Source organism: Salminus brasiliensis, chromosome 18 (genome assembly GCF_030463535.1).
Source record: "Salminus brasiliensis chromosome 18, fSalBra1.hap2, whole genome shotgun sequence".
Classification (NCBI taxonomy): domain Eukaryota; kingdom Metazoa; phylum Chordata; class Actinopteri; order Characiformes; family Bryconidae; genus Salminus; species Salminus brasiliensis.
Window position 1 is genome coordinate 13963852 of NC_132895.1, and position 121896 is coordinate 14085747.

General features: G+C 38.9%; 13 protein-coding genes and 1 pseudogene across 13 annotated transcripts in view; 8 read left to right on the plus strand and 6 right to left on the minus strand.

Annotated features, from left to right (window-relative positions):
• LOC140539742 (olfactory receptor 4B13-like) overlaps positions 1–786 on the minus strand; it is a 945-nt gene extending 159 nt beyond the window's left edge. Inside the window, exon 1 of the mRNA XM_072662501.1 lies at positions 1–786. This exon is cut by the window's left edge and continues 159 nt beyond it. Coding sequence (XP_072518602.1) covers positions 1–786 — 786 coding nt within the window.
• A 3188-nt stretch (positions 787–3974) lies between these two features.
• LOC140539890 (olfactory receptor 4B13-like) lies at positions 3975–4838 on the minus strand. The gene has a single exon (XM_072662717.1). It carries the CDS (start codon positions 4836–4838, stop codon positions 3975–3977), a length of 864 nt encoding a protein of 287 aa, XP_072518818.1.
• Positions 4839–10659: 5821 nt separating this feature from the next.
• On the minus strand, positions 10660–11607 carry LOC140539917 (olfactory receptor 4B13-like). The gene has a single exon (XM_072662758.1). The coding sequence runs from the start codon at positions 11605–11607 to the stop codon at positions 10660–10662; it is 948 nt and encodes a 315-aa protein (XP_072518859.1).
• A 12246-nt stretch (positions 11608–23853) lies between these two features.
• Positions 23854–24774, plus strand: LOC140539433 (olfactory receptor 6E1-like). Its single transcript, XM_072662143.1, has one exon. The coding sequence runs from the start codon at positions 23854–23856 to the stop codon at positions 24772–24774; it is 921 nt and encodes a 306-aa protein (XP_072518244.1).
• A 6850-nt stretch (positions 24775–31624) lies between these two features.
• Positions 31625–32590, plus strand: LOC140539743 (olfactory receptor 52D1-like). Its single transcript, XM_072662502.1, has one exon. The coding sequence runs from the start codon at positions 31646–31648 to the stop codon at positions 32588–32590; it is 945 nt and encodes a 314-aa protein (XP_072518603.1). The 5' UTR covers positions 31625–31645.
• Positions 32591–36667: 4077 nt separating this feature from the next.
• Positions 36668–37609, plus strand: LOC140539744 (olfactory receptor 4B13-like). Its single transcript, XM_072662503.1, has one exon. It carries the CDS (start codon positions 36668–36670, stop codon positions 37607–37609), a length of 942 nt encoding a protein of 313 aa, XP_072518604.1.
• Positions 37610–39852: 2243 nt separating this feature from the next.
• LOC140539745 (olfactory receptor 1D2-like) lies at positions 39853–44840 on the plus strand. Its single transcript, XM_072662504.1, has 2 exons — positions 39853–40662; positions 44685–44840. The coding sequence occupies exons 1-2, from the start codon at positions 39853–39855 to the stop codon at positions 44838–44840; spliced, it is 966 nt and encodes a 321-aa protein (XP_072518605.1).
• A 13891-nt stretch (positions 44841–58731) lies between these two features.
• pold3 (polymerase (DNA-directed), delta 3, accessory subunit) lies at positions 58732–66122 on the plus strand. Its single transcript, XM_072661614.1, has 12 exons — positions 58732–58846; positions 60279–60334; positions 60418–60520; positions 60721–60760; positions 60953–61085; positions 61694–61937; positions 62283–62355; positions 62640–62820; positions 63363–63472; positions 63661–63746; positions 64044–64119; positions 65536–66122. The coding sequence occupies exons 1-12, from the start codon at positions 58790–58792 to the stop codon at positions 65751–65753; spliced, it is 1377 nt and encodes a 458-aa protein (XP_072517715.1). The 5' UTR covers positions 58732–58789; the 3' UTR covers positions 65754–66122.
• Positions 66123–72977: 6855 nt separating this feature from the next.
• Positions 72978–83112, minus strand: chrdl2 (chordin-like 2). The gene is made up of 11 exons (XM_072662437.1): positions 82939–83112; positions 82437–82549; positions 82161–82254; positions 80027–80172; positions 79836–79929; positions 79558–79622; positions 78316–78484; positions 75755–75943; positions 75465–75641; positions 75012–75104; positions 72978–73686 (listed from the first exon to the last, which is right to left on the minus strand). Exons 1-11 carry the CDS (start codon positions 83021–83023, stop codon positions 73553–73555), a joined length of 1359 nt encoding a protein of 452 aa, XP_072518538.1. The 5' UTR covers positions 83024–83112; the 3' UTR covers positions 72978–73552.
• Positions 83113–84094: 982 nt separating this feature from the next.
• On the minus strand, positions 84095–93537 carry xrra1 (X-ray radiation resistance associated 1). The gene is made up of 17 exons (XM_072661875.1): positions 93278–93537; positions 93005–93192; positions 92565–92636; positions 92379–92451; positions 92129–92226; positions 90962–91110; positions 90744–90848; positions 89136–89266; positions 88985–89037; positions 88791–88874; positions 88598–88691; positions 87709–87827; positions 86831–87112; positions 86523–86691; positions 86323–86438; positions 84978–85083; positions 84095–84579 (listed from the first exon to the last, which is right to left on the minus strand). The coding sequence occupies exons 1-17, from the start codon at positions 93366–93368 to the stop codon at positions 84434–84436; spliced, it is 2076 nt and encodes a 691-aa protein (XP_072517976.1). The 5' UTR covers positions 93369–93537; the 3' UTR covers positions 84095–84433.
• Positions 93538–95174: 1637 nt separating this feature from the next.
• Positions 95175–101207, plus strand: neu3.1 (sialidase 3 (membrane sialidase), tandem duplicate 1). The gene is made up of 3 exons (XM_072662385.1): positions 95175–95301; positions 96786–97027; positions 99421–101207. Exons 1-3 carry the CDS (start codon positions 95205–95207, stop codon positions 100381–100383), a joined length of 1302 nt encoding a protein of 433 aa, XP_072518486.1. The 5' UTR covers positions 95175–95204; the 3' UTR covers positions 100384–101207.
• A 3488-nt stretch (positions 101208–104695) lies between these two features.
• Positions 104696–108252, plus strand: LOC140539302 (sialidase-3-like; annotated as a pseudogene).
• Positions 108253–112520: 4268 nt separating this feature from the next.
• wdr73 (WD repeat domain 73) lies at positions 112521–120336 on the minus strand. Its single transcript, XM_072661754.1, has 8 exons — positions 120054–120336; positions 119671–119738; positions 118688–118773; positions 118299–118387; positions 117257–117324; positions 116944–117105; positions 116479–116847; positions 112521–115947 (listed from the first exon to the last, which is right to left on the minus strand). Exons 1-8 carry the CDS (start codon positions 120104–120106, stop codon positions 115700–115702), a joined length of 1143 nt encoding a protein of 380 aa, XP_072517855.1. The 5' UTR covers positions 120107–120336; the 3' UTR covers positions 112521–115699.
• Positions 113180–115747, plus strand: LOC140539130 (sialidase-3-like). Its single transcript, XM_072661755.1, has 2 exons — positions 113180–113449; positions 113565–115747. Exons 1-2 carry the CDS (start codon positions 113228–113230, stop codon positions 114540–114542), a joined length of 1200 nt encoding a protein of 399 aa, XP_072517856.1. The 5' UTR covers positions 113180–113227; the 3' UTR covers positions 114543–115747.
• Positions 120337–121896: the final 1560 nt, after the last annotated feature.

The following is a 121896-nucleotide window of genomic DNA, read 5'->3' on the forward strand; positions in this document are numbered from 1 at the left end:
GATATTGAACCGACTTTGTATAATCTCAAAGAAACATCCAATGAAATAATTCAAAACAGCGAGAAGGTGAGGTGTGCATGTCTGAACTGCTTTTGTTTTACATTCTTTAGAAGAATAAAGACATACTCGCAAAATCTGTGCATAAGAAAACAAAATCAGGAGCATCTGTGGAAGCATAAATACAGTCATAGTTAAAACAAGGCCGATTACGCTATGAACTGTGATATCTGTGCAAGAGAGTTTAATGAGTTCAAAATTTATGCAGTGTGTCTTAGTTATAACTGGACTGCAGAAGGTCAAGCGAATAGTTAATGACTCATATAAGAGAAACGTAATCAGAGGATAAACCCACATAAAAATGACTAAAATCTGCAGCTTTCTGTGTGACATCAGGCTGTGATAATGAAGAGGGTGACAAATTGCGATGTATCGGTCATATCCCATAACAGCCAATATAGTTAGTTCAATAATATTGAAAGTGTGCAAGCAGAATATTTGTATCAGACAATTTGCCAGAGATATCTTATAAAACTGAGTAGCAAGGTTAAATAACAGATGAGGGATCAAACTTGAACTGCCATAGATGCCGTTAACAGACAGATGGCACACAAGAATATACATGGGATTATGCAAAGTCCTTTCACTGTAAATCACTGCAATCAGAAGTGAGTTTAGCAGAACAATTGCAACATAGAGTAGAAGGAAAACAGTGAAGTACAAAGGCTTCTGCTGGTCCATCACAAGGTAGCCATCAAAAATGAATGTTGTTAAAGTTGATGCATTCATAGTGCCAATGTAGCTTTTCTACAAAAAGAACAGAAGACTATCAGTACACAATAAATACATTTCCATTTTTAAACATTAATGCATCTGGATAGAGCAAATAAACATTTCATCTATTTTCTGTTGCATTTGTGATATTTTATAGCAAGTGCTCTAAATGTGCATTTATCTAAACACTTAAACAATAAAATATCTCCTCAGATACAATTTGTTACCGCTATAACCAAATATTCTTAGCACATATTACAGATATTGTTACTATTGATCATGAATGTCTAAATTTAACTTGTAAACTTTTATCAATTTCTAAACTTTAAAATCAATTTAATTTCTCTTCTTGTTTAAGTAAATATTATTTGCATTTAGTACATTATTACATTTGTTATTTTACAAAAAATACAGCATTAAACACAGTAGCCTAATCTAAGTAACACATTCTCAACCAAGTGTTTGATTAAAAATAAAACTTACTGAACAGTCGTTCTTTAAACAGTACAAGGAGATGGTCAACTAAATGTATCTGCTGTCAAGCCAGATTTATAGCTCAGAGAAGTGGGAGGTCTGTGAATTCCTTGTGACCAGTGAAACATCATTTTGTCTATGCTGAGGATTGTGAAAAAAAACATAGACAGTGCAATGTCTCTAAAGAGTGAAGCATTAAAGTACACATTCCAGACTTTAATTTAAGAGTATTGGGGTTGGGCATTGGGGTTTCAGCATGTTGAAATTAAACCACCTTTTTACACAGCCCCCCTCATTTTAGGGAATTACCTTGGGTACAATTACATGGGGCAGTGGTGGCTCAGTGGTTAGAGCGCCAGGTTATCAATAACAGGGTTATGGGTTTGACTCCCGGGCTTGGCAAGCTGCCACTGTGCAAGACTCTTTACCCTTTCTGCTCCCTGGGCGCTGGAGTTGGCTGCCCACCACTCTGGGTGTGTGTGTACTAACTGCCCCTAGTTCACTAGTGTGTGTGTCCACTACCACAGATGGGTTAAATGCAGAGGACACATTTCGTTGTGCAGTGTATACTGTACAGTGACAAATACGGGCACCTTTAGCTATGCTAGGTACATTAAAGCCGTCATGTTTAGTGCCTTGTTACATCTCTTTTACATGCAATGACTGTGGTCCAAGTCTGCGGTTTAGAGAGTTCACTTGGTGCTGAGATGCTTAGCCAAGCTTCTAAAGCAGCCATCCTCAGCTTGCTTGTTTCAGGGCCTTGTTCCCTTAAGTTTTCTCTTCAGTTTATGGAACACATGCTTCATTGAATTTAAATCAGGTGACTGACAAGAACTTTCAACTTTTTACTTTGAGAAACACTTGTGTTATCTTAGCATGTTTGGGGAAATTATTTCGCAGTAGGATGAAGCCATTCCAATGAGTTTGGAGGCATTTACTGGAACTTGAGTAGATATGATGTTCCTACACACCTCAGAATTCATTGTGCTACTGCGTTCAGTAGTTACATCATTAATAAAGATAAGTGCTCCAGTACCTGTGGCAACCATACATGCCCAAGCCGTGACAACCTACCTCCATGTTTCACAGACAAGGCAGTATGCTTTGGATCGTGGGCAGTCCACACTTTACTCTTGCCATAAGTCTAATTCAGGTTAGTCCTGGTCTCATCTGCAGGCTCTTTTAAGTATTGTGTGTTTTTTTTACAAACTGTAATGTGGTCAGTCTGTTTAGCACTTTGATGATTGCATTGTAGCCCCTGTACTTCAGTAAATGATGTCTTCTGCAGATAGTAATCTCTGACAAATACAGACCTACATTCTCAAGGCTGTTTTCAGATCTGTTGAACAGACAATTAAGGATTCATCTAGAGATTAATAACAATGAACAGTGGATGTGTTTCTTGGCTTTCCAGTCCCTTTACAATTAATGACCTCACCAGTGCATTTGCCCTTTTTAAAGATGATCCACACCGTTGATTTTGGTAATCTCAAGGTTTGACTGATGTCTTTAATGGTTTTATTTGTGTTTTTCAGCCTCTTAATAACTTCTTTGACTTTCATTGGCATAGCTAGATTCCAATCTATGTGTCTTATGCCTGCACCAGAGGCGCCATTAGACCCACTAATTATTATACAGCAGTATAAAGTCTATTTCATTCTGAACTGCTAAACAGAACTACATGACATTTCACAAGAATATACTACAGGCACAATATTTCCCATAATGCCCAGCATCTTTCTGAAAGCATACAAACATTTTTAATCAATCACTTTTAACCCTCTTTGTCTAATAGACAGCTTGCACAAAGCAGGGTTAGTTAATAGACAATATTACAACAAAACCACTCACTCTTAACAATAATGGCAGTCAGTTTCCCCAAGTCCTTTATTCACAGATTCATCAACAACACATACTATAGGTGTTAACATTTTTCTTTTTACTTCTTCATGCCGATATTTGTGTTTTTTGGTGGTCCAAAAGTAATTAGTCTAATTTCACTAATCTTATTTTTTTTTCTTCTTCCTTTAAACCCTGTAGCTGCACTGTGTAAAGAATTCTGGATGAATGGACCAATAATTGACTTGGATTAAAATCTTTTTACATTGACTTCTATTGAATGTTTCGTCTTCCTGTAAAGTTGCTCTTTTGGAGATACATGTTCTTTGGACAGTGATGGTATTTTTATATATCTATAATATGTTTAGCATTCTAAAATGTATTTATTTCAAGCAATAGAGAACAAGACTTATCTAAGCTGTGTCATAGCTAGTCTAATGGCCTTCTTTATAGCCTGCGGTTTATGTATCCCCCAAGTCTTTTGTGATGGCCTTCTGTGTGCTTGGATCATGTGAAAGGTAGTACAGCCATAGTCTACTCTTCAGCAAGCTAATGCATTGTGTAGATTAAATCAGTGTTTAAATATGATCACTGTTTAATTGCTTTTAACAATAAAGCATTTTTGGTAAATTCCAAAGCTGAAAGATGAACTCCATATTGTCAGAGAAGTTTTAAGTAGCTCTATTTTCAGTGTTTAAATAAGAGGGGAAGTGTTTACTTGCTATCAGAATGATTTATTCTCAGTAAAATTAACAGTTTGACATGTTTAGCAGTATTTACTCTTTAATATATTAGTTGAATTTATTTTGTTTACTGTAAAATGGTGTTTATGACATGAATATAATAAAAATAATAAATTCATTGTCTAATGTTTAAACACAGCAACTTTTTTATGAAAGAACAACTTGTGAAGAAAGGTCCTTATCACCTGACCACTTATACCATAAATCATAGGGTTGACCAGGGGTGGAAATACGACTTTGTATAACCTCAAAGAAAACTCCAATTAAATAATTTAAAACAGCGAGAAGGTGAGGTGTGCACGTCTGAACCGCTTTTGTTTTACATTCTTTAGAAGAATAAAGACAAACTCGCAAAATCTGTGCATAAGAAAACAAAATCAGGAGCATCTGTGGAAACGTAAATACAGTCATAGTTAAAACAAGGCCGATTACACTATGAACTGTGATATCTGTGCAAGAGAGTTTAATGAGTTCAAAATTCATGCAGTGTGTCTTAGTTATAACTGGACTGCAGAAGGTCAAGCGAATAGTTAATGACTCATATAAGAGAAATGTAATCAGAGGATAAATCCACATAAAAATAACTAAAATCTGAAGCTTTCTGTGTGACATCAGGCTATGATAATGAAGAGGGTGACAAATTGCGATGTATCGATCATATCCCATAACAGCCAATATAGTTACTTCAATAATATTGAAAGTGTGCAAGCAGAATATTTGTATCAGACAATTTGCCAGAGATATCTTATGAAACTGAGTAGCAAGGTTAAATAACAGATGAGGGATCAAACCTGAACTGCCATAGATGCCGTTAACAGACAGATGGCACACAAGAATATACATGGGATTATGCAAAGTCCTTTCACTGTAAATCACTGCAATCAGAAGTGAGTTTAGCAGAACAATTGCAACATAGAGTAAAAGGAAAACAGTGAAGTACAAAGGCTTCTGCTGGTCCATCACAAAATAGCCTTCAAAAATGAATGTTGTAAAAGTTGATGTGTTTTCCATAGTACTTCTGTTTTGTCTAAAAAAAGCATAAGGAAATAAGTAAATTAGAAAATACATTGAACTTTTTCAAACATGACTGGATCTACACAGCATTTATATCCAGAGGGACTTTCAAAAGGGTTTTGCTATTTACCCAAGAAAACCTTAGCTAGTTAGAATAGACTAATAGTTCAAAGATACCTCTAAGCTTAGACATTACTAAACACAAGACAATAAGGTGACCATAGTACTCTATTCTTAGCTTAGCTTTATCAAACCTATTGTTATTTACATAATAACAGTAACTTGGTTTTCCCACTTTTTAAAGTACACTCAACATTCATTTAACACATTACTGCATTTACACTGTATAACACTGTGTGCAAATCAGGTCAATCAGGTGTTATATGTAATGTCAATTTAAACATCATGATAACAAAAAGTGAGACTTTACACCACACAGTTGTACTGCTGTCAGGCAGTAGAAGGAGAAGGTCAACTGAACTGGTTTGCTGCTGGGCTGACTTTTATAGCTCAGGGAAGTGGGACAGTCCTTGTGACCTGTCAAATAAGGTGCTTTGCTATGCCTACTATACTTTCAATAGAAACCAAAGTAAAAACAAATTGGAGCATTTCTATTGGTCCATTCATAATGACATTTGGTCACAATGTAAAGAACACCTGCCTGATTTAAGTTCTGTGTAAATAGAGATACAAGGTTTTTGTTCCACCGACATGTTATATTACTAAACAGTGCTCAAAGTGGGATGATACTCACCGGTCAGTAGGCAGTACCAGCAGTATTAACTCTTTGGCATACCAGGACATTTTCCTGCATACTGGTACTTCCCAGAAGCTGCCACTGCCAAAATAAACCACTCAAATGTCCAGGATTTCATGGGATTAAACTTTTCTGTTTAAGTCCCGCCATCTTGTTGGTACTATTTGTCTACATGTACAGGCATTTACGTCAGGTGGGACAACAAAGAGTCAAACACACAGGCAGAACCAATCAGAATCTCTAGTTTAGCTGGGGTCGAATAACAGAGAGTCAAACTCAAAGTCAGAACCTATCAAAATCTATATTTCAGCTGGGGGTGGGCAACAGGGAATCAAACTCAGAGACAGAACCAATCTGAGTCTCTATTTCATCTAAGTAGATATCCAATCAGAATCTGCCTTATTGTTATAATAAGGCCTTATTGTTATAACCAGAAGGTCTTGCCTTAAAAAAAAAAAACATGATGTACCTGGTAACCATCACATATGGACATGTTGGAATCCTTAGATTTGTGCCTCAAAGTGGTGATTCCCCAAAAATGGTAGCCATCCCACCAAAATTATTTCCAGGCAATATTATTATATATAATAATGATAAGTGCAAAAAATGCCCTTGAAGGATTTAGTTTAAAGAGTTTTTTCTTCATTTTATTGGTCCCGTCCGCTGTTGAACAGCTGCGGGAAGCCTGGATCTTTAGTAAGCTAGATCTGCGCAGCGCATACAACCTAGTGCGCATCAGGGAGGGGGATGAGTGGAAGACGGCGTTCATGACCACCAGGGGGCATTATCAGTACCGGGTTATGCCGTACGGGTTAGCCAACGCCCCCTTTGTCTTCCACTCATCCATTAATGACGTCCTGAAGGACAACCTCGCACGGGTCATGGTGGTCTTTCTGGACGACATACTGGTGTACTCCCCTGACCTGACCTCACATGTGCGTCACGTTTACCTGGTCCTAGCGAGACTCAGGTCCCACCTGCTTTATGTCAAGCTTGAGAAATGCGTTTTCTACGTCTCAGAGACTCCCTTTTTAGGGTACGTCATAAGCGAGCGGGGGGTTCAAATGGACCAGGCAAAGTGGTCCTAGAGTGACCGTCACCTGGCTCCATTAAAGAGGTCCAGCGTTTCCTAGGGTTCGGCAATTTCTACCGAAGGTACATTTGGGACTAGTAGTCTGGCAGTGCCCATCACGTCACTGCTCAAGGGAGGACTCGTTCCTCCCTAAAACGCGCTTTCACGTCAGCCCCGTTGTTGGGCCACCCCAATCTCCGTAGGCCGTTCGTGGTGGAGGTGGATGCCTTCAACACCGGGGTGGAGGCTGGTATCTCCCAATGACACGAAGAGAGCGACAGGCTCCACCCGGTCGCCTTCTACTCCAAGAAACTAACGGGGACTGAGCGGAACTACGGGGTAGGGAATAAAGAACTCCTAGCTGTTAAGATGGCACTATCTGAGTGGCGTCATTGGTTGGAGGGCACTGCCCACCCCTTTCTAGTCTTAACTGACAACAAAAACCTAGAGTATTTACGTCAGGCCAAGTGTTTGAACCCATGGCAAGCTAGGTGGTCCCTGTTTTTTGCCTGGTTCCAGTTTACCATCTCGTACAGACCGGGCTCACGCAACACCAAAGCGGACACTCTCTCTCGCATCCACCAGTCGGTGGGTGAGGAAGAGATCGACCCGGCGCCTATCCTGTCCAGTGTCACTGTCGCGGCAATACAGTGGGACCTAGACACAGAGATTGGTGTGTGAGAGAACCGGTGCGGTTCTCTCACGCACCGTCTTTCCCGCCATGTGCCCTCCAGACCGGGTTTATGTCCCCATGGAATTCCGGGAGAGGCTCATTGGCTGGGCACACGCTTCCTCCACTTCAGGTCATCCAGGTGAGAAACGCACTTTTCACTTACTTGCATCCAAGTATTGGTGGGAGGGGATGAGGGCAGACATCCATAGAGTCGTTCTGTTCATGGACTCTTTGTTTGACAACTAAGCTTCTTGTTTCAGTTCTCACCTGCACCTGAAAGGACCAATGTCTAGGTCCCATGTCTAGGTCCCACTGTATCGCCACGACGGTGACACTGGACTGGAGGATAGGCGCCGGGTCGATCTCTTCCTCAACTACCGACTGGTGGATGCGAGAGAGAGAGTCTGCTTTGGTATTACGTGAGCCCGGTCTGTACGAGATGGTAAACTCGAACCTGGCAAAAAACAGGGACCACCTAGCTTGTCGGGGGTTCAAACACTTGGGCTGACGTAAATACTTTTCTTGTCAGTTATGACTAGAAAGGGGTGGGCAGTGCCCTCCAACCAATGACGGCACTCAGATAGTGCCATCTTAACAGCTACCCGTTAGTTTCTTGGAGTAGAAGGAGACCGGGTGGAGCCTGTCACTCTCTCCGTGTCATTGGAAGAGAACAGCCCCCACTCCCATCCACAAACGGCCTACGGGGATCGGGGTGGTGCAACAACGGGGCTGACGTGAAAGCGTGTTTTAGCGCGTGGAACGAGTCTTCCGTGGCCGGCGTCCACGTGATGTTGAGCAGTAACGTGATGGGCGCTGCCAGACAGAAGTCCCAAATAACCCTTCGGTAGAAATTGGCGAACCCTAGGAAACGCTGGACCTCCTTAACGGAGCCAGGTGACGGCCACTCTAGGACCACTTGAACCTTTGCCTGGTCCATTTGAACCCCCAGCTCGCTTATGACGTACCCCAAAAAGGGAGTCTCTGAGACGTGGAAAACACATTTCTCAAGCTTGACATAAAGCAGGTGGGACCTGAGTCTCGCCAGGACCAGGGGAGTATAAGTTCATGTATTAGTTCATGTATTAGTTGTCCTCACGTGTGTTTGATTTGTATTCATGGTTTCATTGATTTGTATCACCTGAGGCGGCGGTATTTAGGGAGCGAACGCGAATCTACGCATTGCAGAGAATGTACTGTTCTGAGCCAACCTGGTGAGTTGGCGTCTGCATTTGGTTTACGTAGTCTAGCGTCTAGTTAGTTCTTCACGAGGATGTCCATGATAGTCCTTCACAGTTCCAGGGTCCTACTCGGCTATCACCGCTCAGGAGAGTACTATTGCTCTGGTTTGTTCTGGGTCGCCTCTTGGGTTCGGCGACTGATCTCACAGCTCCGTATTCACGTTGAGTAAGTTCTGTTGCACCTGACGAGCACTGTTTGTATTATCCCCTGTATCCCCATTTCGGCTGGCATGGCCAGTAGTTTTAGTTCTTGTTATACCTCCCTGTTCATTTTCCCTGTTCAAGCTTAGCTCCCTAGATTTCCACCAGGGTTGGGTTTATTGTTTTCGCCCACTTTACGTTGTCACATGTTTGTTTGTGGTTCTCAGTTTTCCCTGTACTGTGCCACCGCTACATTTACGTTCTCCCCTGTTTTATGTTTAATAAATATCTTGCATCGCACCGTCCCTGCCAGTGTTCACCCGTCATTGTCTGACCCAGCCAGTCATGACAATCATACCTTAAGTGATAAAACTACACACCAAGTCAAATTCTAATGACTGACATTTTAAGAACCTAATTAATTGTAACCATGGTAAATATGTTGACATTAATATAGCAGCAAAAAACTTTTGTTGCCAGCTGTTGCTAACAGCTGGGTTCAGCAGTGTCTCAGCACTTCACAGGGTTGGTGCTGCAATGCTAACAGACATAACAGATGGGCTCAGTGGAGTTGGAGTGAGTTAGCCATAATGCTAACAGCCAGACTCAGAGAAGTTGAACAGGATTGCCGCAGTAGCACAGCAGTCACTTCATCATTGATCATTGAACAACATTGCGTCACAGCTATGTATATGATGTCATCAGTATGTCTCCTATTCCTTCTTCATCTGCTTTGCCAGTTGTTTTATGTTGTAATTATCTACAATTTAGCTAAATGCTAAACTACAGTACATTTTAATACATACTTACTTAAGCATTACAGCTTAAGTCTTACAGCTTTCTTATCTAACCTTTCAGCCTGTCTAGCTGACCCTGCCTATTAACATTTCCATAGAGAAGAGAAGCTTGCTTGTGTATAAGATACTGATATTGCTCAAATATTTAAAAAAAATGATTGGGCAAAATATAACATTTGCAACGCTCCACAAGGCCTGTCATTTGTAATAGCCCTCTGTGTACTCAGGTGCACACAGCCATGCATTGAGCATTGAGACTCTTCAGCAAGCTAACCCAATCCTAAATCCTAAATTAATGTTTACTTTTTGGCATCATTCAGCACTTTTAAAAAATACTTTTTGTTACATTTGCTTAACTGTATTAACTAGAATGATTCAGTTTAACTAAATCAACTCAGCAAAATGAGTTAAGTTAGGAGAAAAGTGTGAGCTAGCCAGTCTGCCTTATTGTTATAACCAGAAGGCCTTGCCCTAAAGAGCCATGATGTACCTGGTAACCATCACATATGGACATGTTGGAATCCTCAGATTTGTGCCTCAGTTTGGTGATTCACAAAAAATGGTAGCTATTTTTCCAGGCAATATTATTTAATAATGATAAGTGCAACCATTTGTATTTTAAAAAATGTCCTTGAAGGATTTAGTTTAAAGAGTATTTTATTCATTTTATTGTCCTGAAACTACTTAAATTATTTAAATGATAGTCCCCTAAACAAGATGTAATAATGAAATGACATATATTTCCAATTTCCAACAATGAATGTTATGATCGTATTGCTCCTCAAATTGTGTTTGCTTATAAACAGCAAATTTGCATGTATCTAATCTTTGTTGAACACTGCCTTTGTTCCTTAAGGGGAGCATCTTCCCTATCATAGCTTAAGTGATAAAACTACACACCAAGTCAAATTCTAATGACTGACATTTTAAGAACCTAATTAATTGTAACAATGGTAAATATTTTGACTTGTTAGTAGAAAGAGATGGTGCTTACCTATAAAGACTGTACAATGACCTTTGACCTTTGCTTTTACCTAATAGTAACAGTCCAAACCATACTGTTTTAGTGCAAGAGCATTTTAATCTTAGCATGAACATAAAGAGACTTAAAAATGACTTTTATTCCATTCAAATAATTGTTCACTGTTTTAACACATCAACCTTTTTGCGAAAAAAGAACTGGCAAACAAAATTCCTTATCACCTGACCACTCATACCATAAATAATCGGATTGATCAGAGGTGGACATATCATAAAATACAGAGACATGAAGGTCCGGAAGTCAAAAGATAAATACTTAATATTGAAACGACTTTGTATAACCTCAAAGAAAACTCCAATTAAATAATTCAAAACAGCGAGAAGGTGAGGTGTGCACGTCTGAACAGCTTTTGTTTTACATTCTTTAGAAGAATAAAGACAAACTCGCAAAATCTGTGCATAAGAAAACAAAATCAGGAGCATCTGTGGAAACGTAAATACAGTCATAGTTAAAACAAGGCCGATTACACTATGAACTGTGATATCTGTGCAAGAGAGTTTAATGAGTTCAAAATTCATGCAGTGTGTCTTAGTTATAACTGGACTGCAGAAGGTCAAGCGAATAGTTAATGACTCATATAAGAGAAATGTAATCAGAGGATAAATCCACATAAAAATAACTAAAATCTGAAGCTTTCTGTGTGACATCAGGCTATGATAATGAAGAGGGTGACAAATTGCGATGTATCGATCATATCCCATAACAGCCAATATAGTTACTTCAATAATATTGAAAGTGTGCAAGCAGAATATTTGTATCAGACAATTTGCCAGAGATATCTTATGAAACTGAGTAGCAAGGTTAAATAACAGATGAGGGATCAAACCTGAACTGCCATAGATGCCGTTAACAGACAGATGGCACACAAGAATATACATGGGATTATGCAAAGTCCTTTCACTGTAAATCACTGCAATCAGAAGTGAGTTTAGCAGAACAATTGCAACATAGAGTAAAAGGAAAACAGTGAAGTACAAAGGCTTCTGCTGGTCCATCACAAAATAGCCTTCAAAAATGAATGTTGTAAAAGTTGATGTGTTTTCCATAGTACTTCTGTTTTGTCTAAAAAAAGCATAAGGAAATAAGTAAATTAGAAAATACATTGAACTTTTTCAAACATGACTGGATCTACACAGCATTTATATATCTGCATGCCTGAAGCACAAATCCAACCACTTGGACTCAGCTTTGAAAATATACTGAGCTTTACTACCATTAAGATGTATAACTGTATTATAAATGTGTTATTTACTTATTTACCTTTGCTTAATATATATTGTCAGAAGAGAAATTTACATTTACCTTACATTTACGGCATTTAGCAGACGCTCTTATCCAGAGCGACTTTCAAAAGGGCTTTGCTATTTACCCAAGAAAACCTTAGCTAGTTAGAATAGACTAATAGTTCAAAGATACCTCTAAGCTTAGACATTACTAAACACAAGACAATAAGGTGACCATAATACTCTATTCTTAGCTTAGCTTTTTCAAACCTATTGTTATTTACATAATGTCAGTAACTTGGTTTTCCCACTTTTCAAAGTACACTTAACATTCATTTAACACATTACTGCATTTACACTGTATAACACTGTGTGCAAATCAGGTCAATCAGGTGTTATATGTAATGTCAATTTAAACATCATGATAACAAAAAGTGAGACTTTACACCACACAGTTGTACTGCTGCCAGGCAGTAGAAGGAGAAGGTCAACTGAACTGGTTTGCTGCCAGGCTGACTTTTATAGCTCAGGGAAGTGGGACGGTCCTTGTGACCTGTCAAATAAGGTGCTTTGCTATGCCTACTATACTTTCAATAGAAACCAAAGTAAAAACAAATTGGAGCATTTCTATTGGTCCATTCATAATGACATTTGGTCACAATGTAAAGAACACCTGCCTGATTTAAGTTCTGTGTAAATGGACCGACATGTTATATTACTAAACAGTGCTCAAAGTGGGATGATACTCACCGGTCAGTAGGCAGTACCAGCAGTATTAACTCTTTGGCATACCAGGACCTTTTCCTGCATACTGGTACTTCCCAGAAGCTGCCACTGCCAAAATAAACCACTCAAATGTCCATGATTTCATGGGATTAAACTTTTCTGTTTAGTCCCGCCATCTTGTTGGTACTGTTTGTCTACATGTACAGGCATTTACGTCAGGTGGGATAACAGAGAGTCAAACTCAAAGTCAGAACCTATCAAAATCTATATTTCAGCTGGGGGTGGGCAACAGGGAAACAAACTCAGAGACAGAACCAATCTGAATCTCTATTTCATCTAAGTAGATATCCAATCAAAATCTGCCTTATTGTTAGGCCTTGCCTTAATAAAAGCGGTGAGCCCGGATCTTCTGTAAGCTAGATCTGCGCAGCACATACAACCTAGTGCGCATCAGGGAGGGGGATGAGTGGAAGACGGCGTTCATGACCGCCAGGGGGCATTATCAGTACCGGGTTATGCCGTACGGGTTAGCCAACGCCCCCTCTGTCTTCCAGTCATTCATTAATGACATCCTGAAGGACTACCTCGCACGGTTCGTGGTGGTCTATATGGACGACATAGTGGTGTACTCCCCTGACCTGCGTCACGTTCGCCTGGTCCTGGCGAAACTCAGGTCCCACCTGCTTTATGTCAAGCTTGAGAAATGCGTTTTCCACGTCTCAGAGACTCCCTTTTTAGGGTACGTCATAAGCAAGCGGGGGGTTCAAATGGACCAGGCAAAGGTTCAAGCGGCCCTAGAGTGGCCGTCACCTGGCTCCGTTAAGGAGGTCCAGCGTTTCCTAGGGTTCACCAATTTCTACTGAAGGTTCATTTGGGACTTTAGTAGTCTGGCAGCACCCATCACGTTACTGCTCAAAGGGAGCCCCACGGCGCATCACGTGGACGCCGGCCACAGAGGACTCTAAAACGCGCTTTCACGTCAGCCCCGTTGTTGCGCCACCCCGATCCCCGTTGTTAGTAGAAAGAGATGTTGCTTACCTGTAAAGACTGTATAATGACCTTTGACCTTTGCTTTGACATAATAGTAACAGTCAAAACCATACTGTTTTAGTGCAATAGCATTAGGCCGTAGGCCATTCGTGGTGGTGGTGGATGCCTCCAACACCGGGGTGGGGGCTGTTCTCTCCCAATGACACGGAGAGAGTAGCAGGCTCCAACCCGGTCGCCTTCTACTCCAAGAAACTAACGGGGGCTGAGCGGCCTATTTATGTCAGGCCAAGTGTTTGAACCCCCGGCAAGCTATGTGGTCCAGTTTACCATCCAGTTTACCATCTCGTACAGACCGGGCTCACGCAATACCAAAGCGGATGCTCTCTCTCGCATCCACCAGTCGGTGGGTGAGGAAGAGATCGACCCGGCGCCTATCCTCCTGTCCAGTGTCACCGTCGCGGCGATACAGTGGGACCTAGACACAGAGATTGTAGAGGTTCTCTCACGCACCGCCATTCCCGGCATGTGCCATCCGGACTGGGTTTATGTCCCCATGGAATTCCAGGAGAGGCTAATTGGCTGGGCACATGCTTCCCCCGCTTCAGGTCATTCAGGTGAGGCACTTTTCACTTACTTGCATCCAAGTATTGGTGGGAGGGGATGTGGGCAGACATCCTTCGAGTCATGGCATCATGTAGCGAGTGTGCTCTATGCTAGACCCCCATGTTTGTGGTTTTCAGTTTTCCTTGTACTTTGCCACATTTACGTTCTCCCCTGTTTTATGTTTAATAAATATCTTGCATTGCACCGTCCCTGCCAGTGTTCACCCATCATTGTCTGACCTAGCCAGTCATGACAATCATACCTTAAGTGATAAAACTACACACCAAGTCAAATTCTAATGACTGACATTTTAAGAACCTAATTAATTGTAACAATGGTAAATATTTTGACTTGTTAGTAGAAAGAGATGGTGCTTACCTGTAAAGACTGTACAATGACCTTTGACCTTTGCTTTGACAAACCAAACTATACTGTTTTAGTGCAATAGCATTTTAATCTGGACATAAAGAGACTTAAAAATGACTTTCATTCCATTCAAATAATTGTTCACTGTTTTAACACATCAACCTTTTTGCGAAAAAAGAACTGGCAAACAAAATTCCTTATCACCTGACCACTCATACCATAAATAATCGGATGACCAGGGGTGGACATATCATAAAATACAGAAACATGAAGGTCCGGAAGTCAAAAGATAAATAGCTAATATTGATCCGACTTTGTATAACCTCAAAGAAAACTCCAATAAAACAATTCAAAACAGTGAGAAGGTGAGGTGTGCATGTCTGAACCGCTTTTGTTTTACATTCTTTAGAAGAATAAAGACAGACTCGCAAAATCTGTGCATAAGAAAACAAAATCAGGAGCATCTGTGGAAATGTAAATACAGTCATAGTTAAAACAAGGCCGATTACGCTATGAACTGTGATATCTGTGCAAGTCAATAGTCAAACCAGAGTAAGTTCTGCTTCAGTGAGATAGAAGCAGAAGTTCATCTGTATTTATGCATTTTCAAAAATACACTTCTTTGCAAAGTCCAAACTGTGTGAATTCTTTGCTAATCTTGTTTTACATTTGTGAGACCATGATGTCATCATGTTGTGAATGATAACTACCCCACCTCATCTCCAATTCCCAAACCCATGCCAAAAATATTGGATGGAGCACCATCATTCCAGAGAACACTGCTGGGGGGCTTTATGCCCTTCTTGCCCACACCTTGCATTAGACATCTAGTATTGGGGAGTTTATTATTTTCTATACCTTACAACTGAGAAACTGTTAATCATCCGTTTCTAAGCGAATTCACAAGGCATATGGACAATTATTATTATTAGTAGTAGTAGTATGATACCAACAACTGCAAGTCCACCAGGGCTTCCTGTAATAAATGCCATGTTGTTTATGTAAAACATAAATGAAATACATTTGAAATACGTGTTGCGCACTTTTCACAGCATATCCCGACATATAACGTTGTGGATGATTGAAACTCTTTAAAATGCCAAAAGATTCAGATGAAGGAAGCAATGTGAATATTAACTTAGGTGTAGAAAACACTAAATCCAAGCCACATATCTAGCCTTCTTAGGACTTGCAGACATTCTGTGTCTGTCATCATGAAAGCCCACAAGGTCACAGGGCTTTCTTCTTGTCCACATGGAGGATCATGCAAATATTCTGTCAACTTCCAGGGAGTTGGGATACAGATGTTAGCAGACACTGCTTATGGAAATAACTCAAAATTCACACTGAAACAGAACTGTTCCAAAAGTGAACTGTTCCCTCTCACCAATACATTGTAAGTTCATGCTGCCCCACAGGCTTTGCCCCTTGATGTTTAGTAGTTAGCACACCTCATAGAATATAATCCCGAATAATTGAGACTCAAAAGTGGAGATTTGGAGATTTGGACTTGGGAAATGTCCTCACATTAACAGTGACCTTCTGATGGCTTTACCAAACTAACCAGATGAATGTAGGTCAAGAGGACAAATATCCTAGTTTGCATTTTAGGACTGGCCTTCTACTAACATAAAAATGTAACATAATGTAAAAATAATGTTTACAGTTACTACAATCATTTGTATTTTATTCATTTATTAGGAAAACTTTCCATTGTAAGTAAATGGAATGACATAGCTTGTATCAGTATACAGATATTGGGCCTTTATTGTGGCAAAATTATCTTTTCCATTGGTCTTTGTTATTGCAAATGGTTTCAGCACTGTTGCATTATCTGGATTTCCTGTGGGAGATTATTACGGCCAAAGTCTGATTTTGTCCTCAAGCCTCCAGTTACTGTCCACTGAGGGCTCAATTTGTTGACTTCATTCTCAAGGCTCTTCAGAGGATACTTTAAATTGCCTCCTTGGGAATGAAAATGTTGGGCAATGTAATGACCCCTAATAAACATGTTTATCTACTCAATTGTTTGTCAAACTGCAAGACCTGCTCAGTGAGAGCTCCCCCAGAGCTTTATAGAGTAAACACAGTCGCTGTATGACAAAACAACTGTAACTAATCATATCATCAGAGTTTCACTGAGTTTCACACAAATTGTGCAGATTTTTATAAAGATAAAAATGCTTTGCTTTTCCAGCTTACAGTGATGACAATTTTAGAGAAATCTTCAGATTAAATATTGGACTGTTCAATTTTGTAAGCTAAAAAAACATTTAATGTCACATACCCATTTCTGCCTCACAACAAGAGTTTTTTGGGGTATGACTTCACAATAATTATTAATAATAATTAATAATTATTAATAAATAAATAAATGTAATAAAAAATATATGTAGTAAAATCTAATTGTCAATTCTGTTACAGACAGGAAAAAATGTGAGAGAAATGTTTTTTCCTTTTTCAGCCATAATAACTCTATTGCAAGCCATACTATTGAATTGCATTTTTAACCCAATGAGTAAACAGTTCCAAAGCATTGCTTCTCTAACAGAAAATGCTGTATTGTCCAAATGAGGTTTTACATATTGTGAAACAACAATTACCTTTTGTTGAGGCCTGTGTAATAACTCTATTAGAGCACTGTTGTTGGAATAGCTTATAAAGCTTTCAAAGCTCAGCATATTATTTTTATACAAGATGTAGCAATGATGCCACCCCATTGGGCTTTTGTCCAAAATGTATATTGTTTGGTTACATAGAGATATGTTAAGTCTTATAATTGATTGTGAGTCTTGTGACCAGGATATGATACAATTTCATGAACGTGAGAATATCACGGCATGCATAAAGAGATGAGCGATACTAAAGGATCAGTTTGTTCTATGGAATCTACGTTTTTGCAGATGTTATTCTCTTAAAAGGATAAAAGGATAAAGGTGCACGTATTCGTCACTGTACAGTGTGGACTGTACAGCGAAATGTGTCCTCCGCATTTAACCCATCTGGTAGTGAACACACACTCACACACACACACGTGTTAGGGGCAGTGAGTACACACACACACCCAGAGCGGTGGGCAGCCAACTCCAGCGCCCGGGGAGCAGAGAGGGTAAAGGGCCTTGCTCAAGGGCCCAACAGTGGCAGCTTGCCGAGCCCGGGAATCGAACCCACAACCCTGTTATCGATATCCCGGCGCTCTAACCGCTGAGCCACCACTGCCTATTTTTATAATGTCAAATGTTAATCTAAAATAATTCCTAAATACTTAATGTTATCACCCTCTCTGATTAATTTTTTTTTTTACTTTACCGTTAATGTTTCATTTTCACTGCACTTACATATAGACAAATTAAACAAATTAAAACAGTTTTTTACCAGTTTTTTAGTTTTTTTTCTGATATTGCATGTAATGATTCAGTAAGCTGTTCAGCAGCCTTAGTAGTTGTTCTGGGAGATGTGTAAATAAGAGTTTTGTCAGTGTACATTTGGAAATCAATGCCAGGATATCTCTCAGGTAGGTTGTTAATATACATGCTAAAAAGCAGTGGGCCTAAAACTGATCCCTGAGGATTCCCATGTTATTGGCATGGAGTGCCAAAACAAGTTCACATTGTGAAAATTTCTAAATTCTGGTTTGTTATTTTAGAGCAGCAGAAGTTTGGTAAATGTTAATAATTAACTGATGTACAAACAAAGGGATGTACAAACTAAGGGACAGATGGACAGTTTCTAAGAGAAGACAATTCTTATATTCTTATAGTCTATTTCATTCAGACAGTGCATATGGACAATTGACAGGGCTTTACAGGGCTTTCATCTTGTCACAGGGAGGATCATGCAGACTTTCTGACAACTTCCAGAAAGTCTTCTTGTGATGCTAATGTTAGCAGACATTGCTTGTGGAAATAACTTGCTTGCTGTCCTGCAGCACTTCATTAAACCTCATAGAATGTGGAGTTCAAAAGTCTGGAGATTTGAACTTGGCAAATAACCTTACAGTTAACAGTGACCTTCTGATGGCTTTACCAAATGAACCAAGTGAATGTAGGTCAAGAGGACAAATATCCAACACTGTTGCATTATCTGAAATTCTTGTGGGAGATCATTATGGCCATAGTCTGATACCATCCTCCAGCCTCCTGTTACTGTCCACGGAGGGCTCAATCTGTTGACTTCATACTCAAGGGCCCTCAGTGGTTACTTTAAATTGCCTCCTTGGGAATGGAAATGCAAGACCCCCCCCCCCCACACACACACACACACACACACACATACACACACACACCACTTCCAGAGCTTTGCTAATTTTTCTATTTAAAAAAATAAAAACATTTAAAAAATAATTAAATACATCCAGCTCTCTTCAGGTCATTGACCAGGTCCTCCTGTGTAGTTCTGGGCTGATTCCTGACATTTCTCAGAATCATCCTTACCACACAAAGTGAGATCTTGCATGGAGCCCCAAGTCCAAGTAAGATTTATCTTGTGTTTCTTCCATTTTCTAATAGGTCTACAATTTTGTCCTTGGTGTCTTTAGACAGTGTGACTGAGTGTGTGAACAGGTGTCTTTTATACAGGTAACGAGTTTAAACAGGCGCGATTAATACAGGTAATAAGTGCAAAATAGGAGAACAACTAATATGTCTGAGAGCCAGTATTCTTGCTGGTTGGTAAGTGATCAAATACTTTTTCAATAAAATAAAATGCAAATTAATTATTTAAAAATCATACCATAAAAATTATACATGATAAAAATTACAGACCTCTCCATTCTTTGTAGGTGGAAAAACCTGCAAAATCGGCAGTGCATCAAATACTTATTTTCCCCACTTTAGTATAGAAAACTTTGAAAGTATTAAAAGTTCCTTTTACTGGAACTAAGGGGCCAAACTTAACTCCCGAAAACAACCTCACACCATAATCCCCCCTCCACCAAACTTTACACTTTGCATAATGCAATCATTTAAGTACCGTTCAATTTTGACAAGATGGAGAAGCATGATTTGTCGCTCCAGAGAACACGTCTCCACTGCCGTCCAGTGGAGTCCAGTGGCGGCGTAAGGCTTGGATGCAGCTGCTTGGCCATGGTAACCCATTACATGAAGCTCTCTACAAACCGTTCTTAAGCTAATCTGAAGGCCACATAAAGTTTGGAGATCTGTAGCAATTAACTCTGCAGAAAGTTAGAAACCTCTACGCATCCGTTGACCCCATTCTGTCATTTTACATGCCCTACCACTTCATGGCTGAGTTGCTATCATTCCCAATCTCTTCCACTTATAATATCACTGACAGTGGTATAAACTTAGCATTAAAATGTCACCAGACCAATTTCAATGCAGCACAAAAATGCTGGCAACAATTTTTATTTTGAAAATTAAATATAGTACATTCACTCTGTTCATATGACAAATCTTATGAAATACATTGAGTTTCCTACATTTCCAGCTGATGGCAGAATGTTTAAACTGGTCACATGCAATATTTGAACTAATCAGGATAACTGATTATTATGACTAATATGACCATTAACTATAATGTCTAGAAATTCTTGACCTTTGTTGTAATGACATGCTGATTTGGCAGCTTGGACATGTCAAGTTATTATGAGGAATGATCTACACATATGTAGATCTAAAATAACATTTGGAAGCTGTGTCATTTCCTGTATCTTAACATTTGCTTTAGATGTGTTTTTTTTTTAATTAAGAGAGTGACATTATTATATGCTTCAAGTATACCATCAGGGATTAAAAATGCATAAGTCACTGAAAGGTAGCCGGTGCATTGCAGAGTCTAAACAGCTACTGTTAAAATTCATTCAGACCCCAGGTAATGGTCAAATGCTCTTGTCCACTTTCTCCCTGCAGTGGCCATTTGCTATACACCCAATATGAGTCTTATTCAGATTAAGGTACCAAGGGAGATACTTGTTGTCTCTGTAACAGTACTCCTAATACCTTCTTCCTCTTGTTGTGCTTCCATAAATTTCTGTCAATAGTACTTAATAGTAAATAGTACTTAATGACCCAAGACAAAGTTGTTTCCTGCACTTTTTTCAAAGACATTGTGCAATGTATGTCTATCAACCCTACTGCAATCTCTTGCACAGTGTACTCCACTGTAACCTGGTTGGTGGAAGAAGGCTAGGTGCAAAGGTAGATGAGCCAAGGAAATAAGAAGGCCTCAGCTGAACAATAATGACTTCCTTTGTCTCCCATTGCAATTGTGGCTAGAGGGGGTCTGTTAGAGGTCTGTTAGCTCCATAGATCTCAAATTAGAATAGAAAAATACTGAATATTTACACATTAACGTATGCTATACACACATTATACACACTATACACACACTATATATACAGTATATATACAGTATATATACATATATATATATATATATACTCTCTATTTCTCTCATTATTGCACTGGTTTAAAACAGTTTAAATGTACAGGTTTACCTCCTTAGCCATCTGAGGTAGAAGAGGCACTGTAGGCCCTTCGCCACCCGTGTGGTGTGTTCTGTACATGTAAGTTCCTCATTAATGTGAACACCAAGAAACTTAAAGCTGCTGACCCTCATTACAGTGGTCCCATTGATGGTAAACTTGCATGTATTTGTCACTGTACTATGTACAGTGAAATGTGTCCTCTGCATTTTACCCATCTATGGTAGTGAACACACACACACACACACTCTAGTGAAGTAGGGACAGTGAGGGCCACACACACACACACCCAGAGCGGTGGGCAGCCAACTCCAGTGGCCGGGGAGCAGAGAGGGTAAAGGGCCTTGCTCAAAGGCCCAACAGTGGCAGTTTGCCCATTAAAAATGACTGCTGGTCCCACCAAAGTGTGTAGGTGTACAGGGAATACAGGAGCGGACTGAGCATACATCCCTGGGGGGCTCCGGTGTTGAGGGTCAGTGAGGGGTATGTGATGCTGCCCATTCTTACCACCTGCTGTCGTCCCATCAGGAAGTTCAGGATCCAGCTGCATAGAGAGCTGTTCAGACCCAGATCCCAGGGCTTGATGTTAAGCCTTGGTGGAATGATGGTGTTGAATGCTGAACTGTAATCCACAAACAGTATTCTCACATACATGTTCTTATTGTCCAGGTGGGAGAAAGCAGCATGCAGAGTCAGGGCAATAGCATAATCTGTGGATTTGTTCCACCTGTATGCAAATTGCAGTGGGTCCAGGGTGGCAAGTAGTGAGGAGCAGATGAGGTATGCTTATGATGCTTAAGATAGGGTTAAAGCAATTGGGGACCAATCATTTAAGGAGGTAATGCTGGCTGTCTTTGGAACAGGGACAATGGTGGCCAGTTTGAAGCATGCTGGCATCTCTGAGAATGAGAAGATGTTGAAGATGTCTGTAAAGACACCAGCTAGTTGACTGGCACATGTTTAAACGTTCTGCCGGCTATACCATCTGGTGCTATTTCCTGCTTGTTGATTGCCTTGTACAGTTTCCCAAGCACCAGGTCTGTGTCAGTCTGTGGGGCTTAGGATTATGGCAGCAACAATGACCCCTAAGATCTCTCTTGGCAACCACACTGGCCTGCACAACCTGATGAGATATTCCTGGTTTGGGGAGTAAAAATACTCAACAAAGTGTACATTTCTCTGACCACCCCAAGCATTGTTGATCAAAAAACATACACCACCACCTTTGCTTTTCCCGGAGAGGTTCTTTGTTCTGTCCGGCTCAATGGCATGGTCTGTAACTTTGGCTGATATTCAGGGCTCTATAAGGCAGTTAATACAGCAGGCCCTTGTCTCCCATTAAAAAGAGAATTGTGCCTAAAGTTCGCTCAGTTTGTTGACCAGGGACTGTGCGTTTGCCAATAGAAGAGGGCGGCCCAAATGAATGGTGCTCCTTATGTGTTTACAAAGGATCTGAGTTGTAAAACTCGAAGTCCAGTTTGCAGCAAGTGGACATTGATCCGATTTCCAAAAGTGTTTGTCAGTTGTAAATGAAGATTCTAGCAACATTCAGTGCAATAGAAGTAACATACAAACACACAAATAACAGAAAACTAGAACAGAGAGAGCTTGCACACGACACCCATGCTTGGCGTCATCTTAAATGAAATGGCAAGAATGTGTGTTTTCATCTTCAATATCAAAAGTTTTGCAGTCTCTCTTATCATTTCACAAGTAAATTCTGGCTGTATGCATGTTTGATCTATCTAGAGTGAGTCTGCCATCTGCAGAATAGAACTTACGATTATGTGAGAATTAAACCAGAATTAAACATATATAAAAAAAACAAAGTGTACTTTCTATGGTAAATAAACTGAAAGAACCTTTTATTCTTTTAATATTTTAAAACATAACATAAAAGTAATTACTCTGTTTAATTCTATTTTGTACTAGGAAGAATTACTGACAACTTATTGTCATTAAAAAGAATTTAGTGAGAATGTAACCAGGCAATAGTCATCATCTACTCTACTCCACATTTTCACTTATTATTAGCTTGTAGTTCTACTGAAGAACTTCAGAAGTAAAGAGTATGAGCTCAAAAATAGTTTGTCAGTTTGTGGTTGCTGACTTAAATGTCATTTCACATTTTCTCATGGCTAGGCTGGAGGAGGATATGACTGTTTTCATCTTCAATATCTACTGACAGTTAGCAAACAGAAATTAGTCATCCTTATTTTTCTGGCTGTATGTATTGGTCCACCTAAAGTGAGTATGCCATCTGCAGAATGGAATGGAAAATCTATACAAGAAGTGTATATCAATAACATTGTGCTGCATGAAATTAAAATTCCTTCTAAAAATCGTGCTGCAGCAAGATTTCTGCATCATTTGATGTAAAGCAGAAAATTCCAGTTAGAAGCTGACAACTAAAATAAAAAATTAGATTTGATTGCAGAAATGGTGTACTAAGATATAAAGGTTACTAACATGTGATTTAATTATTAAATTACCAGAAGAATAGCCAGCAAAGCAGATTTAAACTGGGCTCACAAAAATCATGGGGTGAGTAGCTTGGCTGTGTCTGCTTAGACACCACTTGGGGAAAAAAACACTCAAATACATACACGAAACATCCAGCTAGAATCCATTGAAAAAGGCCACTGGATACAAAACTTGAGTAGTCAAAGTTAATGTTACTCCCTGAGGGTTTTTAGTAAAACACCAATGAGATACCTTGAAGACAAATCTATCTATATAAAGGAGGACGCTTCTTTATAGCTTGCTATTCGAGAATGTGTCTTCTGTCAACTATAGATCTGTGTTGGAATGTTTGGAATGATTTACTGTTCATAATTTATAATTATGTTATATGTGGTATTTTTTTGGTGTGAAATGCCATTGCAGGAATGTCTTTCACTTTAGCAGCTTTAAAGATTTAAAAGAGTTTTAAGATCTGGATGAATAATTGGTCCTATTCTGTGGTATACACCCTTTTAGGTCCCAAAGACTCATCAACAACCAGATATGTATATTTCACATGCATATTGTTCCTCTATATGCTAATTATGTCTGTTAACATTTCTCTATGCACTGTAATCATCATGGTGAGAGTGCTTCATAAGCCAATGTACATCTTTATTTGTAATTTGTGCATAAATGGGATATTTGGAGCTGCAGGATTTTATCCTAAATTCTTATCTGATTTGCTGGAAGGCTCTTATGTGATCTCATCTTATATGTGTGCCCTGCAGACTTTTGTTATTTACAGTGCAGTTTTGTGTGAGTACACAACCTTAACTGTGATGGCTTATGACAGGTACGTAGCCATTTGCAGACCATTAGATTATCACTCCATTCTGACAAAATATGTATGTGCTAAACTTATTCTGTTCTCCTGGTCTTTGCCTGTTGTTTCTATGATTATTGCACTAATATTGTCAAATTGGAAGCCATCCTGTGGATCTTTTATTGACAAGCTATACTGTGACAACTGGTCAATTGTAAAGCTGTCTTGTGCATCCAGTTTATCTAGTAATGTGTATGGATTTATTGTTATTTTTATATATTTTGGCTTTGCAGTTTTTGTCATTGTATCCTATGTAAGACTAATTCGTGCCTGCAGAGTGTCACTAGAGAGCAGAAAGAAATTTTGGCAAACATGTGTGCCACATTTGTTATCCATGGTTAATTTTGCGGCTGCTTCATTTTTTGACACCATGTACAGTAGATATGGCTCAAATAATGTCCCTCAGAATGTGCGCAATTTCCTTGCATTGGAAATGGTGGTTGTACCTCCTCTTTTCATTCCTCTTATTTATGGCTTAAAACTTAAGGAGATTCGCCATCAAGTACAGCGCTTTTTTTGGGGTAAACATTAGAGTAAGTAATTTAAAACAATGTTGACTTAACAATAAGTGCATTTTGTTGTGTTAATGATTATACAGGAAAGACACTAAGAATTTAACCATGATTAATCATATAAAAAACTATGCTAAACTGTCATTTGTTCATTGCTGATGAACAGAGCAGTCTTAATTATATTTTTGTCTGAATGTACTGACACTGATCTAATTCATGTAATATACTAATTAACAGCATTGCAACATCATCATTACTAAAAAAATATTATCATATATCACTGAAACATGTTGTATATATATTGTTTGTGTGTTAAGTTCATTCCCACCACCTTTCAGTCACACAAACACACACACACACAAATAATGAAATAAAATAAATAAAAATTAGAGGTGTAATACAGTGCAAGTTTTGTGTGCATAACAGTGCATAACTTAAATTTAGGAGAAGGACTAGGCCCCAAACTCCTCTTACCCCTGCTTCTCAGTTCAACAAAACAACTTCGCACCCACTCCATCCATCTCCACCCTTCTTCCATCACTCACCACACCAATAAGGGGGCCCGGCTCCATGCACCAAACATAGGAAAGCCATCCCAGACTTCGAATTATACTTACAAAGTTCATCCCCCTAACAAAGTTGCTGAATCTGCATTCAGATTTTAACAAATCATAACAAACTATTTTGTTATGCCTGTGTTATTTCAGAACAACCTGTACACAGGACATGTTAAACTTAATTTTCATTCAGTAAATATGTGAATAAAAGCTTGCAGGTAATTCAGCCAAGTTTGGATATCAGGATCTTTGTGGACCTGATGACAATTAATAAGGCAGTCTGCAGAATGGACATCCCTATCCCCGCCACTAAAGAAATGGTACACAAGTTTATTGTTTCTGAAAATTTCAATCACACAAATCTCAAACTGCTGCTCCCTAAATTTCACCAGTATGTAAATTTTGCAAAGCGGGGGGCTAACGTATTGGACATGGTGTATACAAAGACCTTTGGCTTCTCTGATCACGTCTCTGTAATGCTCATCCCAGCATACAGACCTCTCATCAGATGTGCAAAAACAGACAGGAAGGTGCCGTCTCTGCTTTTCAGGACGGTTTTGAGCACACTGATTGTGAGATGTTCTGAGAAGCAGCAACAACTAATGATTCCATCAACCTAGAGGAGTATACAGAGTCAGTGACTGGCTACATCAGCAAGTGCATTGACGATGTTACTGTCTCCAAAGTCATCACAACAAAGTCATGACATGAGGAAAACTCTGCTCAGAGTAAACCCACGAAAAAAACCCTGGACCAGACAGCTTTCCTAGCAGAGTGCTCAGAGAATGTGCCGAACAGCTGACAGATGTTTTTACAGACATCTTTAACATCTCTCTAAGCTCTGCAGTCATCAGTATCATATCATAGAGAAGGCCAAAAAGTACAGGGAACCATGCACTCAAAATACAGTGATGTTCATGTTCATGAACAATTGCCTACTTCAATCCAGCTAAGATGCAAGTCATTATAGATTAGTCAGTGGGCTACAGGTCATCATGAGACAAAAGCTGAGCTTTTTGTTTGCTTAAAGCAGATGTATTCCTGATTGAAGAGGAGACAAAATATTTGTAATAAATAGTATCAGTCTGTTGCAGGGACCATCCCTGCTATGCCTAATACACACGTGGAAAAAATTGTTGGCACCCCTCTGTTAATGAAAGAAAAACCCACGGTGGTTACAGAAACAACTTGAATCTGACAAAAGTAATAATACATAAAACTTCTATGAAAATTAATAAATGAAAATCTGACATTGATTTTGAACCAAATGATGGTACCCCTGAAAACAATGTTACCAAAGGGACATCAAGGTGTGTCAACTAATTAGCATCACAGGTGCACAATCTTGTAATCAGTCAGTGGGCCTATATATAGAGCCACAGGTAGTCACTGTGCTGTTTGGTGACATGGTGTGTACCACACTCAACATGGACCAGAGGAGAAAGAGAAGGAAAGAGTTGTAGACAAGCATGTAAAAGGTAAAGGTTATAAGACCATCTCCAAGCAGCTTCCTGTGACTACAGTTGCACATATTATTCAGAAATTTAAGATCCATGGGACTGTAGCAAACCTCCCTGGATGTGGCCACAGGAGGAAAATTGATGACAAATCAAAGAGACGGATAATATGAATGGTAACATAAGAGCCCAGAAAAACTTCTAAAGAGATTAAAACTTCAAGCTCAAGGCACATCAGTGTCAGATCGCACCATCCATCATTGTTTGAGCCTAAGTGGACTTCATGGGAGACGACCAAGGAGGACACCATTGTTGAAAACAAACAAACAAAAAAAAACAGACTGGAATTTGAACAACTACATGTTGACAAGCCCCAAAGCTTCTGTGAGAATGTCCTATGGACAGATGAGACAAAAATGGAACTTTTTGCCAAGGCACAACAGCTCTATGTTCACAGACAGAAAAATTAAGCATATCAAGAAAAGAACACTGTCCCTACTGTGAAACATGGGGGAGGCTCTGTTATGTTCTGGGGCTGCTTTGCCACATCTGGCACAGGGTCTTGGATCTGTGCAGGGTACAATGAAATCTCAAGACTATCAAGGGATTCTAGAGAGAAATGTGCTGCCCAGTGTCAGAAAGCTTGTCGCAGGTCATGGGTCTTGCAACAGGATAATGACCCAAAACACACAGCGAAAAACACCCAAGAATGGCTAAGAGGAAAACATTGGACTATTCTGAAGTGGCCTTCTATGAGCCCTGACCTAAATCCTATTGAGCATCTTTGGAAGGAGCTGAAACATGCCGTCTGGAAAAGGCACCCTTAAAACCTGAGACAACTGGAGTAGTTTGCTCATGAGGGGTGGGCCAAAATATCTGCTGAGAGGTGCAGAAGTCTCATTGACAGTTACAGGAATTGTTTGATTGCAGTGATTGCCTCAAAAGGTTGTGCAACAAAATATTAAGTTATGGGTACCATCAGTTATGGGTACCATATTCTGTCCAGACCTGTTTCATGAGTTTATTTTTTTGTAATAATTCTGTTGAAGCATGGTTCAAAATCAATGTCAGATTTTCATTTGTTCATTTCTATTTATTATTACTTTTGTCAGATTCAAGTTATTTCTGTGACCATTGTGGGTTTTTCTTTTATTAATCTAGGGGTACCAACAATTTTGTCCATGTGTGTATATACATTCTAAAAACAGAGTGGTCTTGTAGGTTTTCACTGGGGTTTTCTAGTCATGTCACATGTCTTTATGTACTTATATCACATGCACAGCCTCTGAAAGAGGATCACGCACCATTGGCTGATTACCTGAGCAGCTGTGGCACTGCTAATGCTGTTGATACAGACATACTGGCAACTGCCAGAGCTACTGAGAACATGGAGACTGAGAGTCTGAAAGAGTAACATTGACTGTCACAAAAGCTGCAGAAACAAAACTCCAGAGACATTACAACCTGAATGGCTAGAATGGGTGTTTTCATCTTCAACATCATCTTCTGACAAACTAAATTTGTTTATTTTTGTTGTTGCCCTTCTGCTTTCACAGGAATGTTCTGGCTGTATGTTTTGGTCCACCCAGAGTGAGTCTATCATCTGCAAAATGGAATGGGGAACTGAAATTCCTTCTTAATGTAGTGTTGCAAACTTCAGCCTCATGGGACTAGCTATAATGTCTACCTCTGCTGGCCTCAGTGGGAAGCTCATGCACAGTTCATGCGCTGCAATGCGCAAGGGCTAAGCTCTGTCCCTCACCTGAGGCTCATCTATAGTACACAGGTGCTGTTCATGTTTTCATGTGTTTGTGTTACTTTGTTATTTACTCTGGTTTTGACCCTCTGCTTTGTGCTGTTACTTGGATTATTGCTTTTTCTGTGTAGTACCTGCCTGTTTCTGGACCTCTGCCTAACAATGAGTTTTGCTTTAGCCCTAATCAAGTCCCTCTGCACATGCAGCTTTCCTCAACCTTTATGTTCCAGATGACTTGCAGCAAGGGACATCATTCCCAATGATTCCCAATTCCCAATATGTCTTCTCACTACCTGTTACTTTTTCCATGGCAAACTGGAGCAGTGGGGAGTCTTTAGAGGTGAGAGCCTGTGCTTTCTGTCATTCCAGAAGGACAAAGTAGGTTTTATTGTCCTACTTCTGCGGGGGCCTGCCTTGGACTGGGCGGTCATAGCTAGGCTACTCACATTTTTTGGGGACCTTTAGCCAGTTCTGGGACCTCCTTGAGTCAGTTTTAGCCACAGAGAAGGTTTTCCAAGATATATACGTATATATTTTTTTGGGGGGTGGGGGTTCCCTGAGGAGTCCTGCAAACCAGCTGGCACCGTCAAGTGCCCCAGAGCAGGCTGGCAAGCCAGCTGGGTTGTCTACAGCATCTGTTCCCGTGCCAGGTCCCAGGTCTTCATTTCCTGTGCCGGGTCCCAGGTTGTCTGCCCTTCTACCTGTGTGATGGCTCATCTTCATCACACAGGTGCTGTTCATGATTGGAATAATTAGGACTCCTCTTTGGCATCTCTGTTTGAAGTGTTCTTTGTGAAGTCAATGTTTTACAACTAATCTTTGAGGTGTTTGTGTTACTTTGTTGTTTATTCTGGTTTTGACCCTCTGCTTTCTGTTACTTCAGTTATGGATTTGCCTGCCTGTTTCCAGACCTCTGCCTGTCCTGATGATGAGTTTTGTTTTAGCCCTAATAAAGTCTCTCTGCACATGCAGCGTACCTCAAACATTTTGGTACAACAGCCATAGATTTAGATTTGACCGCAGAAATGTTATACTAAGATAATGATTAAATGATTAAATTACCAGAAAAACAGCCAGCAAAGCAGATTTCTACTACAGATTTCTTACTAAATGCAAAAAAAAAACAGACTGGATATTTGGGAATTAAAATGACATAACTATGACTGCAGTTCTTGCAGAAAATGGATACAATAGACCTTGCCTCTTTTAGATCTGATAAATCATTAGGCCTAAAAGGCCCTATGGATTCCCCTCTGACATACACAAAACATTTAGCTATAATCCATAGACAAAGGCCATTGGATACAAGACTTAAGTAGTTAAAGCAGACCTTTGTTATTTACAGTGCAGTTTTATAATTTTTATATATTTTGGCTTTGCAGTTTTTGTCATTATATCTTACATAAGGCTAATTCGTGCCTGCAGAGTGTCACTAGAGAGTAGAAGGAAATTTTGGCAAACATGTACCACATATATCATCCCAAGTGCATTTTGTTATGTTAATGATTATACAGGAAAGACACTAAGAATTAAACCATGATTTACCATATAAAAAAGCTACAGTGTACTTTGTATAGTAAATCATCTGAGAGAACCTTTATGAAGAAGGAAATGCAATTAATGTTCAACACACAACACTAAAGTAATTTTTCTGTTTCTTTTTTTCTACTAGGCAGAATTACTGACTACTTGTTTTCAAGAATTTAGTGAGAATATAACCAGGCAAAATCACAGTCATCACCTACTTCACCTATTCTCTTATCTACTCCAACATATTCACATCTTATTAGCATGTAGTTCTAGTGCAGAGCTCCAAAAGTAAAGTATGAGCTCAAAATTGTTTTTAACACTGGTGAGTTCATGAACAATTGCCTACTTCAACTTTTACTCCAGCAGAGATGCACGTCAACACAGACATATACATGTTTTTGCTATAGACACGTGTATATTTAAATTGTTTAAAAGTTAAATACAATTATTATGCTGGTAAGAATGGCAACCTTACATAATTGTCTTACATCCTCTAAAACATTCCCTTCACTAAGATTTGATTGAGCTCTCATTGAGATCTCTGAATACTCCTCTCTGAAATACTCCACTGAATGAATTAATGTAAACTTGCAATCATCAGATTCATGCAGTCTGAAAGGAAGCCACATCACAAGACATGTTTTAAATTCTGTTCTTACCAGAGAGGTCGCTAAATCCCCGAATTACACACAATTTACAGAATATCGCTTTTAAACATTCTATACAAAACCATATACAGAAGGTCTTTAACTTATGCAAAGAACCTTTTAACCAGGCAAAGAGCCAAATGGTTTTAAGATGTCATGGTTAAATGTGAGAAAACATCTAGACTGTTATTCAATAATAAGAAAAATGGTAGATGGAGAAGAGTGTTTCTTTGAAAGCACAACACATAAAGTAATGAAGATTGCCTTTCCATGGTTTCACTCTTTTGGATAGAACACATGAAAGTGTCCTACACAAATAAAGTATAAACCGCTCATGGCCTTCATATTTACATATCAAAATGAAATTGATAAAGGATTCATTTATTTGCTCTTCTGTAGATGAAAATCACTAAAGTTTATAATATGTATAAAGCACCTACTTATGTATTTAGTCAACTCTTCAGATCATGGGTTTACACATGGGCATCTGACACATGGGCAAGCAGGATCATGTGTCACTGGCATGGGACCCCATAGTAAGCATATAAAATCTGTGGTGATAAACAGAAATTGGACATGTACTGATACTGTCCCCTGTACATAGGAAGTCTGTTCTCAGAACATAGGTTTTGTTATGGACTATTTTTTACAACCCGGGTATAAAAATACACCAAAATCACCAATATTTTGCTTCTAAACGTTGTACATTAACTATTATTTTGTGATTTTTTTTTTAATTGTTGATTTGACAATAACAGGATCACATATTTTTTCTTTCTGTTGAATTTCTAATTGATTTCTTTATTTAGGGAAACATTTCTGTCATGTTTATGTATTAAATAACTTGTTTAAATTTGCAAAAAAACATGTTTAGTCTACATAGAAACGAAGCCAGTCTTTTATTTACAATGTATTTGTACATGTTTTTCCCTCAAACTTCAACAATGACATCAGTGTATGATAATAGGACATTATACAATTTCATGTTTACTTTATCTGGAATGAAGAACTTAGAACCAAAATCTATTTTTATTTTTATATCGTTGTTGGTTTACCTCCTTATTATTCTTTTAAACATTGTGCTCATATGTACCATTGTGTTAAACAAGTCACTGCATGAACCAATGTATCTGTTTATTTGTAATTTGTGTTTTAATGAACTATACGGAGCTACAGGATTTTATCCTAAATTTCTTTATGACCTATTTTCATCTTCTCATGTGATCTCGTATATAGGATGTATAACACAGTCAATTATTATATACTCATCTTATATGTGTGAGTATACAACTTTAGTTATAATGGCTTATGACAGATATGTAGCAATTTGTAGGCCATTAGAATATCACAAAATTATAGGCACTCACACAGTGGCTAAAGCTCTGCTATACTCTTGGGCATTTCCGTTTATTGTAGGGTTGCCAAATATTATTACTACCAGCCATCTGCCCTTATGTGGATTAGAAATAGACAAACTTTACTGTGACAACTGGTCTGTTGTCAAGCTGTCCTGCTCACCAGGTACAGCCAACAATATATATGGGTTTATTGTGATTTGTGTGTTTATGGCACATGCTGTGATTGTTTTGCTATCATATCAACAATTGATTGTTGCTTGCAGAAATTCTGCTGACAACAAAAAGAAATTCATGCAGACATGTGGACCACATTTGCTGTCCCTGATGAACTTTACTATCGCAGTGCTTTTTGACTTAATGTTCAGTCGCTATGGATCAAAGGACTTTCCAGAGCACCTGCGTAATTTTTTCCAAGTAGAGATTCTTGTCATCCCTCCTATTTTTAACCCTCTCATGTACGGCCTCAAGCTGACAGAGGTGCGTAAGAGACTTTTTCAGAAGTGTAAAAAATGTAAGATTAGAAGACATTAATTATCTCAAAGCACTAATAAAAGGAGCTCAACAATTCTGAGCAGCTAACAAATGTCAAAACGTTACATACAAGCTTTTTAGTGTAATGTTGTATTCTTTATCTTCCTCTGAGTTTTTTTTTTTCCAGAGCGGTTTACCCTGCTCTGAGATCTACCTGTTCTGCACATGGGTCCACTGCCACTAAAGTGTGGTAGAGTGTATTCTTACCAAACTGACTTGGGTTCATATCTCCAAATTGGGTGGGCCCCTTACTGAAAAACCCTGCAATGGACAGAAAGTTTGGTTAGTGACTAGTCAGGAGGTAACCATTGATCAATGTGGGCAGGCTCTCCAACAAATCCTCTCCCAGCTTCAGGGCCTGACAGGCCACTTGACACAGGGGACTGCAGCATTTCACCATGATCTCAGTGAAAAATACAAGAATGAGTTGATCCATAGGAATCCTCATGCCTTTCTCAACACTCTGATTGAGCTGGTACAGCAAATTTAGACCTGGCTGACTCGCTCTGTACTGTCTTGGGGTTTGGCTGAGGCTGGCATGATTCTGACAGTCCCAAATTGTCTTGAGTTCCCTAAGAATACAGGAAGATATTTTGGAGGTATTCAGGAAACACAAGGCACAACATCTGCCTCCCGACCAACAGTATGACATGGCTATAAACCTTCTCCCAGGCACCTGTCCCCGTATGAGCTACTTATTATCCCTCTCAGGCCCTGAACCTCAATGGAGAAGTATGTAGAAGAGGTCCTAGATCTAGGTTTCATCTACTTTCCTGGCTGGGGAGGGTTTTTTCTTTGTTGGGCAAAAAGATGGTGGACTAAATATGTCTTAAACAAAATAACTGTGAATGGCCAGTATCCATTGGCCCTTATATCCTCAGCTTTTAGGGCTAAGGATGAATTGAAGAAAGTGTTCATCCCCCCCCTAGGGCACTATGAATATCTCATTATGTCGTTCAGGTTGATGAATGCACCTATTGTCCTCCAACGTTAGCTGGCAAAGTTGCTCTTCCACGCACAAACCACATCCTTTTTGGGTTTCGTTGTCTCCCACTTTATTTTTTCCTGCCAAGATACAGGCCATAGAAAACAGGCCTAGACCCACCTTGGGGCATCTGTTTCAACACTTTCTTAATTTCTATTAAAGATTCCTCAGGAACTTTAGCACAGTGGCAGCCCCATTGTGGAAGGTAGACAGTTCTGCTGGTCCACTGGGGTCCAGCAAGCATTTTGCATGCTGAAGCACTGTGTCACCATGGCTCCTTTTCTCCAATTCCCCAATGCTGATTTTTCATTCATTGCAAAGGTGGACGCAATTGAGGTAGGCGTGGGTGCAGCTTTGTCCCAGAACTCAGGAGCCTATCAAAAACGGTATCCCTGTGCCTACTTCTCTTGTTGTCTGACGCCTGTGGAACAGAGGTACAACATGGGCTACTGTGGGTTACGGGAGGTTAAGCTCGTGTTCAAGGAGTGGAGGCACTGACTGGAGGGGGCAAAACACCCATTCCTGGTCTGGACCGACCACAAGAGCTCAGCCCACATACAACAAGCAGTTTTATCTGGGTTAGGTCAGATAGGAGCTGTTCTTTGCTGAACTGACATCATCAACAAACTGACTAGGGTTTGTATCCCTGACTCAGTGAGGACCTGGCAAAATGCCAGTACAGTCTCAGAAAATCATATAATAGTTTGTAAAGAAATAGATCAAGTGTCTCTTCAATCAGATATTGGGACCCCAAACAGTAAGTCCTTAAAGTATATTACAAAAAAAGTCTAAAATATTCTAGGTATTTCAGAGTGAAGTACGTCCTGTGGACTATTTTAAACTGCATGTCTTGTACATAGCAATGATAAATGAACCTGATGAAGAATGTCCTTCTACTCAGCATCTGAGAAATCCATAGCTAGATCCTGCTGCCATGAGACCCCTAAAATATTTCAACATCTGAGGACTTATGGAGCTAATAGATATTGTGCCATGGCTATTTGGCTCAACTCAGCAATGTATCAATTGGTGACAACAGGGGTAAACTAGGGAAGAAGCTTCATGTGTAGCTCTTCATATAAAAATATATCTAAAAAATACTTTTAGGCAGCTTAAATCTTTGGGAAAGTTTAAAAAAAGGACAGGAATGTGTTACCTTAAAACAACATCTTTAAGCATCTACTTCTGATTTTGTACCACATGTAAAAAATCGTTTTAGTTTTTTCAAAATAAATTTTCATTTGATTCTCGTAACGTATTTCAAACTAATGTGTAACAGTATGTGCTCTACACACACTGGAATTGTTGGAATTGCTGCTATTATCCGTCTTCATGTTTTGTTTTGTTTTCATTTGGTCACACACAGTGACCCTTTCTTCCAAAGAGACCTGAAATAACTGATTTGTCTGACCACAGTACATGTCCACTGTGTAATGATCCATCCCAGAGATGCTGATGTCTGTTCTGGACATGGTAAACATAAGGCTTCTTTTTTGTCACAGTAAAGCTTTAAATTGCATTCAGCTTAGGCTTGCACCCTTGCCCTTTATGCACTGAACATCTTCCAGATTCCCTGCTTTTACTTATGCTCTGCAACTTGAAATATGTATTTACATTACATTTCATTACATTTAGGGCATTTAGCAGACGCTCTTATCCAGAGCGACTTACAAAAGGGCTTTGCTATTTACCCAAGAATAAACTCAACTAGTTTGAATAGGATAAAATTCAAAGATACCTCTAAGTTTAGACACTACTAAACACAAGTCAATAAGGAGACCATAATATTCTGCTATTAGCCCAAGTATTCTCGGAAGAGCTGGGTCTTCAATCTGTGTTTGAAGACAGCGAGCGACTCTGCCGTTCGGACACCCAGGGGAAGTTCGTTCTACCACTTCAGTGCCAGGACAGAAAAAAGCCTGGATGCTTGTCTTCCGCGGATTTTAAGGGATGGCGGGTCGAGCCGAGCCGTACTTGAAGCTTGAAGGGCTCTTGGTGCGGATTGGCTTTTGACCATTGCCATCAAGTACGGAGGGGCTGGTCCGTTCTTGGCTTTGTAGGCCAGCGTCAGGGTTTTGAATCTGATGTGGGCAGTTTTGAATCTGATGCGGAAATCTGACCCAAATCTTTTTCTATAATTGTTGGAGGAAAAGGGTTTTTAAACAACTCAGTAACATCTGTTGCCAAACTGGCAATCATTTGCATATATTTGCTGAATGTCTCTGAGGCCTCCTAATTAAAGTTTAATAAATGTTTTGTACTAATAAATGTAGGGGTGTCTTAACTTTTTCCTCATTATAAAAATGCATTTTTAATGAATTAATTCTAATTAATTAATTTTACAAATGATTTTAAATACTTCATTATGTGTGTGAAGATCACCGTAAATATAAATGTGTTTAAATATGTTAAAAACAAGATTTTCATGATTTTCATTTTTTTTTACATGACTATAAATGCATTCATGGTGCAGTAGTGACTACCAAACACAACAAACTTGATTTGAATATAAAGACAACCTCTGTTTTACCAATCAATGACAGGCCTAAATGTTGATGTTGATATTTCAGTTTGCCTGGACGTTGGTCGAATTGTGGCTCCACCATCTCCTCATACTCATATGAATGACGTGACCTGAGAAGTGAAGTCACTAGCGGGACTCACTGTACTGACACGATATAAACACTGAGGTGCAGTATGCAGGAGGTGCATTTACTGTTACAGCAGAGACACCGACAGGCATGCTAATGTAAAGTTAAATTATACTTCTGTACTTGCTTTTTGTTTTGGATTTGACAATGTGGCTTACATTTAGTAAAGCTGAATTTGATGCACCTGTATGTTTATATGGTTTCTTCTAAATTTAGCAGAAAAAATATATAAACTTTTTGAAGAGAATTACAGAATGATTGGATAAATGCATTATTTATAATCACTATAGGTCATTTAAATTCTGATTTGATTAATACTTTAAGAATGTGCTGTGCTGATGCTGCTGGTAATGCAATCTAAAATCCACAAGAAATGTAAAAATGTTTTATTTGTTTTAACATCATACTGAGGGCTGTTGTGAAACCTGATTTTTGCTTAAAATGGAAAATAATTCACATATTATATTTGTCCTGTCTGGGATGAAGGATTTAAGACCAAGATACCCATTTGCTGTTCTGTCTCTCTTTGTTTATCTCTTAATCGTTCTTGTAAATCTGATGTTGATTTTTACTATTCTGTTAGAGAAATCTCTGCATGAGCCTATGTATATCTTTATATGTAATCTCTGCCTAAATGAACTATATGGAACCACAGGATTTTATCCTAAATTTGTCTATGACTTATTATCACCTTTACATATGACATCATCTGTGGGGTGTTATACACAGATATTTGTGATTTACACATCCATTATGTGTGAGTATACAACTTTAGTTATAATGGCTTATGACAGATATGTAGCAATTTGTAGGCCATTAGAATATCACAAAATTATAGGCACTCACACAGTGGCTAAAGCTCTGCTATACTCTTGGGCATTTCCGTTTATTGTAGGGTTGCCAAATATTATTACTACCAGCCATCTGCAATTATGTGGATTAGAAATAGACAAACTTTACTGTGACAACTGGTCTGTTGTCAAGCTGTCCTGCACACCAGGCACAGCCAACAATGTATATGGGTTTATTGTCATTTGTGTCTTTCTGGCACATGCTGTGATTGTTTTGCTATCATATCAACAATTGATTGTTGCTTGCAGAAATTCTGCGGACAACAAAAAGAAATTCATGCAGACATGTGGACCACATTTGCTGTCTCTGATGAACTTTACTATCACAGTGCTCTTTGACTTAATGTTCAGTCGCTATGGATCAAAGGACTTTCCAGAGCATCTGCGTAATTTTTTCCAAGTAGAGATTTTTGTCATCCCTCCTATTTTTAACCCTCTCATGTATGGCTTCAAGCTGGCAGAGGTGCGTAAGAGACTTTTTCAAAAGTGTAATAAATTTAAAATGAGAAAAAAAAGAATTTTTGCACAGTAAAGTTGACGTTCAATTTGTTAGTTTTTATATAAAATTCTGCCTTTTTAAAAACATTAAATGTATTTATTGCTGTTCCTCCAAATCATTAACGTGTGTGTACATGTACATGCTGAGTCTGCACTGTGACTCCCAAAAATGTAATGAGAACATTTATCTCAATTCATTTGTGAAAGAATGCAATGAGGTACTGCATAGCCAAGAAGCTATATTTTTATATTGCCTCTTCATTGTGTTCATCTCCAAGCATTAATGAAAGGAGCTCAACAATTCTGAACAGCCAACAAATGACAAAATGTTACATACAAGCTTTTTACTGTAAAGTTGTATATTTTCAACTTAGACTTGATGAAATAAATAGTTGTTCAGTTTGAAAATACTTGTCTTCCAATTTTTCTTTAACAATGCTTAATATTAATTTTTCCCTGTTTGAATATATATATATATATATATATATATATATATATATATATATATATATATATATATATATAATGAGCTTTGTCTTTTGTTTTGTGAGAAATGTCTTTACAACCCCAAATCTGAAAAATCTTTGGATGGCATGTTAAAATTAAAATGGAAAACAGTGGTTTTAAATGTTATGTTGTGCCTTTGAAATGTTGTTTTTTGAAATATTAAATTTTATTTTCAATTTGGATTCTTGTAACTTTTTTTTTAAATGTTGGGACAATTAAGCATTTGGCACTTTGCAATATTGCCATTTCTTTTTCACACTAAAAAGAAGTGTTCTGTTTGTCTCTTAATCCTTTTTGTAAATCTGATGTTAATTTTTTACCATTCTGTTAGAGAAATCTCTGCACGAGCCAATGTATCTCTTTATTTGTAATCTCTGCATAAATGAACTATATGGAACCACTGAATTTTATCCTAAATTTGTCTATGACTTATTATCACCCTCACCTATGATATCATATGTGGGGTGTTTTACATGGATATTTGTGATTTACACACCCATTATGTGTGAGGATACATCTTTAGTTATGATGGCTTATGACAGATATGTAGCAATGCGTAGGCCTTTAGAATCTCACAACATTGTAAAAGCCCATACAGTAGTAAAGGTTATTGAGGTAGATCAAAAGATTTTCCAGAGCATCTGCAGAACACTTTCCAGGTGGAGATTCTAGTTATCCCACCTCTTCTAAACCCACTTATGAATGGCCTTAAGCTTTTAGAGACTTTTTCAAAAGTGGAAAAGACGTAAGATCAAGCTTTTACTTGTTGTCTTCACATTAAGCTGCACATTTTATTAACCAACTGAAGTCAGTTGTTCATATTCCAGAAGTGAGGATTTCTTTATTGGCACATGCCATTTGCCGTCTGACATGAATAATGTATACTAATTACACTCGACTGGATATATCATGCTACTTTCACCCAGGTTTAAACAGAAACATATGCCTTTGGCAAAGTTCAGTGCCATGTAGTTTTTTAATTGTGTGTATTTTTTGATGATTTAAGGATATACCACATTTCTTCATTTTTATATGAATGTCATATTTCTTGACATACACTATTATCATGAAGACATAAAGGTTAAAAATGAAAACTGTAACTATGTACACATATACACCACTATTCATGATGTATTCTATAGCTGCAAACTAATTATGTAAAAAAAACTGTTTAGGCTAATACATTGCATATGTAATAACAAAGAATGAACATGAAACAACATTTTTAATATGTTTATTATTCACTATTTTGCATTTATTTCTGTCCAGATTCTTTTGTCCTGAAAACAAACAAATTTTTAAAAATGTGTTAACCTACCAGAGCTTTGATCAACAACTTCTGTCTAAGCTAAGCTACTATGAGCAAATTCCCACTCATTAACTGAATGTGTTGCTGGATATATGTAAATGTGTTAGCTTTCAAGAAACAAACAAATAAAAAAACTGTTCCCCTGTTGGTATCACCCCAGTGCTGAGAGTGTATAAAGACTGCATAGACACTTTAGACACTGCATAGGAACGGTTGAGGGAAAACATTGACTGACAGAACAAGACGTGTCCAACACCCCTTTGTTTCCCTGCCTACACTTGTATGTACGTTGTTTAGTACTACTTTAGAATTTTCATCAAATTATTTCCATTGCTAATACCTGAAAGTGTATATAATACATGGTAACAATAATATGTAATGTAATAAAAAAAATACCTTCTTGTATAATTGTAAATGTTAAACAAAAAATGTTTTTTTTTGTTTTGTTTTTTTAAGGTGGAATGGACAACATCTCCTTTGCAGCCATGTTCACTTTTACTGCTCTTAATGAAACAACCTGGACTAGCAAATTCATTATATTTATGTTTGCCCTGCCAGCATATTTTCTAACTGTTCTTCTCAATATAACTCCGGTTTTGATCATTGTTCTAGAGAAATCCCTCCACCAACCCATGTATATTTTCTTGTGTAATTTATTTATTCATGGATTATATGGAGCCACAGGATTTTACCCAAAGTTCCTCTATGATCTACTTGTGGAAACCAATTTGGTTTCATTACAGGAATGTGTCATTCAAAATTTTGTCATTTTCACTTATACCATGTGTGAGTTCACTAATCTGTCTGTGATGGCATTTGATAGATACTTGGCAATATGTAGGCCCCTATACTACCACAGCATTATGACCACAGTAATGGTTTGGAAGTGCATTGTTTTCATTTGGATGTTTCCCTGCTGTGCAGCTTTAATTACCATTTTAATGACACTCAGGTTTCCTCGATGTGGAACGCAGATTAACAAACTGGTCTGTGACCATATGTCCTTAGAAAGACTTGCATGCAAAACTGACACTGCTCAGTTTGTGCTCAATGGATTGTTCACCTGTGTATTCATTGTTTTTGTGTTTTTTGTTTTTTTTTCTTATGTTAAAATAATAATGGTGTGCAAACAATCCAAACAAACCCAAAAGTTTAAGAGCACATGCCTACCTCATTTGGTTGGGTTTTGGAATTATATAGTCTGGACACTTTTTGATGCTTTTTACACTCGTTTTGGGACAGTGTATGTGTCTCAGACACTTCAAAACTTTGTATCAATCACATATTTAATTATACCCCCTTTTGTAAATCCTCTGATATACGGAACTATAATGGGTCCAATTAGGACCAAGATTACCTATATGTTTCAGGGAATGTGTCATACTGGCCAAAATGCAGTTGCAGCTATTACAAAACATTAATTGCATGATTAATAGTGCATATACAATGTGAATGAGTGTTTTGCTGTGAGGGTGTACAGAACTTCAGAACTTTCAGATCTCAATACAGTAGATGTTTAATATGGGTGTTATATATATTTTTTCTGTATGACAGCATCTGTTGGCTATGTTTCAAAAGTCAATATTACGCTTGTTCTTTCATATACTTTCATATGCTAAGTTATACACACACATACAGTTCTTTTTGGATTATCTTTACTATGAATTAAAAAGACATTCACTATTCCCTACTTTTCCTTTTCATTACATTGGTAAAAAAAAAAAAAATTAAATAATGAAATACATACCCCATCTATACCTTATCAAAAATATACATGGGGTCAAATATATATAGATCATATAAACTCTGATAATAAATGGAGATATTTAAACTACACTGAGAAGTAGCGTTAAATGTCCTGATTCAAATGGTGCCATCTATTCAACATAAATAAAATACAATATATGTACAAATGTTTTGGGACACCTGCTCATTTATTGTTTCCTCTGAAATCAAGGATATTAAAAACCTGCTTTTGTTAGAAGAACTGTCCAGGGAAGGCTTTCTATGAGATTTTGGAGCATTGCTGTGAGAATTTGATTGCATTCAGTGACAAGAGCGTAACTGAGGTCAGGATGTTGAATAGTCACCACCCCACCTCCTAAACTCATCTCAAAATGTTTTGAATGGAGCACCATCATTCCAGAGAACACAGTTCCACTGGATGCTTCATACCCCTCTATATTGTTTGATTGATATAAATAGTTTTTAAAGATCTTGGTGCACTTTATTCAACAGCTTGCTCAGGGCCTAAATACCTGCCTAGTAATAAAAAGGAAGATGATATAATCGAATATGCTTTCAGTTAACAGTATGTTAGCTATTTCAGAATTCTCAAATAAGACAAATACACAGACACACATAGCTCAGTCCCCACAAAGTTCCCCCTCCCAGAGTAGACAAATACAATACTAGCAGAACACAACGGCTATGTTCACAAAAAGGCTCATAAAAGACTCAATAATCAATTCCAATTTTTTGCTCAAATTAGATTTGTCTCTCTCGACGGTTTACATTCAAAACATGACCTGCATTTATCTAAAACAATCTATCCCTAAAAAGGTACGTATGTGCACACTGAAACAACTTTGCACATTGTCACTACAGTTGTTTTGCTTTACTGCCGGTGCTGGCTGATGACAACAACACTTAAGAATAAAATATAAAATATAAATATAAAATATAAACTGACCATTTACATTTAATCCACAGTGTGCTTATGCTACGTTTCTTATTGTTAATGATAATAACAGTGCTCCTCAACTCAGGGCTGTTAAGATAAAGTGTCAGTGTTTGAGCAAAGCCGTCCTGCTAGTCCTTGACAAAGCCTGATAGTACTGGAGGTTTGCTATCCAGTGCTTTACACAGTATTCTGTTTTCTTGGTTTTGTTTTTAAATGGTGTGTAGATTTGTATGTTTCTGACAGTCATTGTGTGCAAACTGTGTTGGATCCCGGCCCCTAGTCCCCAGTTCCCCACCCCTGCTATAGTGCATCTAATGAGATGTGTATATTTTAAAATATAATGTATAATAAATATAAAACATGAGTTGGAAGTAAATTATGAACAAAAAAATATATATTTTTACGATATTAAAATTGTTAGATTTTTTCTACTTTTTCTGTGATGCACTAGTATATTTGTTTTGTTGTTCAGTTTCAAAACAGCTTCATTCTGCCCAAATGAAGACCCTTTAATCAACAGTCTCACCTGTCTAGCTACCTCAAAGCCTGCTTTCACTGTGTTACCTCTGATAGTGTAGTGAAAAGATCTTTAAATTGTGTGAAATGTCTAATTATGATTGTTGTGAGTTTGCATCAGTCTTTTATTCTTCTATACCAATTCCATGTCCATGTCTAGGGAAACAACCCAAGATGTTGGTGTTAACTTTGAAATGAAAGGGGCAGAGATTACTCCCGGTGGGGTAGTCATGCTTCGTGTAGGCCAAACATCCAGACGGACTGTTCATTGTCGCCTGAGATTTCAACCACGCAAATCTCAGGTCAGTCCTCCCTAAATTCCATCAACATGTGGACTTTGCAACGAGAGGAGCGAACGCGCTGGACCTTGTTTACACAAACATCCCCAGTGCGTACCGGGTGGAGCCCCGCCCCCACCTCGCGTTCTCGGACCACATGTCTGTGTGGCTGACTCCAGCATACACACCTCTCATCAGACGCTCCAGACCAGTTCAGAAGCAGGTGAAAACCTGGCCGGCAGGAGCCATCTCTGCCCTTCAGGACTGTTTTGAGTGCACTGCATGGGACATGTTCAGGGAGGCTGCAACTGAAGGTGACTCTGTTAACTTGGAGGAGTATACAGAATCAGTCACTGGCTACATCAGCAAGTGTATTGATGATGTCACTGTCTCCAAGACCATCACCACACGCCCAAACCAGAAGCCGTGGATGACTCCTGAGGTGCATGCGCTACTGAGGACCCGCGACTCAGCCTTCAGAGTGGGTAACAAGGCGGCCCTGAGGAAAGCAAGAGCCAAATTGTCACGAGCCATCCGAGAGGCAAAGCGCACACACACCCAGAGAATCCACAGCCACTTCAAGGACACGGGTGACACGCGGCGCATGTGGCAGGGCATCCAGGAAATCACAAACTACAGGACAATGCCACCGTCCTGTGAGAGTGATGCCTTCCTCCCCGATGCCCTGAACGACTTTTATGCACGGTTTGAGGCACAGAACAACACGTTGGTGAGCAAGATCACACCCAAGCCAGACGAGCAGGTGTTGTGTCTGGATGTGAGGAAAACTCTGCGCAGAGTCAACCCACGGAAAGCTGCAGGACCAGACAACATCCCCGGCAGAGTGCTCAGAGAGTGTGCAGACCAGTTGACAGATGTTCTCACGGACATCTTCAATGTCTCCCTGCACAGCTCCACTGTCCCAACGTGCCTCAAGACCACCACCATCGTCCCCGTGCCGAAGAAGTCCACGGTGTCTTGCCTCAATGATTACTGTCCCGTAGCTCTCACGCCCATCATCATGAAGTGCTTCGAGAGGCTAGTCATGAGGAACATCAAGACCCAACTGCCCTCTTCATTGGACCCCCTGCAATTTGCATATCGTCCCAACCGCTCCACGGACGATGCCATCACCACCACCCTTCATCTCTCCCTTACCCACCTGGAGAAGAAGGACACCTACGTCAGAATGCTGTTCATAGACTTCAGTTCAGCATTCAACACCATCATCCCACAGAATCTCACCAGGAAGTTAAGCCTGCTGGGCCTCAACACCCCCCTCTGCAACTGGATCCTGGACTTCCTGACAGGGAGGCCCCAGTTAGTCCGGTTCGGGGACAGCAGCTCCAGCACCATCACAATGAACACTGGGGGGCAGTGTACTGAGTCCTCTGCTGTTCACCCTGCTGACTCATGACTGTGTTGCGAAACACAGTTCTAACAGCATCATAAAGTTCGCCGATGATACAACTGTGCTGGGTCTCATCAGCAAAGGCGACGAGTCAGCATACAGAGAGGAGGTGCAGCAGCTGACAGACTGGTGTACAGTCAACAACCTTCACTGGAATGTAGAGAAGACCAAGGAAATGGTTGTTGACTTCAGGAAAACAAGACAAGACCACTCTCCACTCAACATCAATGGCTCCTCTGTGGAGATCATTAAGAGCACCAAGTTCCTTGGTGTCCACCTAGGGGAGAACCTCACCTGGTCCCTGAACACCAACTCTACAGTCAAGAAAGCCCAGCAGCATCTCTACTTCCTCCGGAAGCTGAGAAAGGCCCGTCTTCCTCCACCCATCCTCACCCTCTTCTATAGAGGGACCATAGAGACCACTTTAATTCAGTTTTGGTATTGGTTATCCCTCCTATTGTCAATCCCATAATATATGGCATAAAATTAAGTCCAGTCAGGACACACTTTGTTCAAAAATTGCGAAAGCTCTTAGTTGAAAACCTTGCAGAAACCTCTTAGTTGGCCTAAACACAGTAGTTTTGTTTAACTGCCATCTCATTCAGGAAGGTTCAGAGTTCCTTGGTCTTTATAAAAAATGACAGGTAATTTTTTCAGTCTGTCAATGCAGATCTTTTTCTCTAAACAAATACTTTTAACATTTATATTTTAGCATTTGTGTTTGCATTTGTTGTTACATTTAATTCTGGTTATTTGGGCAACACTGTAGGATACTGTACTACGATATATGACAATAGGTAATTAAAAAGCTACAGTGGCTTGCAAAACTATTCATACCCATGAACTTTTTCACATTTTGTCAACTTACAACCACAAAGTAGGAGCGAGTAGGAGTAGGAGTAAAGGAGCTGAATTGATACATGGTTTTCAAAAGTTTAATCAAATAAAAATCTGAAAAGTGTGACATGAAAAAAAAGTATTTTTTATATTTCAATACTTTGTAGAGATACCTTTTGGGTCGTTTGGGGTATGTCTCTATCAGCTTTGCACATCTAGAGACATAATTTTTGCCCATTCTTCTTTGCAAAATAGCTCAAGCTCAGCCAGGTTGGATGGAGAACGTTATCATGACTTGCCATAGATGCTCAATGAGATTTAGGTCAGGACATTAATTGGGCCATTCTAACACTCTTTGATATAAATCATTCGACTGTAGCTCTAGCTGTATGTTTAGTGTCACTGTTTTGCTGGAAGGCGAATCTCATTCCCAGTCTCAAGTCTTTTGTAGCCTCCAACAGGTTTGCTTTCAGGATTGCCATGTATTTATCGCCATCCATCTTCACATCAACTCTGACCAGCTTCCCTGTCCCTGCTGAGGAAAAGCATCCACACAACATGATGCTGCCACCACCATGTTTCACAGTGGGAATGGTGTGTTCAGGGTAATGAGTAGTGTTACTTTTCCATCACACATAGCGCTTTGCATTTAGGCCAATAAGTTCTACTTTGGTCTCATCTGATTACATGTTTGCTGTGTCCCCTACATGGCTTGTGGCAAACTGTAAAACTGTTTCAACAATCGTTTTCTTGCCACTCTTCCATTAAGACCAGGTTTGTGGAGTGCACAACTTATAGTTGTCCTGTGGACAGATTCTCTCACCTGAGCTGTGGATTTCTGCAGCTTCTCCAGAGTGAACATGGGCCTCTTGGCTGCTTCTCTGACCAGTTCTCTCCTTGCTTGATCAGTCAGGACGGCCATGGCTTGGTAGGGTTGCAGTTGTAGAGTACTTTTTCCATTTATGGATGATGGATTGAAAAGGGCTCCTTGGGATGCTCAAAGCTTGGGATTTTGGGAAGTTTTTATAACTTAACCCTGCTTTAAACTACACAACTTTATCTCTTTCACAGAACAGGCGCATTTATACGGAGACTAAATTACAAACAGATGGACTCTGTTAACTTAATTAATGACTTCTTAAGCCAATTGACTGCACTGGATTTTATTTAGGGGTATCAAAGTAATACGTTTGCATGTCACACTTTTCAGATTTTCGTTTGATTAAAATTTTCCTTCCACTTCACAATTATGTGCTACTTTATGTTGGTCTATCACTTAAAATCTCAATAAAATACATTTAAGTTTGTGGTTGTAAGGTGACAAAAAGTGAAAAGGTTCAAGAGGTATGAATACTATGAATACTGCCATTGTATATTATTCATTTCTTGACCTGAAATATGTCAAAGTACATTAGATATGGCAAAGTACATCATGTGATACTGCACATATTTTGAGCTAGATTTTATTATTTTAAATATTATGTAACTGCATGTACATACAATATATTTATACAATCGTCTACAGTGTAGTGGTGGGTGATATTCCTGATTTGACCTAATGGTAGCTGGCGGTGGTTGGTGTGGTGCAACAGATAACACCACTACCTGCCACTGAGTTACAACACCATGTGGGAGACCAGGATTCAAATTCCGGTCTGGCTGACTATGCTGCGCTACACCAATAAGAGTCCTTGGGCCAGACTCCTAACACTATATTGGCCCACCTCTGTAATACGAGTAACCTTGTAAGTCGCTCTGGATAAGAGCGTCAGCTAAATGCCATAGATGTAAATGGCTTAATTCCTTGCTGGTCATTGGTTGGTGAATTAGAAGGCATGGTCATTATGAAGGTACTAGTAACTACAATGAGTTTGAAGTACATTTATTAAGCATCAGTACTTATCTAAAAAAATACTGACAGTTTAAAGCTAATCTTTAGCTGGTCTTCTAAAATCAGTCAAATGTGGAAACACCATTCGTACATAGCTAGGTGCCTTCCTGTCTTATAATAGGCCGCCTTTGTTATGTTTCTGACAGCCCTTGTGTTGGAGCACAGGCATCAGCCAAGTATATTGGACTCCAGTTTCCCAACCCTGCTATAGTGCATTTACTGAGATGTGTAAACTTTCAAATAAAGCACTGCAAACCTGGAAGCATTAGCAGTTTCAGATTTGTAGCTACGTTTTAGTCTTTATTGTGTCTTGGACAAATTCATACCACTCAAAAACTTTGTTAGTAAGTTCAGCACTGACGGGTGATTTCCAGGGCTTAAACTCACCTGATCCAACACATCTGTCTTTACCATTTTAGTATGTGTGTTAAGCAGACAAATCTCAGTTTGTTTTTTAAGATCAGAATTAATGACCCTTACTCATGAAACACTAAGATATGAGTGTGGGGTATTTTATTAAACTAATTTACAGTATTTATACAATTAATTATATATGTATAGCTTATTCTAATATATTTAACATAATAGAATTTTTAGATATTTAAATAACTTAAGTAGCTTATACTACACAAAATGCTAGCACTAACTGTGTCACTTTGGTATCACCAAAGTCTAAATCTAAAATTAGTAAATAGAATTTGAGAAGTGTGCTTATGAACATTTAAAAATGATTAATTAATATGCAAGACCTTTGAATTAGAAAATTCTACCTTGTGATCCAAATAGTTTTAGACTAAGTGACCCTACAGCAGAATTACACACACTGCTGAGGTAAACAGCAGGATCAAGAAATGCATAATCCCATCACGCCCTCTGGTGGACTCCACTGGAAAAGACCACATGCTAGTTAAAAAGTCCTGAGTTTTGTTTTTTATGAAGGAAAGTTCAGGGTAAACCAGACACCACACAGGGTTACTGATGTGAAGCCCCACTCTTTCACAGCAACAGGGCTAGAAGCAGCTTGCCTAGACTGTGACTGAATGCCTTTAATTGATTAGCTCACATTCCATTATTTACATAAGCAAGCTTTCACCAGCTCGTTCACATCCATACTTGTGCTAAGTGAGAAATGAGAGCCACACAACCTCAGAGAGACTTTGCCACAGTGCAGTGTCCCAAATAAATGTTTTGAGTGGATCAATGTCCTTTCCACCTCTGTGGCTAAACACCACACCTGCGCCCCCCAGTCCAGTGGCACTGCCTAGTTGTGGGGTCATAGATAGTCATAGTGTTTTGGCGGCTGTTTACCTTACGATGCTGCTATCAAACAAATAATTGTAATAATAATCGTTTTCACCCTGGTTTATAGATCCCTGACAAACTCAATCACTACAAGTGTGAAATCCACTTGGGGTGATGTGAATTTTGTGGCGTCAAAACAAAGCCCAGACCAGAAAGCAAAATCTGTAACCAAGAAATCAAGCTTTATAAACAAGAGTTTAACTGAGCATCTCTTTACAGTTTAACTCTCAGTTTCAAAAGAGTCTTGCTTTGAGTTCTGGGCCTAATTTGATGTGATGTATATTCCCACGATACATTCCCACTTACATTCCCACACTTATCAACCAAATCAGTCGTCTGTCATGGTTCTTTACTTTGATGTGAATTTGTAATTTGTAATTTGACATTACAGTCGTGTAGATCAGTTGTCATTTAACTTCCATTAAACCAGTGAAAACCCAAATTCTGAGCGCACGCTTTTTACATTATCACGCAATGAAAGCATCAACCCACAACGTCATCCAGAGAATGTCTTGGAAAGTTGTAGGATTGCTGCAGTTTTAGCTCTTCCAGATGAATGAGAAGGAGGATAAGACAACTTTTGTTGTCAAATTTTGACAAAATATGTTCATTTTATTTATAAATATATATTTTTATTTCATTCCATTCTAATATTTCACTCATTTTTGTTGTGTTTTATGTAATAGTTTTTATTTTACATATCGTTTGATTTGATAGTCATATATATTTGATTGCCGTTGATGTTGTATAATTGCTTCTTACATGTTTGTTTCCCTTCCCAGTTTTAAATCAAAATTATATTGTATTATTTTTGTTATCTCATAGCTAATGTATTTCATTCATAGTTGTTTTATCTTGTTTGTTTTATTCAGTCTCTTATTTTGTAATTATTGCTCAGCTGCATTGTAAAAGAGGGTTCCCCTCAATCTATTCCTGAGATTAAATAATTTGTGATCGATTGATTGACTAATATTAAATAACATTAGTTAACTGATCTAGGATCAAGCACATACTAATAAAAGTGATAATGCCAGATCAGAATTCATGATTTCACTTTTACGTAATTCCAACTCTCCCAACTCTTATTTGCTGAGGATACAAGAAATGGACAACAGACAACAGTGAATGCACAAATCACAAACACTCTGTGTTTGAAGGAATTTCTAAAGAAATAGCCAAATGCAGACACAGGAGTGTGCTGCTGCAGCATCAAAGGAAAATCTTAAAAAAGCTTAAAAACCATGTTTAAAGAAACCAAGGACGTAAAACCAAAGAATTGTTTGTGGCCGAAAAACAATGATCACGTCCTCGGTGGTGAGCCCATCTGTCAGCCACTGGAACTCCTTGATGCTGGTAAAGATGAAACCGGAGCTTCATGTAAACCATGGTTCTTTTACACATGTCAGTTTAGGAGCGTGAACTGTTCAGACGAATGTTGGAGATAGGTCACATTAATTATTATCTTTTTAATACTAATTAATAAATTATTTTTCATTAATTTAAGGGATAGTTGAGAAAATTGGATTTGGGCCACTTTACCAACTGTGTGAACGTAGCCGAGTGTTGTTCTCCCGCAGGTGTTTTATTGAGTTGCATTTAAATGTGTGTGTGTGTGTGTGTGTGTGTGTGTGTGTGTGTGTGTGTGTGTGTGCAGCTGTGGAGCTGAGAAGTGCAGGAAGGAGGAGTATAATGACCTCGCTTTGGCTTTGGAATCTCAGGGTTCAGTGATGGACTGCCTGAATCTCTTCTTTAGTGTAAGCACACACACACTCACACCTACTGATTTTTTTTTATGTGGTTACAGTGTTTGTATTTGTAGGACGAGGAGGGAATTGAGTGCAGGTGTGGGGTATATGGATACAGATATGCCAGCTGCAGGAGGGCATTCCACACACTGCCTAGGTACGCTGACACACCCCACTTCACATGAGCCGTGTGTGTTTGTGGTGCTGCATTAACTTGACCATCACTGACCAATCAGCAGCACTTCAGCATCAGCTGAAGCACAATTATTATATTATAATTAAACTCAGAAATAGAAGTTCAGCAGTACAACACTAGATGGTGATCCTACAACTCTCTCTCTCTCCCTCTCTTCCTGTTGGGTTCTGGTTCTGCAGCTGAACAGATTTCAGGTGTCTGCTCCTTCCAAGAAACAGCACAAAAAATGTCCACATAGACTATGAGTTACAACTGACCCTTCCAGTGTAGAGGTGAAGAACACACATGCTCTTACATAGATCCTCATAAACACTGTCATTTTCTCTCTCACACACACACACTTACTGTATTTGTGTTTTATAGTTTGCCTGAAGGGCACATCAAGGCCACATCTCACTCCAAACACACTCCCAGATGGTATGTCACGCAATCACATATTGTGGTTGCCTTGCAGAGTGGTTCACAACATACTGAGAGATCTCTATGAACTGATATTTATGATTATTAAAAATGTGCACATGTTTCAAAAGGGCATTAAAGCCAGTATTTATCACATTTAGAGCGAAGAACTGATCAGAGCTAATCTCTCATTTCTGAGTGCCACCCCTCTTCATCTATAAGGCCGAAAAGCAATGGAGGAAAAGACAGAGAGAAATGAACTAGTGAGAGAGATAGAGAGAAAGAGAGAGGGAGACATAAGAATAATAATAATAAAAAAAGATTCTGGGAATTATATAGTAGAGGGGGTTAGAGGCTGGTAGGGGAAATAAGGATAAATTAAAAGGCTATTAATGAAACAGGATGTACTTGTGTATAAGGAGTTTGGTCTCTGTGCTGTAGGGTAAATCAGTGTATAAATAGTCATTGATCAGTGTGCTAAATCACATTGGGCGCAGCGTTTACTCTGGTAAGTGTGTGTAAAACAAATGAAAAGGTTTGGTGCAGTATGTGACCATTAATTTGCATTGCATGCAGTGTGTAATAATTTTTAAAGCACAATTTACTGCCCAGTCTGTGTGCAGAAACTAGCGGAACAACAGCCTATTTGAATGAACTGTTTTTGTGATGTCACACAACTTAAATATCTAAAATATATTAAATACCTATTTAGCTATATGAATGGGTCAGTCTCAGACCATTCATTTTTTGTTTGAGTTACATGTAGTGTTTTAGGCTGGTTTGCTTTTTTAATGCAAGTGCAATACAGGGCACCCAATTAGAACTCTGTGGTCATTTACATCCATCTGTGCCAAAGGCAGAGTAACAAATACATTTGATATAATTGTGAGGAATAAAGAGTGTGTTTAATTGTCATAAAAAAATTATAAAATACAAAACTAATAAAGATCAAATTTCTTTAAACTTTTACACTAGAGTTTTTTTCCAGATCCAGGTTCCCTTGCTCCAGACGTATGGCACATTTGGCGTGAAAGCTGTTTTTGAACACAGGATCTCTGGTCCTCCCAAAATCTGTGGTCTGGGGTTTGCTTATAACGAACCCTGAAAAATATCCGCTCCTGGTGCTGCATCTAGTATTGCATGATTGGTTGTCATGTGCCTGTGTCATGTGCCTGCTTTGACTTATGCCTGGCTGATACCTTCTCTTACTAGAACGGCTTGTTCTCATGACTTACGCTCTCTCTCTCTCTCTCTCTCTCTCTCTCTCTTTCTCTCTCTCTTGCTCGCTCGCTCTCTCCCTCTCTCTCTCTCTCTCTCTCTCTCTCTCTCTCTCTCCCTCCCTCTCTCCCTCCCTCTCTCTCTGGTTCCCTCTGTGACTCTTAATTTGTCCTTGATTGGCTTAGAGGGAGTTTTTCTATGCCATTGTCACCATAGGGGCATGCTCACTAGGGGCTTGGATCCAGGGAGGTCACTATCATATAAATTATTAATCATTTTATATACCCACAAATCCTGTTTCCCATAAATCAGCCCCCAACAAGAAGGGGGGACTGTGTGGATCAACCAACCACAAGGTCTGCTTTGGGGGTGAGGTGCAATGGCCATGTGGCAAAGGGCAAACACAGAGGGCCCTTTGTGTCTCTAACCTTGGTGAAGGAAACTAGCTGCTTGTACGTGGAACTTAATGTCATAGAGGGTAAGAAATCTGATGTGGTTGTACAGAAGGTTGATAGATATAGATATAGTTGAGCTCTGGAATTACACTCCTCGATAAAGTATGGTTTCTTTCCTACTCAGGAGTTGCCCAGTGTGAGAGGTGCCTGGCCGATATGGGGAGGCTGTCCCAGGCTGGCAGCCGCACAATTGATGTTTGTCCCAGTAAATCAGAGGGTCACCTCAATGTGACTTCATGTTGCAATGAGGAACTCTTTGACTGCTGTGTTTGCATATATGTGTGCAACAGCAGTTCAGTATATCTGGCTTTCCTGAAGAATGTGAATGGAATTCTGGAAGGGGTCCCATGCACTGACTTCATTGTTCTGCTGGGCGATTTCAATGCTTATATGGGCAATGACTGGGAAACCTGTGGAAGAGTGACTGGACTTCTGTGCTGGTCATGGTTTATCCATAACAAACACCATGTTCCACTGTTGCTCGTAAGTTGCTCATAAGTCTTGGGTCCAAGGATTGACTTTGTCATCTACTTCAGCCAAGTAAACAGAGGTGCTGACCTGTCAACTAACCTCCTGGTGGTGAGTTGGATCCAGTGGTGGGGAAAACGGCCAGACAGACCTGGGAGGTCCAAACAGGTCTGTTGGGAATGGCTGGCAGAATAGACTCTATTCTGAATTGTTTCAACTTCCATCTCCAAAAGAGCTTCTGACATATTCTTGAAGAGGGACATGGAGTTCAAATAGATAGGGCCATGAGAGTTTGCCTCTCCAGTCTACATGTGTTTTGTTGACTTGGGAAATGTTTTTGACCATGTTTCCCAAGACATCTTGTGGGAGGTGCTCCGGGAAAATGTAAAAACTAAGGTCTGTGTGCACAAAAATATAATTAAATGACAAATTGATTTCAATTAATTTCACTTAATTGCAATAACATCATTGCTGTTTTGTTGCTTTCATGTTTGGGTATTCAGAGTGAAGTTTATAACAACAAGAAGTGTTCTGTGTTCATATATCTACACTAAACATGGAACTGTCAGTTTTATTTTGTATACATATTCATTACTGATTGTAGGTGTCTTTTGCTTAGAAATACTGTAAACGTATTCCTCATCAACATCTGGAAATGACAGCCATTGGCATCAGCCGCTCTGGAAACAAGTGAAAATCGCCCATTTATTGGATGATTTTCTCCACTGCACCATTCTGACTAAACTCAGCAGTTCAAGAAATACTCAAATCAGCATTTCTGGCACCAACAATAATGCACTTAAAAATAACTGAGATCACATTTTTCCCCATTCTGATGGTTTATGTGAAACTTACCTGAAGCTATTGGCCTATATCTGCGTGATTATATGGATTGCACTTCTTCCACATGACTGGCTAGTTAGATAATTCCATGAATAAGTTGGAATACAGATGTTTTAAATAAATAAATACAATTTATTTAAATAAATTAAATAAATGTTGGTTTCCTAAATGCTCTAGTGGCCATTTGAAGAGAGGAAGTTTGGAGGATGTGCATTATTGGTCTTTAGGTAATCACAACGTGGAATATAGCAAATCTAAACGATTAAATCTCAAACTAGCACAAACTAGCCCCTATTTCTTTACCCGCTTAATTTCCATCGTGACATCGAACACTAAAGCACATGCTCTTTCATGTATTTTAAACAGTAACCCACCTAAATAAGTAGTGAGTGAACAGAAAATTCAGAGAGAGAGAGAGAGAGAGAGAGATTAAGAGAGTTTGTCCCTTCAGCTTGTCCCAGAGTAAAGAGTTTGCTCGCTCTTGATTAAAACGCAGAGTTTTGGAACACCTAGTTCTGGCATTCAGAGCACTGGCTCATTCTGGTGGCCCACTTCATACCAAGATGATTACAAATTCGTCAGGTCTAATGTAGACCCCTGCCACTGAAATTACCACCAAATTACCAGACTCTGGCTTTAGACATTGTTCTGAGTTTGTATATATGTATGTGTGAATATGTGTATATATGTATACACATATAAAACAGTAGTCTCCATCCCTGCTCCTGAACAGCTACCTTCCTTTTTGGATCCAACCTAATTAAAATCCCTTTATTGGCTAATTAAGGTGTTAGTTTTGGGTTGGAATTTAAACTTGCATGAAGAATACCTCCAGGGTTGGGTTATTTAGTTTGAGATATAAAAGAACTGCATAAAACTCTGTTATTAAGCTTCAGCACTTTAAGTTAGCAGAATGTAAATTTGATTATTCTATTAAGTTACAACTAGATGTTCAATTACTGATGGACTGAGCATAAGTGACTCCAACAAAGAACACCTAAAGACTACACTGTCCCCCAAGCTCCCCCAGGAACACAGCAATAACAAGGTAGCCTTGAACAATGCGTTTCTGAGAAAAACACAATATAAGTGGACAGAGCCATTATCATCAGCCATGACCATAAAACACCATAAAACACCTGTCCCCCAAAATGCAACAGATACTAGACCTAAATGCCGATACTTTGGCTTCATGTAGCTCGAGGTTTAGGCATAATGGCTATCCTGGATAAGGTCAATTAGTGGAAACTATGGCCTGCACTGCAGGACAGCGGGCTATAACCAAATAAAACTCATGAACACAACAACATTTCAGTGTTTCTGGGTTATCCTCTACTCACAAATGGCTCTTGTAAACAAAAATATGTACACTTAAATGTTAACAAAGATGCCAAACTATAAAGTGGCAAACAAACTTCAACAGCTGCATTCTTGACCATTTATGTGTTCTGATAAATACCACATGCAGAAGCCCTTCTAGTTTAATAAACAGGCCTGTGCCCAAAGTGTGCCCAAAATGTTTTAGCCTGTATTTAGATTAAGCAAGCCCAACCTTCTCCCTTCCTAACCTTCCTCTAACTGCTCTAACCTCTTCACATGTTTGTGCTTAACTCCCACTTTATGTATGGGAAGCAAACTGACGACCAAGTGTATTGCTCATTTTAACCTGTTTTAGAGTCTGGCCTGTGTGGACTATGTTTGCAGACTGTTTATCATATAGTGGTCACTATAAAGCATATTAGTTGGAGCTTTGCAATGACCTAGAAAGTCAGGGGTTTGATTCAGGGGTTAGATTCCCCAAGGTCGCTCTTTGTCCAAATCAACTTTACCAATACTATTTACCATTACCATATGTATCACAGTGTAAAATAAGACCAGGTGTGCTTTATGGGTAACAATTCAGTACATGGGGACATTACAATGTCACTGTAAACCCTTTATTAAGCCTTTTTCAATGCAGTATTTGGTCATTAACTGCTTATTAATAAATTGTTATTAGTCTTAACTAGTCATTTTCCAGAGCCAATAGCTACTAAATAACTGGCAGGCCAATTACTACTCTATTAAGCAATAATCATGTCAAACTGAACTTTTTCTGATTGCTGACTAATGTGAGATCTGCGAGCCAGATGACTACTAACTAGCTTTCAGCGGAATTAAAACATCCCTACTGGAATCCTACTGGGCGTCAATGCTGAAACCAGAAGTCATAAATTATGAACAAACAGTTACAATAATGAACACAGATGTTTTGATTACGATCTTTTGATCTTTTGTTAAAAATAAGATATCAATATCACATTCCCCTGAGCGACCTTTACATTCTGAGGTTCTGAAAATGCATAGTGGGAAATTGTTACCATCAGGACTAGCATGTGCTGGAGATCAGGTGAAAACTTCTTTTTTACCCAACTCTGATAATCTGGTGCAGCACACATCGCGTTACATACCCTGCCATGAATACCTCTTGCAGTGAAGCACTTTCTAATTTTACCAAATGTGATTAAAAAACAGTACTGCTATTCATGCAGCCATGTAATCCAATATTGATTTTCATTGGATTCACTCCTCCCTCGGCAATATGTGGAAAATAAAACTGTCTGACCACAATAATGGGTCAAGGTTCTCAGAGTGTAGTGAAACTAAGAGCAACCATGAAGTTTCAGTGCGTTCTGGTTCTGGTCCTGCTGGCTGTCTTAACATTGTACTGTGAGTATTGTTCCTATTTGTTAATGTTTGTAGGACGACATTGCTTTAAAAAACAACAACACAAGATTACACTGTACATTATGCTTTATATTGTTCTATATAACATGTAAAACATGCTCTAGCCATTGGATGAATAGTAATATCTTTACTGTGGTTATTCAGTTAGGTTGCTTTTATATATATATATATATATATATATATATATATATATATATGGTCGTATACAGAACCAATGCAATAAGCCTTTTTGTTTAAGGTAAAGAGAATGAGGCTGCATCCTTCCCATGGAGCTGTGCCAGCCTCAATGGAGTTTGTCGACAAGGAGTCTGTCTGCCTTCAGAGCTCTATTTTGGACCATTAGGCTGTGGCAAGGGGTCTTTGTGAGTTGAAATATCATGTCCTATTTGTGATTCAATGCTTACATCACTACTATTTTATGTTTTTATATTCTAAAGCAATACCTGTATTTCTTAGTAACATTCAATAAATATAAAAACAACTCATATATATGTTTTGTTTTTCATTCCAGATGTTGCGTTTCACATTTCCTTTGACTGCCATCAGCTAAATCATAGCAGCATATCTGCTGAAGCAACACCCATCAAGTGAATTCGATAGCCTGCATGCTTTGAAGTTCTACTTAATCCAGCCTGGGATGTCAAGTTTGGAATTGTATCTACAACCTGCTCTAATCCCGACTCATATGGATATTGTAAATGCTTACTGTGATTTTCAGCATAATTAAACATCATACAATATTACAGCATTGCTGATATTTGTGTTGAACAGACTGTTTAATAAATATCCTCATTAAAGTCTGGAAACTGGTCCATTACTATGATAAGTTCATAAAGCCTATTCATAAAAGCTGCTAATCAAAAGTAAGAATGCAAGCCAGTGTTTTCACTGAAAGATAATATAAGATAAGTGATAAGATAATCATTTATTAGTCTCACAATGGGGAACTTCACACTGCCACAGCAGCAAAGGGACAAGGAGCAAGACACTCAGATGCAAAACATAGATAAATGACCACAATATGCACAATATAAATAATAAAGGTAAAAAAAAACTCTGAGAAAAAAAACAACAATATTATTTACATATAATTGCAAATTGACCCTTAATTGCACATAGAGGGGGGGGGGCTCTATTCCCTGAACATGTGTGTGTAGTTTAAGTGTGTGTGTATGTGGTCCGCAACCACTTCTTACTTTCTGGCCTAAATTAAGATACAGGCCAATTACTTACACATTGCATCCAAATACTTTTTTCATTTGGCATTGCTTTTGGCCTATCCTAAAACCCCTTCCATTTGTCATAGCTGGATCTTTTTTGACAGACCCGTTTTAACTGTCTAATTCCAGTCATATGTTTAAATTTCAACTACTGGACAACAGAATGAAGGTACATTTCACTTCACATGCAGAAAGTCGTATTTGCCTCAAATTACAGAAGATGCCTCGAATGATAGGTCGGCCAAATTAAGATGAATGCCTATTATTGTTATAATAATAATAATAATAATAATAATAATAATAATAATAATTATTATTATTATTATTACAATTTACAATATTAAAGTCACAGAAATAAAGCAGTACATGTAGCAGTATAAGATAATGCATGAATTTCCATGTAGTGACCGAAAGAAACTTTAATAGCAATGATGTCTTGGTGGTTATACATGTTGGGGTTTAGTTCCAAATAGAGCAACATGAAATATGTCTAAATCACCTTGAAAAGTACATATCTAATATAATCTTAATATTAATAAAGAGAAAGAGTACTTCAAATGATAAGTTTGCCGAGTGAGATGAGTGCCACCATCTGAACTCCATAAAACTGCAACCTTCAGTTTAATGGGTTTAAAGCTGTGGCCAAGGCTCTCCAACAGCAGTACGTTGTGAGTTTTATAAAGTTAGAATTTATGACTTTATGAAAACGCATGAAGCACAAAACAAAGTCAATGCAAAAAAACATAAAACCCACCCCTGAACAACAGAGACACGTAAAAAGATCTGAAGGGTCTTTCCCCACTATTTTTCCAACGTGTTCACACTTAGAGAAACTATCACTGCTTACTGCTAAACGTGGTGGGTCCATAAAGGCACAAACAGCCACCTCGTCGGCCAAAACCACTGGAGGCTTTTATCTTTAAGTAATTCACACATACCAATGAGGACTTCAGCTTTATGCAATGCTTGATATTGAGGCTTAAAAGCTGCTTTTTTCACAAAATTAATATTTTTATGAAAACGCTTGATTGTGTTCTAAGGTAGCGACGTGAAACCTACCACTATTGAACGCTCCCTGGAAAACGTTTGAGAACACGCTGTTCGGCGGGAGAGGTGAACGCGTCCCTGCGCGTCTGCACATGTGACAGGAAGTAAATAAAGTTTCCCGCGTTTCATACAGAGCAGAGGGTGTTTCAGCTTCTCGCGACCATGGACGAGCTCTACTTAGACAACATAGACGAATATGTTAACGATCAGAATAAAATAGTAAGTTCCTTAGAGCGCTGATTTTAGGCTGATGATCGCCTTTTAATGCAGCATCTTCCGTGTATTAGCCTCGGGCTCTGGGACTGTGGGTCAGGGACCGCCGCGCTGCACGTTGCAGGGTCAGAGTTTACGTTGTTGGGTTGTTGAAGTAGCTAAAGTTAAAGTGTGTGAGAAAAGTGCTGTATTTAATTACACTGAGCATTTTCTTGCTTGGCAAAATGACCCTCTGCTTTCCTGAAACGATGTCGCCTAGCTAGTTAGCTGGCTAGCGTTAGTCTTACTGATGCTCTGCAAGGTGATTAGCGCTAGCTCACTGCCATGTCCCTGCTGAAATTAGAAGTGAAGACCAGGTTTCAGGTGGTCAAGCTGGTTAAAAAATATAGTGCTAGTCATCCAGGCAAAAAACGATGCTGGTATGCAAGCTGGTTTACCAGCTGCTCTATCAGCATGACACGTTTGACCAAGCTGGTGGTACTGGTGGACCAGTGTGGTGAGGCTGGTTATGTTGATTGACCAGCTCGGACTGTTTGGTTGACCTGCTGGCTCAGGTAAAGTCTTAAGCTGGTCCACCAGGCTGTTTATTTAAAGGGATGTATTAGCTTTGTTAGAAATGGTATTTGGGTCGTTGTTGGACCTTTTTTAACTCCTGCTTCTGAATAGGAGACATTACTGGTGTCTGTCTTTGTCTTGTCACCATTAGGATGCTTTTACGTCATTTAATATTAGCTATTTATGTCAAACTGCACTTACATTTGAGGTCAAATTTGCTTAAACCAAGAGAGATAAACAAATATAACCGAGGAAGGCATGAAGTCACATTTATGCACACTTCTGCTCATGTCCCCATCCTTACCCAGAGGTGCTGTCAGCACTCCAAACCATGTATTGAGAATCGCAGGTGCTTTTATGCAGCCTAGTGTGGTCTGGTCTTGGTAAGGCAGGATGATGAGGATGATGATGGTGATGGTGGCTTGCGAGAGAAGGTGTGTAGGTAGGGAATTGAAAATTTCTAACAGGATGACTTTGTCTACACATTCAACATGACAACCCCCCCCCCCCAAATGGTCACAGCCTTGTTAAACACTTGTATCTCCAAATATAGCAACTTTCCAGGTGATTTCCAGTGGTCCATTAGTCATGGAAAATGGGCAATGTAAAGAACAACTGCCAGATTAACATTGTTATTAAGGTTTTTATGGGACCGACAGACAGAATGTAAATGGGACACACACATATATGTGATATCATGTTTTAGCTGTTTCTGTGGGATTGTAGTGTTTCAGCCTTCTTAGCTGCTCCTCTTAGGTGATGAGTGTCAAAGTAGTCTATTTTAAGTTTTAGTAATGCAGAAATATTGGTTGAACAGTAGTATCGACCATTACTCAATGTCCTCAAACTCAAACACCCTCTCTGAATGATTTTGTCATAACAGGTCACATATAAATGGCTCAGTCTTACTCTGGGGGTCCATGTCAACACTGCAAAACAGTAAGTCTTTGACAACTCTCTTCAAATTGAATTACAGTGAGTTGTCTTTGAGGTGCACAGACATTGCTGTTGATGTGTCGCAGGATGCTTTATCACTACTTAGACCAGAGACGCAAGGAGAGGTCTGGAACTACGCTGCATGCCACCTACCTCGTCTCCGGAAAGTTCTTAGAGAATGGCAACATGGTAAGCGTGGAGACAGGGGTTGAGTCCTCCTTGCATTTGAATGATGGCTTATAAGAATTACAGCACTGACAGTCACTTGCTTGCCTACTTTACTGATCTGCAAATTATACAACGTAGGCTCTAAACACCTGTATTTTATGACACTTTAAATATTTTATCCCATACATTACCTGAGACAGCCTTTCTGTCATTTCTCTTAGTGTCATAAGGTGTCCGTTGTGCGTGAAGACCAGCTTGAGGGTATGATTTTTTTTTTTTCATATTTCAGAATTTTGTATAATTACAAAAGAGATTACAAAGGGCAGTTATGAACATACAACGCATCAGTGGTGTGACCGATTGCTTTAATTAGTATTAAGCCTGAGGTATTATTTGAGTTTAAAATCATGAGTTTTCCACAGAGTACATCTTTATCCCTATATTCTTTTCCAGATACGAAATCCAAGCTGGACAAAACTGTTAGTGTGCATGTATACAGTGTCCAGAAAGCTGAGTTGAAGGACAGTGGTCCACTCTACAGTACAGATTATGATGCTGTGAAGGAGAACTTGAAAAACTGCAACAAGTATGTGATTTTTAAAACCGGGTTTTCATGCATATTATGAGAAAACGTTAACATTCTGGATAAAGACCACATTGTGTTAAGGTCTTATTCCAGTCCTCAATTTTTAAGTGTTGCTATAAACTTGTTCTTACTTAATATAATGTAATGAGTAGGTTCTCTCTTTTTCCCCCATAATAAAATGTATTCAAACAACCACCTCTCCCCAAAATAGAACTATTTGCACTGAATTGTGGTGAAGTTTGAGATTTTATGATTGATTTAATAATTTCCTGAACAATGAAATTAAAGTGAGGTCACAGATTTTACCCCCTGGCAGTCTGCTAATAATTTTAAGTGGTTTAAGAACACTAGTAATTCACTAGTAGTTCTTAAACCACTTAAATCAAGGGCCAGTAAAGCTGATTCAACACATTTTGCAGTAGTAATGGTAGTAATGGCACATGCAGCTCTGTGAAAAACAAAACCAGTCAATCAGTTAAAATTGACAATCCGTGTGAACCAGTATGAGCAAATATGTACATGGGATGGAAAAGAGTGCTCATGTTTTTCTTGACTGTTTTAATGGTCACACAGATGACCAACTAATTAAGGTATTTTACAATTTGCAGGTATAGCGCTATCCGCTGTGCAGCCGCTGTACCAATGTCCCAAGGAGAGTTGCAGAAAGTTCAGGAAAAAGTTCTAGACAAGGAAGTTACTAAACCTGGCCTGAATGACCACACAGCAGCTGCTCCAAAACCTAGCGTTAAACAGCCTAAGGGCATCATGGGTATGTTTTCTAACAAAACTGCCCCTAAAAGCGAGGAGTGCAACAAGGAAGTGAAAACGGAACAAAAAGATGATGCGTCTCCAGTAAGTTAGATTTATTGGGCATATTTTAAAAAGCAACTTAACAGTACATGGCTAATCTAAAGATTATTTCTCTCATATTGCTTATGGCATCAATAATCTTTTGCAGATTTAATTATAGCAACTCATTAGTTCGATTTTTCAGGTTAATATTAGATCGCCGTCCTTTAATACTTAGGTTTGCATGCAGCAAGAGAGTTATAACTTAGGTTTATAATTTGATTTGTTGTTATTGTCTAATGGCATTTCATAAGTCAGTATTTTGCATAGCTTCATGCAGTATTAAGTTTGTGCATGTGAACTTTTAAAACATGGCTGTTTTGCAAAAATTACCATTTGTTGTTTCAGTCTGAAGGTCCTAAAGCAAAGGTATCTTCCAAAGCTAATGCTATGAACAACTTTTTTGGGAAACCGGCAGACAGTAAGTATCTTTAACTTGCTAAATCTGCATCAAACAGATTTTAAACTTATAATTGGTGAAGAGCAGAATGTTTAGATGCCACTGGGATATTGTGTTAAAATGTCTGCATTGTATTAGTTTACTGCATTCTCTGTAATGCTAATCCAGGTGGGTTTAGTCCCAGTTTCCCAATGTTGTGTTATATATGGCAGATATGTATGTTGAATCAGATATTGACATATCTGTAACCACATCCTCATATTTAAATTTAAGCTGTACATCTTGTTGATCTGTTTAATTTGCAGAGAAAGTTACGACTGGCAAGCCAGACAAAAACATCAAGGAAGAGACTGAAGGAGCTCAGCCATCATCAGCTGCAGTGAGCAGCAAGCCATCTCAAGCCTCATCCAAATCCAAACAGGACATAAAAGAGGAACAGCCCAAGGATTCTCCAGCAATGAAGGATGACTCCAAAGACACACGGAAGTAAGATTCAGATCTTGCTCACTGGATATTTTGATGGTGTGTTTAACTCTGTCCATGATTCAATATTCAACTTTGTTATTGTTTAGTTATTTTTTTAAAACACTGAATTTATTATTTACTGCAGTACAGTCATTTGTGAAAATAAGGACAGTAACCGTAAAAAGAAACGTCTCTTCCTTTCCGGTACATCATGAGAGATCATGTAGGGATGGGCGATATGGTAAAAATATCTTATCACAATATGAAGACATATTTACAATATTAATTGCAATATTTTGCTGAAAAATGCACCAGAAATGTGCAGTTAGTCAGGGTTTTTTAAGCACGGATGTCCATGACCTGCATAGCTTATCTCGGTACCAAATTTCAATATCGCAATACGATAAAATAGTCATATTGTCCACCTCTGCTGTCATCACAAGCTGTAGATGTGATCACTAAACTGCTTTAGAAATTTCTCATATAAAGTGTTACTTGGTGTGCATGTGAGTGCAATTACTTATAGTTAATGGTATGGCTGCTGTTCTGTTATTCTACAACAGTAAAACAAAGCGGCTTGAGAATTCAGACAGTGAAGAAGAGAAAGTGGACAGTCAGAAGAAGAAGAGACGGAGAATAAAGAAGCCTCAGTCTGACAGCAGCGATGATGAGGGTAGGAAAAACAACCAAGCGGTTTCATGTCTGGCTTTTATGAACCAGTCCAGATAATAGTCATTATGTCTGCATGCATCTTGAAATTAAGACAAACAAACAACTGGTTCCCCTGCAGGGAGAGCAGACGATATATTACATTTGTTCTCTGTTCAAACAGGATAATTGACAACATTCATTCTGTCTTAGTAATCCCAGACTCGCCACCTGTGCCAGAAGTGCAGACTCCAAGCCCTAGAAATGAAGTAAAGAAAGAGCCTGTTTCACATCAAGATGTGAGAATTTTCAAATATCCTTTCTTACTTTGTCAGTCAAAATTATTACAACATGCTGAGGACTAGTAGCTTAAGAAGTAGCATCTACCCAGAGGCGCGGATTGTCAATAACCAGATTGTTTTGTTGTCCATGCCTGTTATTGTCGCATTGTGATGAAATGAATTGATCACATTTGTTTTTAGTTTTAAAAGCCTGTTCTCAAATTGCAGCCATTGTTTTATAGCCTTGACACAGTATGGTTTTGTTTTCCTCCCCCATTCTGAATTTTGCTTGAGTGTCGATGTTTTATCCTCTAGGCTTCAGAAGGTAGGAGGAGAAAAAGGAGGCGGGTTTTGAAGGCCCGCACATTTCTTGACGACGAAGGCTGTATGGGTAAGGATAATGTAATTGAGTAAGGTGTATCATGGGACAGGATTAATATGGATGGTGCTAAATGTTATTTGGGAATGTACACCAGCAGCTGGAGCCTGTGTAATGCAGAATGACTGAATGAAAAAGATCCTTCTGCACTGATGAACAGATTTATTAGTGTTGATATACAGCAACATTAGAAACATGCATCACTGTCTTGTCTAGTAATAGAAATGCAGTGTGTTTCTTTTGGCAAGAGCACTGAGAGTAAACATAATGTTCAGACAAGGCAGTTATTTCATGTTTTTGTATTATATATTCATTTGAAGGAACTCTCAGCAAGAGACCACAAGCAGAAATGTTTTTTCTGGCAAGCGCTGAGTCCAAGCTCTGGTGTAATTTTTATGTTTGGCATAAAGAAAGCTTGACTAATGTGCTACAGTGCCTGATGCCAGCTACTCAGTGTTCACTAAAAGAACTCCCCTTTTTTCTTACTTGGAAAGAAATTTTAATTGAAAATATAATTAAAAAATAAGTATTTTATTACTAAAGGACCTTGTCTTATTAATATACAGTAGTTATCATAAGTTAAAAAGAAATGGATCATTAGAAGTTGAGTTGTGTTTAATTCTAGACTGTTATGGCTTATTCTGCTGATTATGGCTAATCTACTGATCAGCCATAACATTAACATAGACAGGTAAGGTAAAACATTGGTTATCTTAATCTACAGTGTCATCTGTCATGGGGTGACTATATTAGGCAGCAAGTAAAAAGTCAAGTCTTGAAGATGATGTGTTGAAAGCAGGAAAAATGGACAAGCACAAGGATTTGAGCCCCTTCTGACAAGGGCCAAATTGTCGCAAAACATCAGGCAGGTCTTGTGGGGGTTTTCCTGGTATGCAGTGGTCAGTACCTACTAAATGTGGTTCAAGAAAGGACAACCAGTGAACCAGTGGCACCTGTAGATGCAGGGAGGCCCCATTTCACGGCTTACAGGACCTAAAGGATTGCTGCTAACATCTTGGTGCCAGATACCACTGGACACCCTCAGAGGTCTTGTGGAGTCCATGTCTTAAACGGTCAGATCTGATGTGGCGGCACAATGGGGACCAGTATTAAGCAGGTGGTTTTAAAGTTATGGCTGATCTGTGTATTGTAAGAACATGACAACAGTTCGATGATCCTCCCCTCCCCCCTTACCAGCTCCTTTAACGACCCAGTTAATTATCTGGTTTAGTTTAGGTATGTGTTTAAACAGGGAAATGACCAGGCAGTGCTTGATTCTGACCCTGTAGGGCTAGGATTTATGACCTTGGATTTAGAGAGAAGGGAAGATGAGCTTTTACTCCCCAGGATAAGCTTTTGTGACTTGAAAATTATCCTTACTGTCATACTGTGCAAAACAAATAAACCCAGTATTATTTTTACCTTTAGTTACTGAGAAAGGCTTCGAAAGCGAGTCCTACTCTGAGAGTGAAGATGACTTCAAGGCCACCAGTCAGCCCTCTGGCGATTCAGGCATACTCAAGCAGTCGTTTGGAAAAAGAGAAGAGGAGAAGAAAGCTAAAGAGAAAGGTCAGAAGAAGGCTCCTGCTGCTGCAAATAAATCAACCAAACAGGCATCCATCATGGGATTCTTCCAGAAGAAATGAACTCCCCAAACGCTGCAAAGCCTCGTCCTTCCATCACTAATGGAAAAAAAATCGACAGCTAATTTTCTGCTGGAACACTTTTTGTGTTTTTTAAAGCTCTCCAGAAGTGAAGCTGAAACATAACATGCACTTAGTAGACATGTGCTGGACTTCAGTACAGGACACCACCAGTAGATGTCCCTGTAATACCTGTCAAGAGTCTTGGTCAATGCTGAATGTTCTCTCTTCCATCAAAAAAAAAAAAAAAAAGACAAAATTGGGACCTCTACTGTATGTGAAAAAGGTAGGCACTGTCAATCAAGTGTAGAGTATGCTTTTTCAGACCTGTTATTTCCGTGTAAAGAGATAATAAACTTTGTTTTGTATTAACACCTCCTGGAGTTATTAGCACCAAGCCATTTTCTTATTAATTGCCATATGTAAATGTTTTTGGGGTTAAAAAAAAGGGGTGTGGGGGAAGGATGTGATCAATTTAGAAAGCATGTTTTTAAAAAAAACGGGTTCTTGTAATTAGTGTGTTTGCTAAGGCTGAATGTTTTCCCTGTGTAAGTTTACATTTCTACATGACATCAGTCTCTGGCACTGTGGTTGGCTTGATCTGGGAGGTTTTGATTTATTAAAACAAAACTGACTGCTTGGGATGGCACGTCTCTGGAAATGCGTACTGAACGCAGACCAAGCCTCTCTGATCTGGTGCCACAGACATGAATTTGAGCTTTTTGGTTGCCAAACCACAATTTTCCCCATAGCCTCCTTTTCCCCCTGAAGTCCCTAAACTTGACTTCTCTGTTTGGTCAGGATTTCGTCTTTGAGCAACACTGACGAAGATGTTCCGACTGATGACAACGATGAAATGATTATGTAGTCATAAAACTAACATTTTTCAAACATTGTTTGAAACCAGATGAGAAAAATTTGGCTGCTTCTGCGTATTTTGGCATCTTTCCTAATAGTGTGGGAAAGTTTATTGATGCCACCTCATCTTAAAGAGGAACCTGCTGTAAATAGAAGCATAGAATGGTTAGGAGTGGAGTGTAGCCCTGGGCTTTAGAATTCATGAAGCTTCATGAGTGCTACTGATCTAAGGACTGCTACTCTTAGTAAGATGATAATAAGCACCAGAGGAATCCGATCTTGGATCAGCACCCCTTCTCTTAGAAGTCTTATGAATACAGGCCAGGGTCATGTGTTCATCCATAGCTTCCATATCTCAACCCTCAGCGGGCCCCTCCCGGCTGCATCGGCCCAGTGGCAGCATGAGTGAGGTGCCTGCCCTGGATCACATATCGTTCGTTCTGTTGTTTAAAATACTAGGTGCCTCTGTGTCTGAGCAAATCTCTAGGCCGATTGCATGGCTATCTTCGGAAAAATAAGCCGAGCTACTTCAAAGTGCTCTTGGCTTGGCGTTGCAGCGCAAGAGTATGATTAACTGTTTCCAGGTTCGTCTTCAAAGGTGTACTCTCCTCAGACGATGAGCTGAGCTACTTCACAACCTCCTCCAACCAATCCTGTTTCTGAATTAACAAAGCACTCGGATCCAAACGAGAACCCAAGAAGGTCACAACTGAAACAAACACAAACAGGCCCTGTTTCTGACCAGAAGGTTCAGGTTTATGGTTTATATTTCTGAAATACTGTTTCACTGGATCGCCCCCCTTTAACACAAACCTCTTTGAAATGTGAGGAAATATAAGCTGCAGACATTTGAGATGCTTATGGCAATACACACAGAATTAAGCACGGCTTGTGGAAACTCATAGCAGTATGCTGTTTATATAGAGGGATTTCATCTGAAAGAAAAACAAACAAACTTCCTTATCTTGTTCTCTCTGTCTTCTTTCACTGTCATGGTTTTGCCCAGCGTACGATTCCAATTATATTCCTCTTGCACAGCTACACAGATGTGGAATGCATTTTTCAGCCCAGGTGGAATAAATCAATAGGCATTTTCAAAATATATCAAGTGAATCCACATTATTAAATTCAAACTGGCCTGGGGCAGTCTGTAAAGCCATTAAATATGAAATTGTCTTAGAACTTCAGATTTTGAGAAAATGCAAGTTTGTCTCTTTTTCCTGGATGAATATGTGCAGCTCTACCAGAATCAACACTCTCTTCTACTGAGCTTTCAGAAGCTTTGCCCACACTGAAAATCCTTTAAACCTTAAACTCAAATCTATGGATTATACTGATATTTCCAGGGTGTTCCAATATATCATATAACCCCCATTACCTTTGATGTTTTGTTTTTTGTGTTTCTTTTCCTTTCATTTTTATGAAGTACTTTAAGCTTGATGTCATGCAAGAGATGTCATATTACCATCATCATCACTGCTAGTATTATTATTATTATTATTATTATTTTTATTATTGTTGTTCGTAGTAGAAGTAAAGGCTGATAAATGAGCTCATCCTGGTCTTAACTACTCCTGTGTGATGCACAGTTATTACAGTATGTCCCTCCAACACCATCTTCTACTGCAGCCAAGTAAAATCCACATACATCTGTTTTTCTCCATCCTTTCTCCAGCATCAAACCTAGGAACACACACATTCAGTAGAGTGCTCAAGGCTGATTTATTCCATTTTAATGAGCCAATTCATGACTTTGAGGCGTGACTTTTTATTAGGTACTATGCAGCGCAATGTGGGCACATTCACACCATTCTTAAAGACCCAAATTCAAAACTTACAATCCAGTCTTTGCATGTTCTTTTTCTTAAAAAGGTTTTAAGGGGCAGTAATTAAAGCCATTAAGCAATTCACCCAAACACACAATCTCTTAAACTGTATCCTGGGGCTACATGAGGGCAAATAAAAGCTCTTCTGCTCCAAAATTCTTGTTTTTATTTGGAAGCTATGCTTTTCCAGATTAATGGCAACACAATGCATCAAACACCAATAACTCAACTTCCACGTGTGATTTATTCCCATGATCTCCCTCGTTTTCTGCAAGCAGAACCCAGGAAAAGTAAATCATTGGGTATTAATTGAAAGCAGACCTTTATACAGGGTCTTCTGACTGGGTGATATAATCGTGCTTGGCTGCTGGAAGATTTCTCTGGGTCCAAATGGGAAAATATGCAAGACATGGGTGGAAATGAGGCAGCATGCATGGCTTCTTTGGGAAATCTTTCTGGGAGTGTTGTCTCAAGGACTATTTTGGGGTGTGTTTGAATCTGCACATCTGGAATAATCTTTGCAATCAAGCTGAAGAGAAGTGTGGATTTTTCTGGCCTGTTTTGGATGAAGAAGTGAAGCGTTTACACTATTTAAGAACATTATTAGATGGTGTTGACTGTGCACAATGCCAGCCCTGATTGCACCTTAAACACTTCACCTCTCATTCATCAACGTGTCACATTAGTTGACTGGGTACGGGATAGCCATTCATCATAATCCTTTTGATATGACGTTTATGTGGAAATTGTGGGTTGATTACCCTGTTTTCCATGGCGAGGGCTAAGCAATCTGCTTTCACTCACTTCAGGATGCCGGAGCCACTAATGGTCGGCATTTTTGTTTACTTTCAAACTGGCAGCACGACTGACCCTCCATAAAGCTGTCCTGGTAGCTGTATAAGAGAGGCGAGGGAAGCCTAAACAAACTCTTCTGATATAGCTATAGCCCAATGTGCCTGTACCTTCCATCTGCCACTCTATTAACTTTGAGTGTTTTTCCTGTGTGAACCTCAAACAGTGGGGATCAGGAAAGGCACACGGATGACTGAAGTGTTTATGACAAGGCGGCTCAGTATTGTCCGTACTCCCTTGGCATGGTTCTGGTCATTGGCTGAAATGATCGGGGCCAACTTAATTAAGCAGAGGGAGAAGGCGTAAAAAAAACAGACCCCTTAAAAGATTTCGGAAGTATTTTGATGGCGCGTTAATTCAGGGGTTACTTGAACACCTTAATCAGCTATGAAAGCAAACACATCTATCAGAGTTAATTACCTTAACCCAGTTTGGCTCCCTTTGAATCAGAAAGGCCGTCTGATTGATTTGCAATGCTTCAGTTCCTCAACGGCCGTGAATTTGCGAGGCACCATGGAGCGCAGCAGCTCAGGGCCAAGGATTTTACATATTCATTCACAGTCTGCCCACCTGCCTTAACCCAGCACAGCGCGCTACAGCACAACCTCAGAACCTCCCAATCAGGCCCAGTCGCTGCTTTTCTTTGGAACCTTAAATGACTCCACAGAAGAAAAAGCTAACCTCCCAAATATGTTCATAAGTATAACAACATAACTTAGTTAATGAACATGGAACATATTTTTGTGCCCAGAACCGAGGTACAACCGACAAGTCGTCTCTTCCAAGAAAAGTGAAGGCTTTAACACAGCCTGTAAGAATGGGCAGCAAGGCTGAGTGGGCACGCTCATACAGAGAACTGACCCCTCCACTTGATTTATACCCAGTGACTGCCCCCAGCTGTTCAAATTGCCAGAGCCAAGACTAAGCATGCATAGCAGAATTGGCCAAATGCTATTTAGAGGGAATTCAAAACCTCCATCCAACAAAGAAGGCACCATGCAGATGCCAAAGATGGCAATGTTTAAAATCAACTTGTGTTCCAACAGCAAGTGTTGAACTCTCTGGGGAGCCAGAATATCCCAATCTTTGTCAGAGCAAATGTGATAGAGATATAACAGCCAACACTGCATTCATTAAGGTCCAGTCATCAAGGTGTAAACTTAAGGACAGCTGATTCTCAATGCTTTGCAAAGTAATGTGTGACGCGAACGCAAAGTGTTACGGACGCACATGCCGAAACACACACCCACACACGAAGAGTAAAAAAGGAGCACGGAGTAAAATCCTCTTTGTCTCCCTTAGAGCCATTCAAAGAGAACAAATTGCCAGAAACTGTCAGATCCAACAGCCAGCGGAAATAATTCACAGCTTCATTGTGTGACTATTAAGGTCTGCAACTGAGGGGCTTCTGTTTCAAAATATTTTGTCAGGCCTTCAGTGAGAGATGAGCAGCACTGTCTGGCACTATGTGTGAGGCCAACACAATGACTCATTGTGGCGGAGAAGGGAGGGAAAGTGGGCTTTCGGGGTTCAGACAGAAGGGAAGGGATATTAGTCACAACTCTCTGAACTTCTCCAATCTGTGCTCGGTGGCCAGGCTCAGTTCACTGTGATGAGCATGGCCGCCGAACAAAAGTGGATTATCCTCCACCTGGTGACCTGAACAAGACTGTCGACAAGCAGTTCACAGGCCCGTTCCCTCTGAACCTCGGCTTGGCTGTGGAGCGACATTTCCATTAAGCTGCAGGCCTCTGAGTAACTAATGGCAAAGCCATTGAAATCATGTCAGTTGCGCCATGCTGTGAAATACTGCGCACTGTGATGGGGCGCAACAGGTGGCTAATGCTTCGCTAAGGTTTTGCTCTGGCTTTCTTGAGAGGAAATATTATGAAGTATGGGAAAAAGTGGATGCTGGAGTTTTACAGCAATCTGATGATCATTAAATCATAAAATATATTACAGATGTCCTGAAGAGGCTCTTCTAGCCAGTTCCATTTGGTAGTGGAAAGTTCTGACCTACATTTATATCAAATTAACGGCGCTCTGTTGTTGGATCCGTCCTGTTCGGCCATCAAAACCCCTGAAAAAACAAACGATTACACTGTAGCACGGGCCCAAACTTCAGGCAGAGCAAGGACGAGCCACAAATCCTAGCAAATACATTAGCTAGTTCATTGTCCAGAAAACACAGGTTGTGCAAGAGAACTTCTCCTCAAAAGTATTCAGATTTTAGTCGAGCTTGATCGCTAAATTAAATGTTCCAGGAAGAAAAGTATCCAGGAAGAACTCTAGAGGATGCACCCATTGCTGACATAGACTGTAAAATAAGGTGCATCCAGTTGTTCTTAGAGCGAAGCCATGGAAGAACCACTTTTGGTGCAATAGAGATACAATATATGTCTAAATGTTTGTGGACAACCACTTTTGGGATGAGTTGGGGATGAGGTGGGGTGGTGATCATCCAACATCCTGACCTAACTGACCACACTCTTGTTGCGGTCTGTAATGTCCAAATACTTATGTCCATATAGTGTATGTAGGTGTGCAGTAGTTTTATTTGGCTAAACCTTTTTTCAAGTTTCTTTGGACTTTTATTACTAACATGGTTGCATAACATTTATGGAACTAAAAGTTGTTCTTCTGTGGCATCGCTCTCAGAAATCTTTGCAGCACCTTTATTTTTTAACAGTGTGGGTGATCAATTACACAAACTGCTTATTTACTCTCCAAGGAAAAGCAATGCCAATAAACTCTGGTGCAGCCATATATAAACCTAATATCATCAATGCTTAATGTCCAGTGTCAGTATGAGGATAAGGCACCCCACCATTGGGCTGTGGTGCTGTGGAACTCAATTCTCTGGAGTGATGAATCTCCAAATGTCAAAATGAACTAATTCAGAATAATCATTCAACATCAGCATCTGACCTCACTAATGCTCTCATGGCTGAATTCAATCAAATACTTACTTTACATCTAGCGCAAAGCTCAGAAGAGTAGAAGTAGTTTCTGCAGCACTAGATAAGCAGGTGTGTACAAAAGTTCAAACATAGAGGGTACACTCCTAAAAATAAAGGTGCTACTGAGGCTTCTTTGAGTGATGCTATAGAAGAACCACTTTTGTAAAATATGTTCATATGAAGCTTATTAATAGGTTTATAGGATGTAAAGGTTCTTTACCCATTTAAAGATTCTTCACACTCTCATCTCTTTTACAAACATGGCTTTTTAAGGTCAGGATGTTGGATGATCACCACCCCACCTCATCCCTAACTCCCCAACTGATCCCAAAAGTATTGGATGGAGCACCATCATTCCAGAGAACACAGTTCCACTGCTCAACAGCTCAAAGCTGAGGGTGTCTGGCATTAGATATGGTGCCAGTTTTATTGGCAATACTTCTCTACATGGACTAGACAAACTCTGTGTTAGCATTTGCACATCTGTGTCAGCAATGGGTGCAGCTTAAAGTAGCTGAGTGCATTCAATAGAAGGGAACTCCACAGAACTTTTGGATCATATAGTGTATCCCTATCACAAACATGATTCTTTATGATTCTCTATTCTTCATCTTCTATGGCATCATTAATTTGCACATTTATTTATGAGGGCAATGCACAGCTGTTCTAATGTGCAGACCAACTGATAATCAAACACCAAACATACATAGAAAAAGAAGACAGACAAATGGTTGATTTTTGTCAAAATTATGTTTGTTACTCTGCATTTACAATAAATAGTTAATTTCCCATGGTATATATTTAATGAGTGTGTGACTAATGACAGTGATAAAAACACAATGTGGCCTACATCAACTTTATAAAAGTATCCTGGCCAATAAGCTGTCTACTTTATTCTCTTATGTACTGTACAAATACAGTGGTTGCTTGCTACAGTCACATACATGAGCTGTTCTTTACTAAACAGGAATATTTTAGACCCTTTCTTGCTTCAGAACTGCTATAATACTGTCACACTTAGAGCCAAGACATTTGTACATGTTCACATCCCCTCTCATTTATGTATTTTCAAAAGACCCCACAGCTGACATCCCTCCAGTTTAAGGCCCCTACGAAATCTACATCCCACACAGGAATGGCAAAGTTGTACTGAGCTGACTCCTAGTAATAAACATGAGAACTATCTTCTGCCTGCATGTGTTTCTGTACTAAGGCACAATGTGTGTATTCTCTTTTTTCTGATAATAATACAAAAAGGTGTTGGAGACTGGCGTGATATGTTGTTCCAGGACCCAGTGGACACAGTCTAAGAAGCACAAAGAGTGTCCAGTTGCTCAGGGTTTAAGTACTTGACTACCTCCTTAATGCCATCTTCACAGGTCCTGCTCCTATTGACATCCCTCTCCTTGTCCTCCTCCTCCTTGAACTTTCTCCAGGTGTCTGTGGTGAGAAGATCCAGTGCTTTGTCATGTGTTATGAAGAAATGAAAGTCTTGCCAAACAATATATTAAATCAAATAGGCAGACGATGATGACGCTACGACTAGGACTGCCTGCCTGGCAAGATAATCACTGGGTAAGAAGGAAATCACAACATTTCTTTACATTATACGCAAGGTTGTTCAATTTCCTCTGCACTACTCAGATGACCCTGCCCTGATCTGCAGGTGCTCTTGGCCCATCTATATTTGGGCTCTGCTTGCTTGAGCCACAAATCTTCCACTTCATCCAGTCTTCTTCTACGTTTACATATTCTACATCTTGTATGTCTGGATCTCTGAAGGAAGTATTTAATGCAAGTTAATGTAACAACACCCTAAGCATTCAAATTATAAAAAATAAAAATATTAAGCTGATGCTCTTAAATGGTGTAAATAGTTAAATAAACAGAATGAAATAATGAAACAGTGATGATAGATATGAAATATATCCTTCTCCAATTCTTCATCCATCAATGTAACTGTTCAAATTTAACTTAAGTGCATTATAAGTGAGAGCAGTTGGTGTAGCATACTTGTTAACAACACCGCCCTAACTGTGGCAGACTAGGGTGCGATTCCCTGGAGTGATAGGGCTAACCCTCACTGTGCTACACCAATAAGAATCCTTGAGCATGACTCTACATTCGCATACCTGTGTAAAGCCAGGCATACACTGTACAATTTTCTTTAGTGGTAACTTACACTGCACGTCTGAATCGTTTGTCATGTATGAACAAAGCCTGCAATTCATATGCTGACGCTATGTGAAAGTAGTCGTTCTGACTGACATGATGCGTATAAGGGTGCTCACAATGCATGTGAAACACAGGTCATTGGCAGAGTTCTGTCTACATACAAGCACTCAGTTCTGGAGGGTATGGCACCCTATAAATCAAAAATGTTGAGAAAGCGCACAGCTCTGCTAACTGGTGCCATGCTTTGTGCTGAAATTCCATGAAAAAGTACATGAACCCACAGGTGGGGCATCGCTTCCCCTCCCACACTGCATGTCAAATGTTGGCTTATAGCAAATATTTGGGCAGATCCTGAAATGTAGTAGCTACAACAAAATCAGGCTTAAAACAGGCTAAAATCACACAGTGTATGTCTGACTTAACATGATTCACTCTGGATTAGGCCGTCAAATGGTAGAAATGCAAATTGCATGATTTTATACACATGAAATTAAAATAACTGAACACGCTTAAGCTTCCAAACGCTAAAAAGACAAAAGAGTGGAGGAAAAGCAAACGCTGACTGATAAACACTGACTGTGTAAACTCACCCTCATCCAACGTGGTGAGTAGAACGTAATTCTCTGGATGCTCTATTAGGTCCTTTTTTTGAACATCACCCGTCTCCATTAAATGCAGCACCCCTAGACACAATAAAAAAGTGTTTACCTCCACCTGATTCCTACATATTTTTAGTCATTTCAGTAGTGGTCTCAGATTTAAATGAATGTGGGGTTAACATTTTGTTGCTATCACACAAAATTAATCTCCAAAATGGCAATTTTACAGGAGAAGAAAAACTTTCCGTTAACTTTCAGTGGATGTCAATGTAAAACTATTTGCTGTCAACATAAAATTAAAAATAATTTTTTTATTAATTTTTTGGAGCATTTTTATCTTGTCCCAACAGCAGCGATACCATATCTAAAGACCATGGCCATTGAATTAACCCAGGACACCCATGAAGTCATGCAGCAACTTTAGCAGCATTTGGAACACATTACCTTCCACTGTTTTCCATACTTGCACCTCAACCTCTGTGGCTCCTTGTCTCTCAATAGCAATGGTTCGCACCGTGTCCTCCATTTGAGCAGCAGATGATGGTTCGACCTTATACACCAGGAGACTGTTATTGTCCTGTCCCAGATAACACTCTGTCCTGTTGATGTCACTCTTAATCTCTGTCAGAACAAATAACAAAAAAGAGGGACATGCTTTGTCAACACAGGAAACACGCAGGGAGCTATCTGTTCTACTTGTGTGTAAAAACTGGTCCCAAGGTGTGTCATGTTACCTGGGCAAATCTTACAGCATTTCCCCTCTATCTTCATGGGATGTTTGCATGGGTACTGGCTGGGGCATGTGACACGTCTGCACTCCTGAAGGCCGTCTCTGCAGGTGCATAAGATGCACTCCAAAACCTTGCCCAGCACAGGATGCCACACGTCACCATGGGAGTAGGTCTTCCCACTGTACACGCAAGCTTAGACAAACAAGTGAGTTAAAGGTCATATAATATTATTTGAAAGACAGCAGTAGTAGCATTTCATCTGAAAATGATATGGCTGATATTCCACCTTTAAATGAGGATTTTACATATTTTTATATATTAATATTTTTTCAATATTTCAACATTCAACTAAATGATTAAGTGACAGTAGTGGTGATAGGAAGCAGTTATCTGATGAGCTTAAAGCTACATCACAGTAAGTTATTACATTAAACAGTTTAGAATATGCTGCCAGATGTCATTCATAACAGAGAGATTGCTGCAGGGTGTTGAAAGACAAAATTGCTCCGGAAGAAAAGTTACTATTTCAGATGAACCACTATTTTACTGCTGTTATTGCAAATACAAACTCAAGACTCATGTAGATTTAGTGGCAATTTTGGTTAGTATAAAGCAGCTATGCTTATGTTGGAGATATCACAACCCATAGTTCTTATCACCATCACTGCAAAAAAAAATCCAAGTCAGTAAATATCTCTGCAATGAGCCATTCATATCTTGTGAATCTTGATGTGAATATCTTGTGCTTGTGAATTATGTAGAAATGTTGAATTCCACATTAATGATATATGAGGAGGCACAAAAATATAACATATTTTTTGTTTCTTAGATTAAATCATTTGTAATCGAGATAATACACAAGTAGCTCCCAATTAAACAAATACTTAAAACAAGTACAGTGATTTTTTGAATATTTCATATAATATTACAGTCAATTCTTTCAGTATTAAAAAGAACAAGGACACACAGTGTCACTGACAAGAAGCACCAAAAGCTATTCACCACTAATAGCCCCTCCCTATGAAGATGAACGTGTGTGAGTGAGTGAGATAGAAGCCAGGGGCCGGATTCACAAAAGTCTCTTAAGCAAGAAATTCTTATAAATACTTATAACATGCTTCAAAAATGTTAAGATAAAATGTTATTCTTCAAAAATCTTCTCAATAATTTTCAGATTTTTCTTGTTTCACTTTTCATCTCACAAGAACATTTCTAAGAGTGGTATTCTCAAAAAAAAAGTTATATTTTCTTAACTTTATGATAGCCTCACACTTTTCTTAGACTGTTAGAGGTCAGAAGGTCAGCCTCTAAAACGACCAGTTTAAATACTTGAACTACTAGAATTATTGGCAAATGCAACAGGATTAAAAGTGGAGGTTGTTCTTACAGTAATGCTGGAAGCCCATGTAAAGAGAAATCACTTCTGGCTCTTTTTTCTAACTGAAAATGTTTGCACAGGTTTAACTGAATATTAGACAATTAAGAATGTTATTTTGCATTTTTGCATTTATAATAAGCAGTGGAATGCAGCATAAAAGACTATGTTATAAATGAGTGTCTTAAGGAAATCTCAAAAAAATTAAAGGTCTAGCAAAAGTTCTACAAGGAGACTCTAATGCAGCATCACTGTCCTTCAGCCAATAACAAGCCACCACCTGTGTTAAAAGACATCTAATTACACACTTCTCCCTCCTTCCTCCCCACCGCCACCAGTTTGGTCCCAATGAATGGATTGGATGCCTGGGGGTAGGCTCCGCCACTGCCTCTAAGTTCGGCAGGTATCTGTGAGAGTCCTGACAGTGCAAGACCTGGGCTAATGACGGCTAAAGACAATCAACAGCTCTAACTTATTCTTCATTGTTATTGATTTAATATTATTTCTGGTAGAAATAATTAGGAAGAATAAAGAGAATATCTGAGTACTTCTTAAGCGTTTTTGGAGAATTACGTATTGGCTTTCTATCTCTTAATTGATGTGGGTTTATTAGTTTTTATTTATTTTCTATTTGATCATGCAAAAAATGAATAGGAATATATCTCACAAGGCACTTCTTTATCTTTACTTAACTAAAGCAAATAAATAGTACTCACATACCAATTTGAATTGCTTTCTGTATGAGCATGTGTGTTGAAACAAATACAGTGCATCCAACAATAAATGACAGTTATGTGCTTCTTTTAATTTCATATGCTGATCCATTTTACTGTAGGCATGCCCATGATGTAACTCCACTGGCAGATTGAAATGAGTCTCTGAATCTATCACTGAAGACGCATTAGAGCTGGGACAGGGTTAACCAGGGTCAGACATGTTCTCTTGGAAGCCCAACTTATGATTTCCCACCAATAGGGTGAACATTTTTCAAAGCTACACCACATGGAAGCTCCTGCTAAGTCCCTTTTAATGAAACATGCAGTTGGTCAATGATGTAGCACTGTACTGAAGTACTGACAATACCCATCATATTACACACCACTCTAAATATTCCTAAAACAACACCACTCCATTCTAAATGTATGATTAGCATCACAGCCATTAAGCTGGTCCTTCCTGTGGAGCTCACCTCTCTGATGTTTGCGCTGCAGGAGGATCTTCACAGTGGTTTCAGAAGCTCCTTTCAGGTGCAGTGTGTGCAGATTGAGACCTCTAAGGGAGCCTCTCAGAGTGGATGGAGTGGCCCGCACAGCTCGGCCCCTCGCCTGCTCTCCAGTGCACTGATCCAGAGAATGCCTCTTGGATTTGTGGAGACGTGGAAGAAGTGAATGTTGAGTTTTTGGAAGAATTTATGTTGCTTTTATATTGATATTATATTGCTATTTATATTGTTTTCTCCAACACTTTACAGGAGGAAGTCAATGCAAAAAGATTTTCTTGCAAGTTATTTTGGAGCATTTCTACTGACCATTCAAATTTTGATACAATGTAAAAAAAATAACTGCAATATTTTAATTCTGTAAAAAAGTTAAAAATGCAGATACATGGTTTTTGTGTGACCGTGACAAATTATCTTGCAATGTGATGTTCTCATGCTAGTCACTACTGTACTGAGAATGGTCTGCCATCCAAAAAATATCACTGTACACTCCAAAACACTGTATGAATGAAAGTATTGGGACACCTGTTCATTGGGACACCTGCTCATAGGTTCATCTACTCCAGAGAGTCCTATTCTATTGGCAATACTTCTCTACATGGTAAAACTTTAAGTAGTTTAATGCATTCATAGAAGGGTTTATTTTACAATATATATATATATATATATATATATATATATATATATATATATATATAAGTATAATGTGTTCTTTGCATGTGGATGGGTACTTCTTTTAACTTTAACAATACATGCAATTAGACCAGGGATGCCCAGACGTTTGCACACAACTATATGTCCAAAGGGGCCTAGACCCCTGCTCCTTGAATGTTTCTTCTAAAATCTCTAATCTTCTGGAAAGACTGTGCACGAATGCTGGGGGCTTTATACCCCTCTAACTCATGTTTGGCATTGGGCATGGTGACCTTAAGCTCATGTGAGGCTGCATTTCTCTGCAGATTATACTAGCTTCGTGGGAGCAGCTGAACAGCTGTGTCAGCAGTGGGTTTATCCTAAAGTTGCTAATATACTTAATACTGTATGCAGGCAACTCAGCATGGTATTATACAGTATTACCCACTGATACAGAACAACTGGAAAGATACTGTCTGTAATTGTCTGATCCTAAGTCATTCCATGCAGTTCTATGCAGAGGGTATTATTCCATTTCTAAGTCATTATCCAGCATTACAAAACGACAAAAATACATACCACTCCTCTGTTCAGCTGCTGTGCTCCATCCCCATATGATGCTGAATTGATATCGGTTGGACCCTCTGGTCATTTCATAGAAACAAGAGTCATATTAATTCCTTAAATTGATGTAAAAAACACAACCACAAATGTGCTGGATTTAAATACAAATGATGATAAATGAATATAGACATACAGTACAGCAACACATAACAATAATAAAGAAGTATAAGTGCTACAGCATCATTGCTACTAGTAATAATAATAAAAATAATAATCATCATCATCATCATCACCTTTGCAAACTAAGCAGCAAGTATCTGTAACAGAGACTGGTGAAGAGCATGTGATGGGCTGACAGGTTTTCAGTGCACAGAAAATATTGCCATTCTTGAAGACAAAAAAAAAACACAGGTGAAATAAGAGGGGATCCACAACCTTAAACCTGAAGTGTAACAAATAAGTGTAAAACTATGAGCTGACTCACAGAGCATGTGCACATTACACACTGGTTGAACTGTCGGGAAGGAAAGAGGTCATGGTTAGTGAAGGTCTCCCCTGTTTGATATACAGTTCCATTGTATCGACAGGTTTTGATGGGAGCCCTCAAACCAGCTGGAGTTCTGTGCTCATCTGTGGATATGAATAGCACTGGTCAGGCTGACCGCATACAGATAGCCAGGCAGGCAGATAGTCAAAAATGTGAGACAGTTAGTAACCTTGTATGAATCACACCTCTGTGTAAAAAAGAGACAGCAGTATGCCATAAGCAAGCAGCACATACGTTCTACTTAGACTACACTTATTATTACATTACATTGCATGATTACATTAGTACATGTCTTAATGTTATGACACTGCTATTATTACATTATTTTATGGGTTTATTTTAAGTCTTTTAAATCCCAAGCTTATTACATCCAAGGCTTGTAATTATATGTAAAAACAATACAAACTGACTGACTGGGTTATTCTCATGTTAAAGGACTGAGGAATGTTGGTTATTATTATGTGGGTTTGGAAGTCAATTTTACACCCTTAAATTATCCGGCTTAATTAAATCCAATTAAATCCGAGGGTTATTATTCAGCAATTACATGGGAAACAACGCAAACTGGCTCAGTGGATTAAAAATGAAGCAATCAAAATTTGATTGAAGTGCAGACTTTCAGCTCTAATCCAAGAGGTTTATCAAAAATATTGACTGTTTGGGAATTACAGTTTCACAGGCTCAAAAGTAATTGGACATCTGACTAATATGTCATTTAATGGCCAAGTGTGGCCTGTTTCCTCACTATAGCATGAGATATAAAGATGGTTAAAGGTCTGGAGTTGATTTTCACTGAATTTGTTGAATTTGCATTTGGATGCTTCTCATAGGAATTTTCAATATGCATATCATGAAGGTGATGATGCAAATAGGAGGCCATCATTAGGCTGACAAAACAAATCAACCCTATCAAAGAGATAGAAGAAACTCTAAGAGAGGTCAAATCATTCTTTGTGGTCACGGTACATTCTAACAAAGCCATAAGTCACTGGTGAGCTAAGCAACACCAAAAGGACTGAAATGACCACAGAAGATGAAAGCTAGATGGAAAGTAGATGATCACAGAATTATTTCCTTGGTGATAAAAAAAAACCCTCCAGAACACTCTCGAGGATCATCAAAAGATGCAAACCACTGGTAACAATCACAGATAGAAAGAATGATGCCAATAGAACTGGGTACCTGGTGTCTATCAATAATATGACTGCTGACAGAAGTGACAGGGTGAGTTCTGATATAGAGCTATGCAGCAAAAATGATTGGCTGTCGCTTCACTGTGCAGATGAATCATAACCAAAAACAACCCACAAAAACAACCCGAGGGATTCTTAAGACAAAGACATGAAATGTTCATCACCTGACCTCAACCTAATTAAGCAGATTTTCACTAACTAAAGGCAAAACTGAAGACGGAAGTAGTTCAAGACTGATTGATTGTCTTTGATTGTATTAAAAACAATCCTTATATTTAGAATTATGTTGTTATGATGTTCCAAAACTTCTGAGCTTAAAAATGGAGGACCAATGGGAACAGAAACGGCTGCAATAATTGCAGTTAATGCAATACTTTTGTTAAACCTCTTGAATTAAAGCATTAAGCTTGACTGAAGCTTAATTGCATTATTTCAAAGCTTTGGTGGTGGTTTATAGGGGCAAATAAAAAAAATAAAATGGATCACTGTCCAAATATTTCTGGATCTGACTGTCTGTATTCTCTTTATAACTCATTACTATACTATACTACATTTTAAGCAAAGGGATCGATTCAGTGTTCTATTCAGTTCTGACAAACATTGTAGAGCATCATTATCTGACAACACAGAGCGCTAGAATAGAAAGCACCCCTTCCACTGGTAAATGGGTTTAACTGGTCACAACTGGCATATAAACAACAGAAGGACGGTGACAGCTGAGCACAAGCTGTCACATAAACTAGTCATGTCATAGGAATGACATTTCAACTACTCCAATAAAATCCTAATGGTTTTGTGCACATAAAGGTGCAATGTGACTAAGGCTGCTTTGCATATGTTTGATATGGTTCGATGTGACTGCAAAGGTGCGGGTTTACCTGCACAGCGTGGGCAGCACTGCTGGGAGTCGGTCACAGGGTTCTCGCATCTCAGAACAGGACACTTGATGGTGTTACATTTCACATGACCAGACTTGGAGGGGTTACAGGGTTGACACGGTTGAGAGCAGATGTTATGGTGACAGAGGTGGCACAAGAGGGCAGACAGACAGAAGGTTCAGACAACTCTCAACATCTCTTTTCTCAAATCCGACAGTCCTCTATAACAACAGACATTAATGCATGTATGTAAGCGAATTCAAGCAAGGTACATACTTCAGTGCAAGCACAACGCATGCAGAACATGAATCCAAATGGCTCCAGATAGGGATGCCAACTGTCCCCTGGGTTGTATGTCTTCTCTTTGAACGTGCAAAATACAGCAGGCACTGCACACAAGACAGCACACAAATAACACATTTACCCCAACTTAGGTCACCTCTCAGCACTTACATCACCCTGAACATCTGCTCGGTGTTGGCTTTTACAGCGGTTTAGAGAGAGGAACTTCTTTTATGTTCAATTATCTGAGATGAAGAGGATCTGATGGATCTGAGCAGACTGAGCAGCTGATACAAATGACTACAAACTGGCCTTCATGCAACACCAGTCCAAATCAGCTCAGCTATGTCATGTCTTCTCTGTTCCCTGAACGTTATCTGGAAACATCTGACATGGTTTACAAGACAGAATCTGCCAGATCACACTAAGATCAAATCCACGACCATTAGTAATATCTCCAGACTCGCTCTAAAGCAATCCATCCCGTGTCACTTACTTTTCTTGCTCTGTACCGCTTCAGTTTCAGCTGCCACGAACCAGCGCATAGAGACTAAAATGAAAAAGTGCTTCAGGTATGACATTCTTCTCTTCTTAATCCAGAACTTTCACTGCCTTCAGCAACTTTTTCCCTCGCTTCTTAACTGCGACAGCAACCGCAGCAGCAGCTGAATGCCCCTATAAAGCGTATGGGGCTCATCCAAAGCGCCCCCTACAGGTCTATCCCGGGAACAACCACTCAGTCCTAAATCTTGGTGGTTTTCCCAGTGTAGAAGTTATCTGACAGTGTTGCAGAGTTAGAGGACTAAAAAGGGGTTCTTGGACTCTAGTGGAACCGTGTTTGGGTGCTATGTAACTATATAACTTCTATTAAGAGGTTTCTTCTTGTATATGAAGAATAAGAATAATTTGACACAATAAACAACTTAAATTTAAGCATCAGAGTTGTCTGATGTGTAAAGGTCCTAATTAAAACCCTTGAGGAACCTATTTTAGCACAAAACAAATTAAAAACATATATACTACAACAGCTTCTCCATCACAGAAGAAACATTTAACCATCCTCTCCAGCTCATGCAGCTCAAGCTTATGGACTAAAGTCTTGGGACACCTGCTCATGCATTGTTTTTCAGGTTTATCAGGAGTTCATTATTATGTGTCCATAATGATTGATGGTTTAGTTGGATTATCTCTAGATTGATTAAGTCAGACCTTTTTAAACCATCAAACTTAGGTGGAGATATAATTTATGTTAGGCAAGCAGCTAAACTGGTCTACCATCTTAACTAGCTTGCAATGACCAAGCGTTTTTTAGATGTTTGTTTGTTTGTTTGTTTTTGTAGAGATCCCTAAGTAAGGCCAGAGCATGTGGACTAAGCAGACATCAACAAACCAACATAGTTGCCGGGTTTGCGTGCCATTCCAGGGTGTGATTGACGCAAGACTGACGTAAGAACGTTCTCCTCCATTCACTCTGATTCAACTGGATTAGCTGCTCTTTTTAAACATTGTAAAACAACTGCCAACGTTAGATTGTCGGTGTTTGGTGGTTTCGTGTGTTCTTGCCTTAAAGGAAGATGCCTTAGAATTCCTGCCAACATAAAAGATACAAGCTGGCAAAGTAACAACAAGCAAATCTTATTTTATTCCCAACAACAACAGAGTAAGACATGATGTTTATTTCCAAGCAGTGCAGGTGTCATACCCATTTGACTTCATTCAAACATACTCTGGTGATTAACACAGAGATTAAAGAGCTCTGTTGATATTTCACAGGCTGTTTAGAAGATAAACCACATAGTAACGTGATACAGGCGGAATAAAATACAACCAGATGAGCCTTAAAGCCACAATGTGGAATTTCAGAACAGAAAAGAACGAGATTAGCAACATAACAACAGAAATGGGCCTTTCTAAAAACATATATGTTTTAGACATATATTTTTTAAACAGTCCTCACAGACCTTAATGGAAAATTCCTTTTGCTTTCCATTTTAATGACTGATATCTGTCTCAATTTGTGCTGCTTGTTTCATTGCGTTCAAGTGGACCATCTTGTACTTTCTCTTCATATCTTTCAGTAAGTTCAGCGCCTCTTCATATTCTTTCCTGTATATGTCTTTACGCTTCATGACTTCGTCTGAATAGAGAAAGGGAAAGCATAAGTGTGTTATCGAAGAAGTAGCCACCACAGGCCTCAGACTACTGCAGTGGCTCATGCATCCAGCTCAGCCCATCACACACTAACTACTGTTCTGGTAAGTGATGAGATAACAGGAGCAGCTGCAGCGCCAGAAGAGTTCCAGGAAACAACCTATTCCTCTGAAGAGAGCTCTTCTGACTGACTCAGCAGTGATGCAAAAACATAGCACAAATAAAAGTAGCTATCAAAGCGCAAAAGGGCATCTGTTCACTGTCTGAGTCTATGATGATCTGAAGTGGTCTTTGAATGGTAACACAGTCATTCATTAATGGCAGGAGTTTGCATTGTGCAGTATAGTCTGAATAAAAAATGGAGAGAGATGTACTGAAGCTTACCTAAGGGGACTACACTTATTGTTTTCCTCTCCTTCATTTCAGTGAGGATTTCTTTGACCTTCTCTTCTTTCGGTTTCCGTGGTTTTACAGAAGGTAAATTCCTTATCTGGAAAAAGCATTTGTCAGAGCAAAACTACAATTAGCAGTGCAATTCTGGAATGAAGTATTCATATTCCAGGATGATTTGAACAGGAATCCAACAACACACCCAACAGACTACACATTTTACAGTGGAATGACCCTTCACACTAGAAACAGAATTAAAAGATAAATGGGGAGTTATCTGTTGCAGGTTAATGCTGAATGAGTTGCAGTGAAATGCTGAGCATCCTTGAGGTGCAGAAGAGGGCATAATCAGTTTGTTCTCTACAATGCTTTGCACTGTACTTCGCTCTTCTCCTGGCACTGGATATGGCCTAAGTAAATGTTTTATTCATACACAATTGTGTGTTATGCTTTTGTCAGATGTACCACATGTTCTAGAATGTAGTACAGTGGTTCCCAAAGGAATTTGTTTGAGTATTTTGGGTTTTCCTAAAAAGACTCTGGCATATATGGAGTTGGGTTGATTAATTGTTGGGGCTAATCAGGTGTGCTAGGTGGGGAAGGGCCAAGCAATGAGACTGGAAACACCTGATATACATTGTATGTCAAAACACCCCTTCAAATGAATGCATTCAGATACTTTAAGTTGCACCCATTGCTGACACAGATATGCAAATGCACACACACACACAACTTGCCTAATGCCAGGTGTGGGTTAGAGGAAAATAAAAACCCAAACAGCATTGTGTTCTCTGGAATGACGGTGATCCAGCCAGTACCTCTGGGATGAGTTGGGGAGTTGGGGATGAGGTTGGGTGGTGATCATCCAGCATCCTGCCTTACTAATGCACTTGTTGCTAAGTGAAATCAATACCTCACAGCAATGCTCTGAAATCTAGTAGAAAGCCATCCCAAGAAATGAGAAGATGTCCCACTACTTTTGCACATACAGTGTAGTGTATGCAAAAGAATGCTTAATTAAATCACCAGCTAATTAGCAAGGCCTTTGTCAACTGAATTCAGAGCATTTGGGATGAGGGAAAATACTAATCTCCACAGAACTGGGGCCTGAAAGGGTCCCAGTTAAACAAGCATGATCTAGAGCCTCGGTCACTGGTCTATTTCTTCTTTAATCTCTGTTCTATTTAATCACAAAAATAGCTATTAACTGAACCGCCACTTCATTACCAGAACAGGTGGACTGTCCGGGAAAAAGGCTTGGAGGAACAAGTTCCAGGCTGAATCTGTAGAGAAAAATCCAATGACAGCTTGCAAGAGTTGGTATTTTATTTTTTCTTACCCGCTTGTGTTGTTCTTTATATGGTCTCTGAAGTTGATCCAGGTTTGCTTTAGAATCTCTGTACACAAGTAGGTTTTTGAGTGTGTGCTCCAAAGCTTTCACGGTGTGCTGGATCCCTGGTTACAAGAATAGAACATCAAAGCTTTAAATGAACACTAGTATTACATTTATGCCAAAGCTCTGATAAAGCCAAGACTTACCAACAGGCTCAGGTATGTCAAAATCCAAATGATCATCTTGTAGTATTTCATAGCCTGTAAGCTTCTTTTTTGACCATTTCTTGCCATTTTTTGTGTCTTTTCTCACAATTTGGGTAGTTTCCTCTGCCTCCTGTGTTATTTCTTGATATTCATGTTCAAGCAAGTCAACCTACACAATTAGTTTGAGAGGGAAGGAAGAAAAAAGGCAAATTTGTGTGCTATCCGCAATCATATTAAAAATGCCTCACTTCTACTGTTCCAGCTTCAAAATGTCATTTTTTATATAATTAGAAATGCACTGAAATCACCTCTGTTACAAAGAATGGTTCCTCAGTCTGCAAGGTTTCACTGGGGATTTCAGTATCCTCTGTATCTTCCAAAAGCTCCAACCTGCTGGCTGCAGCATTGTGTTCCTCCCACTCCTCACTGCTGGTTTGTGAGGAGCAGGGGAGCAGTACATCAGTTGACTTGTTCTCTGATGGCAGAAGATTGTTGTTTTTATTACCTCTCTCTGTGCAGGGATTTTCTGAAATGCTCAGCGCTGCTGTGACGAAGGGAACCTTTGGTACCTTTGGGATTTTAGTCTTGACCTGCATTTGTAAATGAAGAAAAGACCATTGGACCATTTCTCTTATAACACAATGAGGTCAATAAACACATCATACAGCATGGAGACAATACATACTTGACTAGCTAATTTCACTACTTTAAACCTTACTAAAGGAAATACACACTACGGTTCTACATTTTTTTATTTCCATAAATAAACAAAGATCCCACACTACTATTGCAGTGCTGCATCCATATATGCCATATGAGATACACACTGGTCTGGTGGCCAAAGGCTGGCCTTTTAAATGGCCATTAAATACCAGTTTCTCATTTTGGTGATCAAGGTACCCTCTATGCACCCTTAGAGCAGTTTTTGGTGAAGCCCAAATTTCTGGTCTGCAAATTTCCTATACATATACCTATAAGCTGCAATCATAACAGTGGGTTTGTCTAAAAATGCCTGATCAACATTTTGGGGAAGATCATTTTTAGGTGTGAGGTACAATGTACTTCATTGGGGCTCCAGATGGGCTCACTTGTCTCAGCACTGGGAGATCACTACATTACATGGACTACATTATTTAAGGAAGTGAGAAATTAGAGAGTAAAAAAATAATAATAAATAATGTGTCACCTTTTTTTTAAAGTTAACAGGAAACATAATATGTGTTTTTTCAGAATCAGTGGTCTTCTTGCGTCTTATCTTAATGCCCAGCCTATCTTGAAGAAAACATGTCAATACCGGTGGGTCACCTAAAAAAAATAAATAAATAAACAGGTAAAAATAAATTGTAATAATAATACATTTCTAAAATGCTGCCACAACAAACCTATTGGCAAATTCAAAAACTGTATGAAAAAAAAATATATATATAGGCAAGCCTAGTTTAGCCAAAACAAATATTATTTTAAATATTATGTGGAGTTTGGGACCAAAATATCTGCTATTTATTTTTAAAAAGGTGCTGTGGCATAAAATGACCTATTATATTTCATGTATTATTTCGTGTGACCCTGCCTGATACAGGACTCATGGACACCCTCAGAGCCTTTAGATGTAGATCACATATATATTAGTTTTTCGATGTGAGGAGCCCGGGACCTCATTAACTGCTGTTGTAGCGATGCTGGGTGAGGCCGGTCGCCGTCGCAATGGCGATGCTAATGTCGTGATGCTAATGTCGCGATAGCGATGGTAGCGCAGCTGTAGCGATGGTAATGCAGCAGTAGAGATGGTAATGCCACGGTGGCGATGCTGGCGAGGCCAAGGCAGTAACAATGCTAACCCTGCTATTGTGTCGCTAGCATCACAGTTTTCGGACTGTCAGTACGATAACTAGAAGCAGTCCTTCTGCATGCGTGTTTCAACAAGGTCTGTTAGTTAGACTGTCTCTTAATCAGTCACTGCTCAGTAAGCAAAATTGCCTCTTCTAACAATAACAACAACAAAAACCCCAATAATATTAAATGGTGGGTCCTGGGATTGGTAATGTGTTAAAGATACAAACAGACAACAAGCTTACCGCTTCTCTGGGTAGTCAGTGGGTTCGAGTGAATAACAAGCTCACTGAGCATAGGAAACAATGCCACAGCCAACAATGCCCCTTCCTCAGCTATCTGGGGAAATATAACACCAATAATTCTCACTGCTTCTTCACCAAAGTTTTTTTTTCCTAAGTTACAATCTTCACTGCTGACACCAGATAACAAACAGACCTTATTGTTGGCCAAATTCAGATGTCGAAGCTGTGGAAACTGTGTACAGAAATCTTTGGAATATGTCCTAGTCTCCTTGTCCTCCTAGCAAAGGATGAAATATTGACAAGATAGAAGCATAAATTGAAGTAACTGAAGTGAAAAATCTTCTTTTTAACTTGAAAGGAAAATATTAACAGCATGTGTGAACCTACATCAGTTGCTTTATTTATAAACCCTTGTTGGTCCATCTGTGGATCAGAGACACCTAATTCAAACAGAAACCAGAAGTGAGTGAATCTAAAAAGTTTTTTTCAACAAATATATATATATATATATTTTCTGCCTCTTTTCCAGTAAACATACACTTAGGAGTAGTGGCATCCTTAGTGGTGTCTTCTGTCTCCAGATCTGAGGCATTTTGCAGCTGTATTGGGATCTCGTCAAGGTAAGGCACCTCAGAGATGTAATTTCCTTCTAAGTTTAAGTGCTTAAGTCTGAAATAATACAACAAAAGCAAAGCAATTAACACATGATTTATCAACTGTCTATGATAAAACATCTTATAAATGTAAGTATTAATTGTTCTTTAGGGTTATGATCAAATCATTAAGGATTAAAAACTTAAATTGGTAAAAATCTACAAGGGGAAATTACAAATTTATAAACTTTGCATTCAGCCCTCCTGCTCTGCCCCAAAGGAGCGGTGTTCACTCAATCAGGGGTTGCAACGTGTGGGTACTTTGGATTGGCTGCTTAGGCCAGTGCTTATGTAAAAATATAACAATCTGCTCAAGATAAATTTCAGGATGTCTAAGTAAGAAATCTCTAAGGGTGGGTCACATGGGGCTGCTCATACAGAACCCCAGACCCTCTCCCTGGCTCTCTCTCACTCTTGCTCTTTCTCTAGATCTCTCTTTCTCTTACTTGCTAAACTCACTGTGGCCTTTCATTTCCTATCCTACAAGTAGTGTTATTCACAAGTGTTCCTCATTTTATTGTATTTGCCTCTTTTATGTGGTTTGTAACCTCACTTACTGTATTCATTATCCAACTGTATCATGTAATTTATGTAAGGTTATTCTGGAGCATTAATAAATCCATCTGTGTGACCTTAAACCGACATGAAGTTTAGAATGCTGGTTTGCATTGTTTATTATTCAAACCTATAATTAAGAGCTCTGAATAATGTTCTTTAGGTATCAGTGTTTCCAATATAGTTGTTAGTTATTCAGACATTACTTAATCTGTATGGAGTCAGATTAGATCAGTAATTATTTATTACACATTTACAGTAATAAAACTTCCCTGCAATGTGGTTCCTGAAACCTTCAGCGCAAGTTTTCCTTTAACTCAGTCATAGTCCTAGTGCCACTTAACTTAAAGAGGTCTGGCCTTCCAGTAAAAGCAGGTGCTGCCTGAACTCCAAACTCACTGAAGTCACAGTCTATATCTACAGTTTCATGATTCTACCTCAAGATGGCAGTGTCCAAAAACAAGGCTCAAACAATAGCCCAGTGCTCAACAGCAAGTATCCCTAATATTGTTCAGCTATTTTTATTAATTTTCAACCATTTTTTTCTAACATCTGGATTTAACACCAAACAAACCCGCGTCTTCAGAATGGCACGGATGTTCATTTTGGGTACACATTAAACTGTGCAATTGTCCATGAGACCTGGGATCTGTGTATATTACACAGCATGAAATACAGAGTACTGATTATGGAGAAAACAACATATGCAACACATAAATGACAAACAAAACATCTCAGTTAATTTCTGTAATTCTGGATTTCATTGGATAACTAACAGTTGTCCCTCAATGAGGAGAAGTAATGTGTTTATGAACACTAGAGGGCACTGTTTTTCTATAAGTAATAGTTTCATTATCAAATGTTCCTGCAGTGAATGGATGTCAGGACCAATTTCTAGCTAGAGATAAGCAATACTACAGAGAGTGGTAATTACTAACCTTTTGAGGTGAGCAAGGCTGCTAAAAACTCCAGGTGCAGACAGCTTATTATCATCAAGCATTAACACTTCAAGACTCTGAAACAGTGAGCCGGACTGAGGAGCCCTGTTAAAGAGCAGCGTGTTACTGATGGACACTATGATAACCTCTAACCTCTAATACTAAATGTGTAAAATCACTAAATGCAAAAATAGCAGACAGTAATGAACAAACTTTACAGTTCATCAGGAGGAGCATTAGAGCCAGCCATGTTAGGTGGAAGCATCTGCAGCGTATTTCCAGTTAGATGAAGCACCTTTAGAGATGGGAGCAGGCCAGCAGCTAATATACCTTCAGCTGATATTTTATTATAGGACAGATCCAAAACCTAAAACATGCAGAAACCAAGCACATATCAGGAGGGGAGTAGAAAACAGCTAGGAGAGTAGCACTGCGATGGTCCATCAGAAAAGACAAATAGAAATGCAGATTTGGCTTGTTTAGTGAATCCCAGTATTCAATTGAAAAATGCACCTTTAACCAGTCAGTACAAAAAACATCTGCAGAAATAAATACAATCAGTGAATTAATAACCTTATCTAGCGCTCAACCATGGCCTAACCAATCATAGTCATATTGAACTTACACAGCCCCAAATAGGACATAGTATGCCATCGCTTCTGGTCAGTGTGGTGAAAAAACTTTCCATAAAATCCCCCCAAACAAACACAAAGGTTTCCCACACTAAATAAAGGCATGGATGCTGTCACTACAGCAAACAACCATAGGCGATTTATATATTATTTGTTCAGGTGCTTAAACTAGTTTTTTATAGCCTGTTTGTATTTTAAATAAAAATGCTTAAAATCCAACTTCACAGTTTTTTGGGTAAATTTCAAAACTGCAACAAACAGCTTATCAATATATTAAGGGCTATTGTAAAGGACTTGTGTGTGTTTACTAGGGATGCACCAATCCGATATTATGATCGGGTATCAGTCCCGATTATTAACAAAATTAGCTGGATCGGGTCTCGAATAATTAAGCCGATCCATGGAACCGATCCTTTCACTTTAATTTGTTGGTGTGAGACTGCACTAAATATGCAAATACATAAATGACAAATGTCAATTTAGTACATTTATATCTATGTGTTACTTTCTTATATAAAGTAATGTTTAAGTCAATCCTAATGCATTAAGTCTCTCCCACATGGTGAGGCAAACGGTTTATTCAGCAATAGTATAGGACTGGTATCGGGTTTCGACCGATATGCAAAGTTTATGTATCGGTATCGGAACTAAAAAAATCTGGATTGGTGCATCCCTAGTGTTTACATGTATATTATTTAAATAAATAAATGGCAAAGAGTAGCTCAGTCACAACCACAACATTTTAGGCCATACCTCTAATCTAGGGTAATCGTCCGCATGAACATCCAAAGTATAAAGGCCATTCAAAGACAGCTCCAGCTCCCTTAATGCAGAAAACCTTCTGAAAGCCTCTAGAAATATGATGCAAAGATCAGACCAGGTTGGATGAACCTGTTTTAATGTTAGTAATTATCTTTTTAACAGTTTGCCAATTATCTCAGAAGTATTTTGGTATATTAAGAAATTGCACATGAAAACAAGCCTAGATGACCTTTTCCATTACCTAAGGTCAATCTGTTGTCAGAGGCGTTTATGTATGCAACGCTGTCAAATTCCTCCAAACCCTCTGGTTCAACCTGTTCAAAGAGAACAGAGCAGCAAAAACGTCTTTAAAACTTAGGATGAAGTTTCTAATAAACCTTTTTACATTTTACAATAAAACTGAACAGTGACTTATCAACAGTCCTACCAACTGAAGCTTCCTTTCACTTATATCAACAGAGCACAGTTCACACGGCTTGTCCACACAATGCATGGCCATCTGGGGGGATAAAAGTGAAAACATTTACATTTGCATTTGCATTTGCATTTGCATTTGCATTTGCATTTACGGCATTTAGCAGACGCTCTTATCCAGAGCGACTTACAAGGTTACTCATATTACAGAGGTGGGCCAATGTAGTGTTAGGAGTCTTGCCCAAGGACTCTTATTGGTGTAGCGCAGCATAGTCACCCAGACCGGGAATCGAACCCTGGTCTCCCACATGGTGTTGTTGTAACGCTATGGTAGGTGGTGGTGTTATCTGTTGCCCCACACCAACCACTGAAAAGGCCTGTACTGACTCATGTCAAATTAGACACACTGACAAATTTGACATTTTATACTTACAAAAAAAATACTGTTCTTACCAAAAGTTGTTTATTAAGCGGGTAACCTGCACACTTTACTTTCTTATACTCAGGTTTTTCAGATTTCCTGAGTGTTTCTGACCCAACAGCCAGTCCTGAGCAAAAGTGCTCTGCTGCCTGCTGCTCTCTGGGCGCTCTGTGCCTTTCTTCCTCATGTCTTCTGTGGGCTACCAGCCAGTGTCCTGCCCCTTAAGGATGAAATTACACAAGATTAACCTACGTTTTCTGTACAAGCATGACATCGCAGTAATGTGCGATTGGTGCAGCAGCCACCTTCTTTGCTCCGATGAAAAGATCTTATAGGGAAACAGTTAGAAGGGAAACTTTCTCCGGTGTCCAGTTTGTAGACTGTCGTCTCAGCCATTTCTTCAGCCCAGAAATCTTTAGCTAACCCGTGGGAAGGTGTCTGAGGAAATGGCGGTACTCAGCTAAATAAGAAACCATCCGTTATAAAGACACACTGGTAACAACCGGCTATCAGTGCTAAACAATTTAGCATAGCTAACACTGATGAAACACATATGGCTCGTCTATAACGATGTGTTGTTGAATGGTCTCCTAGCAACAGACGTGAACGGGATTTTGGGAGATGTAGTACACTATGTAGGAAGTAGACCTGGCAGTGTTTTTGCCAAAAGTACGACGCTCTGCTACTTAAAAATGTAGCATAATATATTTAACATTAAATATATTAAATGTAATATATTTCCAATGTTTTTCAGGTAAAATGCCGTGTTGATTCAAAGACACCAGATCGTTCATGTGACTACATTTCCCAGAATTCTTCTAATTTCCGCTTTTAAACTGAGGACCTGTCTGCCTTTTCTTTGTTTATTAATTATAAATAATTATAAATATAAATATATATTAATTATAAATATAAATACATTTATTATATCTATATATTTTTATTATTATTACCTAGAAAAAAAAATACACTGACTTTCATAAATAAACTCCTGTAAAGTTGCATTTTTCTGTAAAGATAGATGTTTTGGAATTTATCAGTACCATTGACGTGTTTTTTCCCCACTGCGGGACTAATAAAGGACTATCTTATGGGACTTATCTTTCTTTCATAATCATAAAGTACAGCTGAGAGAATCACCAACGTGATCTTTTAGGCTTGCGGTGGGTTCTGTTACTTGCCTGCCTGACATAAGAGCCTATTCTTATTGTTACTAATTAGTGGGCTACTTATGAACTGGGTGCCACACAGCTATGTCGCTGTGGTCTTCATTATAACCAGCATTATCAGATAAAAACACAGTTAAAAACACTGACATTAGAATAAACGGCGATTAGACTGGATGTGATGATTATCTCACCGGAGCCCAGTATAGGCACCGTCCAGTGGTTAGCCCTTTATAGGCAGTGGAACATATATTATACATATTATTATTATTATACCTATTATACATATTTGAGTTTTTGAGACCTCTGCAACATTTTAAATAATAGTTGAATGTTTAAATATCTAATGCATTTAATACAATTAATTAATTGCATACATAAATAAGAAAATAAAATCAGATGTTCTCTGCTCCCTGGTGTCTGGTGTAGGAATGACTTGAGTGGGGGGAAACATTACAGGTAACTGAGCATAAGAGGTTAAATAATTTTGTGTTATATGTGTTTCAGTTTGTTAAAACTAATCAGTCTCTTATTAAAGTAAATCAGGTGATCTGCTGGTGGAACTGAGTCCACCACAGTCCATACAGTGGCTGAAGTTCACCGAGATGTCATGAAGCAATGAAACCATGTTTTTTTTTTCTAACCATGACAGTTAAAGGCGTTTCTGAACATTTGTTTCACAGATATTTTATATATTTTAAGGTTTATGCTCGTTTACCACTAAATACGTACACCGCTAAGTAGATACATTATTTTAACGAAATGAAATCTTGGGAAATGTAGTAGAGTGTATAAAATATGTCTAAGACGTGTAATGCGTTTTGCCGTTTAAGCTCAGTTCTACTTAAGGAGCCACATGTAGCAATAATTTGTAGATTTACACGCTGCGTTGATATAAATAAACGATGGCTTATTTGACGCACCAACGTGGTAAATGCGTTGAGCGGACTACATTTCCCAAAATGCAGTTGGGCGATAACTTCCGCATTTATGCCGAACGCCCTCCTCCGTTCAGTACTGCAGTAATGATAAAGGTTTTTAACCAAATCGTCATCAGGAAGAGTGGATGCCAGCTGGAGTATCAACTAGAGCAACCCAGTGGTGTTGTCATGTAACTGGAGTCGAGATGAAAAAGGAATGCATCGTCAAAGCAGCCAAAACCGGTAGATAAAAACCGACGAGTTTATATCATACACAGGGAATGACTGTTGGAGCTAGTCGTGGAGGGGTTTGTTGGTGCTCTGGTCAATCTCTTGTACAGATAACGAAGCTAATATAGTTGTAGTGTTTTTATAGCCACAGTCTACAGTTGAGAAAAGCTGGGTTACACCAGGTCTTACTGAAACACTTAAAATATGTGGTGCTAATCCTGTTCATATTTGTAATGCTGTGTTTATGCATATACAGTATGAACCATGTGATCCATGTGATCCTATAGGGCAAACCGAAACGATTTTTATAATTGACATGAACATTTAAGTCATTCAGTGTCCACAATATATTCTGTGCATGTTCACAATAACAGTACCTTTACTGACTGTCCAAAACTGAGTTTTCTATGTAATATTGATCATACATTATCACAGCCTTCCCTAAATCTTCACCTTAAACCACAAATGTATGTACTATAATACAATACTGTAATAAGGGGGTATAACCGTGCTTCACAACCCCCCTGCATCCACCTATCCTCCACTAATGTGTTTATTAAAGGTTTTAGGCGACCTAAACCTACCTGACCTCACTAATGCTCTTGTCACTGAGTGCAATGAAATCCTCACAGCAATTAATATCATTAATAGCAATGAATGAGCAGGTGTCCCAATACTTTTGTCCATATAGTGTTTTTTTATGTAGAATGGAGGATTCCATGTGAAACCATTCTGAATGACTGTTTGCATCTCAAAGACTGAATTGTGTGGATATTTTGAAATATTTACTTTTAACTATCAGCAGTATAAGGGAACACCCTTTTCAGATAAACCAAAGACAATCAACAAATCACAAATTATGAATCTTAAAAGTTAAAATTGCAGCATAGGATCCGAGTATAATCGAAGGCACCACTGTCCTTCTTTAACCTGCTTTAGAGTGAAAAGCTTTGTCCAGTATTCTGAGAAATGCAGAATTTTACCAAAAAAATTCTCTTTCTCCCCTCAACAGTGAATTTTGTATTTTTTTGAACCTCTGTCTTCTGGTGCCACTAAAAACCAAACAATCTTATTTTTGTAAAAAACAGTTCCCGTTTAAATAGTCTAAATATGTTGTTGATTAGTAAGTGTCATGTCGACTGGTCAAATTACAGCACTTTAGCTTCACACTGCCCAACTGGTTGAGCATGCAGTGATAGTTTAAACACTTTAGGAATTCAGGAACCCTTTAGTGTATACACTGTATCACTCTTTGGCTTTCATAAATGGATTGGGTTATTCATTAGCCAGAGGTTCTGCTTTACATTGACCATGAAACCTTTGTAGTTTACAAACTGTTGAGGTGTCAATGGCTGTCATGGAAACCAGATACTTTATCACTTTTTTGGAATAGCTCATGGATAAAATTTCGATCACTTTTCATGGGTTTCAAAAAAGTCAAGAGAGTCAGGAAAAAGTTCCAGGTGCAGAATTCTCACAGTCTTTTATTATCACAGCCTTAGTTTCAGCTATGGACAACAGGGCGTCTACAGACTACTCACAAGTACAAGAAGAACCTGAGAGAACAACATTATTTCAACAAGAGCCAAGTGGTGCGACCTACAGAATCCCAGCTCTGATCTACATCAGTGATGGTCAGACCTTCCTTGCGTTTGCTGAGAAACGTCGCACACCACGAGACTGCGATGCAGAGATTCTGGTAATGAGGCGAGGAACCCACCAGAATGGATCTCTCCAGGTGATGCTGCAAGATATATATGCTTTTGGGAAAAGTCAGTTCTTTTGGCTTTGTGATTAGAAGATTATGGGATGATGGATCTAGATGTGTTTAAAATAGCGATGTCCAAATGGAATCCAGTGACTCAGGATCGGGACCGATCCAGACATTTTTAATGGATTGGGTATCTGCTTTTAAAGCTCAATCTTCTTCCAATACTTGGTTTTGTGCACTCTGGCATCATGTAGGCCCCAATAACAGACATGATTCTCAGCTGCCGCCTGCTGCAGTGAGGAACTCGAAAACTACCCTGACCATTGTTCGTTTGTGACCTTTTTATTTGAAGTGGTAAGTGCGGTAACATTACCAGTTAGCAGCCAAAACTAGGCTGTAGGTGTCCCCCACCTTAAATGATGCAGCAGGTTCAATAACCTCTGCACTATTTAAGGTGGAATGGATAGTTACAAGCCTTGTTTTGGCTGCTAAATTACCACACTTATTAGCCAAAATATTATATTTTTGTTTGTTTTATTTACCAAAAATAAGATCACAAATGTGTTTAGGGTAATTTTCAAAAATCAGCAACAGGCGGCAAGGTAGAATGGAAAGTATGGTTTAGAACGGAAAGACTTCAGCTTACTTAATTTTAGCTCAGCTTAAAGCCAGCCACACACACACACACACACACACACACACACACACACACACACACACACACACACACAAAATTGTTGGTACCCTTTGGTTAATGAAAGAAAAACTCACAATGTTCACAGAAATAACTTGAATCTGACAAAAGTAATAATAAATAGAAATTCGAAAAATAAATAACAAATAAAACTCTGACATTGATTTTGAACAATGCTTTAATATAATTCTTTTAAATACAACATAAAACACACCTGGACAAAAATTATAGTACCCATAACTAAATATTTTGTTGCACAACCTTGAGGCAATCACTGCAATCAAACAATTCCTGTAACTGTCAATGAGACTTCTGCACCTCTCAGCAGGTATTTTGGCCCACTCCTCATGAGCAAACTGCTACAGTTATCTCAGGTTTGAAGGGTGCCTTTCCCTGACGGCATGTTTCAGCTCCTTCCAAAGATGCACAATAGGATTTAGGTCAGGGCTCATAGAAGGCCACTTCAGAATAGGCCAATGTTTTCCTTTTAGCCATTATTGGGTGTTTTTAGCTGTGTGTTTTGGGTCATTATCCTGTTGCAAGACCCATGACCTGCAACAGAGACCAAGCTTTCTGACACTGGGCAGCACATTTTTCTCTAGAATCCCTTGATAGTCTTGAGATTTCATTGTACCCTGCACAGATTCAAGACACCCTGTGCCAGATGCAGCAAAGCAGCCCCAGAATATAACAGAGCCTCCTCCATGTTTAAGATAAGATAAGAGATAAGATAGTCCTTTATTAGTCCCGCAGTGGGGGACAGTAGGGACAGTGTTCTTTTCTTGATATTCTTCATTTTTCCATCTGTGAACATAGAGCTGATGTGCCTTGGCAAAAAGATCCATCTGTCCATAGGACATTCTCCCAAAAGCTTTGGGCTTGTCAACATGCAGTTTGGCAAATTCCTGTCTGGCTTTTTTATCATTTGTTTTTAACAATGGTGTCCTCCTTGGTCGTCTCCCATGAAGTCCACTTTGGCTCAAACAACGACGGATGGAAGTTCACCTTTAATCTCTTTAGAAGTTTTTCCGGGCTCTTTTGTTACCATTCATATTATCCGTCTCTTTGATTTGCCATCAATTTTCCTCCTGTGGCCACATCCAGGGAGGTTGGTTACAGTCCCATGGATCCTAAATTTCTGAATAATATGTGCAACTGTAGTCAAAGGAACGTCAAGCTGCTTGGAGATGGTCTTATAACCTTTACCAATAAGATGCTTGACTATAATTTTCTTTCCAATCTCTTTCCTTCGCTTCCTCTGGTCCATGTTGAATGTGGTACACACCATGTCACCAAACAGCACAGTGACTACCTGTAGCCCTATATATAGGCCCACTGACTGATTACAAGAGTGTAGACACCTGTGATGCTAATTAGTGGACACGCCTTGATTTAACATGTCCTTTTGGTCACATTATATTCAGGGGTACCATCATTTTTGTCCAGGCCTCCTTAATGAGTTTGTTTTTTAAAATAATTCTGTTGAAGCAAGGTTCAAAATCAATGTCAGATTTTTAGATTACGGTATTTGGATTGGGAGGCAACAAAAAAAATAGTTTGAGACATCCCTATGTAATAAATAAATAAATAGACATTGCAGACCACCCATTTGTAAATAAGTAAAAGGTAAGAAAGAGAGTCTTATAGTAAATAACTGATTGCTTTGGTTTACTCACTGACCTCATGAAACTGCTGCTGCTTTTAAAAGAATTTTAATTTCTTTTAGTGGTCACCTGCTCAGGAGCTCACCACAGCGTCCTTACCAGAACATCGCACAATGAATCCATGCCCTGTCTATGAGAAGGAATCTCAGACGCTCTATTTGTTCTTCATCTGTGTGTTGGGTACCACCACTGAGCAACAGCAGATTTGCTCTGGTAAGAACAAAGCTCGTTTGTGTTACATCACTAGCAAAGACCAGGGGCAGAATTGGAGCAAAACGACAGACTTAACAGAAAGCGTGATTGGAGATGAGATTGGCAATTGGGCTACATTTGCTGTCGGACCTGGGCATGGCATTCAGATGAGGAGTGGGAGACTTATCATTCCAGCTTATGTCTATTACATTCATTACAGATGTTTCCCCTTTCGTTTTCCACTTAAAGTGCAGTCCCATGCTTTAGCGTTCTATAGTGATGACCGTGGAAGCACGTGGCAGATGGGAGAACGAGTAGATGTTAACTCCTGCGAGTGTGAAATGGCAGAGATCATCAACGCAGAGAATAAGAGTTACCTGTACTGCAACGCACGAAGCACCCAAGGCCATAGAATAGAGGCTTTGAGTAAGAACAGTGGAGATGTTTTTAATCAACCTCACTTTGCTCAGAAGCTAGTAGAACCCCACCGTGGCTGCCAGGGCAGTGTGTTGAGCTTTGCTCCAGCTCAGCTTGCCAAAGAGGAAGAAAAGAACCACACGACATCAGACGCAAAAACTTGGCTCATTTATTCCCATCCAGCAAACAGAAGTACGAGGAAAGCTCTTGGAGTATATCTGAACAAGTTTCCCTTTAGTGACTCTGGTTGGAGCCAGCCATGGATCATCCATCATGGCCCCAGCGGGTACTCCGATCTCACTCAGTGTGGAGAACCAGAGCGCTTTGCTTGCCTCATGGAATGTGGAGAAAGGAGTGAGCTTGAAGGAATAGCCTTTTTGGAGTTTACTCTCTGTGACCTGATCAATCAGATATAAGATTTTTCCAAATTTGATAAGTCATAACATTACCTCCTTGTTTCTACACTCATTGTCCATTTTTTTCAGCTCCACTTACCATATAGGAGCACTTTGTAGTTTACAGAGTCCATCTGTTTCTCTGCATACTTTGTTAGCCTCCTATCACCCTGTTCCTCAATGGTCAGGACCCACAGGACCACCATAGAGCAGCTGTCTACTCTATTAGATACTCCTACCTAGTCGTTCCACCTTCTAGATGGAAAGTCAGAGACAGAAGATCCTCTGTTGCTGCACAGTTAGTGTTGGTCATCCTCTAGTTCTTCATCAGTGCCCACAGGATGCTGCCCACAGGATATTTCTGGTTTGTGGACTATTCTTCATCCAGCATTGACACTCCAGCAGCATGGCTGATCTGTGTGGCTACAAAGAATTGTTAACTCATACATTCAGCAACAGTTTTTGCTCCGCCCACAAATGCAGGATTATATTAGTATTCGTATCATTTTTGTAGCAACTGTTGCTAGATTGAACAAAAAAAAATCTCCTTCACATTCTGAACTACAAAAGAATTTGTAATGCATGATCTTCATGCATGACCTCTTGGGGTGCTCAGTGCAGAACTAATATACATTTAGTATGTGTGTGAACTTATTTATTTGTTTTTATTCATTTATTTTATGTGTTGATTATTTTCAAGGAAATTCATTGTTTTAATCATCTAGTACTGTAAACCTGGTAAGCTGGTACTGTAAAAGCACTGTTTGAGCATGTGTAACATTTTATAAACCAAATTGGTGTACATTAAACACCATGAGAATCAAAAACATAATAAATATTGTCTGTCCAAACTGATGTATTGTCACTCTTTGACATCAATCGTGAATCATGACAGCTCAATTTGAGATGATTCTACCATACTAATTGTGAGGCCCAATGCTTTAGCATTCTGCAGCGATGACTGTGGGAGAGTAAATTAATTAATCAATTAATATATTAATACTTACATCTAAAAAGACCAGTTTTTGTTTTCTGCTGTCAGAGCAAGAAGTGGCTAGGCCAAATCAGCTTTCCTGCAGCTCAAAAACATCTGGAGGTCCAGACTTCTGACAACATACACAAATGTCAGAAGGTCTGTTTAACTGATGTGAAGGCAGTCTTTATAAGGCAGAGACCTGGACAACTACCAAGACCACCCTGAGAAAGGTGAAGACCTTTATGAGCAGCTGCCTGAGAAGAATCCTCTGCATCCGCTGGCCAGACAAGGTCAGTAACACCGATCTCTGGCAGAAGACCCACCAGCTACCTGCCGAGCAAGAAATCAAGAGAAGGTGATGGGGATGGATTGGGCAAACTCTTTGCAAACCAAGTTACGCATTATCAGGCAGGCACTCACATGAAATTCCCAAGGGAAGCGAAGGAGAGGCCAGCCTAGAAACACATGGCAGACATCAAGGAGACAGACTACACCCCGACCAGGAGTGGTGGAGGACTTTTGTCAGTGACCTGTGTTCCAGGTGGGCAATGGCCCTAGTAAGTACTACAGTCTCCTTGAAGGAGACTGCTTTCAGTCTATTACTGTTTCTCAAATCAGTAGTAATATTAAAGAAATAATAATGCAGCTTAAAGATAAAGTAAGGCCAATACAAAAAAACCCAAAACAAATAAGCAATAACAATAATTATCATAGGAGTGATGTATTTTATCATTTGCTGTACTAAAAAAGTAGTATAAATAGAGGTGGTCAATATGGTAAGAATATATTATATTTTAACACATTTTCATGATACACAATATTTATTGCAATATTTTAACACTTAAAAAAAAGTCTATCCAAATACTATCCCATACATATTGACTTGTATTCCACTCCATCCAATTAAACAGTCTTTGTAATGAAATGTGTAGTTGGTCAGTGTTCCTGTAGCACTGATGATATCCACAATATGCTCAGAAAAAGCACATTTTGTTTTCATGAAAGACAATTTATCTCTGATGAATAGTTGCTCAAAACAAGGGAACAATCCTTTCACATAAACTGAAAACAAAGCACAAAATAAAAAATCACATGGTGGTCAGTTTTTTTTTTGTTTGTTTGTTTGTTTTTTGCAAAAGTACACTCCTGTTTTCTGTGTTAAACTAAGGGTCCCCACCTAGTTTTTGCTAAATACTAATTTTATGGTGGCTCTGTTATAAAAGCACTTAAATGTAAAAATAAGTGTGCTTTAACTAATCTAGTCTCATTATACTGATAAAGTTTATTATTACAAACACCAGATATATTTAGATGTATTTGTATAATATCTTAATGATTGTGTTCTAATTTTTCTGCATGGTCAACAGGCTGTCACTGCACCTGGGCGAGTGTTGGGGAAGTGTTTTATGCTGAGTGGGTATAAATCAGCGTGTAGACATGTTTGTGCACTCAGCTAAAGGTTGAGATCACTAGGTGGTTGCTAGGATTCTTTATTTGTATTTTCTGATTTAGTTGCTTTACAAAGGTCCTTCTGTTTGGAATACGAACCTGGGAGCTCATATAAAAGAAAAGACCAGCAGCAGAACACATCAAAAGGTAGGAAATGAAGTTTTTGTTGTTTTTCCAGCAAGGTCCTACAAGTTTAAAAGCTTCAAAGAATATCTATTATAGACTTTTTTCAAGTGCTGACAGATTCTTTATTAGAGGTCTAAATCTAGCTCAACCAAACTCTTCATCTTAACCCATCTTCAGAAAAGTCATTGTTTGGGCAAGAAGGTGATAATACAGTTTTAACCTTTTGAACCCTATGTTTATGTTTTTTTTTTTTTTTTTTTTTTAATTCAAATGCAGAACCTATTATGAATTACATCAATAACAGTTAAGCATGTTTTGTGGAACCCAACAAGGTTCTATTTTAGGGTCTTTTACACTGAAAATTATGAGAGTACTGCAGTCATGAGGGTGAACACTGAAGTGTGGGCCTCCATACAGGGCTTAAGGAGTTCAGGTATATGTCTCTCTTATTAAAAATGTGTTCCTCAGAAGTAATAAATAAATGAGCTGAACAGGTTGGACCTCCTACTGATGCCTCTGCAAGGCCTAGAGCTTTGATGGGGATTTTGGAAGTTTGTTTATTTAATTAAAAACTCTATAATTGAATCTATAATAGTCTGGTAGACTACACAACTGCTGTTTCTAGTAGTCTGAAAACCTGTGCTAATAACACCAAGGTCACAGGTTCAATCCTGTAGGGGAAATATGACAAATTCATTCTGGACTGCCGGTTGAGAAATAATTGAAAATAATTTATTAAAGGAAAAGCAAGTTTACAACTGAGCCTGTGTCTCAGTATGTCACAAGACCCAGATGTCCAAGAATAAAGAACAACATAAGCTGAACAGAACACATTGACCTCTGATTTGCTAAATGGCTTAATCATGCACAGCTTAGCAATAGGGCTGGTGTGGCCTAAAGGTTAGAAAAAAAGAGCTTGGTCATTAGTTCGATCCCCTTCCTCCTTCAATATCCATGGCTAAAGTGCACTTGAGCAAGGCACCTAACTTTACTTTAGAGTGTGTGTGTGTTTCCTGCGAAAGATGGGTTATCTTTACCTTATCTTCACCTTAAACCACAAACTGTATTATTCGAGCAGGAGGGGGAGATTACTTACAGAATCCCAGCACCGATCTACTTTAACGAAAGCAAGACTTTCCTTACGTTTGCTAAGAAACGGAGGTCACCAAATGACAAAGTATAGGATCCGGGTATAATCGAAGGCACCACTGTCCTTCTTTAAACTGCTTTAGAGTGAAAAGCTTTGTCCAGTATTCTGAGAAATGCAGAATTTTACCAAAAAAATACATCTTTCTCTTGTGATTTCCCCCTCATAATAGTGAATTCTATGTCTTCTGGTGCCACTAAAAACCAAACAGTCTTATTTCTGTCCCGTTTAAAAAGTCTAAATATATGTTGTTGATTAGTAAGTGTCATGTCGACTGGTCAAATTACAGCACTTTAGCTTCACACTGCCCAACTGGTTGAGCATGCAGTGATAGTTTAAACACTTTAGGAATTCAGGAACCCTTTAGTGTATACACTGTATCACTCTTTGGCTTTCATAAATGGATTGGATTATTCATTAGCCAGAGGTTCTGCTTTACATTGACCATGAAACCTTTGTAGTTTACAAACTGTTGAGGTGTCAATGGCTGTCATGGAAACCAGATACTTTATCACTTTTTTGGAATAGCTCATGAATAAAATTTCGATCACTTTTCATGGGTTTCAAGAAAGTCAAGAGAGTCAGGAAAAAGTTCCAGGTGCAGAATTCTCACAGTCTTTTATTATCACAGCCTTAGTTTCAGCTATGGACAACAGAGCGTCTACAGACTGCTCACAAGTACAAGAAGAACCTAAGAGAACAACATTATTTCAACAAGAGCCAAGCGTTACGACCTACAGAATCCCAGCTCTGATCTACATCAGTGATGGTCAGACCTTCCTCGCGTTTGCTGAGAAGCGTCGCACACCACAAGACTCCGATGCAGAGATTCTGGTAATGAGGCGAGGAACCCACCAGAATGGATCTTTCCAGGTGATGCTGCAATAAGTATATGCTTTTGGCTTTGTGATCAGAAGATTATGTGATGATGGATCAGCATTTCAGAATGTATTTAATCGTATTTAATCATATTTAATCTATACATCTAGATTTTTAATAGATTGGGTAACTGCTTTTAAAGCTCAATCTTCTTCCAATACTTGGTTTTGTGCACTCTGGCGTCATGTAGGCCCCAACAACAGACATAATTCTCAGCTGCCGCCTGCCGCAGTGAGGAACTCCAAAACTACCCTGACCATTGTTAATTTGTGACTTCATTTAGGTAAAAACACAAAATAGCTTTATTTGAACTGGTAAGTGCGGTAACATTACCAAGTTAAATTTAAATTACCACACTACCGCCAAAATATGCTTTTTTTATTAGTTTTTTTTATATAGTTTTATATATATATATATATATATATATATATATATTCTAAATAATATAGGACCACAAAGGAAAAAAGAGTAAAATCTAACCTTTAACTCAAGTGAATTTTAAGGGAAAAAAAAAAATCCCTGACTAAGAAATAATTATTCTTCAAAAAATCACCTGTTCCACAATTATTGGCACCCCTAACATTTCTTAGGAAATAAATGTAATTAAAGTATTTCTGTCAATTCTACAGTAGTTTACAAAGTTGATCAGAGTATGTAGGAACATTTAATTAGTAATTCACAACTTCCTGTTTCCCTGGGGTATAAATATGACGTGACACAGAGGCCATTTCTCTTCAACATGGGAAAGACAAAGGAACATACCATTCAAGTAAGGCAGATGTGTGTTGACCTCTACAAGTCAGGCAATGGCTACAAGAAAATAGCCACTCACCTACACCTGTCCATATCTACTGTCAGAGGAATTATTAAGAAGTTTAAAACAACTGGAACAGTGGTAAACAAGCCTGGACGAGGACGCACTTTAATTTGCCACCACGCACAGTGAGGAGGATGATAAGAGAAATAAAAAGGTCTCCAAAGCTCACTGTTACAGAATTGCAACAAATGGTAGCTTCTTGGGGTCACAAAGTCTCCAAAACAACCATCAGGCGCTATCTGCATGCCAACAAGCTGTTTGGGAGGCATGCATGGAAAAAACCTTTTCTCACTCACAATCATAAATGCAAACGTTTGGAGTTTGCTAAGCAGTACTGGAACTTGTACTACTGGAACTACTGGAACTGGGATCATGTGCTTTGGTCAGATGAAACTGAGATAGAGCTTTTTGGCAACAAATGCTCTAAGTGGGTCTGGCGTAACACGAGCTGAGTATGCAGAAAGCACCTCATGCCCACTGTGAAATATGGGGGAGGATCAGTGATGCTGTGGGCCTGTTTCTCTTCCAAAGGCCCTGGGAACCTTGTTAGGGTGCATGGCATCATGAATGCTTTGAAATACCAGGACATTTTAAAACAAAATCTGGTGGCTTCTGCCCAAAAGCTGAAGATGGGTCGTCACTGGGTCTTTCAGCAAGATAATGCCCCAAAACATATGACCAAATCTACACAGAAATGGTTCACCACACACAGAATCAAGCTCCTCCCATGGCCATCTCAGTCCCCAGACCTCAACCCCATTGAAAACCTGTGGGGTGAGCTGAAGAGGAGAGTGCAGATGAGAGGACCCAGGTCGCTGGATGATTTAGAGAGATTGTGCAAAGAGGAATGGTCAAAGATCCCTCTATCTGTATTCTCCCATCTTGTTAAACATTATAAGAGAAGATTAGGTGCTGTTTTGTTGGCAAAAGGGGGTTGTACAAAGTATTAACATCAGGGGTGCCAATAATTGTGGCACACATGATTTGATGTTAAACAATTATTTCTTAATGTGGGATTTTTTTCCTACTGACTAAATTCACTTGAGTTAAAGGTTGGATTTTTTTTTTTTCAATCATGGTCCTATATTATTTAGAAAAAAACTCAATTTATTAGAAGCTAAAGAACACATCTTAACCAGGGGTGCCAATAATTATGGAGGGCACTGTATATACACACGTTATATATATATATATATATATATATATATATATACACATATTATGTGTATAGCATTTTAAAGGTCAGTCATGGGTATATATACTGGATTATAGACTGGTATTAAACACACTATTTAAAAGTTTCAAAAACAAGTTTCTACCAAACCAAGCAAATGAATTTACAATATCAAATTATATAAACTATTTTACACTAAAAATACAGGAATGGGATTTTACTAGTGGTAATTAACAGCATGTCTTATCTAAGTTGTGGGGTGTAATATTTGCATGAACACAAAGATTGAATTGGATCGGATTGGTGTCTGCCGATGGTCAGCATTACGGTATTTGGATTGGAAGGCAACAAAAAAATAGTTTGAGACATCCCTATTTAATAAATAAATAAATAAATAAATAAATAGACATTGCAGACCACCCATTTGTAAATAAGTAAAAGGTAAGAAAAATAGTCTTATAGTAAAAAACTGATTGCTTTGGTTTACTCATTGACCTCATGAAACTGCTGCTGCTTTTAACAGAATTTTAATTTCTTTTAGTGGTCACCTGCTCAGGAGCTCACCACAGCGTCCTTACCAGAACATCGCACAATGAATCCATGCCCTGTCTATGAGAAGGAATCTCATTTGCTGTCGGACCTGGGCATGGCATTCAGATGAGGAGTGGGAGACTTATCATTCCAGCTTATGTCTATTACATTCATTACAGATGTTTTCCCTTTTGTTGTCCACTTAAAGTGCAGTCCCATGCTTTAGCGTTCTATAGTGATGACCGTGGAAACACGTGGCAGATGGGAGAACGAGTAGATGTTAACTCCTGCGAGTGTGAAATGGCAGAGATCATCGACACAGAGAATAAGAGTTACCTGTACTGCAACGCACGAAGCACCCAAGGCCATAGAATAGAGGCTTTGAGTAAGAACAGTGGAGATGTTTTTAATCAACCTCACTTTGCTAAGAAGCTAGTAGAACCCCACCGTGGCTGCCAGGGCAGTGTGTTGAGCTTTGCTCCAGCTCAGCTTGCCAAAGAGGAAGAAAAGAACCACACGACATCAGACGCAAAAACTTGGCTCATTTATTCCCATCCAGCAAACAGAAGTACGAGGAAAGCTCTTGGAGTATATCTGAACAAGTTTCCCTTTAGCGACTCTGGTTGGAGCCAGCCATGGATCATCCATCATGGCCCCAGCGGGTACTCCGATCTCACTCAGTGTGGAGAACCAGAGCGCTTTGCTTGCCTCATGGAATGTGGAGAAAGAGTGAGCTTGAAGGAATAGCCTTTGTGGAGTTTACTCTCTGTGACCTGATCAATCAGATATAAGATTTTTCCAAATATGAAGAGTCATAACATTAATCCCTTGTTTCTACACTAATTGTTTCAGCTCCACTTACCATATAGGAGCACTTTGTAGTTTACAGAGTCCATCTGTTTCTCTGCATACTTTGTTAGCCTCCTATCACCCTGGTCCTCAATGGTCAGGACCCACAGGACCACCATAGAGCAGCTGTCTACTCTATTAGATACTCCTACCTAGTCGTTCCACCTTCTAGATGGAAAGTCAGAGACAGAAGATCCTCTGTTGCTGCACAGTTAGTGTTGGTCATCCTCTAGTTCTTCATCATTGCCCACAGGATGCTGCCCACAGGATGCTGCCCACAGGATGCTGCTGGCTGGATATTTCTGGTTTGTGGACTATTCTTCATCCAGCATTGACACTCCAGCAGCACTGCTGTGTCTGATCCATTCCTATCCGCACACACACACATATTAACATGCCACCACCATGTCAGAGTCACTGCAGTGTTGAAAATGACCCAGCACTCTGTGGTGGTCCTGATCATTGAAGTACAGGGTGAAAGTTGGCTGACAAAGTATGCAGAGAAACAGATGGACTACAGCCTGTAGTGTTAACATTATGGCTGATCTGTGTGGCTACAAAGAATTGTTAATTCATACTTTTAGCAACAGTTTGTGCTCCGCCCACAAATGCAGGATTATATTAGTATTCATATAATTTTTGTAGCAACTGTTGCTAGATTGAACAAAAAAAAATCTAATTCAGATTCTAAACTACAAAAAAATAATTGTAATGCATGATCTTCATGCATGATCTCTTGGGGTGCCCAGTGCAGAACTAATATACATTTAGTATGTGTGTGAACTTATTTGTTAATTTTTATTCATTTATTTTATATGTCATTGATTATTTTCAAGGAAATTCATTGTTTTAAGCTGCCGAGTTTTGACACTGCCTAAAACACAGTCCAGCTTGGTAGTGTAACATTTCAAACACGTTGTATAGTGAATCTAAGCTCTAACAGCTGCATCAAAAGAAAATATTTGTGGGCAGAGCATAGATAGATGAGTTCTGTTTTCTCATGCCAATTTCTCTCTTAGGCCTCGCTCAGGCCCTGCAGGCATATTTCACTATATTAATCATCTAGTTCTGTAAACCTGGTAAACTGGTACTGTAAAAGCACTGTTTAAGCATGTGTAACATTTAATATACCAAATTGGTGTACTCTAAACACCATGAGAATCAAAAACATAATAAATATTGTCTGTCCAAACTGATGTATTGTCACTCTTTTCCTATCATGACAGCTTTTTGAGATGATTCTACCGTACTAATTGTGAGGCCCAATGCTTTAGCATTCTGCAGCGATGAGTGTGAAAGAGCAGTTAGACGTCTCTTTTGAGTGTGACTGTGACCATCACGGTGTTGTTAAAACAGATCATATTTAATTAATATTATAATACCTACATCTAAAAAGACCAGTTTTTTTCTAACCAGCACTACAATCTGTTTACTAATACTGATGCTGCTGTCAGAGCAAGAAGTGACTAGGCCAGATCAGCTTTCCTGCAGCTCAAAAACATCTGACAACATACATAAATGTCAGGTCTGTTTAACTGTTTAACTGATGTGAAGGCAGTCTTTATAAGGCAGAGACCTAGAGAACTAACAAGACCACCCTGAGAAAAAAACAGCTGCCTGAGAAGAATCCTCTGCATCTGCTGGCCAGACAAGATCAGTAACACCGATCTCTGGCAGAAGACCCACCAGCTACCTGCCGAGCGAGAAATCAAGAGAAGGTGATGGGGATGGATTTGGCAAACTCTTTGCAAACCAAAGTTACGCATTACCAGGCAGGCACTCACATGAAATTCCCAAGGGAAGCGAAGGAGAGGCCGGCCAAGAAACACCTGGCAGACATCAAGGAGACAGACTACACCCCGACCAGGAGTGGTGGAGGACTTTTGTCAGTGGCCTGTGTTCCAGGTGGGCAATGGCCCTAGTAAGTACTACAGTCTCCTTGAAGGAGACTGCTTTCAGTCTATTACTGTTTCTCAAATCAGTAGTAATATTAAAGAAATAATAATGCATACTGCAAATAATGCAGTGATAAAGTAAGGCCAATAAAGACAACAAAGCTAAATTAGTGTTTTAAAATAAGAAACAAAACAAATAAGCAATAATAATACTAATCATAGGAGGGGTGTATTTTAATATTTGCTGTATTAAAATAGTACTAAATAAAGGTGGCAAATATGGTGTATTATAATATGAATATAACACATTGTAACACACAATATTTTAACATAGACAAATTGCGGTGGTGGATAAAAAAAAAGTATTTAGATACTACACCATACATATTGACTTTTATTCCACTCCATCCAATTAAACAGTCTAGTTGGTCAGTGTTTCTGTAGCACTGATGATATCCACAATATCCAGAAAAAGCACATTTTGTTTTCGTAAAAGACAATTTATCTCTGATGAAAACAAGGGAACAACCCTTTCACATAAACTGAAAACAAAGCACAAAATAAAAATCACATGGTGGTCAGTTTTTTTTTTTGTTTGTTTGTTTGTTTGTTTTTTGCAAAAGTACACTCCTGTTTTCTGTGTTAAACTAACGGTCCCCACCTAGCTTTTGCTGAATACTAATTCTATGGTAGCTCTGTTATAAAAACACTGAAATGTAAAAATAAGTGTGCTTTAACTAATCTAGTCTCATTATACTGATAAAGTTTATTATTACAAACACCAGATATAGTTAGACGTATTTGTATAATATCTTAATGATTGTGTTCTGATTTTTCTGCATGGTCAACAGGCTGTCACTGCACCTGGGCGTGTGTTGGGGAAGTGTTTTATGCTGAGTGGGTATAAATCGGCGTGTAGACATGTTTGTGCGCTCAGCTAAAAGTTAAGATCACTAGGTGGTTGCTAGGACTCTTTATTTGTATTTTCTGATTTAGTTGCTTTACAACGGCACTTCTGTTTGGAATACAAACCTGAGAGCTGTGAGATTATAATTATAGTTATGGGTTTGAATCATGAGACTAGAGGGAACTTGCTTGCTCAATATAACCCTGAAACCAGACAAGCAGAACAGCGTATATTCTAAGAAATGCTATATAAGGAAGATAACAAAATGTACATGTTGGGTGTAACTGGATCAGCACATGGCAGTTGAAACTTGCTCACGAAAAGAGGAACCACAGCCCAGGGCGTACATGTAGTTCAAAGTAATTAGATTAGCAGAAGAGTTTGTGAAAATATAAAATGCAGACATAAAATGCAGCCGACAAAGGCACCAATCAGAACACGCAAAACACAGGAAGAAGAAGCCAAGTTAGGACTAGACGACGCCCTGCTTTGTGAATATAAACAATGTAGCCTGAAGTGTCCTTCAGACTACACCCAGCATCTCTGTATGTTATGTAGTCTCCGTTTTCTGCAGAACAACGCAATAAAGCTCTTCTATTCAAGGTGGACAGCTCTCTGTGTGATCTTTCCCTCATTCACGAGCATGCTGACCATAGACTAAGAGCTATGATCTCAACAGAGCTCATATAAAAGAAAAGACCAGCAGCAGAACACATCAAAAGGTAGGAAATGAAGTTTTTGTTGTTTTTCCAGCAAAGTCCTACAAGTTTAAAAGTTTCAATGAGTATCTATTATAGCTTATAGACTTGGACTTTTTTCAAGTGCTGACAGGTCCTATATTAGAGGTCTAGGTCTTGCGCACTATTTTATGAGGAAATCAAGCTCTTCATCTTCAGAAAAGTCATTGTTTGGGCAGCAAGGTGATCAAGTTTTAACCTTTTGAACCCTATGTTTATTATTCCTTTTTTATCCAAATGCAGAACCTATTATGAATTACATGAATAACAGTTAAGCATGTTTTGTGGAACCCCACAAGTTTCTATTTTAGGGTCTTTCACACTGATAATTATGAGAGTACTGGAGTTATGAAGGTGAACGCTGAAGTGTGGGCCTCCATACAGGGCTTAAGGAGTTCAGGTATATGTCTCTATTATTAAAAATGTGTTCCCCAGAAGTAATAAATAAATGAGCTGAACAGGTTGGGCCTCCTACTGATGCCTCTGCAATGCCTAGAGCTTTGATGGGGATTTTTGAAGTTAATTTATTTAATTTCAAAACTCTATAATTGAATCTATAATAGTCTGGTAGACTACACTGAAACTGCTGTACTTGTGCTCGTGCTAATAACACCAAGGTCACAGGTTCAAACCTGTCAGGGAAATATGACAAACTCAGTCTGGACTGTCGGTTGAGAAATAATAGAAAATAATTTATTAAAGGAAAAGCAGGTTTACAACATGCAAAGAGTATAGAATATAGGAGTGCTCCCCCCTGAATGGATATTTATACCAACTGGATAGCTATTTGTGTGTGTGTGTGTGTAAAATGCCCTGAGTTCAAGTCATGTTGCTTGGTAACAGCAGGAAGCTGCTTCCAAGTTTGGGTGATGCAAGGTCACCAATGTGTGAGTGAGGACAAAACATAGGGCTATCTGGAGATAGGGAGGCGAGCCTGTGTCTCAGTATGTCACAAGACCCAGATGTCCAAGAATAAAGAACAACATAAGCTGAACAGAACACATTGACCTCTGATTCGCAAAACGGCTTAATCATGCACAGCTTAGCAATAACTCTGAAACATACTTCTACATATTTGTCATATTTCTCCCACAACCCCCACTTTAGAGGGTTGGTGTGGCCTAAAGGTTAGAAAAAAAAGAGCTTGGTCATTAGTTCGATCCCCTTTCTGCCTCAACATTCATGGCTGAAGTGCCCTTGAGCAAGGAACCTAACTTTTCTTTAGAGTGTGTGTGTATTTCCTGCCAAAGATGGGTTAAGTGCAATGTCTGTAGTGAGTTTTGGATGGAACAGAGGTTGCACTCTGTCTGAGAACTGGAATACTGACAGTCACACATCTTATTAGCCTAATTATTTTCTGCTCTGCTTAATATACAGGATGGCAAACACATCATCACAGCCCTCCCTGAATCTTCACCTTAAACCACAAACTGTATTATTCAAGAAGGAGGGTAAGATTACTTACAGAATCCCAGCACTGATTTACATCAGCGAAAGCAAGACTTTCCTTGCTTTTGCTGAGAAACGGAGGTCACCAAATGACAAAGATGCAGACGTTTTGGTTATGAGGAAAGGACTGAAGAAAGGATGTTCAGTTAAGGTAATGTGTGCAGCGGAACAAACATAACATTCTAGCGATGATCTTTGATTTATGATTTAAATGATATATTCAGATTCATGCTCAAATTGTTGCATTACTCTTGACATTTTTTTAGTGGTCTCCTGTACAGGAGCTCAACAAAGCAATCCTGCCACATTACCGCAGCATGAATCCATGCCCGGTCTACAAATCCAATACACTCTTCTTGTTCTTCATCTGTGTGTATGATCATGTCACGGAGCATGACCAGCGCTGCAGCGGTAAGAACCAAACTCGTTTGTGTTGCACCATCAGCAGAGACCAGGGGGAGACTTGGGAAGAAACAACAGACTTGACAGAAAGTGTAATTGGAGAGGAGTATGGCAATTGGGCTACATTTGGTGTTGGCCCTGGACATGGTATTCAAATGAAGAACGGACGACTAATCATTCCAGCTTATGCCTATTACATTGATAAGAAGCCTGGTACTAAGAATTGCCAATGCATTACCACATCCCATGCCTTAGCTTTCTACAGTGATAATGATGGCGAGACATGGAAAAAGGGAGGAAAAATTCAAACTCAGTCCAACGAGTGTCAGATGGCAGAGCTGATTGACCAGGAAGGTAAGAGTAAGCTGTACTGCAATGCCCGAACCCCAGGAGACCACAGAGTAGAGGCTTGGAGTGGAAATAGCAGTGAAATAGCTTTTGATATAAATGGACTGTCAAAGTGCCTAGTGGAGACTGACTCCGGTTGTCAAGGTAGTGTCTTAAGCTTTCACAATCCTGAACCTGCCAAAGAGGAAAGCAGCTCCTCAACATCTCACAAAAGCACCTGGCTGCTCTATTCCCATCCATCTCACAAAAAGCATAGGAAGAATCTTGCACTTTATTTGAACAGGACCCCTTTGGAAACCTCTGGTTGGGAAAATGTAAAGGTCATCTGTGAGGGTCACAGTGGCTATTCTGATCTGACCCAGTGTGAGGAGACATTTGCTTGCCTCATGGAATGTGGGGAGAAAAGTGAGGTGGAAAGAATATCATTTCTGGAGTTTTCTTTTAAAACTAGTGTTAGTAATCAGGATAAATGCTGTTGCTGTAGATATTTATAGATGTTTCTGTTGTTTTTTTCACTGATAAATGTGAAATTACACATTGTTTTACTATTTTTATTGCAGTCCAACACAAGCAGCGTTGAAATACAGTGGCTTATAAACAGCTTTTCTCCACCAGCATTGGTTATAAGGGAGAGACACTATGTGCCCGACTGCTGAGCATGTGGCTATATTTAACTGGCTATATTTAACTATTTAACCGCTATAATTAACAACTAAACTTGTATATATGTATAACATTATTTTCAAGAGTTAAACCTACATTAAGTAAATGTATACATTTCATTTCATTATACATACAAATAAGTATCTATCATTCACGTAATTTACTTCTGTGTGATTTATTAGTACATTTACTCAATCAAGTATCTAGGACGTTACTTACCAAAGTTGTGTTGTACACTCTTGTCACAATATTCAAAGGTTTACCTTTTCATGTATATTTTTCCTTTTGAGATCATCACTAGCATTCCGGGGTTTATAGCACATATTAATCTCTTGTTTAAGTCTCTTTAAAATCTGTGTTTGTACACCAGACACTGTAATAGCATGCCATTTCTTCTGTGTAATGTTTTGAAAACTCTTTAAAAAATCTGCATTTTGTTTATTTTACTTTTACTATCAATAACTGTCAAGCAAATTCTCGTTGCCATTTACATTGTGTTAAAATTCCATAATGAGGGGACCAATACGAATGCTCCAAAATGCTTTGAAATTAAGATTATTTCACATTGACTTTCATAAAAGTTACAAAGTTGTTTTTGTTTATCCTGAAAAGTTATCATATTGGAGATTGCATGACAGCAAAATGTTTTGTTTGTCATATTATAAAAGCCTCTGGTTATACCATTTGAGCACTAAATATTCTTATATATATGTAAAGTAACAAAATGTTCTTAAAAATGTTAAATATATCCCACCAAAACACTAAATAAGCATCGCAGTAAGTAATCAAAATATATATTCAACAGAATTCTTTGTTGCATTCAGTTATCTGTAAATGTCAAATACAATGTCTAGGTAATGTTGTTTTACAAAAAAAATCAGATGCCTTTCGCAGCTCTCCAACTATAAAAAATGTACTAGAACCTTTTTTTTCTACACATTTCAACTACAATTTTGTAAAAGCTGAAGTGCTTTTAATAAATGTGAAATCAAATCTGCTCATTACTTTTGTCTACCCAATCCCAAACATGCATTGATCCATCTGAAGCCGCTGAGAGAAGAGTTCTTGGTCGCCATGGGTGCCACGCATGAGCAGTAACCTTAAGTGGGGGACCATCAGTCTCGGCCTCAGTCTCACATGACAAGTTGTGGCCGCGATGCACAAATATGGGCTCAGGGGTCTTCGACTCAGTGGACCAACTTGTTGTGTCAAACACAAGAACTGTTCCATCAAAACCTTAAAAGGAAAACATTATTTAATTTAAACGACCTCAAAGTGTCTCAACCTGTGAAGGCTGGGTGGTGTTTAACATGGTTCAATCTTACACTATATGGACAAAAGTATTGGCACCTGCTTTTTCTTCTGCGGTTTCTTCCCAAATCAAGTGTGTGTGTGTGTGTGTATATTTATATATATATATATATATTGGAGTAACTGTCTCTACTGTCCAGGAAAGATTTTCTAGTACATTTTGGGAAATTGCTGAGAATTTCATTGCTGGATGATCACCATCCTTCTTCATCTCCAGCTCAACTCATCCCAAACACAATCATTCCAGAAAATAAACTTCCACTGCTTTATACCCATCTAGCCCAGGCCTGTCATTAATAGATTAATTAATAATCCATAAATGGACTAATGACAATCATAAGTGCATGTTACAGACCAGCCCTGAGGTTCTTAAAACTAAAGTAATTCTGTCAGTTTGTTTTGAACGTCAATCCCCAAACCTACTACCTACAGAATTAAAGCCTAAACACCTCTTACCTGAGACAGCTAGACAGTTGTCCAAAGCAGGAGCCCATGTCACAGTCAGAAAGTCACTGCTGGCAACACTGTGCTGGAGGTTAAGCTGAGCCTGTCTGACTGGACTGCTCATTTTGCGGAGATCAGACACCAGCACCTGACCAGAGGAGGAGAGCCTTGAGACAGTGCAAGAGGCTGTATCTGACTGAGGCTGGCCTGTTCTTAATCCAAAAGTCCAATGCGATCCACTCATACGCTCCTGGAGAGCGTAGCGCTCGACCTTTGGCTCCCTTGTGTCTCCCACGTACAAAGTGCCATTATTTGTGCAAACGACAAATGCACTTGCATTGACAAACTGCAGACCACTCACTGCATCCACTGAATCTGTTCCTATTGTCAAGGAAATAATTTCAGTTCAGAGGTTTGATACTTACAAAGAAAAGAACAAGTTAAAGAGAAATAAAATGAAAGACATTTGGTCATTACCTACTGCATAAAGCACTTTCCCTGAAGCTAACTCAGTCAGCTGAACATCACTGATCTGAAATCCATGTAGAACACAAGGATCTTCTGTCAATCCTGAAGCTATTTTTCTGCTTTTAGCTGATGTGTCACTTAGGTTTATAACTCCAGTCCTCCTAATAATGTCTTGGCCATGGAAAGGAAAAGAACTTGTTAAGAGTCTTGAATTGAAAACTAAATTACTCTGTAAGAGAACTAAAAGGCAAGACTGACAAGACACAGGGGTCAGTGAAGAGAAATTCATTTTACAAAACTATAGAAACTATATAATAGTTACCAGTATCATCTATTCCAATGTCCCAAACTTGGAGTTTGGAACTGTTACAGCCACTAGACACAAGACACCTGTCATCAAAAGAAGACAAATCAGTATAGTAATTAATGAACTGAAAATATGCATTCAGTATTTTTACTTTTTATAAGATTTTCATATTGTCATAAGATTAGTAATGTACCATTTCACCTTCCTAACTTCTTAGGCAACACAGTGGTATTTTTACCTTAAAACAGCTTTAAAATTTTCCCAACTTGATAATAGGGAGAATAGTTTGCTACTCTGGGCTCGGCATGCTGCTAACCGCAATATGTAAATTTGGTGACGCGGGCAGGACAACTCATGAGAACTGCATAAAGCTGTCATATTTGTGTGAAATCCTGTTGTATTACTTTAGCGCCTTAGTCCAGATGCTTCTTTCACTTTCAGTGACATTTCCGTATCTCTCAGCTCGTCCAAAAAAGTATGTCCTTTAGTGGTAGCTCAAAGCATGATGTACACTTTCTGACTGTAGAGGGAGCCCAAGAGGAAGCAATACCAATTCTCCATAGTGCCGCTTCAAGTGTGTGATGTTGTGTTTTAAGAAAAGTACACAAACCACCGGCATCCTTTCAACATGACCCGACATTGTACAGGTTCAGATATACAACACTGAAGCAGCACTGTTATGCATGTTAATATGGAGGACTGAAGCTAAATAAACAATAAACTAGTGTTTTTAATAAATAGGAGACATGCTAAGCTATAGAATGAGATTACTTCACTATGAAAACTCTTACAAACATTTACCGAAGAACTGTTACAGACACGTGAGGGTTGTTTTTAAAAAGGTTCAATTCAGGATTCAAAGCCCACTAATCATGAAATTCAGAAACTAAAATAATGCTAAAACTAACAGTTTTATGGTATTTACTCTGAATTACTATTATCTAAAATAGACCTGCAACAAACACAGACTGCAAGAATATTCATTAAATTTAAATAATTTTTTAAAAAGTAAATTAAAACATGGTAATTTGAAGAGAGCGTTAATGCTAAGCAGTACCTTTTCCCAAAGATATGTTTTAGACACGCAACCGGCTCATCTGAGAATCCTCCACGCTCTACTTTAAAGTCCCGCTCTGGACACAGGCCCTTTAAAAATGATACAAGAGAAAATGACATTAGATCAAAGACATGTGTTCAGTTTACAGCTTTAATAATAGTACTTAAAATTGTTGAGGTGTGGTGACTGTATGCAATGTAGAACAATAATACCCAGAGTTCCCAAACTTGACACTGGTCTGCAAATTTGACTGTACAGTGTTATCAAGACCTTCCTAAGAAGTAGGTGTGTAGTAGCAGGGGAAATGTGCAGAAATGTGCAGAGCAGGGGTATTTTAGCACCAGAGCTGAGAATTACTGATGTAGGGAGGTGTCCATTAGCTGCTTCACCTGTTTACCACCGGCATACAGCTTTAAAGGCAATAGGAGCTCCAATATTTCATTCTTGGGTGAGGAGTAACCTGCTACACATATACCTGCAACACAGCCACACAGCATCAATTTCCTTTTGACTGCATCTGATTATTTATTCTTATGCACTGGATATAAAATTGTTTTATCACATGTAATTACCATAATATTCAATTAAAATGATTGAAGGTTGAGGAAAACATTTTTTTATTAATGGGCGCCTAGATTTGTTAAAAAGCATCAGTTTTCTTACTCTGCCTAGATCTACATGCAAGTTAGAGAAAGACAATAAAATCATTTGTTGTACTGTACATGGTAAAAGGACACTGTAATCGGAAACTCTAAATAATTGGTTCAATGAGAAATAATAAAAATGTTCTTTTGTCTTTAAAAACATTTAGTCAATCAGGACATGTGGAGTTTGTCCTTTAGTTTTCCACTGGCGCTACAAGATTGATATAATAGACATCTATGTAACACAGGAGACATGCTTTTGCTGATGGACTACATTTGAGTTTTTTGTTTGTTTTTTTGTTTTTTTTAAAGATACTGGCATTTTTCATTAACCAATCCTATGAGAATAATACACAAAGACTGTGTGGGACTAGTCTTAGCAACTGGGAATCACTTTTCTTGGATGGTCCATTACAGAAGCCCCATAGATGCTCACCTGACATTCAATCAACACCCTGCACCTAACCCTAACCTTACCCATGAATCAGCCTTATATCCTAACCCTTACCTTAACCCAGATCTTTAACCTTAAAAGTGTAAGGCCAGTGTTAAATATATAAAACATTAAATAGAAAATCATATTCATTTAACTTCAGTTTCATTTATAGAGACATTCATTTGAATGTTAGTTGAAAGTCAGATGAGCATCTACGGGAAATCTACAATGGACCATTCAAGTACAGTGTTCCCTGCCACTGAGATCTCTATAAAGAGCAAAACTACTTTACTTTTTTCACTTGTCCACTCGATTACTTTTGTTGGATGCTCAAGCTGAAACACATGTAAGTCTTTGTACCTGCAAGGCAGAAGAGACATACACAACACACAAGACATAACAGTGCATGAATAAATACATACACACATACGTACAAACAGACAGAAGCCACAGGATATAATAAAGTACCAAAATGAATAAATATGAACATGCAATAATATCAAATGTATTAAAGGCAGTTAACAGGGATGGTCTGATGTATGAAGGAGAACAGGAACTGGACAGCAACAGTGTCTGAAGATATACTGGTAAACAGTGTATATAAGTGTATAGACCTGAATATATCCAGCTATACACTCAGCCAGCAGCTGTGTCAGTGCTCAGTGGCGGACTTACATGTGTAAGGACTCCATGAACCAGTCTTCAGCTTCATCAGAGGAGATCTCCATACTGTCCACACACCCCTCTTATACAGCAGCCTTATCTACAGCTAGCTACATTCACTTAGATTAGATTAGATCTGGTTAGTCATAGGTCGATAAATAGCGCGATGAGCTATAGCTAACTCTTTGGGCTGTGAGGGGACTAAAGGTGGTCATATATTCATCTAAATTTAAGATAACAACATTAGCACGTGAAACAGAGCACAGCTAGCTAACCCAGCACACCACACTTTAAAAGAGACTTCTTCGCTACTCGACCTTTTCATTCGAGAGCTGTTTGCTGCCACCTGGTGGATGGTACAGTAAAGTTCCCTTCATAAATACAGTAAAATACAATTTATGAATTCGTTGTGAATTTTGTTGTTTATTATCTTTAGGATTATTGTGTGGGTTTATTAATAAGTATAAGGGCTTTTTTTCTTGTGAAATGAACTCTCTTGGGGTGTCGCTCGCTGTGCTCAAACCCAGAGACTGAAGACCCTCCTCTTCTCAGAGAACTTGGGCGAAGAGTAGAGTACTATGGTCTCTATATTGAGGTGTATTTGGCAGTATCTAAGCTTAGAGGAATCTTTGAATTTTAGTCTATTTAAACTAGCTGATGTTATTCTTGAGTAAACAGCGAAGCACTTTTGTAAGTCTGCTTACAAAAGTCTGCTAAAGTGCCGCAAATGTAAACGTGTTATTTAACTGTGCACTGTGTGAATTGTATCTTCAAAATTCACTAATTTTAATTTAAGATACACAAGGATATTTCATTACAGTAAGCTTCATAAGTCAGATTTTCAGAAAGGCAAAAAAAAAAAAAAAAAAACACCCAGAATTTACTTGCCTAATTAAACGTAAGCGCCTCAGTTTAACACTAATGCAATATATATTACATCAGCAAGTTAATTAAATAAGTGTTTAATTAATTACATAACATATTATAATAAAAAAAAATTAAATATATATTTTTAATGTGGAACTGAATTCAGCTTCTTCCTCCGATGTGTGACAGTGTAATTATCTGGTACAGCAGGGGGAGCCGTACACAACTAACGGGCCTCCAATAATGAGCTTTGAGGGGTGAGGTCACGTGCGTCCTTACGTTCTTCTAACTGCGAGATACGTCAATGAGGTTTTTTGATTATCATATCAATAAGCAAAATGTAGACATTTAAACCTTAATATGCTGCACCTGTATAATATTAGATGATACATAAACCAAGAAAAGTGCTTAGAGAAACGAATTCTCTGTACTAGTAAGGTGCTATTTAAATTTTGTCTTCTCTTTCTCTCTCTCTCTCTCTCTCTCTCTCTCTCTCTCTGGGAGAACAAGACATATATTTTATATCTTATATCTTAACTCAAGTATATCATTCTGCCCCTTCAGCTTTAGGTGGAACAAAAAATGACCCCCTCAAAAAAACAGCAACAACTGACAGTCTTATTTTCCACATAACTGAGGCCCTATCCCATTACCTGCACTTGCTCCCCCCCTTGCATGTGTCCTCTAGGTGTGCAAGGCTGTTGGGTGTCCCATTTCTTAACATTTTCCTATGCCCTATGAGCACTTTCAGACCGCACTTTCATGAAAGTGATTACCCATGTTCCACTAAGATCCAGTGTCGTTGCTTTTATAAACAGGGGGGGGAAATGGACTAACACTCTTTAAGTGTTCGTGGAGTCTGTTATCATTTCCTGATCAGGATTGAGATGGTTTTGAGGGTCATGTATCTGAACATTCTGACATTAAACACTATTTACTGAATGATTCTCTGTTGCCGTCCACTTCGCCACTTCACAACTGTTGGACT

Coding starts and splice junctions, on each gene's coding strand:
- pold3 (XM_072661614.1), top strand. CDS start 58,790: ATGGACGAGCTCTACTTAGACAACATAGACGAATATGTTAACGATCAG. Junction 60,335..60,417: donor CATGTCAACACTGCAAAACA/GTAAGTCTTTGA, acceptor GATGTGTCGCAG/GATGCTTTATCACTACTTAG. Junction 62,821..63,362: donor GACTCCAAAGACACACGGAA/GTAAGATTCAGA, acceptor ATTCTACAACAG/TAAAACAAAGCGGCTTGAGA.
- LOC140539433 (XM_072662143.1), top strand. CDS start 23,854: ATGAATAATTGGTCCTATTCTGTGGTATACACCCTTTTAGGTCCCAAA.
- LOC140539744 (XM_072662503.1), top strand. CDS start 36,668: ATGGAAAATAATTCACATATTATATTTGTCCTGTCTGGGATGAAGGAT.
- LOC140539743 (XM_072662502.1), top strand. CDS start 31,646: ATGACATCAGTGTATGATAATAGGACATTATACAATTTCATGTTTACT.
- LOC140539745 (XM_072662504.1), top strand. CDS start 39,853: ATGGACAACATCTCCTTTGCAGCCATGTTCACTTTTACTGCTCTTAAT. Junction 40,663..44,684: donor CTCAGACACTTCAAAACTTT/GTATCAATCACA, acceptor CCTCTTCTATAG/AGGGACCATAGAGACCACTT.
- chrdl2 (XM_072662437.1), bottom strand. CDS start 83,023: ATGTCATACCTGAAGCACTTTTTCATTTTAGTCTCTATGCGCTGGTTC. Junction 79,623..79,835: donor TTGCTGCTTAGTTTGCAAAG/GTGATGATGATG, acceptor TGAAATGACCAG/AGGGTCCAACCGATATCAAT. Junction 75,642..75,754: donor ATGCTGTAAGATTTGCCCAG/GTAACATGACAC, acceptor TTGTTCTGACAG/AGATTAAGAGTGACATCAAC.
- LOC140539890 (XM_072662717.1), bottom strand. CDS start 4,838: ATGGAAAACACATCAACTTTTACAACATTCATTTTTGAAGGCTATTTT.
- neu3.1 (XM_072662385.1), top strand. CDS start 95,205: ATGCCAGCTGGAGTATCAACTAGAGCAACCCAGTGGTGTTGTCATGTA. Junction 95,302..96,785: donor CGTCAAAGCAGCCAAAACCG/GTAGATAAAAAC, acceptor TTATTATCACAG/CCTTAGTTTCAGCTATGGAC. Junction 97,028..99,420: donor ACCAGAATGGATCTCTCCAG/GTGATGCTGCAA, acceptor AATTTCTTTTAG/TGGTCACCTGCTCAGGAGCT.
- LOC140539917 (XM_072662758.1), bottom strand. CDS start 11,607: ATGGAAAACACATCAACTTTTACAACATTCATTTTTGAAGGCTATTTT.
- wdr73 (XM_072661754.1), bottom strand. CDS start 120,106: ATGGAGATCTCCTCTGATGAAGCTGAAGACTGGTTCATGGAGTCCTTA. Junction 118,388..118,687: donor TGTATGCCGGTGGTAAACAG/GTGAAGCAGCTA, acceptor TCATTTTTAAAG/GGCCTGTGTCCAGAGCGGGA. Junction 117,325..118,298: donor AAACATATCTTTGGGAAAAG/GTACTGCTTAGC, acceptor TTTTGATGACAG/GTGTCTTGTGTCTAGTGGCT.
- LOC140539130 (XM_072661755.1), top strand. CDS start 113,228: ATGGCAAACACATCATCACAGCCCTCCCTGAATCTTCACCTTAAACCA. Junction 113,450..113,564: donor AGAAAGGATGTTCAGTTAAG/GTAATGTGTGCA, acceptor ACATTTTTTTAG/TGGTCTCCTGTACAGGAGCT.
- xrra1 (XM_072661875.1), bottom strand. CDS start 93,368: ATGGCTGAGACGACAGTCTACAAACTGGACACCGGAGAAAGTTTCCCT. Junction 89,267..90,743: donor AGCCTTGCTCACCTCAAAAG/GTTAGTAATTAC, acceptor GTATTATTTCAG/ACTTAAGCACTTAAACTTAG. Junction 87,113..87,708: donor CTGTTAACTTTAAAAAAAAG/GTGACACATTAT, acceptor TTACAAATGCAG/GTCAAGACTAAAATCCCAAA.